We start from the raw sequence: 101,777 nt of genomic DNA on the forward strand, positions 1-101,777 counted from the left end.
AATAAAAATCTTAATTAAATATTTGTTTTAGCAATTTGTGCAATATTTAATATTTCGTGTTCAACTCATTCAAAAGCTTTTCTTTATTCGATTTTTATTTTTTTATCTACTATTAATAATTCTGTTTAGGGTATAAGTAAAACCAAGGGTTTTAATTAGTTAAATACTTGTTCTATTACTTATTACGTATTGACAATCTTATAGCGGTTAGGTGACATTGGTGACAATTTTAATATATTTAGAACATAGACACTGTCAATAAACATTAAACGATTACAAATCGAACTTAGCTGACGGATCATATCTTCGTACATCATTGACATATGTTAATACGCTAAGGTTAAGATGTTTGCCTCACTTTTTAGAAAAAACGCTCACAATTACTCCACATAAATTATATATTATTTTATAGATAATTGCTTGCTCTACCGACAAACACAACTAAAAAATTTATTATTGGTTTCGTTTTTGTAAATTGATTATTTATTAAAGTTATATATATGACGGCTTTAATTTTGAAACAACGTCAACATGATTGACAGTTGGTAATTTTTTTATTTAGTAAGTGTGAATTATTCGCACAGGAATTGCTTGTATTCATTTATTCCAACATTATTGTATTACTTAATTAATTATATGAACTCGCATCATTACAGTTAATTCTGAGGGAATTCGATTTTAAATAATTAAAATGACAATTTGACTAATTTAAAATGAGTAGTTATTTTTTTTTTCTTTATCATAGTTATTTATTTATTTCATAAAATAATCTTGGAATTTTTATTTCATCTTTATTAAATAAAATTGCAAGCATGGTTTTGTAACAAAATCCATTAAAATATGTATATAAATGTTATAAAAAAATTGAAAGAATAAATAAATTATGTATTTTATATAAATATATAGTAAGTAGGAGAGACTAGATGAAGCCTTCATCGGAGAATATATCCCTATTAAAGGGAAAAATTCCACATTTTGCGAAAGCTGCCGATATGTTTAGTGGTGTCATAGATCTGGGATAAGCATGACCAATGAATCTTGCTATCTCGTAGATTGTAACTGGTTTCCCTGGGTTCTGTGGCATCCATGACTCAAGTTCAGAATAATAATAGGTCTTTAATGGGCCCATCAAACCCACATCTAAGGGTTGCAGTTTGTGAGTAGTGTAAGGATGAAACGTAAGAACCACAACACCAGATTGCTTTGCCAAATCTAAAGCCTCAATGGACAAATGTGACTCATGATTATCCATTATTAAAAGACATGGATTTTCTGGTGTCGTGCTTGAACACCTTATGAAATGTTTCATCACCTCCACGAATAAGTCACTAGTCATCCAACCTGATGGATTCGCGAGCCCTAAACTACCTGGAGGTGCACCGTGCACCATCAAGTTTTTAAAGTTTCTCCGAGGAAATATTATAGCCGGGGGCAAGGCGTGGCCTGTAGCACTAACCATACAGCATGTAGTGACAAGAGTGCCCTTTTTCTCCACTTGTGACTTTACCTACTTTAGCTCCTGCTGGAGCCACAACTTTCTGAGGTTTCTGGACGGTGGTTGTGCCGGTTTCGTTAAGATTAACTATATACGAGTTCCATCTGCGAATCTAGGCTCTCGTTTCAGTAACTCTTCCAAATTATTAAAAAATATTGCCACAGTTTGACGGTTAAATGAGGCAGCTCGTGCGAGACTTACAGCTTCTGGTTTCTTCACTGAAATATCAGGATGTCGTTTTTAAAGCTACGAAACCATTCCAAACCTGCCAATTGATCTCGTTTCCACGAGCTTGGCATTTTAATGCCATTACGCACTGCCATTTCATAAGACACCTTCCTACATTCTTTAACGGTTAAACCGTAGAACATTAGAGCACAATCATTGTAGTACTTTATAATATTTGTTCATGTTCTTCAGTGAACACTTTATTAATATCGTACCTAGGTATAAGTGATATATTAGCACCATGTTCACTTTTGTTTTTCACGTAACGGCGCAATATCGGGTACGGAATTTTACAAGTTTTTGCCGCCATTCTAATGGAGTTACCATTTTGTACCATTTGTAAAGCTGACATCATGTCCTCTTTTGTGTGCTTTCCTATTTTCTGTTCCTTATTTTTTGGTCTTGGCATCCTAGAATAAACAAATATATGATTGATTTTCAACATGGCACTATTAAGGAACCGTGAAACAGGCTCGTAAGGTACACAGTGAACCGGTTCACTGAGAACCATGCAGATGTGGTTCACTGTTCAATACACACACTATTCAACAGCTTACAGCGCTATATGCTCATCAAACGACTAAAACTACAACCATTTCGACACTTTACAGCTTTTGTTCTTATCATTAATAACAAAATATACTAAAATCAAGATACTTACGTAAAAATACTACGTTTTTTTGGCGAGAAATAAACAAGTCGCTGTTACACGTCACGCTCAATCCGCGGTCGTTGGCTAACTACGGGAGAGTGAAAGGGCGCTCACGAGGCATGTATTAACAAGCTCGGTCACAGTGGCAACGTCGCAGTTTTGCCAATATGGCTGTGGTTCAGTGTATCTGGTTGGTTCACTGTTCAACAACGCACCCTACACATAATAGAGACATTTACTTTATTCAATGTAATTTTAAGTACCCTAAAAATAAAGTGAACTGCAAAAGTATAGATAAAAAAACTTCTTATGTCTTATAAAAAGAGAACTACGGGGCTATAGCTCCGGGGCCATTCCAAAGGAGGGGCTGACGTAACAGAGATTTGAATAAGAATCCAACATTTATTCGTTTTAATTTTCTATACATTTTTTTAATTTTTTTTTATTTTATGCCAAAAAATACATATGTATACTCCTTAGGCAGTTTTTACGTTGCCTCAGCGTTAACTGACTCTTTGGCTTTAAATTCGTTTGCAAAAGATCACAATCGCTCGTGATCTTTTTTCAAATTTTCGGCACTTATAGTCATTTTAATATTGTTGTGATTATTTTATAGTTATTATAATTATATAAACGAAATAAAAATAATTCAGTTAATATCATAATTAAATTAATACTTAGACTATGTAGTATAAATATAAAAAAATATTGTTGCATATAAGGATATTAGTAAGTATAATATATGAAACAATTTATTTAATTTATCTGTTAATTTTATAAGTATTTATGATTTATGACGGGAAATGATATATAATTTAATGAATACTATTTTTGATTTGTCCTAGGGTCAAAAGGGGCCATGGGCCAGGGCGGCATTATGGGAGGGGTAGCATAAGCCGAGCATACTTACTAGGGATGTAATAAATTATGAAGATGAATTTATGGAATGGATGGCCTAAAAAAGGTTAAGTGAAATATAATGGCTGTTGTTAGTTTAATCGAGTATTATATAAAAATAATACAGAATAAGCGGCCTAATAAGGTACGCCGAAAAATTTGGGTGGGTAAACCTTATTGTCCCGGGGCGCTGAATTTAAAAATACACTACAACTAGCTAGGGGCTAGGGCTTTGTATTATTTCTTATAATTATTGTATTACATACGCACAAAAAATTATAAGTTAGGAATGGAACAGCCTGGAACAGCTGCGCTAGAACAGGTGACAGACGCAATTGCTAAATTTCATGATGTAATTTTCAAACGAGTCGAGTCCATTTTCCCACAACTCCATCTACTCCGATCCATCTCTCCGAATACATTTGAAGGTAAACTCAATTAGCTCAGGTCAAACTTAAAATTATATTTAAGGAATCAACATTATTTCCAGTGGAAGCGTCTGGGAAATTTTGTTGAAAACATTTTGGAGATGACCTGCACATTTGAAAATTACCTATTGAAATCATGTGACAATTTTAATTAAACGTTTTAAATATATTTTGTTATGTTTTAAGAATACAAATCTACTTGCGTTTTCAATTTTATTTTGTTTTATTAATTATTTGTATATTTTGTAAATAAATTTTAAATAAAGATTCTAAAGAAAAAAAAAGTTTTTTAATGCCACTGGTGCTACCGTTCTTTTATTCAAACAAGAAAGTAAAGAGAATAGGAGTATTTCACTTCAGCCTAATACAGTCCACTGCTGGACATAGGCCTCGACAAGTTCGCGCCAAAAATGGAGTGAACTCATGTGTGTTACCCGTAATCACCACGCTGGGTAGGCGACTTGGTGACCTTATCGCCCGAAGACGCTGCTGCCCGTCTTCGGCCTGTGTATTTCAAAGCCAGCAGTTGGATGGTTATCCCGCCATCGGTCGGCTTTATAAGTTCCTAGGTGCTAGTGGAACTGTGTTATCCCTTAGTCGCCTCTTACGACACCCACGGAAAGAGAGGCCGTGGCTTTATTATTACTGCCGTAACCACACAGCTAGGAATATTTCAATCATTACAGCCTATACAGTCCACTGCTGGACATAGGTTTCCACAAGTTGCCGCCAAAAATAACGTGAACTCATGTGTTTTGCCCATAGTCACCACGCTGGGCAGGCGGGTTGATGACCGCAGTACTTACTGGCTTTGTCGCACCGAAGACGCTGCTGCCCGTTTTCGGCCTGTGTATTTCAAAGCCAGCAGTTGGATGGTTATCCCGCCATCGCATCGGTCGGCTTCTTAAGTTCCAAGGTGGTTGTGGAACCTTGTTATCCCTTAGTCGCCTCTTACGACACCCACGGGAAGAGAGGGGGTGGCTAAATTCTTTAGTGCCGTAGCCACACAGCCGTACACAATATTTACCTAATATTATATTTTGTAAGTAAACAATTTGCGGCTATTACCCGTGAGACCGATTTTTTTTTTTAAAGAAAGTACTTTTTTCGTACAAAAGTAACAAATAGGCTTCCATATGATCTCTTCATGTATTTTTCTTTTTTAATTTATAACATATTTTGATTGTCTGTATTAGACAAGAGTTTTCTGAAGTAATAAAAAAAAATACTGTTATCCTACATAAAATTTCGAGACCATGGCATCATTGACGACTACTAGAATTTACTACAGTAAGGTAACAACCGCCCTGGTGTAGTGTGTAGTGGTGCGTGTAGGCGCCTAAAACACCGGCCGTTTGCGGGTACGATTTTATTTATTTATTTAATCACGTACAGAACAGGTTACAGCCATTAAAGATACAGAAAGACTTCATACATAACATAATGTTTACGTTGAAACCCTTATTGTGCATGACAAACAGTAAAATAATACACTAAGCAGAACAGAAGTGGATGGAATGGAATATACATATATAAATTGAAACGTAAAAACTAAAATTGCTTAACTAGTTACATACGAGGGTCATTTGAAAAGTTCTTAGTCTAACATACTTAATGAAACCACACGATTTTGAGTTTATTTTTATTTTTCAACATACTCTCCTCCGAGGTCAAAACACTTTTTCCATCGACCCGGTAAGGCTTCGATACTCGTTTTAAAAAAATCTTCGGCTTAGATCTAGATTAGGTAAAACCGAATTAGAAAAACCGAATTATGGGGTTTTTGGGTGTGGAGGGTGGAGGGTGTAGGGGAATCTATACAAGGTAACACTGTCACACCTCAAAACCCCATGGTTATGGAGATATCCATGGTTAAAGTTTTGAGGTTAGAAGAAGAATTTAAAGCTATTATAATACCGTTGAGCTCGTACTGTTTGCATTGTGTGACAAATCGACACTTTTAAACAAAATAACGCGTCAGACATAATATTTTAATAAAATTAGTAACATTGCGTGCTAGAATATAGGTTTAGAAATTCGAAAAATACCCAAAACCGAATCGGAGCACCCCACTGTCCACGTGGTCTTGGTCTGTCCTACCCCTAGAGTGTTTTTTTTATGCCGCGGAGGCGCGGAGGGAGGGCAGCCTCCGCTGCGGAACGGAGCATGAGTGAGCGTGCTTTTGCACGCAAGGGCGGAAGGGCTGCACTTCCCGCAGCGCCGGAGCCAAGCGTTCCTCTAACTTTCGAAATTCTTCTTCTAACCTCAAAACTTTAACCATGGATATCTCCATAACCATGGGGTTCCGAGGTGTGACAGTGGTACCAGGGGTAGCGTTCCCCACCCTCTCCCCCCCATCCCCCCACGGTCCCGAAATTCGGTTCTACCTAATCTAAAGCTTTACCAAATCTTCGTCTAATTCCTTAAAATAAGCGTCCACGGTGGCTATGACCTCTTCATTTGTAAAAAAATGTTTACCACCTAAAAATTTTTTCAGCTTTGGGAACAGACAAAAGTCGGACGGTACTAAGTCCGGTGAATATGGGGGATGAGGTAACAATTCGAAGCCACATTGATGGATTTCTGGCATGGATTGCACAGAGGTGTGAACGCGCGCATTGTCCTGCTGAAACAAGAGTTTTAAATAAACCTGGACGTTTTTCTTTGATTTCTTCTCTCAAACGGCGCAACAGGTTGCAATAGTAATCGAAGTTTATTCCCTTTTTTAAATAATCCACGTGAATTATACCGTTTGCATCCCAAAAAAAACGGATGCCCGCCGATAAAACCACCTTTGCCTTCTTCGGGGTGGGCGATCCTGCTCTTTTCCATTATTTCGACGGTTCTTCTCGTCTCGGGTGTATTGTGGTGAACCCAAGTTTCATTCATGGTTACAAATCTTTCAACAAATCAGGTATTTTATCACTGCATGATGTTCAGTTTTATCCATTTCAAAAATAGCTCTGACATGACTTACGGTATCACGTGTAAACGAACAATGAGTTGCTATGAATAAACTAAACTGTGCATACTTGTTGCTAAATAATGTAACTACAAAATGTGGGTAGTTATAAAAAAAACCAATAACTTTAACCATGTTAGGCTAAGAACTTTTCAAATGACCCTCGTATTTTTAAAGTGTTGTTTTAAAAGAAGCGAGAGAACAGTGATAGATGTCTATATCGATACACATACTGACAAGCTGTTTGAACTAGCGACACATACGTGATATATTATGAGGTGTTATTACGATAAACGTTAAGAGAGAACACCTTAGGCCTTCTAATACGGTAGTTTAAGTTACAGTTAAGTTGAGACAGCAAGTATAGTGAGTCAATGAACTAATTAATTATTTTGTAAAGTGTCATAAGATTCCCGCTCAAGGTGGATATTTTTTATTTGTACAAATATTGCCTTCCGGTTAGGATGTCTGTCCGTGTGGGTCTCCTCGTCGTACCTCGGAGAGTACGTCAAGCTATCTGTCCCGGTTGTTATCATATATACCTGATAGCGATCGTTATTCATAGTAATGAATATATACGCCAACCCACAGTGGAACAGCGTGGTGGATTTTAAGCTCCAATTCTCTTACTAGAGAAAGGGCCCAAGCCCAGCTGTGGGATGATACAGGCTAAATCGTAAGCTTACTTTAGCAGTGAAATTACAAACAATTATCACACAAACACTAAGGAAAATAATTATTTTGCTGTCATCATTGTGGTAAAGTAAAATTCTTCCTGAAACGGAATAGCATTTTACACAACATTGACAAGTGTTAATCACGACATGTCAAACTTTTCAAAACATGAAAGTTACTTTTGTACACCTACTCTGAATTCTAATTCAAATTTTACAAATTTAAACTCAAACCTTTTGGTAGTTTTTGTTGTAAATGGATTACAATCTGTTGTCGATAATTAAGAAGGAAAAAGAAGATCATATAGAAGACAAAAATGATAACTATTTACGTTTATCATGCGATGTGCATGTTAAAGTTGAACATGGCTTCGACGACTTATTACAAAATAGTGTTATTTCAAATAATCAGCAAGAAACTTTTATTTATGATAACATTAAAGTGGAAAAACATTCTTGTTCTATCTGTAGTGAAAACTTTATTAATAGGTTTGTGTTTGAAAATTATTGTAATAAAATTACCTACAATTATTACTATTTTCAAAAGTGCTAACTGAATACTTGGTAAATTTGAAAATTTATTTTGGTTATTAACTTAAAAAGCCTCTTAAATAATAATATTATAACTGCGAAAACTTGTGAGGGAGGATGTGTATTTGGTATTCTTTTGTGCAAAAACTTCTGAATTGATTGTAATAAAACTTGGTGTGTTAGCTGGAGTCCATCTACATTTGAAATGGTTGATAACTTTACTTGTAACTATAATTAAATATTTCGAATTTACTTTTGAAGTCTACGAGAATAAAGTTATTTTTGATTTTAACCTAATTTTAAATATTATTGTTCTAGCTATTCTTTATATAAACATAATCTAATACACATAAAAGTGCCTTTAGTACGACGGAAACTCTTTATATGTGACGTCTGTTCTAATTTTTATAAAACAAAGAAAGAACTCCAAAATCATATAAGAACAGCACATGAAGATAGAATATTATATAACAGAACAAACTCATCAAAGTCGCTATATAAATGTGAAGTGTGCAAAAAGGAACTTAAATACAATACCTGGTACGACCACAAAAAAAATGTTCACAAACAGACAAAAGTACAATGCGATAAGTGTAATAAATTATTTAAATGTACACGTTATTTGAAAAGACACATGTTACACGTCCACGAAGGCGTCAAACCTCCTTGGAGGACAAGAGTTTATCAGGAAGGTATGGCTATTCAATGTCCAAAATGCCCGAAATTATTAAACTGTAAAAGTTCCTTGACGACACATTTAAAGAACTGTCACAGTGAAGGAATGTTTCAGTGTAAAATTTGCAAGTCATTGTTGAAGAGTAAGCCGTACTTACTGACTCATATGCAGAGGGTGCATTATGACGATGGAATGTTGCATCTTTGTGATATATGCGGAAGGAGTTTTAAGTCTCCGAGATATGTGAAAATACATAAAAAAAACTCTCATACTTATTTAAAATGATCGAAATCAGCCTGTAAATATTCCTCCACTATTCTATCTGTGTACAACTAGGTAGGTAAAGAAGCGTACGGCTCACTTGATGGTAAGCGATTACCGTGGCCTATATATGCCTGCAACACCAGAAGCATCGCAAGCGAGTTGACAACCCTTGTCCCCAATACACCTCAGGAGCTCTGGTTACCTTACTCACCACAGGAACAACACTGCTTGAAAGCAGTATTATTTAGCTGTGATCTTCAGTAAGGTCAAGGTACTTTCCCAGTCGGGCTGCTCCAACTTTTGAGCAGGATATCTCCTGCTAAGTCTTATCTCAGTTGACAGTTACAGTGCTGGCCACAACTTCCCCTATTTAAAGAAGGGTTTATTGCTTAATCGACTACACTGGTCCTCTGTGGGTTGGTAGAGTTCCTTACCATGAATAGTTAATGCAATTTGATATCCATGATAACAACCAGGACCGACTGCTTTACATGTTCTACCAGGCATGGTGAGGACACCCCACAAGAACTTACCAGAAAAATTTTCGTAAAAATATAAACATTTATGCCTAGTTTGAATTGAATTCATGTCATACACTAGAATTATTTTACCTTAAAAACAGGGCATGTGTCACAGATTTCCATTAAATATCTGACATAATGCAGTATCCAGTTTCTGATGTACTTTTCTTCACAATAGAATACAAATTTATCTTTAGATCTATATTATAAATCAAACAACTTCCCTACCTATTTTATTATTGTTATAACATTTTAAATGAAATATATATTTTTATAAATGACTTGTTATTAGTGCTAGTGTTATCTTTACTAATATAGGAAAGAAAAAGGAAAAAGGATTAAATTTTGTTGTTAAGAAATATTTGCGATTTTTGAATTGTTAAGATTATAATTGTGTTTGCTCGCAAACGAAAAAAAAAACCGACTTCAATTACATAGACAAGTAATATAACGTAGGTAGACGAAAATATAGTGAAGTAAATACGCATTATCAAAGATCACTCAAAAAGTTGTAATTAGATCTCGATGAAATTTAAATGTGGCAACATGATAAACATCAGCTTTCACCAGCTACACTCAGTAAAAAGTTATGTGGATTTTCGAGAGTTCCCCTCGATTTCTCTGGGATCCCATCATCAGATCCTGGTTTCCTTATCATGGTACCACACCAGAAATATCCCTTTTCCAACAAATAAAGAATTATCAAAATCCGTTCATAAACGACGAAGTTATCCCCGAACATACATGAAAAAAAACATATATATGCGGTCGAATTGAGTAACCTCCTTTTTTAAGTTTGTTAATTATGAATGCAAGAATTTTTATTAGTTTGTAATTGTATGGTCTGTGGAGCATATCTTATTTAGACTGATGCTTACTCTATACTGAAACAGTTTTTTTGTTTCGATTTGTTAACAATTGTTCTGACATTCAATGACCTTTCAAGATCTTAGTTTTAGACTTGACTAACTGTTGCTGTGGATTCGAAATGTTGTACAAGGCATGAACTGTTGAACTGATGATGTTATAATTGCCTATTTTCCTTAATTTTTGTAATAATTAAGAGATATTGTTACTATTTACAAAAGTTAAAAAATTAAATTATAATAAAAATCAATTTATTTATTTTTATTTACAACTAGCTGTGCCCGCGACTTCGTCCGTGTGGAATTTAACAAAATAGTTATTGTTTAGTTCGCAGTTATAAAAAAAAAAAAAAAAATTAAAATAAAAGTAGCCTAGGTTACTCCTTATTATATCAGCTATCTGCCTGCCATTGAAAGTCCTGTCAAAATCGGTCTAAAAGTTTCAGAGATTAGCCGGAATAAACAGACAGACAGACAAACAAAAATTATAAAAAATGTTATTTTGGTATATCTACCGCGTATATGCTGTGTGGTTACGGCAATAAGAATATAGCCATCCCCCCCACTTCCCGTGGGTGTTGTAAGAGGCGTCTAAGGGATTTCCATCACAGTTCCACTACCACCTTGGAACTTAAAAAGCCGACCAATGGCGGGATAACCATCCAACTGCTGGCTTTGAAATACACAGGCCGAAGACGGGCAGCAGCGTCTTCGGTGCGACAAAGCCAGTCCTGCGGTTACCAACCCGCCTGCCCAGCGTGGTGACTATGGGCAAAACACATGAGTTCACGCCGTTTTTGGCGCGAACTTGTGGAGGCCTATGTCCAGCAGCAGGACTGTATTAGGGTGAAGTGATAATTTTTCCCTTACGCGCCAAAAGAATTTCATTTCATTAATGCCTTTTTTAAATCAATGAACACATCAAGAAAAGTTTTTTTTTAATCATATTTCAAAATAAACATTTTTTGGGATTTTTATGTAAAACGGAATATTTACGAAGTTTGCCGTTAGTTCATTTAAGTTCCAGATATTTCGGAACTTTAGGTGTCATCGTCACAGAACAAAAAAAAAGTCATTGTTAACTTATTTCTTTGTTGTTTCCTTAACAATAAAAGTTCTTTAAACATTTTATAAATGAAACAAATAAGATTTATTCAATATTTTTATTATAATCTAACATAACATTAATATTACAAAGCTAACACAACAAACTACTACTATTTACAGTGTGCCAGAACTGACATCAACAGATTTCATTACAATGTTTGAATTTCATTATTAATATAAGCTTGTTTAGGCTTGTATGAACAAATGATAGAAGCCTATTTGATTGTTACAATATAATAACTAGCTTATTCCCCCGTATGCACGTCTTTGTCGCTAATTCTCTGCTTCTCAAACATAATTCTTAATTTTTCTGTTGCCGTCACTGACAATCTGTTATTAGCACCAAATTTGGGGTCTGGTAGTGTAGCTACATTTAACTCCGGATCTTTGAAAGTGAACGGGGTCCAGGGACCCTGGACAGAGGGGTAATCTGTGTACTGGTATTTCCTGAGACGAGCCCCGGCAATGTCTCCCTGTTGGGTGCGTAGTACTTCCATCCACTTTGTTATTTCTGAGTGCGTTTTGTTGTGTACGCTCATCCATACTCTGTCACCATTTACTGTAAAATAAAAAGGGTACAAATAAGAACGATAAATTAAATGTGTTGTTTACAGCTTAAATAATACAAAATGTCCTGTTCAATTTTGCCAAATTTCTTTATTTTTCTAATACTTTATGGATAGGTTCTTACGAAATAAATAAATAATTATAAAAATTGTACATAAATTGTGAAATTTTAGATAACAACAATATAAACTTCACGCCTGCGACAATTTGCAAGATAAACTTTGTCGGACAGAGGACTTATGTACAAAAGGTGGCCTTATTAAAAAGGACCAGTTTATTCTTAATTTATTGTTGAAACATAATATATAAAACGAGTGTGCTTTAGACCACACGACTGAAGTAACACTTCTTTCGCCTCGCTCGACCACACTTTTCGTAACGCTCTCGTCACGCATTCACCAGCTTACTCCCCAAGTCAAGAATTTTTTTTAAATCAATATTCTCTTTTTTTACATCGATATTCTTTTTTTTTTGCATAAGCAAAGAACTAGTTTATAATAATAATAATAAAAACTTTATTGGACACCAAGAATAAGCAAAATTACAAAAATATGAAAAGGTGATAAGTACAAAAGGCGGTCTTATCGCTATTGAGCGATCTCTTCCAGGCAACCTTTGGGCAGAGGAAATGATATATATATACATACAATATATTTAGAAAAATAAACAATGCAAATAAAAAGGATTTTAGTTTGGAATGAAAATAATAAAGCTTAATAAAAATTAAAGTAGTGATCAAAACGAAAATTTCAAAGTATGTATTAGTATTTTAATAAATTATATTCAAAGTAGAGTTATCATCAGTTTGGAAAATAAATTCTACAGAGAACCGGCAAGAAACTCAACAATTACTCTTAAAAAACCGTCAATGCATTACTCCATCATTATAAATAGAACAATCACACACGGTCATCTGTTCCTAAGGTAAGTAACTTAATGTTCATGTTAGAGGTAACAGCTGTGCTATAGCTAAATATATATTTTTTGATAAATATAATAATAATAATAATAATAATAATAATGTTTATTTCAGAATAAGTCTTACGAGTTGCTTTTATACAATACTTCTGCCAAACTGTAAAACAGTTTGTTGGCAAATGTAGCTCCTAATACATCGACATAATATATAAACTAGCTGACCCCGCATGTGCCATATATGTTATTAACCCCTTAATCCCCTTATAAGTTAAGAGTATGAAAAATAGACGTTAGCCAATTCTCAGACAGAGGAGGTCAGAGATCAGAGGAGTATGTTAACTAACATTGTGACACAAGAATTTTATATAAGAATAAAAATCTTACAAATAAACTAAGGCAGAAACTGAACCCACAACCCGAATAGCAGAAAGTGGGGCCACTATAAACTGCGCTAACGGGCTAGTCTCTATTATAAACTCAAATATATGTCTATGTGTAAGACAGGGTCTTAAATCCTTGTCACTTTTTAAGCTTGTAGTGAATGATATGCCTAAGATATTACTCTTGAGAATATAATATTTCAAATTCATTAATTACAATAACTTAGTGTACTTACAGTATTCAGCAACTAGAACCGGACTTCTGTGCCTGCGAGGTTTAAGGTACACCACCGTACCGGGATTTTGTCTCGAAAAGTCCACTAAATCTTGTTCTATGAAATCTCTGGAAAAGGTTATTGAAAAATAAAATGATAATGTTATTGAAGTTTTTAAAATGACTATTATTAATATACTATTATCATTAAGCTGTGTGGCAACGGCAGTAAAGAATATAGCCTCCCCCTCTCTTCCCATGGCTGTCATAAGAGGCGAGTAAGGGATAACACAGTTCCACTAGCACCTTGGAACTTAAAAAGCCGACCCATGGCGAAATAACCACCCAACTGCTGGCTTTGAAACAGGTCGAAGACGGGCAGCAGCGTCTTTGCTGCGACAAAGCCAGCCCTGCGTACACCAACCCGCCTGTCCAGCGTGGTGAGCAACACATGAGTTCACGCCATTTATGGCGCGAACTTGTGGAGGCCTATGTCCAGCAGTGGACTGCGATAGGCTGAAATGAAGTAATATGTATGTAACAAAAATTCTCAATACATATTTTTACTTGAAAAATAATACTATTTGTCTGCTATCTTCTGTAATGTTTAGACACTTCTCTATTCAGACTGCTTTAAAATTTCTAGCACAGTATTCTGCCGTGCCTATGCCTATCTCAATAAAATCTATAAACTAATACCTAATACCGCGGCTGCCACCATGGGTTTTGCAGAATTTGAGCACAATCCGTTGTAATTGACAGACGTAGCGACCGACACCATTCTGTAGAGGCGCACGTACAAACGCAGATTTCATGAAAAGGTTTTTATTAGACATTTTTTTTTTTTCAAAAATACGTATTTAATAGAAAATATAATTTTTTAGGTTAAAAAGGTTGAAGTAAGTCAAGCTGTCAAAGTCACATAATTGTAGTGACAACTGACAATTATTTGTCAAGCATGAAACTTGACAAAATGACAAATATAAATAGTGTAATAAATTAATAATGTAAGATTTTCTTTGGTCTAAGATCCGAACCTAAATCAATCTTCACCGAAATGATAATAGAATGATACATACTTTATAATAAATTTACGTCCGGTTTCCGAAAGGCTGGTCAACGCAAAAATTAACAAAACATCTTTCAAATCTTTTGTTATGCTAAAAATTGCTAAAAGCATGCTGCATAGTTAAATTATTTGCATGGAATTATTATGTACTTACGTAGTACATAGTAATTACATTTGACATCATGTCAATTAATCTGGCTGTCAATTTTGACTCTGAAATATGGAATCGTATGTTAACTGCCATAGAAGCATCTAAAACGCGAGTTAAGCTATAATCATTGACCATCGTCTGTCAAATACTCAGTCAACTAATCAGTGTTTATCGGCGAATTAACTTAAGGAAAACTGTTATTGTAGGGGACGGCTCAAGTCGATGCATGTCTGGATGAGTCGAGACATCTAAGGAAATTGATTAGCCGCTTTCATAAGTTTCTCTCTTTCATTTGCAAACGAGTGAGAGAGACAAAAAATTGTAAGAAATGAGGATTGAGGGATGAGGAGTATTTTTTTAAACTGATTATACAGTCTTGTTCTTAATGATAAATCATACAATTTCATCACTTCAAAAAACGCGATATTCTCCAAGTAAAGTAACTTCAATAATGAGTTTTTGTTTTAGGGAATTTAAAGAAAAGGTCATAAAAAATAATTTGTTTAATTTTCAATCATAATGATTAGATATACTCTGTACATTTATAGGAACTCTATATAAAAAAATACTCATAATTACTTACTAACTATAATTTAAAACAAACTAAGATAATTATAATTAATTTATCATATTTTCATACTCCTTCTGTTTAATTTTTATTTCTAGATCTAATAACTTATGTTTTTTTAAAATCAGTCTATATTCTGATAATTTAATTTTTTCTTCTAAAGATGCAGTCTTCATCTTTTTTTCATAATATTGTTTTTTTAATATATTGTTTTTAGGAACTATTTTCTTTTTTTGTATCTTCCCTAGATGTTTATATGATGCTTTATTGGATGTATCATTAGTGTCAGATGTATTAGTAGCATCAGAGCTAACGGTTTCTGTAGGTTTCGATGCATCACAAAAAATTACATCTTCAACTAAAAAATAAAATAATATTTAATTATAATGTTAACTACATGGTAAACAAAAGGAATTAAAATTTAATGTAAAACTTATATACACAGAAAAGAAAACATACCATTTTTATAATAATTAGATGCACTATCACAGCTATTTGAAAGTGGTTTCACCTGATCGCCCATTATTGACAATATTTGAGCATCGACAGTGCTATGTACTGGTTTATATGTTCCACCATCAGTTGTCATGATATCCTTCTGAAAATATTAATAACCATCAAATGCTTATGCAATTTAACATTTACTTATAATATTATATATTATTAATTATTATTATTTGTTACCAACCTTGTCAGCAATTTCATCTCTTTTTAATTGCTTTAAAACAGAATCTAACTCATTCATTTCGCTATGAGTACTTGACTGAAACAAAATAAAATAATAATTAAAATTACAATTCATTTACTACAACTAATGATAAGTTATATGTATTAAATAGTATAATGAAACTAACTTCCTCAGTTGAAATGTTCACCTGAGATGGTCCTGCATCGCTGTCACGTGCATAATTTTTCTTTTGTTCTAAATATAATTTTTCCTGGAAAATACTATTATGTTATATCTATTGAGAATTAAGCTAAATTTATGTGAATTGCCTTAAGTAAATAAGTACCTTTAAGTATCCAGCTAGAATTAGAATTAGACACTTCACGTTTCTCATGGGTATGATAAAAGGTGACTATAGATTTTTTAAGTCACTAGTACTTGTTACTTGCTTAGGATTGATATTATTTTATCCTTATCTAGTCAGAACAAGCAGGAATTATTGCTATAATTGTTATAATTTTTATCTACAATTCTCTATTAACCTAGTGTGGGGCAAAAATATAAAACTAATACAAGGTGATAGGTGAAGGTATAATCACACAAAATCTAGCCAGTCATTACCTACCCTTGGCAGGATTCAAACTTGTGACTGCTGTGTGCAAGGTAAGCATCTCACTAATGCACCAGCTGGCCACCAAAAAAGAACAAATACTCACATTCCTTTTTGCTATATTTTGCCTTCGTTTTAAATTAAAATATGCTGTGTTTAATTGTTTTTGATTCCTTGGTGTTTCTGCATTTCTGTTAAACTCTTTTGTGATACTTTCCCAAGCTTTATTTTTCTTTATTGTTGTTATAGCATTGGTACATTTATTTTCGATAATATCTTTGTATCTGTAATAAAACAAAGGATGTACTTAAGCATTAATATTCAACGCAGAGTGTGTAATATAAAGAATGGTTTAATTTTGTAAACAATAAAGGGCTTAAAGAACACTAGCGTATGACTTATTTTGTACTTACTTTTGAATTAATTTTAAAAGCATGTACTTCTCCCTTTCAGTGAAATTCTTCCCTCGTGAGGCCATTTTACACATAGATTTGAGTAATCACTTGGTTAAGTTTTAAACGTGAGGATTAAAATTCGCGGTTATTTTTATTCAGTCATCAGTTTGTCATTTTTGACAGTTAAGAATGAACTATTCTACTACAGTGTGGCGGCTATAATTGGAAATAAAACGAAAGTCAAATCAAACTAATCGTAGATTAGTTGATTTTGCTGTGAATGACGTTTCAGCATCTCAAATTGACAGCCGTATTAGATTGACAGCCGCTTAGTAGACATATACTTTGAAAAACGTTTCGGAAACTGGGCGGTAGTATATTAGATAATATATTAAAAACGGCTAAAAAGTGTTTTTGGTAAATATAAAATTTTTGCAATTATCCAATCAAGTGAAAGTAACTGGCACCGACATACCTGTTTATACCTGGCAATCCAGTAGTTTCAGTAGTCCAGGTAAATAATAAGCAACATAACGGCTGCACATTCTATATGCGTTTCATGCTATCAAGTCAGATTCAAATTTTCATATTATCCTGATGTTGTAATTTTCAATCAAAATGTTTTTTAAAAAATATTAATAATTGCCAGTCCAGGATTTTTTTAGGCAACCCATTTTTAATATATTATCTAATATACTAAATTTATAATAAGCATGTTTCATTATATTAAATAAAAATTTACATTTTAACATTAGGTACGTTACAAACTTAGGTAATGTACATATTTAGTTACAATATTTAATTACCTTTAAATCCTATCACGGCCGCAGCTAGAGGAGGTATTGAGGGCCATGCCCTACCTTGACATCACAATGAAAAACCTTTGAATCACACTTAAAAATACCATAAACTAAGATAGATTATTACAATTAAATTGTTTGTTCATAATTTGAGATAAAACAATGTAGCGATGGGATCTAAACTTTTCCGAATATACAACATTTTGTGACATTCTTTTCATCTAAAATTTCATATAAAAGCGAAAGGTCACTCATCACGATATCTCCAAAACTATAACACCTACAAACTTAAAATTGGCAGGTAGGCTCCTTATAGGACGTAGACATCCGCTAAGAATGGATTTTACGAAACTCGACCCCTAAGGGGGTGAAACGGGGGTTGGAAGTTTGTATGAAAATTCTATGTTTTTGAAGTAAGAGACTTGAAATTTAAAATGTATGCTCTATAGATGGTGAGAAGGTGTCTAAATAATGTATCTTTAGAAACCAACTCCCTTTTAGGGTTAAAACGGGGGATGGTAGGTTGACTCACTCATCACGAAATCTCCGAAAATATAACAATTATAAACTTGAAATTTGGCAGGTAGGTTCCTTATAGGGCGTAAACATCCGCTGCGAACGGATTTTACGAAACTCGACTCCTAAAGGGATAAAACAGGGGTTGGAAGTTTGTATGAAAGTCCTATGTTTTTGAAGTAAGATCATCATTACAGCCTATACAGTCCACTGCTGGACATAGGCCTCCACAAGTTTACGCCAAAAATAGCGTGAACTCATGTGCTTTGCCCATAGTCACCACGCTGGGCAGGCGGGTTGGTGACCGCAGGGCTGGCTTTGTCGCACCGAAGACGCTGCTGCCCGTCTTCAGCCTGTGTATTTCAAATCCAGCAGTTGGATGGTTATCCCGCCACCGGTCGGCTTTTTAAGTTCCAAGGTGGTAGTTGGACTATGTTATCTCTTAGTCGCCTCTTACGAAACCCACAGGAAGATAGGGGGCGGCTATATATTTTATTGCCATAACAACACAGATATTTTGTCCAAATGAAAGTCCAGTAATAAAATAAAAAATAAATAAAACAACTACCGCAGGTTAGCTGGAAGAGACTTTTTCTAGAGTTATCTCTACCGGCTATCTACATATAAATTATATAATGTGTATACCGCTCGACTGAGCGCAGTAGTCAGTGGTCGTCGTCCGGGCTACATCTGACGCCCGTTAGCAATAGTTTTCATTCATTAGTTTTGTACTAAAATCGGAAACATCGACATTTTTTTTATTATCCGCTTAACTTAAACACGCCAATACGCCAACACGCCAACACGCCAACAGTCCATCACGCCAATACGCCAACACGCCAACACGCCAACATGCCAATACGCCAACACGCCAACACGCCAACACGCCAATGCGCCAATACGCCAACACGCCAACACGCCAATACGCCAACACGCCAATACGCCAACACGCCAACACGCCAACATGCCAATACGCCAACACGCCAACACGCCAACACGCCAACACGCCAACACGCCAACACGCCAACACGCCAATGCGCCAATACGCCAACACGCCAATGTGCCAATACGCCAACACGCCAATACGCCAACAGTCCAACACGCCAACACGCCAACACGCCAATACGCCAACACGCCAATACGCCAACACGCCAATGCACCAATACGCCAACACGCCAATGTGCCAATACGCCAACACGCCAACACACCAACAGTCCAACACGCCAACACGCCAATACGCCAACACGCCAACACGGCAACACGCCAACACGCCAATACGCCAATGCGCCAACACGCCAACACGCCAATACGCCAACACGCCAATACGCCAATGCGCCAATACGCCAACACGCCAATGTGCCAATACGCCAACACGCCAATACGCCAACAGTCCAACACGCCAACACGCCAACACGCCAACACGCCAATACGCCAACACGCCAATACGCCAACACGCCAATGCGCCAATACGCCAACACGCCAATGTGCCAATACGCCAACACGCCAACACGCCAACAATCCAACACGCCAACAATCCAACACGCCAACACGCCAACACGCCAATACGCCAACACGCCAACAGTCCAACACGCCAACACGCCAACACGCCAACACGCCAACACGCCAATACGCCAACACGCCAACACGCCAACGGTCCAACACGCCAACACGCCAAAACGCCAATGCGCCAACGTGCCAACGCGCCAATGCGCCAACACGACAGGACGCCAACAAAAATAACAAACCTGTTTAATAACGAACCGTTATTTATGATAATATATCTGTCCAGATCCGGAAGAAGCCACTTCGCATCTAAGGACATCGTGGCAAGTTTGCCGGGAAAACTTTGTGTTAAACGCGGGCGAAGCCGCGGGCACAGCTAGTATATATATAAATCTATAATATAAAAATGAGTCGCTGAATGTGTTGCTAAGCGCAAAACTCGAGAACGGTTGGACCGATTTCGCTAATTTTTTTTTTTAAATATTCCTTGAAGTACGAGGATAGTTCTTACGGAGAGAAAAAAAAAAATTAAATTTCCTGAAAAAGTCTAAAAACAACACTTTTCTATACTCCCATACAAAAGATTTGTGATAATACTTAAAAGTCAATTTGAACTTTAATACCATACGATAAAGTTTGTGTTAGGGGCGATACGAATTTCGCCGGGTCAGCTAGTATAAAAGCGAAAGGTCACTCACTCATCACGAAATCTCCGAAACTTTAACACCTACAAACTTGAAATTCGGCAGGTAGGCTCCTTATAGGACGTAGACATCCGCTAAGAACGGATTTTACGAAGCTCGACCCCTAACGTGGGTTGAAAGTTTGTTGGAAAGTCCTATGTTTTTGAAGTAAGAGACTTGAAATTCAAAATGTATGCTCTATAGATAGTGAGGAGGTGTCCAAATAATGTATCTTTAGAAATCAACTCCCTTTTTGGGGTTAAAACGGGGGATGGTAAGTTGACTCACTCATCAAGAAATCTTCGAAACTATAACACCTAGAAGCTTGAAATTTGGCAGGTAGGCTCTTTATATGGCGTAAACATCATTCATCAACACATTGTATGAAAGTCCTATGTTTTTGAAGTAAGATAATTGAAATTTAAAATGTATGGTCAATAGATGGTGAGAAGATGTCCAAATAATGTATCTTTAGAAACCAACTCCCTTTTGGGGTTAAAACGGGGGATGGTAGGTTGACTCACTCATCACGAAATCTCCGAAACTATAACACCTACATACTTGAAATTTGGCAAGTAGGTTTTGTATAGGACGTAAAAGATAAAACGGGGGTCGGAAGTTTGTATGAAAGGCCTATGTTTTTAAAGTAAAAGATGAAATTTAAAATGTACCTATGCTCTATAGATGGTGAAAAGGAGTCCAAATAATGCATCGTAATCGATATATATAACGGTCATTCTCCAATACGGCGTTCTTTGCCTAATTACCGTGACGTTTTTTATTTTTCACTGATTTGACTTAAACACATTAAAATATGAAACAAATCAAAAATACGAATTCAATAATTAATTTGGCATGTAACAGTTAATTGTGGTTTTCTAGATAATGAGACTTAAAAAATTTATGAGTACGGTAATTAGAAAATTTTTATATTTAATGTAACGGTAATTAGAAAATATGCTGTGTGGTTACGGCAGTAAGAATATAGCCACTCCCTCTCTTCCCGTGAGTGTCGTAAGAGGCGACTAAGAGATTACACAGTTCCACTACCACCCTGGAACTTGAAAGTGCCGACCGATGGTGGGATAATCATCCAACTACTGGTTTTGAAATACACAAGCCGAAGACGGGCAGCAGCGTCTTAGGTGCAACAAAGCCAGCCCTGCGGTCTCCAACCCGCCTGCCCAGCGTGGTGACTATGGGCAACACAAGACAAGACAAGACACATGAGTTCACGCCACGTTTTTCTTGAAATATATTCTCTCTTGCCAGGACAAATGCGACTGATCTCATCTTGCTCTACAAAAATTTGGACGTCTTGTTTGGTTTTATCTACAGTAGTCCCTATATTATTATTATGTAAATACTTTGGTTCTATTTCTTTATCATGACTTTGTTTTGGTTTTGGATGTAGCGTGTTTTATATTTCAGTCTTAATGCTTGCTTCCTGTACTTTTCTTTTGCTCTTCTTAGCTCTATTGTTTTGTCTCAAATATGACATTTCTTTATTTGTTTTCTATACATGCCTTCTAAATAACAATAAGAGTGAGATTTTTTTACGTATCGGTTTCTCGACAGTTATCTTTGAAGATGGTGAAGTTGGTGTTGAACACAAGGAAGACGCTCGTTCCGTAATATTCACACTTGTATCTTTATTTTCGGTCAAATGCTCATTATTGATTAATAATAAAATAACATACTTTCAGTAGAAGATGATGACAGAGCACTAGATGGACGCGGCGTTGATGTGGTTAAAGAAGGTTTAAAATTTGGTGTCTTTTTCAAGGGAACTAATTCTTTTTCAAAAGAAGTCGACTGCAGAAAAATTTCGTCTTGCTGATTATCTTATTTTTTTGATTTGGGATTTTCGGGACAATTTTGTACTCTTTTAGTGTACTTTTTAGCGCAGCGAATATGATAAATCATTGAGATGTGGTGTGCAGAGTCCCTTCTTCCTCGATTGTTTTCAATTTTCCCTTTTCCTTTTGTCTTTTACAGTAAGTTCTGAAATTTTCTCTACTTCTTTTTTAAGTTTTCTTCCGGCTTTTGGTGACATTTTGCAGATAGGCAGTATTTTTTTATTTTTTTTTATTGTACCCTTCTTTCTCCTTTTTTTTTTTTTTGATTGCTAATACAAAAAGGGGCATTTTTAATTCGTTCTCGGCGTTGTCGCGCGGCTAGCCTTCTATTTTCTTTAACTTCCTCTTTGGTCTTTTTGGGTTTTCCTATCCTATAAATTAAATAATTTGATGAATGGTCAGCATATAATATAGACATATTTACGGACAATGATAATAATAATCTACGAAAATCGCGGTAAACAAGTATTACTTTTTCATACAACGGTAATTATAAACATATGGTAATTGGTATACGGTAATTAGAAAACGATAAATTTTCACAAAAATGTTTAAAACCTACGCAGTATACAAATTCTAGCTTATTACAACGTACGGAGGCCAAAGTACTGTCTCTATTTACATGATCAACTTGGGTCTATCTTAAAAATCTAGTATTAAAATAAGAACAACGGTAATTAGAAAAGTTTTTAACCAAGGCTACGGTAATTATATACTCACGTGCTTCATTGGTGGTACACTAACATGAGAGTCATACAACTGCTGATGGACCTCGGCACACACTGAGGAGACGCGATGCGTACGGTAGTGATGTGCCAAATACTTTTATTTAGGGATGTGCACTCGAGAACAGCAGATGTTACGGTAATTAGAAGTTTCCATTGGACATACGATTACTTCATAATAATTATTTGTAGACTGGTTCTATTGAGTTGATATTTTGTTATGCGATACACGCTACTTAATATCGTTTAAAACGTTGAATGGATCAAAGTAAATCTATACGCTATAAAAATTACAAGCAAGTTTTAAGATTAAGTTGGTGTGCGGACACGTCACGGTAATTAGAGAACAGAGGTTTTTTGAACATAAGTTAAATTAATTTAGTCTTAATTACTTAAAACAGAAGCCAATATTTTTTTTACAGCTAGGTACGGATGCTATCTAAAATATATAAAAAGTGCATGATTGAATATGATGATATTACGGCTTAAACAAGCCCGGACACGAAAAATTTGCTAATCGGAGAATGGCCGATAAAAGAGAAAGGTCACTGATTCACTCATCACGAGAACTCAAAAACCGCTGGAAGGTCCATCCATCCAGGATGGATAAGATGAAATTTGGCAGAAAGGTAAATTATAGTTCGTTGACATCCGCTAAGAACGGATTTTGCGATATTCCACTGCTAAGGGGGTTTAATTGGGGTTGATAGTTTGTATGAAACATACAGCAGGGTCGGTTTAAATGAAAATAACCGCGTTTGCAACCCTATGTGTACAAGAAAAATTATATTCCTCACTTATAAGTAGTACAAAAATATACCTCGAAGTGCGTACTTATTACGTCTGGAAAAGTTATAAATTTCAAAGGCAACCAGTGTCTGATTTTACGGACGTAAAAAAGGACAAAGTATTAGGTCGGGTCTATATTCTTCATCCTGTTAGTAACCCTGAGTGCTATTGCTTGCGGCTTCTTTTACATGAGGTTCGTGGCCCTAATCATCCTCTCATTAATATTGAAGGTATTGTTATGTCTATGTCGGGAAAAGCTCTCTTTCATTTTGGAATGCGCTCTCCTTCGCGAGAACAAGTCTCAATGATGTGTAACCGGCAGCTCATGGAAATGTCATATAAAATCAAGGCACTTAATGAGTCAGTTCCTACTAATGTGTTGAAGGGCATCGCTGCTACTCTGATTGATGGAAGTAAAACAGCACACTCTAAACCTTAGTTACTCTAAGATTACTATGTACAACATACCAAAACAAAGTGACTTGGCACAAGTACTTCTAAAAGCAAAATTAATAGTTTGGGATGAGTCTACTATTGTTCATAAAAAAGGTGTAGAGACCCTAGATAGAACTCTTTAGGATATAAGGAATTGCAATAGGCTTATGGGTGGAATTAAAGTTTTATTAGCCGGTGACTTCAGACAAACATTGCCTATCATACCACGCGGGACACGTGCAGATGAAGTCCAAGCGTGCTTGAAATCTTCATTGTTATGACCTAAAGTCAAAACAATTACCTTAAGCATTATTATGCGTGTACATTTACGACCAAATTCCAAAGCAGAAGAATTTTCAAAATTATTACTTAACATTGAAGATAGAAAAGATTTCGGAAGTGGAAGGTAAAATTAATATCCCTAAAAATCTTGGTACCGTTGTAAAAGATTTAAATATTTTAACTAATAAAATGTACCCTGACATTTATCAAAATGCAAATAACAGTGATAGCGCATGGTTAAGGGAAAGAGCAATTCTAACCCCCCAAGAATGATACAGCCAATAGCATTAACTCATATTTACTAGCGAAATTGCCTGCTGCTGAAGTAAAATATGATGAAGTCGGTGGACTCTGTATTAGAAGTCGGTGATGGTATACATTATCCTGTAGAGTTCCTCCATTCTGTGGAACCACTTGGAATTCTCCCTCATGCTTTGTACCTGAAAGTAGGTGCGCCGATAATTTTGCTACGGAATCTTAATCCACCTAATTTATTTATTTATTTGGTGGGTATCAAGGAGAAATTGTGTTCATACGGCGGATTTCTCTAATACCATCAGAATACCAAATTCAACTTAAGTGCCTCCAATTTCCAGTTAAATTATGTTATGCCATGAATAATTATAAGGTGCAGTGCCAAACATTAGAAGTAGGTGGCGTAGATCTAAGAAACGATTGTTTCTCTAACGTAAGTTCACTTGATAGGTTATTTATACTGCAGCCTGAAAATTAAAATGAAAATGTGGTGTATAGAGAGGTTTTATAAAAATAACTATTAAATCATACTAAATTGTGCCTTTTAAAAAGTTGCTTCATAAGCATTTCAAGTGACTGAAATAAAAACATAATTTGCGTTAAACATCTTAATAGTAATGCATATCTTCATAACCGCGCGGACGTAGTCGAGGGCAACAGTTAGTGTATTATAAAACAAAGTCCCCAAAAGTGTATGTGATCGATTCCCTCAAAATCTACTAAACAGATTTTCATGCGGTTTCACCAATGGAGAGAGGGCTTCAAGAGGAACGTTTACGGAACGGCTAAGCCGATTTTGATGAGAGTTTCACTGGAAGTTTTCCGGGAAAACTTTGTGACATACTGATTTCAATGCGGGCGAAGCCGCAGGCACAGCTAGTATTATAATAATTCTTTGTTCTGTGTATTTATTTTACTTTTATTTTACTTTATTTCGGAAACAAACGGTATTACATAAATATACAGGAATACACAGCACAATAGTATCACTTAATCAAAAATAGTTTCCGATATTAAAAAAGAACATATTATGACAAAGTTCAGAAGAGATGCTTCACATTAATAGTTCAATATCAAAAACTTAATAATAATACTAAAAACATTACTATAAATTGATTAACAATCATTGAGAGAAAAAAAAAGTAATCAATAAAGAAATTCAAAAATCATTACGGGCATTATGAAACAAATAAATTAAAAAAAAAAACAGTTTAAAAAATCACAAATCAAATAATTAAGAATCAAAGCTACAATTAAAATCATAATTAAATTAAAATCAAAAAATAAAATCAAATTAAGAAGAACATCACGAATATCATCCATCAAAGATACATTAAATCAACGCATTCATCACATGCAATTTAAATTGATTGAGAGAGAGATGAAAAATGTCAATATTTATAAACAAATTATTGTACTGGGCACAACTTCTGTTAATAAACGCGTATAGATGGCATTTACAGCGCCATCACATGAAGTGATTTTCAACTTTAAGTACTTAAAAAAAAGAACATAATTAGTTGATCTGAACGAAGTTCTTCGCATTTTTAATAACACATCGAATTGTATTTTGGTCGTATCTATTTACTCGTATTACTCCACCCATCAATTATTTATTACCTCACTCACTATTTAATTATTAATCTACATCCAAATCTGGAAGTTCAACCATCTTGTTTGCTTATTATTCATCGTTAAGGATTTCATAGTTCTTAGATCCATACTCATAATCTGTCACAGAAATTATTTATCTACGAATAGCTATTGAATGTACATCATTGACCCAGAGGTAATCTATAATCTATAATAATAATAATCTATATAAAAGCGAAAGGTCACTCATTCATCACGAAATCTCCGAAACTATAACACCTACAAACTTGAAATTTGGCAGGTAGGCTCCTTATAAGACGTAGGCATCCGCTAAGAACGGATTTTACGAAACTCGACACCTAAGGGGGTGAAACGGGGGTTGGAAGTTTGTATGAAAGTCCTATGTTTTTGAAGTAAGAGACTTAAAATTTAAAATGTAAGCTCTATAGATGATAAAAAGGTGACCAAATAATGAATATTTAGAAATCAACCCCTTTTTGGGGTTAAAACGGGGGATCGTAGGTTGACTCACTGATCACGAAATCTCCGAAACTATAACACCTACAAACTTGAAATTTGGCAGGGAGGTTCCTTATACAGCGTAAACTACCGCTAAGAATGAATTTTACGAAACTCGATCCCTCAGGGGGTAAAACGGGGGTTGGAAGTTTGTATGAAAGTCCTATGTTTTAGAAGTAAGAGACTTGAAATTTAAAATGTATGCTCTATAGATGATAAAAAGGTGTCCAAATAATGTATCTTTAGAAACCAACTCCCTTTTGGGGTTAAAACGGGGGATGGTAGGTTGACTCACTCATCACGAAATCTCAGAAACTATAACACCTAAAAACTTGAAATTTGCCAAGTAGGCTCCTTATAGGTCGTAGACATTTGCTAAGAACGGTTTTTACGAAACTTGACCCCTAAGGGGGGTGAAACGGGGGTTGGGAGTTTGTATAAAAGTGCTACGTTTTTGAAGTAAGAGACTTGAAATTTAAAATGTATGCTCTATAGATAGTGAAAAGGTGTCCAAATAATGTATCTTAAGAAATCAACACCCTTTTGGGGTTAAAATGGAGGATGGTAGGTTGACTCACTCATTACGAAATCTCCGAAACTATAACAGATACAAACTTGGAATTTGACAGGTAGGTTTCAGGACGTAGACATTTGCTAAGAACCGATTTTACGAAACTCGACCCCTAAGGGGGTGAAACGGGGGTTGGTAGTTTGAATAAAAGTCCTATGTTTTTGAAGTAAGAGAGTTGAAATTTAAAATGTAAACTCTATAGATGGTGAAAAGGTGTCCAAATAATGTATTTTTAGAGATCAACTCTTTTTTGGGTTAAACCGGGGGTTGGTAGGTTGGCTCCCTCATAACGAAATCTCCGAAACTATAACAAATACAAACTTGAAATTAGGCAGGTAGTTTCCTTATGGGGTGTAAACATCTGTTAAGAACTGGTATTATGAAATTCAACCCCCAAAGGGGTAAAACGGGGGTTGGAAGTTTGTATGAAAGTTCTATATTTTTGAAGTAAGAGACTTGAAATGTAAAATGTGTGCTCTATAGATGATGAGATGGTGTCTAAATAATGCATCGTAATCTATGTATATAAAAGAGAAAGGTCACTGACTCACTCATCACGAGAACTCAAAAACCGCTGGAAGGTTCATCCATCCAGGATGGACAAAGATGAAATTTGGCGGGGAGGTAGATTATAGTTAGTAGACGTCCGCTAAGAACGGATTTTGCGATATTCCACCGTTAAGGGACTTAATTGGGGTTGATAGTTTGTATGAAACATATAAGTTCGCCTGATAGGTTATTTATACTGCTGCCTGAAAATAAAACTAAGAATGTGGTGTATAGAAAGGTTTTATAAAAACAACTATTAAATTATACTAAATTGTGCCTTTTAAAAAGTTACTCAGTGTGATAAGCATTTCAAGTAACTGAAATAAAACAATAATTTGCGTTAAACATCTTAATAGTAATGCATATCTTTATAACCACGCGGATGTAGTCGCGGGCAACAGTTAGTGTATTATAAAACGAAGTCTACAAAAGTGTATGTGATCGATTCCCTCAAAATCTACTGAACGGATTTTCATGCGGTTTAAGAGGAAGGTTTACATAACGGCTAAGCCGATTTTGATGAGAGTTTCACTGGAAGTTTGCCTGGAAAACTTTGTGACACACTGATTTCAACGCGGGCGAAGCCGCGGGCACGGCTAGTGTAATATAAGTACATGGCGATTGATTTAGGAACTCGTGATTCGGAGCTGATCAATTGTGATATATTTTTTACTTTCGCTATTTTTTACTTGTAATCAATGCTGCCCTAACTCAAATCGACACTAATTACAGCCCTGAATCCTAATGTCTCGGTAGACATCACCTTAATTTTATATCTTCGGCTTTATTGAATATAGAAATAAATAAAATTAAGTAATGTGTCATATATGTATTCTTATTTATTATAACCACGAAATTATCATGACAAACATAAGACGCAACAACTTCGAGAAGGAAGCCGATAGGTGAATTAGGTTGGACTGGGCGGCATTTAGCAGGCTTTGTCAAGTCTTCACTCCACCATCATATCCTAGCATCATAGCCTACTATATCATCATTACAGCCTACACAGTCCACTGCTGGACATAGGCCTCCACAAGTTTACGCCAAAAATAACGTAAACTCATGTGTTTTGCCCATAGTGACTACTCTGGGCAGGCGGGTAGCCTACTGTATACATTGTGAAAAATAGGGATATCTGGCGCAAACTTGGGGAGACCTATATTTAGCAGTGGACTGCAATAGGCTGAACAAACTGAGTAACTGACTGCCTGACTGAAATAAATTTCGCTTGATATTTTTTTTTTAACTTCAGTAAAGCCAAAGATTGAACCGCATAATAATAATCCTTCGAACTATTTAACCAATTTTGAATGTTGACGTCCAGTAAAATCCTTATGATACCTAACTAGCTTTGTTTTTTATTTTATTAAGTAGCTTTTTCTTTAATTTATTTTTAACTAGCTTTCCGGACAGACTTTGTTCTGTCAAAAGTTAATAGTAAAAATTATTTTTGTTTAAATTTGTTTAATTTGTCTTGTATAAAACCTTCCGTGGGCCTTAAGGAACATACAAAAAATAAATTAGCCGAAATTAGCCGAAATTGCTGCGTGGTTACGGCAGTAAGAATATAGCCACCCTTCACTTGCCGTGGGTGTCGTAAGAGACTAAGGGATAACACAGTTCCACTACAACCTTAAAACTTATATAGCCGACCGATGGAGGGATAACCATCCAACTGCTGGCTTTGAAATACACGGGCCGAAGACGGGCAGTAGCGTCTTCGGTGTGACAAAGCCAGCACTGCGGTCACCAACCCACCTGTCCAGCGTGGTGACTATGGAAGGAACACACGAGTTCACGCTATTTTTGGGGCGAACTTGTGGAGGCCTATGTCCAACAACAACAGTGGGCTGTATTAGGCTGAAGTGAAGCGCGAGCTGAAATTGGTCGAGCCATTCTCGAGTTATTAACGTTCATTTTTATTTTTATATAGATAACTGTTTTCCGATGATACATGTTTTATAAAAAAAAATGTGCATGTTGATATAATTTCTTTTTATTTTAATGAAAATTGCCTCCCAAGACTTCTAAGGTTAGGTTTTTACGGCAAAACTTTAGGACATTACATATCAATAATTTGTTTGTAGTGTAAAATAAAACAAGAAGCTTGTTACAAAAGTTTATTATGAAAAAAAAATTAATATTTACATCGAAATTACTTGTACTATTAACAACTTTGTATATTTTATTATAAAGCGCACATAATACAGTCACAGACGGTCAATATTACATATTGTATAAAAAGGTCTACTTGTAGAAATTAATATTAAAGGACATTTAAGCTGTTTAATTATTTTTATATATAAATTTTTCTAAATTAAAAAAAAAATATCGATCTACACATTTTTAATATAAAACTGGCAAAATATTTTGCAATTAGTGCCAATTAAAAAAAAAAAAATGCATCGCAGCTGCGCAGTATCGATCAAAAAGGTTGTTTCGGTCTTACTTTTCTCAATTAATAATTTTATTAATAGTCTAAATAAAATATATAAATAATTTATAATTGTTTTGCCTATAATAATATTGCTTCTACTGCAGTTGCCTTTGATACCCTTTTATCTTCGGTATAACACATCAAGTGAATAAATAAAGAGTATAAAGTAACAATTTTATTTAAAAAGTATACACGTATGAAAGTAAAAAGTTTATATAGCATTTTATTTATCTTGCTTTTTTAATTACAACTATTCGAAATCAAAATCGAGGGGGTTTTAATTTTTTTAATAATCTGTTTTAATCTTATTTTTCGTAATAAAATATAAGCCAGTTGACACAAATAAAACGTACTATTTTAAACGATAACATTAATTATGATTTTATTTTTATTATTTCAATCTTTAGTTTTCTCTTCGAGTTGTTTTATTCTGACGGGAACTTGAACCGCGGGAAGGTCGACGCTTTTGGCGCGTCGTCGGCCATTTTCCATATCCATGTTTGTACGGCGTGCTTCCGGTGGAAGCGGTTGTAGTTCTGGTAATGTTGGACGTTTCCTAGCTAGTTCCGGTGTACGAAGAGTTCCGCCTGAAAAATTATTCATAAATTTCTTCTACACACAATTTTTTTAACAGAAATTTAGTAATTACAAAACAATGCATGCAATTAATATTTCAATAATTCTTTTTATATGATTTTTACACTCAAAAATATTCAAAGCAAAGAAAAGCAAAAAAAATCCTAATTTCGAAACCGAACACTGTAAGAAAACAAAGCAACATTAAAAAAAATATCCAAAAATTTTCCGCTGTGTCAAATTCCAAACTCAAAAAACTTCAAACTTATAAAAAGCGTTGTCTTAATGGCTTTTTGTCTGAAATAAACGTTTTATTATAATTATTACTATATTTAAATACTTGAATGATTGAGACGTCGTCATCGTTCATTCTCCGCTCACACACCTTTCCGTCTCGGCGCGCTCGGCTGCGACTCAGACACTTGAGGCGCGCTCTTGGATAAAAAAGATTCATCCTTTATTGAGTTCTCGCACCCATCCGCCCGCGTCCTAGCTCCAAGTTTCGGTGAACTGTAAAAATTCAAAGCAAAACTTTATTTTATTCGCTACTTTTCTCTTTTCTGTAGTGAAACTTCGTAAAAACGTAACTCTCTTTCTTTTTCTATCTTCACTAATTTATATATATCTCTCAAATTCCGTTCAACTCGCCCGATCACACTTTTTTGGAACGCTCTCGTCACGCATTCACCAGCTTGCTCCAAGTCAAGCGTGCATAAAGAAGTTTTACTTCGGAAACAGACAAACATTTCAGCTTTATAATATTTTATTAGAGGTTAATCTAAAACCATTCATCAGTTCTCGATCAAATTTAAATGGTACCACATGACAAGCACTAACTTTCGATTAAAAAACGAATGATCGAAATTGGTACTCTCAGTAAAAAGTCATGTTAATAAAGTATAATTCTTTTTTTAAATAATAAAAAAAAATGGTTGGAAAGGAGATATCCCCAGTGTGGTAACATGATAAGGAAACCAGGATCTGATGATGGAATCCCAGAGAAATCGAGGGAAACCGTTGAAAATCGTAGTGACTAGTGCGTTTGTTAATTTTTTTCGTCAACTTACGTTGTATTACTTTGAAGTCGGTTTCTTTTTTCGTTTGCGAGCAAACACAATTATAAGTCGAGTAGAAAACAAATCGCTTAGCTGACGATTTTCTGATATATATTTCTTTTTTTAAGATTTTTGAGCGTGGAAGTTGACCTTCGGATAAAGTTAGGTTACTAAGTGAATGTAAATGAAATCGTGATTTCACAATGGGGCTGAGTTACCGATTTCAAACACTGGCAGTTCTGGACTCGATTCCCACCCGGGATGGATATTTGTATTTGTGGAAATATTTCTTTCCGGTCTAGGCGTCTGTCCTAGTGGGCCTTTTCACAAGGTCTCGGAGAGCACGTTAAGTTGTCATTCTCGGCTGTTACTATACACACCTGATAGCGATGATACCGATCGTTACACGTAATATATCCGCCAACAGCGGACAGCCTCAGCGTGGAGTATTAAGCTCCGTTACACAGGACCTCCGTCAAACACGGAGAAAGAGGTCTATGCCCAGTAGGACGTAGTAGGAACGTTAGAGGCTGAATTAATCATTATACTATGTGAGTATGTTTAAAAAGTTTATTAAATCTCTTCAAATAAATAATAATCCATCTGATATCGCGAACACCATCAAACAGTCCCACATGAATGAACTGAGGTAGGGCACAGCAGGAATTTCCTGCTCAAAATATGGAGCAGCCCGTCTGGGGTAGTACCTCGACCTTACAGACGACCACACCTAAATAATACTATTTTCAAGCAGTAGTGTGTTCCTGTTGGTGAGTAAGGTGACCAGAGCTCCTGGGGGGGATCGGGTCGGCAACGCGCTTGCGATGCTTCTGGTGTTGCAGGCGTCTATAAGCTACGGTAATCGCTTACCATCAGAGCCGTACGCTCGTTTGCCGACCTAGTGATATAAAACAAAACATTAATCAGCAGCCAGTAAACAACGCCAGCCTCACCTGTGCCCCAGCAGTAGCCCGGTGAGACGCGCCACCTCCGCCCGTAGCTGTTGGAGCTCCCGCTCGCGAGCGCGCGCCTCCTGCTCGGCCGCGCGCTCGCGAGCAGACAGGCGGGCGCGCATGTCGTCGAAACTGATGGGCGATCACCATTATATGACTGATGTCGGGCACAGCAGGAAATACCGTGCTCTAAATATGGTGCTCGACTGGGGTAGCACCTTGACCTTACTGAAGGTCAGAGCTAAATAATACTGCTCTCAAGCAGTTTATTGATATACCTGTGTGAGTAAGGTAGAGAGTTATTGGGGGGGGGGGGGGGAGTTCGGCAACGCGCTTGCGAAGCTTCTGGTGTTGCAGGCGTTTATAGGTTTCGGTATTCGCTTACTATCAGGTGGCGTAGTTGTATAGAAAAAAATATTATTAACTGTGCCTCGCGGTTCCAACCGCGTTAATTTCAATAAGCCTTGGGAAATGGACTATCTATCACAAAAAGATTTTTTCAATTCGAACCAATAGTTTATGAGATTAGCACTTATAAATAAATTACAACTTTTCAGCTTTATAATATTAGTATAAATAATCATATACATTTTTTTTTAACTCTCAGTGTCTATAAACACTTACTGCGATTATCATTTAGAAAATTCCAATAATTTAGCGTTGTCACAGACGCAATGACACACGGATGATAGTCATCGTTGAAATAATACGAGTTTAAAAGTAACAATCTTGATAAAAATATTTATTGTAATCACACTATACTTTCTTGTACATACCAAGGTTGGCTGGTAGAAAATGCATTAGCGTTAAGCCCGCCTTTTGTACACACTTGTACAATACAAATACAATTTGTACAATAAAAATTTAATTAAAAAAATAAATAATCTTATATGAAACGTTGTTTGTTATTTTGACTGTCATCCCATTCTCAATGATAAGGTGCTTGTTAAATAAGTTCCATACAAGTCTCATTAAAATCCGTTCTTTTTAAATGTCTCTTTGGCTTTTATGACACTGGACTTTTAACTCTTGTGAGTTCGCAGTAGATCTAGATTATGCAGTTATGTGCATAATAATATGGTCAATACCTCTCGAGCTTGACAAAATTTACTAACTAAACTAACAATACTAACAATTCATTCAACATTCATCAACATCGAAATAATTCATTAGATTTTAGGGACATTTAAGTTTTTATAAATATTTATTCAAATATTAGTGATATAGGTAAAAACGATAATGTTTCTTAAATACTAAGGCTTACAGTTTCCTCAGACACGCGCACTTTCTTGTCAAATGCTCGATCTGCTCCTGCGCAGCTTTTGACGCCTGCTTCGCTTTTGCCGCATCTTCTGTCCTTTTCTCGCGAAGATCTTTCTCTCGCTCTAGCGCTTCTCTATCGTGTTAATTAGGGGGAAAAACCGGGTAAGTTGGGAATGTAATTTAGTAATAGACTATTAATTTTGTTTTGTGTTTTTATCTGTTTGTATTTCTCGTAACGTTTCAAATTGTATCTTTGCAAAGAATCTGTTATTCATGTAATTATAAATACAATATTAGTTTTAGGGTTTGTTTCACCAGCTGTGGATAATGCTGTATGATGGAATAACGATACAAATAGACGGCGCCACGGTTCGTTTAAACCGAATATAAAAGTCATCATATCAAAAATTTCGATCTAGCGGGTACATCGTTCCATAGCTTAATTGGCTAGAGCGCCGACACGGTCAGTCGGAGACGCGGGTTCGATCCCCGCTGGAGCGATCAATTTTTGATATGATATTCAAAAATGGATACAAATAGACTTTGACAGCGGCAGGTAGAATAGGCCAGTAGGACCTGTTTCTCCTCAATTATTAAACTGCAACTTGAAGATTAATATATGCGAATAGAAATGTGTCATGAATGTAGTAGAATTCGATGGTAAAAAAGAATAGTGAATCAGAAACTTTTTAGTGTCGGATAATGTCATCTGTCAAATAGCGTGTCCACAACGAGTGAAACAGACCCTTAATCAAGATTTTTTTTCTTTTTTATCTGTATGATTAGTAAGCCTTCCTAGATTATAAGAAATATTTTGATGCCTCTGTTCAACGTTTTTTTTAAATAACTTCTACAACATAGCTATGTCATGTATAAAAAATTGTATTTATAAAGTGACAGTAATTTTCAAAATTGATCATCTCACTATTATTATTTTTTAACAAAATTTATCAGAGTACTGAGAACTAAAACCGTTATCGTTCCATTTAAAGTAATGTCAATTTCTAAAAAATAATTTTAAGGTTGTACTCATTTAAAAAACAATCTTTACAAACATTTTGACTAGCCCGATGGCGTAGTTTGTAGTAACCTTGCCTTTTGCTCCGGGAGATTGTGGGTTCGATTCCCACCCCGAGTCTGGGTGTAATATAAATATTTATTTATATATTCATATATGTATTATTTATAAGTAAGTTTATCGAAAAAAAAAATGTAGTTATACCAGTCGGCTGTTACCTATAACACAAGTATTATATTGCTTACTTTAGGAACAGACGACCGTGTATTGTGTAGATATTTATTTATTATTATATTATTTATTTAAAAAAAACGCGTTTACTTTCACTTTTGTCTTAGGTGAATTGGGAAAAGTAGACTTGATTGGTTTAAAAAATTACCTCCTGGGGATCTTAAATTGTGACGGTTGAACATTCAAATCGAGGGAGTGTATTATGTAGGTTTGTGTACTTCAATTTTGCACTACCAAGTATAGTAAATTACTTATACAAAAGGTTGTCTGCACACTCAACTTGTAAATGTTTTGTATGTGTGTGTGTGTGTGTGTGTGTGTGTGTGTGTGTGTGTCTGTGTGTGTGTGTGTCTGTGTGTGTGTTTTTTTTTTCATTATTTAATAATTGAAGTGACTGCAACAAAATTCCTATTTGTCTGTCTATCTACAGCCTAAAAACTTTTTTTTAATCTTCATAATTGGGTTTTTCCTAATATCTTTGTGTTCAATAAAATAAACTTTGATAGAAAAAAATATAAATTTTATTAAACAATAACATGAAGCGTTAATTGAGCAATTTTATGAAGTATTATACAATAATGAAAGCCGTATGTTTGATTGTATGATATGAAAGCTGAATCTGATTTTTTTGCGAAATTTTTATATGGCAACATTAAATGTCAGAGAGGTTATTGAACTATATATTAGGGCGTACATTTAAGTTTGATAGTTGGCAAATATTTCATATATATTACTTAGTTGAAGTAATTTGATTTCAAATTTTTTACAAGATTTACAATTTTCTTAAAAAGTAAATTAACAGTATTTTTACCAAACTTTTTTTCCGAGTTTCAAACTGAGTTATTGCAAACTATAGCATTGGTATCGAGATTTTTTTTTATTTACCACGCTTTTTCAGATTCAGCTGACATGAAACAGATTATAAAGTTATGCAACGAATAGGTTTTACATAAAAAGCATATTTTTTATACAAATACGCTTTAAATACTCTTTGTATATGTATAATAATGAAAATGATTCGAACAGAAAACACTAACCATCGATAGTTATAAAATATTTTAATTTTTTTTTATATACAAAGAACGTACTAGAAACATACCTAAAATGACAATTTATACATATATACCATTAAAAAGTTATCAGTCCGAAACGGCAGTTACATTTCAAATACAATTTCAACATATATATTACATACATATATATATTTTACATAAAAACATGGTTAATTAATCTGTTATTATTGGCGTTTTCTTCTATATCTCACAGTGAACATGATAGCTAGAGAGAGAAGAAGGATCGCTAGAGCGAGACGGAGAGATCCGATGATTGCGCATGCGCATGGCGCGATTAACGCGCTCACCCAACCGCAACTGTCAAAAAAACCGCCAAAAACACTCCTGTAGCCTTTTTTTTGCACAACTGACTCGATAAACAAGCGTACAGCCCACCTGATGGTAAGCGCTTACCATAGTCTATAGGCTATAGTAGTTACTTAATTCCCACTATTAGTTCACACCCTTCAATAATAAAATGCTTTTTGTTCATCTACTGAAGTTTTTTTTCATATTAGTTGACAAATTAAATTTAAAATTAATATTTTTTTGTTTGCTTACTTAAGTAGGAAATAATTTTTTAAATATTTATTTTTGTCTATATTTTGACTTATAACCGATTTCAAAAAATAGATTTCAATTTATAAGGTAAATTACAGTGGCTTCAACGATCGGTGGCAGCTTCAGAATAGCCTTAGTGACACAATTAGAACAACCCGCATTGAAGCAGCGTGGTGGATTAAGCTCTGACCCTTCTCCTACATGGGGAAAGAGACCTATGCCCAGCAGTGGGATAATACAGGCAGAAGTGAACACAATTAGAGAATATACCATATTATATTCCATATATAATATTATATGGAATGTGTACAAGCGGGCGACATTAAAGCACACACACTACATACCATTTATAAGTTATGTACACATCAGTCTAACAGAAGAAGTAATCTAAATTCAGTTGTAAACCTTTTTATTTATACAATTAGGTTGGCATACAAGCGTACGGCTCACCTGATGGTAAGCGATTACCGTAGCTCATAGACGGCTACAACACCAGAAGCATCGGAAGCGCATTGCCGACTTTATCCCCAATCCCCCCAGGAGCTCTGGTCACCTTACCCAAAAACAGGAACACAATACTACTTGAAAACAGTATTATTTAGCTGTGATCTTCTGTAAGGTCGAGGTACTTCCCCAGTTGGGCTGCTCCATATTTTGAGCAGGATATTTCCTGCTGCGTCTACTCAGTTAATCTCTCACTTATCTCTATGACTGACTGATGTACTGTACACATATCTTATAAATAGTATAAAGTGTGTGTGGTTTCATTTAATTTCCCTTGTATCCACCCATTTTTACCATCGATCCGTAGCTACGTCCCAAGTGATGTAATAATGTTTTAAAATTATTATGTAATAATGCAAGCCATCTTAAAATCGGTTATAATTTTTAAGCTGTGCTTATAATTAATGCTTATTTTATAACTAAGTGCACATTTCTATATAAATATTGCTGTGCCAGTGCAGCGGAAAGTATCGATAAATTTTTCGAACTATTTATAGTTTTTAAATTATAAAAAAAACTACTTTTACTACTAAATAACAAAAACTTATAAAAAACCGGTCATCATCATCATAACAGCCTTTACAGTCCACTGCTGGACATAGGCCTCCACAAGTTTACGTCAAAAATAACGTGAACTCATGTGTTTTGCCCATAGTCACCACGCTGGGCAGGCGGGTTGGTGACCGCAGGGCTAGGTTTGTCGCACCGAAGACGCTGCTGCCCGTCTTCGGCCTGTGTATTTCAAAGCCAGCAGTTGGATGGTTATCCCGCCATCGGTCGGCTTCTTAAGTTCCAAGATGGTTGTGGAACCTTGTTATCCCTTAGTCGCCTCTTACGACGCCCACAGGAAGAGAGGGGGTGGCTAAATTCTTTAGTGCCGTAGCCACACAGCACTACATAAAAAACCGGTAAAAAATATTAATTGTTAATTTATTTAGTGAAAAAAATTGTTTTTTTTTTAAATTCTAAATATTACTGTTTACATATTGAAATGTAAATACTGCCTTTTGGACTGTTTTTTTTTTTATTGAAAATAATTTTGATAAATCAAATGTGATTGAAATGTGTTTAGTGAATGTGAGAATGAAAGAGTGAATGAATGGATTGAATACTATCCCTTTTAAGAAAGATTTAATAATAATAATACATATAAACATATATAGTGTTGAAAAGAGACAGCACATCATCATAAAGAGATATAGAATATGCGGTATGAATGTTGCCAGTTTTAATTAAAATGGAAATGAGGAATTTTGACATGCAACATTGGTAGCCAAATATGTCCAAAAGACAATATGAATTGTATATTATAAATTAGTAAAATCACTCAGAATATTAATTACGATTTTAGAAAGAATAATAAAATTAAAATCTTTAGGACTTTTAGGCTACCAATTTTATTTGGAAATGTGTATAATTGAGCCATGAGAATTAGTTAAAAATAATCACAGATAAAAAATTGTTAGTTAAAAAAATACTTTTATAATGCCAAAAAAGATATTGACGGAACAGTTTATTAAAAAAAAAAAACAACTTTAATATACTTAAAAAATTCTCATAGCATTTGGTTTAAGGATGACATGCACACACATTATTGACACACATACATAGATATATACAGATTTATAATACATATTATAGCTATTTCATACCTTAGCTCCTGTTCAGTGACAGCTAATGTTCTTCCGCAGGCCGCGGCTTGTGTAGACAAGTCGTCATAGTCCGAGACTTTTGTATTAATTTGTGATTTCAAATCTGTAATTATTAGGTGATTGTTATAATTTACATCTAAATCCCTTGATTACATTCGTTTATAAATATACTAGCGACCTCTGTCCATCCATATTTATTTTACACGATAAGTAGTCACCAACCTATCATATACTAAAACCTTCTCCGAAACACGCTACATCTTATGGTATAAGTATTATTCCGGTCGTTTCAGCAGTTTTGAAACTATGTACAAATATTCTTGGAGGTATTAGAAGTAACATAGGATACTTTTATTAGAAAAAATGTAATGCCAGCGAAGCTAGCGGTAAAAGTTTGTTACTTCATCATTACAGCCTATACATTCCACTGCTGGGCATAGGCCTCCACAAGTTCACGCCAAAAATAACGTGAACTCATGTGTTTTGCCCATAGTCACCACGCTGGGCAGGCGGGTTGGTGACCGCAGGGCTGGCTTTGTCGCACCGAAGACGCTGCTGCCCGTCTTCGGCCTGTGTATTTCAAAGCCAGCAGTTGGATGGTTATCCCGCCATCGGTCGGCTTCTTAAGTTCCAAGGTGGTTGTGGAACCTTGTTGTTTGTTACTTATATGAATGTTATTTTTTATTGTATTTTGCATATAAATAAAATTTATGTAAATCAATATATTTCTTGATAATATATATAGAACATAATGTTTGTATTTATTTTTATATGTACTATTTCTATGTATATTTGTCAAAAAAAAAATAGCTATTACAGTCGACTGCTACCTGTAACACAAGCATCAAGTTGCTTACCGTAGCAACGACCGTGTGTGTATGTTATAAGATATTTATGTTATATATAAAATTCTCGTGTCGCAATGTTAGTTAACATACTCCTCCGAATAGATTGGACAGATTTCTATGAAATTTTGTGTGCATATCGGGTAGATCTGAGAATCGCCTAACATCTCTTTTTCATACCCCTAAGCAATAAGGGGGTTAATAGGAGGATTAAATTAAGGAGCGATTAGATTAAGGAGCGCCTACCACCAACCAACCGGCTGCACCTCAGGCTCATAACCTGAGTGTTGCGCCAACAATCGAACCGGCTGCACCTCAAGCTCACAACCTGAGTGCTGCGCCAACCCAGCTACTGGCTGCACCTCAGGTGCAGCACCTGAGTGAGGCAAGTACAAGCACTATTGACCTCACTTCTCTGAAGGCAGCAATGCCGACAGCCACCCAACCCTGGCAGGACGAGTCTTGCTGGAACCTGGTGACTGTTAAGAGAAGAGAGGTCAAAAAACGTGACCAGGTGTCGGCTCGCAAGGGGAAGCGGGCTGTAGTCCGTGCGGAGGCGCGGCGAACGCGACGCCCGACTGATGACGGGAGTAGGCCGCTTGAAGCTGCCGAAGGGAACGAAAGGACCCACGCTGCCCCTGTCAGTGTTGCGCAGGTCCCTGGCGAAGCCGGGCCAGCTGCACCTGTGGGGGCACCCTCGGAGGTTGTGGCAACTGCTGCTGCCTGCGCCTCCAGAACCAAACGAGCCAGACGCCGAAACAAGAACGCGACGAAGGTGAGCCACGGGGAGCATCCAAGTCGGTCGAAACCCGCGAAGCGGGACCGACCGGATGACTCCTTCACCCCCCAGGGTAGTGGCAAGCGTCGCAAACCTACCCATACCATCGGCTCCATCAAATACGCTGACGCGTTAAAGTCAAACGACTACTGCGTCGCGATTATGATGGAACCCTACCACGACCTCTCCAAAGAGCAGGCTGAGGCAATTGAGAGGCAGTTGCAGGGGGTGATGGACGAGGAAATATTCTCGCCCACCACTTCCGCAACACCCGTCGCTGCACCGCAGTTTAGGGGGAAAGCCTTCCATAGTGAGGGCACCCTTAAGATGTGGTGCAGGGACGATTTTGCCCTACAATGGCTTCGCCGCTCCATAGGGAGGATCTCGTCACCACGCGCGGGAACCAGACTGGTTGTAAGAAAGCAGTCTGAGATCCCGCGGCGCGTCAAAGTAGGGCTGTTGATCCCGCAGGTGGAACCGGAGGATACTCTGGATAAGATCCGCCTGCGGATCATGTGCCAGAACCCGCAGTTCCGCGTCTCCAACTGGGCGCTTTACAATGCGGTGCCAACGGAGGAGAAGGCGACGATGTATCTCCTCCTTGGCATCCCGGAGGATGACGCGGAAAAGCTGAGAGAAGGCGAGCGTAGAATTTACTACAAGTTTGGTAATATCTACGCTCGCTTCCACGATGACCGCACTACTGCACTGCCGAATCTCGGCGCGGACGAGAAGGTCCCTAGTGACCTAGGCAGTGCGAATAACAATATGGTGGAGGGACAGCCGGGCTCCAGTAAGGAGCCTGTCGTCGACACCGGCTCGTCTGAGGTGGGTCCCCAATTTGATCTGGGTGATCTCTCCAAGGATGAGCCAGGTGATCTTGACGACGCCATCCTATCCAGCGATGATGGCGCTGCCAGCTCCACCTAGAAACCAACTAAAAATCACCCAAATTAACCTCCAGCATAGCCAGACTGCGACGGCTAACCTACGCAGATTGCTGGAGGGAAAAACGAAGACCGTGGCCCTGATCCAGGAGCCGTGGATCAGGAACGGGAGAATCTGCGGTCTAAACAACATTGGAGGTAAGTTACTTCTAAATAACAACGTATACCACCCACGCACTTGTATCTATGCACACAGGGACGTGAACATCACCTTAATAACCGAGTTCTGCAGCAGAGATCTTACAACCGTTAGGCTCCAAAAGGAACCCTCTTCAAGCCTGCCTGATGTGGAGCTGGCCGCGCTTGCTGAGTACTGCGAGCGCCAGGGTCTGGAGCTCATCATATCCGCTGACTCCAATGCGCACCATGCGCTATGGGGCAGCAAGGACAACAACCAGCGAGGTGAGGATTTTGTTTCTTTTTTACTCGCAACTAAGCTTAATGTTATTAATAGAGGATCGGAACCAACTTTTGTAACTTCGAGATCCCAAACCATCATTGATCTAACTCTGGCGACAGAGCATGTGTCCGAATATATTTCAGATTGGCATGTGTCTGACGACGTGTCGTGCTCTGATCACCGGTGGATCAAATACAACCTAGAAGTCACGCTGACGTCACCTACACCCCGCCGTAACCCTCGGAAGATGGACCGCGGCAGGTATGAGCTTCTGACAGCGGAGAAACTCAAAGGTGTCGAACTACCCGATAACCATGAAGGCACGGAGGACATTGATAATCATATCAACCAGATAACTGACTGCCTAATCACCAGCTTCGAACAAACATGCCCACTTTCATCACCTAGAGCGCGGCAGTTTCGCAAAGGGCACTGGTGGGGACCGGAGCTCGAAAAGCTACGACGCAGGGTGAGGAAGTTGTTCAACAGAGCAAAGAATACTCGTCTAGAACACCACTGGGATGCCTACAAGCAGGCCCAATATCACTACAAAAGGCGCATCAGAATAAGGAAGAAGGAGTGCTGGAGGCGCTTTTGTACCAACATAGAAACGAACAATCAGGCGAACAGAGTTAAGAATATATTGTGCAGCGAACCGGTGCACAACCTGGGTAACCTGAAAAAACCGGATGGAACATACACCAAAACGGATCTGGAAACCTCAGAACTGTTAATAACTACACACTTCCCAGGATGCCAAATCGAAAGAATTGCGGCATGGGAGGAAGAACCAAAGAAGACACCTGTAATGGTGGACTGGATCACCGCCAAGAAAATTGTCACACATGACAAAGTAATATGGGCCATCAACAGTTTCTTACCATACAAGTCGGCAGGACTGGATAAGGTGTTTCCAGGTCTGCTAAGATGGAGTGATAGGAAACTTATCGACCACCTTGTCTCCATATATAGGAGTTGCTTAGCTTACTGCTACACTCCAAAGTTATGGAGGGAAGTTAAGGTAGTCTTCATACCAAAACCCGGCAAAGGAGACTACTCACAACCAAAATCATTCAGACCTATTAGCCTTACCTCCTTTCTATTGAAAGTTTTGGAAAGGCTAATAGATCGGGAGCTGAGGAGCACAACTCTGGTTGAGCAACCTCTAAATCCCAACCAACATGCCTACTCAATGGGCAAATCAACGGACTCTGCCCTACACAAGGTTATATCCTATATAGAGGGCAATCTCCATCACAAAATATCAACCTTAGGCGCCTTTATTGATATTGAAGGGGCCTTTGATAAAACTAAGTTCACCAGCATAAGCCGTGCCCTGACCAAGCATGGAGTCAATAACACGATTGCCGGGTGGATTGACAGCATGCTGAAGTACAGGGCCATCCAATTCACTGTGAATGAAATAACTAGAGGCGTTGTAGCGAGGGGGTGTCCGCAGGGGGGGGTCCTTTCCCCACTTCTGTGGAACATAGTGATCGACGAACTGATCACCTTGCTCAACGACCGCAGATTTCTCACAGTGGGCTATGCAGACGACTTAACTGTACTCATCAGTGGGCCATCTGAGAGGACAGTCTGCGACCAAATGAGGGCCGCATTAAAAGTCGTTGAACAGTGGTGTACGGACCACGAACTAACAGTGAACCCCGCAAAGACGGAACTTGTGATGTTCACAAATAAACGGAATTTAGGGAACCTTAAACTCCCTAAATTATTTGGCACCAGTCTTGCCCTAACCAAGGAGGTCAAATATCTTGGAGTAATCCTAGATAGTAAGCTTCTTTGGAACAGGCATTTAGACTTAATAATCAACAAAGCCAGCATAATCCTCTGCCAATGCAAAAGGCTCCTCGGCAAAAGCTGGGGCATATCACCTAAAATTACTCTATGGCTTTACAAAACTATTGTCAGGCCTATAATCACCTACGGTGCGGTAATCTGGTGGCAGAGAACAGAACTTACAACCGTTAAAAACAAACTCCAGCGGTTTCAGAGAATAGCATGCTCTGCAATCACTGGCTGTATGCGTACCGCCCCCACAGCAGCTCTTGAGGTTATGCTTGACCTGGCACCGCTTGACTTGTTCATACAACAGGAGGCGGCTATGTCAGCTATCAGGCTGAAACACTTGGGCTTGTGGTGCAACCAGGAGGGTCCACACAATAGACTTTGGAGCAACCTTGTGAGCTATGAGCCACTACTTGCTGCTCCTTGTGATAGGATTCCCAAACAATATATTTTCGAAAGAAAGTACCATATACAACCGTTTGAGGCTGAAAGAGACCAATCCGGCATACGCGAGGTCCGCATCTACACGGATGGCTCCAAAATGGGGTCTGGCACCGGTGCCGGAGTGTACTCACAAGACCTCAATATCAACTTATCACTAACGCTGGGCCAACACAGCTCCATCTTTCAATGTGAGTGTGTTGCGATAACCCATGCAGCCACCGCCGTCCTGTCAAAAGGCATTAGGGATTGCAATATCCGTATTCTGTCGGACAGCATGGCCGTACTTAAAGTACTAGAGAGCAATTCGACTAACTCTAGTCTTATATACGAATGTCATCAAACCCTGGAAGTATTAGCCTCACATAATGAGGTAATCCTCCAGTGGATAAAAGGACATAGTGGATCGCGCGGAAACGATGCTGCCGACGAGCTTGCAAGACAGGGGTCCAATACAAAGGTTGCCGGCCCAACCATCTTATTGCCGCTACCATTTGGACAACTGCGCTCGTGGGTAAGGCAACGTACACGTGCAAATCACAATGCCCTTTGGGCAAACCAAACCGGCTGTAGACAGTCCAAATTGGTACTCACGGAAGTATCACCGCACCTAGCGTGCCGACTGCTCAGTCTCAACCGCCTGGACATCAGAATAGTTGTTGGCACGATTACCGGCCACATGGCACTCAATCACCAACTATTCATCATGAATGCAACAGACAGCCCTCTTTGCAGGGGCTGTCTGGCTGCTGAAGAAACAGCCGCCCACGTAATCCTGGAATGCGAGGGAGTGGCCGCACACCGGGCTACCATCCTTAAGGAAATAAGGACGCTCCGAGAAGCCTGTGAACGCCCCAGGAGGCTTCTGAGCTTCTGGAAGGAGCTGGGCTGGCTGAACTAGTCGGCCCACTTTTCACGCATAATGGACCACTTTTGCGTCTAAATGCGGAAAACCGAGCCCACTACAATACAATACAATACAAGGGGGTTAATAACATACATATATGGCAAAACAACGTTTGCCGAATCAGCTAGTATTTATAAGCTAGTAAAACATATTGATCGATTCTTATGAATTTTTTCGTAAGTGAACAGGATAATATTATAGAAGTTACGTCCTGTTAGGATGGCTCTCCGTTAGTCCTTTTTAAAAAAACACTTTAATTACTGCTGCTAATTAATTTAATTATTGACAACAACTGTTCTTAAGCAAAGTCGGACTCGAACTGTCCTAATACAATGGTCTTTTAAGTATATAATAATAAAAGTGGAAGCGACGGGGTTTATCGCTGACTAAACAGTTTTGTGTAAAATTTCCAGGCTTAACATATTGCATATATTGCATTTTAATTATATGATATTTGTTTATAACAGTCCTCACCCGCAATCTCCTCCAAGAGGTCCCTCTCCCTCTTCTCCCTCTCCTCCTCTCCCTCCTGCCGGCACTCTAGCTTCATTCGCTGGAGACAGCTCTCCTTGTCCGACATGAACCGTTCCCACTGGTCATCTGTTACGTTTATTATTTTAATACAAATATTCTAGTCTATAATATATATGAAGCTATTTATTTATTCAATACTTTATTGCATATTTAAAATTACATTAAAGGTAATAAGATTTAAAAAAGTGCAAAAGCGGTCACCAATTAGCTGTGTCTTGCGGTTGTACACGCCTTATTTATTTTTATTTATTTATTTAACGCTTTATTGTACACCAAACAAATAAAATAAGCAAGCAACATTAGCAATAATTTGTAGAAAAAAAAAGTACAAAAGGCGGCCTTATTGCCTAAGAGCAATCTCTTCCAGGCAACCTTAGGGCAAAGGAGATGGTATATTGACGGTGTAGGTATAGAGTATAATTTTATAAAAAATAATAGGAAGCAACTCAATAAATAGACTTAATACTATATAATACTTAATGTAAGGAATTAAATTACCCGTTGCAAAAGTGCAAAACCCGAAGACGACTGTACCAGTTCTAATCGATTTTTTTCTTCTAAATTTCTTATACTTTGTAAAAGGTCTTTATGGAATGAAAACTTAGAAAATTGTGCAAAAAACTGGAATATATTAGAATTTGACGATCAATTAAAATCACACGAGTTTGACAGGTTTCAAGACGGGATAAAATTTGTCGACTTAGCCGGTTTTATAACATTTTCTATGCTACGGTACTTCACATAATGTTTAATATGTACGATTTTATTTTTCTGTTACCCACACATTAGGAATTCTAAACATTTTTGAATATCATATCAAAAATTCAACTCACAATAGACGGCGCCACGGTTCGCTTAAACCGAAAATAAAATCATCATATCAAAAATTTCGATCTAACGGGTACATCGTTCCATAGCTTAATTAGCTAGAGCGCCGATACGGTCAGTCGGAGACGCGGGTTCGATCCCCGCTGGAGCGGTCAATTTTTGATATGATATTCAAAAACACGTAATTTTTATTTTGAAATCCAGAATAGTTATTATTATCATGGTCTTACAATAAAAGTTAATTACCCATCTCCTGTCGATGCTTCTCCTTCAGCTTGTTGATCTGGTCGTTCTTCTCCGCGATGAGCGTCATTCTGGTCGTTTCTAGAAGTTTCCGCGCCTCCTCCGCGTCGGTGGTCGCCTTCTGTTCCACTTCTTGGAGTTTTTCTGACCATTCCATTATTATTTGCTCTGTCGGTATTTCAGAAAAAAAAATACTCTTATAATACTTTAATACTTTCGTGTTTTTTTGTCTTGCCCTGAGAGTTACTTTAAGTTTTTTAGACAATTTCTAGCTAGCTCATAAGTATTCCTGATTGACGGATACTAAAAATGATATCATAGAAAGCCATGAACATAATATAAAATTATCTTGATATGTAGTATTTATGGTGTAATATAAATTATTGAAAGACCCGCACTTTTAGAAAAACATATTGCTCGTTAATTTAAAATTTTTAAGGTTGTGTGTGTTGTATCATGTTCTTTTCTGACCATTTGGAAAATGTATTGGTCTTCAAATTTCTTTTAAATATATATTTAGTTCCATCGTATTTTTCTCACTGCTCAGCACGTAACTTTTGACACGAAAGAAGGTTGGAAATCGAAAAAAAAACTTTGTTTTTCTGATTTGGAATTCGAGACCAATCCTCCTTTTTAGTAGGAGGTTATGGCTAACGGTACATTTCTAAACATTGGTATTTATTGAATTTTTTAAAAACTGTTTGATTCGAATTAAGTTTTTCGACCAATGTTTTTGGTTATCTAAATTTGAAGTTGTGGGTTTCTCGACCGTGTCTCGAAAAGTATTTTTTTTTACACAACACCCGGCCCTCAGTAGGATTTTCTCCTGTGTCGAGGGTCCGGAAACACATACAATACACCATCACGACAAACATCTCTATGACCAATAAAAACATCTGTCGTGAGCGGGGATCGAATTCGCGACAATTTAAAGGAATCTTTAGGAATATATCTCCAAATCTGCAGTGGAGCAGTGTGGTGGATTAAGTTCTAACTCTTCTCCTACATGGAGAAAAAGGCCCAGCTGTCGGATGTAAAATGGTGCATCAATCTTGAAGTAAAGAGTCGTATATGTCGTCGGCAGCGCCTAAACACCGACGATCGTGGATTCGATTCCCGCTCGGAGTGGATATTTGTGTTTTTGTATATTTATTTCCGGTATGGTTGTTAGTCTTTGTGGGTCTCTCCACCGTGCCTCGGAGAGCACGTTAAGCCGTCGGTCCCGGTTGTTATCATGTACACCTGATAGCGATCGTTACTCATAGTAGGGAATATATCAACCAACCCGCATTGGAGCAGCGTGGGGCTCTGATCTTTCTCTTATGGGGAAAGGGGCCTATGCCCAGCAGTGGGATGTTACAGGCTCGATTGAAGTTTACCTTTCTCCTTCTCGAATCTCGCATTCATGGCTTCGATGTTGTTCGCATAGTTGATGTCAGCCTTGTCTAGTAAATGTCTCAGTTGCAAGATGTCCCAGTCAGCCTTACTGTGGGCTTCGGCGATAGCACTTTCGAATTGAGATTCCTTTGTTGCCAGCACTTCCTTTAGATTTTCGAACTGTGAAAAAGTATTACAACTTATAAATTTTACTGTTCTCTGATGACAGTTCTAAAGTGTGTGATTACAAGTTTTATCAGGTAACATTCAAAATATATGTTTGAATAACATAAATATATGAGTCGAGTTAGTATAAACATGTGCGCATATTTTGTCGATGCCATAACGCTATCACATGCCGATGAAGCAGACATCACACCTCCGAGCATACCAAGCTTTCCTCATTTGTTCTTCTTGACATCGATGAAGTCTAAATACTTAGTCTTTACACACGAAAACCACACACACAAACACAAACACACACACACACACACACACACACACACAAGCGCGTTGTTACCATAGTTGTATCATATTTTTATTCTTTATTTAATATTTTTGTAAAGCATAGCTTTTTACGTCTTATAACTTTGTATATATTTTAGTACAAATGTGTTAAGGAAGAGTGACTCCTTCTGGCATAGTATTCCTATGCGACCTAGTATCTATCTATCTATTATAAATTATTTTTCGGTCAAACTAGCCTACGAAAACAGTACTCTTTTTCTTCTTCTCTTTTAATTCGGCAGTTCTCCTACTCATTCTACATTACTACTCCCGCACTACTCACCCTGGCTGTGATTTTCCTCCGTGTGTCTGCACATACACTGCCTTTAGCGTCACTATCCTGTCGCAGTGCTAACAAGATCGCTCCAGAAGTGGTTCTCGAAATTCTCAATCTAGAGTGGGTCAACGGCGGTGTACAGTAACCACCCTGGTGCTGAGTGCCTACATCTTCCGATTCCAGTTACTCAAATCTCTCCGCCTCCACCCGCAGCTGTGCTCGCTCCAGGTCCTCCCCGAATGAAAATCTAATGTCGTTCACTCAGACAGTGTACAGTACTCTCCCTGGCCGTAAGGTTGCTCTACTACACCTTCAGCATCACCATCTTGTCGTGATGTTGTCTCTCCAGACCATCACTCTCTCCGAGTGGGGATTGACAGGATTCCAAACGGCGTGTAGTGTTCACCCTGGCTCTCCAAATCCTCCCTCTCCCGAGCGAGGCTCTAAGAGGCGCCGCAGCTGCGCGCTACTCACCCTGGCGGCCAGCTCCCTCACCTTGCGCCCCGCGCTCCTGGCGCCCCGCTCGGCCTCCGCCCGCTACTCACCCTGGCGGCCAGCTCCCTCACCTTGCGCCCCGCGCTCCTGGCGCCCCGCTCGGCCCCCGCCCGCTACTCACCCTGGCGGCCAGCTCCCTCACCTTGCGCCCCGCTCGGCCGCCGCCCGCTACTCACCCTGGCGGCCAGCTCCCTCACCTTGCGCCCCGCGCTCCTGGCGCCCCGCTCGGCCTCCGCCCGCTACTCACCCTGGCGGCCAGCTCCCTCACCTTGCGCCCCGCTCGGCCTCCGCCCGCTACTCACCCTGGCGGCCAGCTCCCTCACCTTGCGCCCCGCTCGGCCTCCGCCCGCTACTCACCCTGGCGGCCAGCTCCCTCACCTTGCGCCCCGCGCTCCTGGCGCCCCGCTCGGCCTCCGCCCGCTACTCACCCTGGCGGCCAGCTCCCTCACCTTGCGCCCCGCGCTCCTGGCGCCCCGCTCGGCCTCCGCCCGCTACTCACCCTGGCGGCCAGCTCCCTCACCTTGCGCCCCGCTCGGCCTCCGCCCGCTACTCACCCTGGCGGCCAGCTCCCTCACCTTGCGCCCCGCTCGGCCTCCGCCCGCTACTCACCCTGGCGGCCAGCTCCCTCACCTTGCGCCCCCCGCTCCTGGCGCCCCGCTCGGCCTCCGCCCGCTACTCACCCTGGCGGCCAGCTCCCTCACCTTGCGCCCCGCGCTCCTGGCGCCCCGCTCGGCCTCCGCCCGCTACTCACCCTGGCGGCCAGCTCCCTCACCTTGCGCCCCGCTCGGCCTCCGCCCGCTACTCACCCTGGCGGCCAGCTCCCTCACCTTGCGCCCCGCTCGGCCTCCGCCCGCTACTCACCCTGGCGGCCAGCTCCCTCACCTTGCGCCCCGCGCTCCTGGCGCCCCGCTCGGCCTCCGCCCGCTACTCACCCTGGCGGCCAGCTCCCTCACCTTGCGCCCCGCTCGGCCTCCGCCCGCTACTCACCCTGGCGGCCAGCTCCCTCACCTTGCGCCCCGCGCTCCTGGCGCCCCGCTCGGCCTCCGCCCGCTACTCACCCTGGCGGCCAGCTCCCTCACCTTGCGCCCCGCGCTCCTGGCGCCCCGCTCGGCCTCCGCCCGCTACTCACCCTGGCGGCCAGCTCCCTCACCTTGCGCCCCGCGCTCCTGGCGCCCCGCTCGGCCTCCGCCCTGTTATACGGCTTTCTATTTGAGCCTTTTTAAAAAAAGAATAAAAGGAAATATGAACTTGATTTAGAAAAAGGGTCACTTTATTATTTTGAAACAGTGGAAATAGAAAAGGCAAGTGGTCTGACCCGATGTTGACTGGAGACTGAGCCCTGAAGACTCGAGATTAATAAGCTTCAATTCAAAGTGCTTACGAGGCACCAGTGTAAGGGTTATTACATACATAACACGTATATAACAGCCCCCCGGTTAAGAGGGAAACTTACGGAAAATGTAAGTTTCCGGTAGTAATTATTCAGTGCGTAAACGCGGAATAGTTGAAACTGGTCTAAGTTCAATATCAGGATTATCGTTATCTGTAATATTTTCTGTTATAGGATTAACCACGAGCTTTTTAGAACACTTGCCTCTTTTACAAAAATAGCTTAAAACTAAGGAGATACATACAATTAAAGATAATATACTAATAATAGGAAAACTTACATGATTATTAAAGTTGCTAGGTTTTTCAACAACTTTCAAGTTATCAATTATTTCATCGGATACAATTTTAAAAGTTTTTAAATTATCTAGACTAACACTTTTAATTTTAGGAGTTGGTATATCAATATTTATTTTCTTAAGCCGATTAAAACTACAACAACTATCATTAATTATATTAAAGTCTGAGGATATAGAGGGAACATTAATTTTTGGATATGTTTTTGCAACTAATTTTAGATTCTTAAAGAAGGCTGTACATTGAGAAGGAATATTAAGGATACCTGTACCGGATATTATAAATTCAAATATATTGTGATCACATTCTATAGATAGTTTTGAGGGTTTTGTTTGGACAAATACCCATTTATTATTGTTTAATCTGTGCCAAATATCTACATCTCCAAAGATAAAATTATAAGGGCAATTTTCAGGAATTGATGACAAGGCTTGGGTGATAATTTCTACTTCACAGGAGGGATTATTAAGTACAGCGTAGACATCTGTGATTTCACAAAGGTAAGTTTCGGTAAGTATCTTTTTACAAGTATGTAGATTACTAAGGTAAGTATATGATAATCTATCTATACTAAGAGCCAGGAACTGTTCTGAAGGAAGAATCATAGCAAACGAGTTCAACTTGTCGCTGTCGTGTGGGGTTGGTAAAGGTATGTTTTTATATACATTAAATTGCTGTAGGTCTACTAAAGGAAGCTTAACTATAAACATTATTCTATTATTTAGGTAATAACATGTTAAATCGGCTATATTAATAAAAGTATGTATATTGCTTATATCTAAACTTACAGGAAAATCTCTATACTTAGGAATTAACTTAAGATTATTAACAATATCATTATACAATTGATTCGGTGTCAGAATTGATGGGTGTAGAATATTGCTTTTTACAAATAAAATGGAATTTAGTAAATCTTCGACTCTAAAGGACAACGTAAATAAACTTGATTGTAATGCATTTAGAATACCATTAAACATATTTTCTACAGTAACAGTATTAAATTTATGGGTTACATTAATGATTGACATTTTTAATTGGTCAACGACGTCATTTAACTTTGCTTGGTTCAGGTTAATTTCATGCAAAGAGTTATTAACATTACTGATCGCGGATTGAGAAACTGTAATTATCTTTGTTAATGAATCAGTAATCTTTTTGTCATTGCTATACAGAGCTTGAATAGCTTTATCGTAATTTTCAGCATCATCTTCATTTAATGTGCCAAATATGTGTTTAAAGACTACTCCTATACCGGAAAACCATGCGGATCTTTTTGTTATACTATTAGAAATTATATGAGAAATTGACATAAAATCGCGTTGAATGTCGTTGTAAAGAGCTTCTAAAGGTTGTAACATATTATGACATCGTGGTATACTTATTTCGTCATTTTCCCTGCAGTAAAATCTAATTGTGTTAAACACTTCATGAATATTGTCAAGATGGTGTTGAATTGGGATTATTTCTGAAGGAATAACAATGTGGAATTGGTCATTAATGATTCTTAATGTGCCCACAGGATCAAATAAAATACCTGGGCTTCTGTCGATGTTTGTTATATACTTATTTTGAGCTTCTGCAAAGGCGATATTGTTACAAGTTGTAGAGATTCTGAAAAATAGTGAAACAGAAAATGATATTGTATGTTTTGTAAACTTATGACTAATAAGGATAAAAGAGAAAATATAAACTAATTACAATTTAACTACTAATTTTAATTTAATTAACTACTAATTTTAATTTAATCTACGTCATGTGCAGGTTTTATTTCATCATAATGATGTTTGACATGACGTCGGTTAATTAGGAGGGAAAGAGTGTTGTTGCCGTGGATTTTGACAATTTTGTAAGGACCTTTCCAAAGTGGTGAAAGGGCTTTACGTAGTCTCACGTGGTTTTTTAAATAAACGTAATCGCCTACTTTGTATTGGATTGGGCGAGAGTGTTTATCATAATAAGTTTTTGATCTTTCTTTGGAAGCGTTAATGTTCTGAAGCGCCTTTTCACGAGATACTTTTAAACGATGGTGTAGCATTTTTGTATATTCGGGGTATGTAACGTCGGGACGAGAATCGAATATTGAATCTGGAATAAATGGTTTATGACCGAAGAGAAGTTCGTAAGGAGTGAATTTAGTAGTTGTGTGGACACTGCTGTTATATGTCAACATTGCGGTATATACATATTTATGCCAATTAGTTTGGTTTTCATTTACGTAAGATTTAAGATATTCTTTTAGGGTCGAGTGACTCCTTTCTAGAGCACCTTGGGTCTGCGGGTGATAAGGTGAGGACCATATTTGCTTAATTTTTAAGAATTCGCAAGTGCGCTTAAACAGTTCGGCGGTGAAATTAGTTCCTTGATCGGTCAGAATAGTTTTTGGAATTCCAAATAGGGAAATGAAGTGAACTAAACATTCGCAGGTCTCTTCAGCAGTGGCGTTAGTGATAGGGTATGCTGTAGAAAATTTTGTCAAATCGTCCTGGAGGGTTAGTATAAATTTAAGTTTTGTTAGCCCAGCCTCAGGTAAAGGACCAACTAAGTCAAGGCTTATTCTTTCAAAAGGACGTGTAGAGGTTGTTGTTATCTGCATTGGAGCTTGATTTATCTTCCGCAAGGCTTTATTTGATTGACATAGCTTACAACTTTTCACATAATTCTCAATGTCTGCACGCATATTTTTCCAATAGTAACGTTCTTTAATTCTGTTGTACATTCTGTTGGAGCCTAAATGCCCAGCGATTGGGATATCGTGATTTTCTTTCAGGATTTTTGCGATCTCGGTTGGAACTGGATATATAATGGTATTGTGATGTATATTTACTGTAATATTCGTATGATTGAATAGGTACATTAACATACCGTATATTTTTACAAAAGAATGTTGCTCAAATGAGTTTTTAAAATCAGATATAGCTATTTCATTAATATCACCGGTCAAAACAATATCATCTCTAGTGGACTTAAGTGCTTTAAATATGTCTGGATACGTGCAGTCATCGAAATAGTAGACTTTAGTAAAAAGAAGATAAAATATTTTTCCTTTAATTTCTATTTTCTTAAACGAATGAAGTTCTCTTTCGGAGTTAAGTATGTCAGAGGAGTCTTCCACTGTAGAAAGGATATCTTGTAGATAAGGGTTTGAGTCGTCAAAGTCTATTGATGTTGGGACTAGGATAACCTTGGAATTGCTTTTGAGAAGGCTTTCGTTATGTTCATTTATTATCGTGTTAAATATTTCGTCTTTATTCGAAAATGCTTTTAGGAATGCGTTATAGTCATCGTTGAGAATAAGTGGGGATTTGGGATTCGCTTTGTCTGTAGATTGTGATTGATCAGGTGACTTTTCTTGGATTGCTGGTTTAGAAGAAGGAGGCATAGGATGTTGTAAATTTAATGAGGGTAAGTTATTTTCGTTTTCTAAGTCGTGAATATTAGAAAATAGATCGTCATCGTCAAGGAGGTCTATGGGAGGTAAGTTGCTGTTCTCTCCATCAGAGTTAGTAGGGAGTTCAATATTTAAGTCTTCTAAAGTGAGGGGACTGAACGGGAGAGAGGGGTTAACATCCATTGAGGATCTTGGATCAGCATCGTTAGGAGTTGGAATTTCGTTTTGGCCTGATTTATTTTCGGGATTAGACTTTTCAATGAGAGGATGGACTGGGAATCGGGATAAAGCGTCGGCGTTGCTGTTAATTTTACCTTTTTTATATTCGATGTTGTAGTCAAATTCCTCCAGTTTTAACCGCCATCTGACTAATTTAGAGCTGGGGTCTTTGCAATTAAATAGCCACTTTAAGGGCCTGTGGTCGATTAAGATGTTAAATTTATTGCCGTACAAATATGGCCTAAACGTTTTAGTGCCCCAGATGATTGCTAAGCACTCTTTCTCAGTGACACTATAATTGCATTCGGCTTTGTTGAGTGTTCTCGATGCATAAGCAATGGGACGGTCTTTTCCTATTGGGCCCTGTGATAAAATAGCTGAAATAGCGTGATTTGAGGCATCGCATGTAAGGTTGAATGGTTGAGTGAAGTCTGGATAAGCTAAAATGGGAGCGGTGGTAAGACAATTTTTTAATTTTTCAAAAGCTAATTGTTGTTCATTTTGCCAGATAAATTCGATGTCTTTTCGTAGTAAATTTGTAAGCGGTTTAGCAATTTTTGATAGGTTTGGGATGAAACGGCGATAATACGAAACTAATCCCATAAAAGATCGAATATCATTTCGGCATTTGGGTCTGGGAAAATTTTGGACTGCTTTGGTCTTTTCGGGATTTGGTTTTACACCCTCGTCAGTAATGATATGGCCTAGATAAGATACTTCCTTCCGGAAAAATTCCCATTTTTCCGGCTGGAGTTTTAGGTTAAAGTGACGGAGTCTATCGAAAACGTTAGTGAGGGCTTTAGTGTGAGTTTCAAGATCAAAAGAATAGATGACTATGTCGTCTAGATACACAAAGCATTGAATACCCGACAGTCCGGATAAAGCGGTGTTCATTAATCTTTGAAAAGTAGAGGGGGCGTTTTTAAGCCCGAACGGCATTCGAGTAAATTCGAAGTGTCCTTGAGGAACGGTGAAGGCAGTTTTTGGAGCGTCGGCTTCAGCTAGTTTTATTTGATGAAAGCCGGATGATAGATCTAAGGTACTAAAATATTTGCACTTACCCAACTGGTCTAGAATTTCGGAAATATTGGGAATCGGGTAAGAGTCACCAATTGTAATATCATTTAAACGACGGTAGTCGATAACTACACGCCATTTACGTTGACCAGAGGCATCCATTTTTTTTGGAACTATCCAAATTGGAGACGACCATGGTGATGTTGATGGTTTGATGATTCCGTCATTAAGCATTTTATTAATCTGGGATTCGACTTCTGGTTTGTGTACAGCAGGAAATCGGTATGATTTTGTGTTGATGGGTATCGAGGAAGTGGTAGGAATTTCGTGTGTTATAGCGTTAGTACATGTTAGTTTATCATCAGGAAGGTGAAAAATGTCAGAGAAATTGGCACAGAGATCGAACAGACAATCTCGTTCTTCATTATTAAGGTGTGATATTCTTAGGAGATCTAGTACTTTGTCAGTTCGATTAGTTGCGTTGATTTCGGTGTTATCCGAATGGGACGTGTGAAATATTTGGTGAGTGTTTTGTGTTTCCATAGGTGTGAGTTTTAATTTTAAATCTGAGTTAAGAGTAATGGGGGATTCAGAGATATTTACAACAGAAATATTGATTCTTGAATTAGGTTTAACTTTCACAATGGAATTAGCGATAAGGATAGATTCAACAGGGTTTTGGTCTAGTACAAGTCCTTCTTTTATTTCTGGATTGGACACAGAACATTCTATGATGGTTTCAGTACGGGGTAGAACTACATAAATCGGTTCGGTAAATTTTAGATTAATCTCAACTGTTCCTATTGTAAGTATTTCGTTTTTGTAATCGATTTTGGATTTATTTTTAGATAAAAGGTCATTTCCCACGATACCATCGTAAGGAAAATCTATATCGGGAATAATATGGAAATCGTGACTCAGTGAGTTAAATTGTATTGGTATACGACCTAATGATTTCATAGGATTGTTTATCGAATTTATTCCAGTGAAAGTGACAATGTCCTTCTCTACTACAGGTGAATTTTCTACCGACGATTTTTTTATAAGGCTTATAGATGCGCCACTGTCGACGAGTAGCATTAATGGTTTAGTGGATATGGATGTTTGGACTTCGATATAAGGTAAAGATTTTCTTAGTACATTTGATGAAATATTATGAATTTTTATATCATTATTTGTCTTACAATTAGATTTTATAGAATTTCTAGGCTGGGTAGACGCAGAAGACGTATTAAGAGTTTTGAGAGAAGTATGATCTTTGGATATGGTAGATGCAAGTGATTTAGTATTTATAGGATTTCTTACAGGATTTGGTTTGGAATGGTGTATAGATACAGAGGATACAGTGGGACACAATCTGTCGGTTCGGGGCTGGTTACCCTGTCGGTTAGATTGGTTGGATACAGTGGAACACAATCTGTCAGTTTGGGGCTGGTTACCCTGTCGGTTAGATTGGTTGGATACAGTGGAACACAATCTGTCAGTTTGGGGCTGGTTACCCTGTCGGTTAGATTGGTCGGATACAGTGGATACAGTGGATACAGTGGATACAGTAGATACAGTGGATGCAGTGGATACAGCGGATACAGCGGATGCAGTGGTGTCGTTTGGATTTAGAAGCAATGGTCGGAACTTCGGGCTCGGGAGACACCGTCGAGAGCCCTTCATTCGTTTAAAGATGCGTCCCGTTCATCAACGCCATAGTCTTCGGGTGAGGAGATCGCGTGAATCGGTTGGTTTCGAAAAGGAGCCGAAGGAACCGATGGTAAGTTGGGTTGATGATTATTGTTTTTGAATCTGGAATTATTATATTCACGTTTTCGGCACGATTCAATTGAGTGGCCCGGAGATTTGCAATATCGACATACTATTGGATTAACAGCCCTAGGTGGAAATGTTGTCATATTGTTATTATTATACGACCTACTTTGTGTAACATGCGTTTTAAATTGAGGTTGACGGAAACGATGATGATTAGAGTTACTGCTGGGAAAATTCGTGTTCTTCCCTAAAGAAGCTAGATATATTTTCTCTTCGGATACCGCAAAGTTAATTGCGTCGTTTAGTGTATCGGGATCGCGACACCTGACCACCGTAGACAGTCGCGGATTAAGGCCAATGACAAAAGTATGTAAAGCTAGGTCCTGCATTGCAGCGACGCGGCCAGCCAGTTCGCCTTTTCTTCGTGTTGGTATTGATATGTTTATTTCGGTTAGTAATTTAGATAGACAGGTTTCAACTTTAAGAGCAAACTGGTTGACTGTTTCGCCATTTAGCTGACGACATCCTTGAAGATCGGAGAGCAGTGCAGCATAGTGCTTTTTATTGCCGAATTGCGCCTTTAAGAAGTCCTCTAACTGTTGCCAACTATCGAACTCTTTAATAGAGCATGCTATTTCCGCACGCCCTTCTAATTGACTTATAATGTATTTTAATAAAATGTCCTGCTGGTTCGGTGATGACAATTTAATTGCATTGCTGCAGTTATTTAAAAATGAGTTTAGTTTTTCGCGGTCACCATCAAATCTATTTATAAACTTAATTAAAATATTTATGTCGACTTCTTGCATTAAACTTTGTTCGTCTTTAGGCATTATGACTTATGAAATCGGATACGTGTTAGTCAAAACAAAGAGATAAGAATGTCTCGACGTTAATACGGAGATAGCAAGCTTGCACTGGTCTCTGATTACAATGTGGGAGTTAATTATAATATTATTAAAATTATTTATTTTAGCACGTCACTTTTAATATATTTTATATATTGTTCACTTTATGCACTGAAGTAAATTGTTCAAAGACTTACAGGATCACGGCGAATATGTTGTAGACCATCTTCAGATGTGGTATGTATGATAGTCTCGATCGGAAGTAGCAGGTAGTGATGTAGCAGGAACCAGGAGGTATATTTTCTTCTAGCAGGATACAGAGTTCTTATGGTGAGCTTACACAAAAGTTGGTTTTGTTATATAGAGCTCACGTAACAAGGTTGATTTGCGATATAGAATTCACGACACAGGGTTCTTTATGACTTTAAGTTCACGACACAGGGTTTAGTTCTTGATATACAGAGAGAAAGTTCACAATATTCACTTCACTATATAGATACTTTGAGACGTACCGGGGATCCTATATTTTCTGATCCCTTTACGCTGCCACCAATGTTATACGGCTTTCTATTTGAGCCTTTTTAAAAAAAGAATAAAAGGAAATATGAACTTGATTTAGAAAAAGGGTCACTTTATTATTTTGAAACAGTGGAAATAGAAAAGGCAAGTGGTCTGACCCGATGTTGACTGGAGACTAAGCCCTGAAGACTCGAGATTAATAAGCTTCAATTCAAAGTGCTTACGAGGCACCAGTGTAAGGGTTATTACATACATAACACGTATATAACAGCCCGCTACTCACCCTGGCGGCCAGCTCCCTCACCTTGCGCCCCGCTCGGCCTCCGCCCGCTACTCACCCTGGCGGCCAGCTCCCTCACCTTGCGCCCCGCGCTCCTGGCGCCCCGCTCGGCCTCCGCCCGCTACTCACCCTGGCGGCCAGCTCCCTCACCTTGCGCCCCGCTCGGCCTCCGCCCGCTACTCACCCTGGCGGCCAGCTCCCTCATCTTGCGGTCCGCGCTCCTGGCGCCCCGCTCGGCCTCCGCCCGCTACTCACCCTGGCGGCCAGCTCCCTCACCTTGCGCCCCGCGCTCCTGGCGCCCCGCTCGGCCTCCGCCCGCTACTCACCCTGGCGGCCAGCTCCCTCACCTTGCGCCCCGCTCGGCCTCCGCCCGCTACTCACCCTGGCGGCCAGCTCCCTCACCTTGCGCCCCGCGCTCCTGGCGCCCCGCTCGGCCTCCGCCCGCTACTCACCCTGGCGGCCAGCTCCCTCACCTTGCGCCCCGCTCGGCCTCCGCCCGCTACTCACCCTGGCGGCCAGCTCCCTCACCTTGCGCCCCGCGCTCCTGGCGCCCCGCTCGGCCTCCGCCCGCTACTCACCCTGGCGGCCAGCTCCCTCACCTTGCGCCCCGCGCTCCTGGCGCCCCGCTCGGCCTCCGCCCGCTACTCACCCTGGCGGCCAGCTCCCTCACCTTGCGCCCCGCTCGGCCTCCGCCCGCTACTCACCCTGGCGGCCAGCTCCCTCACCTTGCGCCCCGCGCTCCTGGCGCCCCGCTCGGCCTCCGCCCGCTACTCACCCTGGCGGCCAGCTCCCTCACCTTGCGCCCCGCGCTCCTGGCGCCCCGCTCGGCCTCCGCCCGCTACTCACCCTGGCGGCCAGCTCCCTCACCTTGCGCCCCGCGCTCCTGGCGCCCCGCTCGGCCTCCGCCCGCTACTCACCCTGGCGGCCAGCTCCCTCACCTTGCGCCCCGCTCGGCCTCCGCCCGCTACTCACCCTGGCGGCCAGCTCCCTCACCTTGCGCCCCGCGCTCCTGGCGCCCCGCTCGGCCTCCGCCCGCTACTCACCCTGGCGGCCAGCTCCCTCACCTTGCGCCCCGCTCGGCCTCCGCCCGCTACTCACCCTGGCGGCCAGCTCCCTCACCTTGCGCCCCGCGCTCCTGGCGCCCCGCTCGGCCTCCGCCCGCTACTCACCCTGGCGGCCAGCTCCCTCACCTTGCGCCCCGCGCTCCTGGCGCCCCGCTCGGCCTCCGCCCGCTACTCACCCTGGCGGCCAGCTCCCTCACCTTGCGCCCCGCTCGGCCTCCGCCCGCTACTCACCCTGGCGGCCAGCTCCCTCACCTTGCGCCCCGCGCTCCTGGCGCCCCGCTCGGCCTCCGCCCGCTACTCACCCTGGCGGCCAGCTCCCTCACCTTGCGCCCCGCGCTCCTGGCGCCCCGCTCGGCCTCCGCCCGCTACTCACCCTGGCGGCCAGCTCCCTCACCTTGCGCCCCGCGCTCCTGGCGCCCCGCTCGGCCTCCGCCCGCTACTCACCCTGGCGGCCAGCTCCCTCACCTTGCGCCCCGCTCGGCCTCCGCCCGCTACTCACCCTGGCGGCCAGCTCCCTCACCTTGCGCCCCGCGCTCCAGGCGCCCCGCTCGGCCTCCGCCCGCTCCTCACCCTGGCGGCCAGCTCCCTCACCTTGCGCCCCGCGCTCCTGGCGCCCCGCTCGGCCTCCGCCCGCTACTCACCCTGGCGGCCAGCTCCCTCACCTTGCGCCCCGCGCTCCGGGCGCCCCGCTCGGCCTCCGCCCGCTACTCACCCTGGCGGCCAGCTCCCTCACCTTGCGCCCCGCGCTCCTGGCGCCCCGCTCGGCCTCCGCCCGCTACTCACCCTGGCGGCCAGCTCCCTCACCTTGCGCCCCGCGCTCCTGGCGCCCCGCTCGGCCTCCGCCCGCTACTCACCCTGGCGGCCAGCTCCCTCACCTTGCGCCCCGCGCTCCTGGCGCCCCGCTCGGCCTCCGCCCGCTACTCACCCTGGCGGCCAGCTCCCTCACCTTGCGCCCCGCTCGGCCTCCGCCCGCTACTCACCCTGGCGGCCAGCTCCCTCATCTTGCGGTCCGCGCTCCTGGCGCCCCGCTCGGCCTCCGCCCGCAGCTGCGCCAGCGCGGCGCGCGTCCGCTCGGCGTGCGCCCGCTCGAGCGCCGCCCGCGCCGCCGCAGCGCTCTGCAGCGCCTCCGCGTGCTCCGCCTTCAGCGCCGATATCTTCTCGGAGTGCTGACGCTCCAGATGTTCTATGTTCTGGAAGGAGTCATTGATTTTAGAAAAGCTTCTTAAATATATTATACTGATATTATTCAGCCTATAACATCCTACTCCTGAACATACGTTTCTTTCTCCATATGGGATAAATATATATGCAGCAGTGAGGCAGTGAGATATTACAGGCTGGATAATATGGTAAAGCTGATGGGCTAGAAACACTTTTTTCAGAACTCGAAGAATTCTTAATGTGAATCTGTTTATGAAACATCAAACTGTAACTTATAGCAAAAGCGTAGAGCACAAATGTAATCAAAAAGCCTATTAAAATGGATAATAATAAACGTCTCCTTTCACAACATAGCCAAAAATATACTGCTCTAGGTTTTCGAAAACGTCTTTGGATAATGTTGGACAAAGCGAAACATTATTATATTTATATGTAACCTAAGAAGAATAAAACAACGAAAAGACATTTCAATATGACAAGGAACCTACCAACAAACAACCAAAATGAAACGATTTCTATTTTATACCAAACAATTATAAATACAACAAAAATACTACCCATTACAAGTTCTACACCTAACACTTCTCGGTGTACCTAAGAAAACATATCTTCTAAAAAGTGAGATGTCGGTGGAGACTGGATGAGGATTGTGGAGAACCGAGACGTTTGACACGAATGTAGAGAGGCCTATGTCCAGCAGTAGACTGCGATATGCTAAACGTACTAAAAAGTAAGTGGACGAAAATTAAAATGTACCTGCAAGTGCTGTTCCTCTCTCTCCCTCCTGACTCCCGCTTCTTTCTCCAACAAGTCCTTCAGCCTGTGAACTTCCAACTTAAGAGCCTCTTCCCTCGTCTCTATCTTCTGCAGCTGCAGCGTCAGAGATTGCACCGACCTCTGCTGTTCGGATACCAGGCCTCGTAGCTGTTGGAGTTCTGCCACATGGGACGGTGTGGGCGGTGATGCCTTCAACTGTTCTAGGGATTCTGATAGCTGTGAATTAAAAATAAAGTTTGTTACAATAATCAACTTGGTTCACACTTCTTTAAATTACAAATTCGTCAAAAATTATTTATTTTGTGTATTCTATATTGTTATTAGTGAGTAAATAGTTGGAGCTTAGACCTGTGCTTTTAGCCTTTGAAAATGGTAAAAAGTGAAAAAAAATTATAGTAGGATGAAACCCATTGGAAAAGGAAGAGAATACAACAAAAATGAAAGGAAAAATAAATTATGGGCGATCATAGGTCGGGAAGTGGTAGGGAGGAGGGAGTTTGAGGGTAAAAAACGGTTTATCTCGATTTACGGCTAAACTACAAGTCTTATGGAAAAAAGTTTGATGGCAAAGTTGTAGGTAGTAAAAAGTTCTACAACTTTTGTATTTACACTTCTTTCACATAACCTCAAAATTCACGTGAAAAATTCAAAAAAACCAAGTTTTTGGTTTTTTATTTTAATCTTTTAAATTATTTTTTACGAAATTCGGTTGATAATTAGGTAGGTTAGCAAAGAACTAATTCAGACACCTTTTAACTTCCCTAGTAAACCTGACACACGACATTGCAAAATAAAATTAAGGTACAAGAGTAATAGAATTATGAAATGGAAACCTAATCCATACCTCTTTCTTCTCCTTGTCAGCGTCTCTCGCTCTCTTCTCCAACTCCCTCATCTTCCACTCGCAGTCCGCCAGTATCCTCTCTGCTCTTGCGGCGGCCTGTGATCTTGCTGACTCGTGCGCCGCGCGCCATTTCGCTGTGTTTTCTTCGGCTGCTTCTAACGCCTAATAGGCAAATTTTAATTATTATTTTTTTATTGGTAGTAATGAATTGAAGTTGGAATGGTTTTATTTACTATAAAGGTGGTAACCAAGCGTACGGTTTGTCTGATTATGAACAGATACCGCGACCTTTGGTACTGAGGTAACTGAGGTAGGGCACAGCAGGAATTTCTTGCTCAAAATATGGAGCAGCCCGACTGGGGTAGTACCTCGACCTTACAGAAGATCAAATCTAAATAATACTGCTTTCAAGCAGTGTTGTGTTCCCGTTGGTGAGTAAGATGACCAGGAGCTCCTGGGTGAATTGGAGTTAAGGTCGGCAACGCGCTTGCGATGCTTCTGGTGTCGCACGCATCTATGAGCTACGGTAATCGCTTACCGTACGCTTGTTTCCGACAAGTTTAATATAAAGAAAAAAAAAATTGGACGTCAGCAATAACAGGGGTAAGTGCGTTGCCGACCATATCCTCGATCCTTTCCCACAGCTCTGGCTACCTTACTCATTTGTAATACTTGTCATCTTCGAGGTTAGTTAAGATTGATATTAGCCAATGTAAATAATAAAAAAGATCTGTAAAATAGTTTTTGAGTTTTATTGAGTGTGATGGGGGGTGATTCGGTTTTAATTAATACAATAATTACAGATATTACGTTTGTTACCGTGTCTTAACATGGGCGTAGCAAAGATGTTCTACCACGGTCAAGCTAAACCAAGACTATACACGCAAAAAACGCGTAACCTATCAAATCAAAATAAAAAACAGCTTTATTCAAATAGGCTCCAAGAGCACTTTCGAATCGTCATTTTACAAATTAAAACTTTAAAAATAAATTATTATATTTGTAGAAGTAAAGCTACCACCGATTCGGAATGTAGATTCTGCAGGGAAGAATCGGCATGAAATTCCGCAGTTGCTCTTTTGAAAAATAATAAATCAACTGTGTTTTAGTACCAAATTAGTAACATCTTGAATTCGCGACAAAGAAGTGTTCACGACATCATAATTTAATTTTTTTCCTATTAACTTTAAATATAAACCTAGAAACCTAATATATAGACTAGCATAATTTTGGTCAGTGGACTCACGTCTGCATTAGGGATACTAAGATAGAATAATTAGTTTTCTTAATGTAAGCTGCAGTAGTGTAACAAGTAAACGATCAGCAATAAAACTAAAAATCGGAATAACAAAACCACGGGCACTTTAAGTCTGTGGACATAACTTTATAGATAAAAATATATATATATATATATATATATAGCGAGTAAAATGCAAAGCAACTTAGCTTTTTTCATATTACTGTTATGTGTATCAGTTTGTACACCTTGGTATCAAAAAGGGAGACTGCAATCCATTTCGATACATTTACTAAGAACCACTATTGCCTTTCAGGTGCCTTTTTTTATATAAGTTTGAACATCCATGGACTCTTAAGTGCCCATGTCTTTTTTATTTACATTTTAATTCTCAAAGCGTTGAGGCGTATTATTTCAACAGTGTTTGCTTCAAAAAAATGCCTTTCAGGTGTCGTTATAAAGGCGAGCCTTGCTTTAAAATCATTCTCGTTCTTTTCCGTAGCTTGCTACTCTTAAATCGTTGTTAGTAATATAGATTTAGTCAAGTAAATTGATTTTATTAACGGAAGCTCGATAAAATTAACATGTTGCAAATTTCATATTAAAGAATGACGCATTTCTGTTACCCGTCAAACAGCATTCCTACCACGCAGTCTCAAAATACATCCAATAAACCATGTTTATTTTTTGTAATTAGGATGCATCTTTTGATACCAAATTATGACTAACTGATATATATATTTTATACATATAGATCGGCAAATAAGTGTACGGCTCACCTGGTGGTTAGTGATTAGAACCCTGCAAAACCAGAAGAATCGCAAGCGCGTTACCGACCCTACCCCCAATCGCGTTTCACTAACAATCCCGTAAATAATTCGTAACTGGAAGCTGTAGTCTGTATCTTCTGCTATTTATAATTTTTTTTGCGAAGTCTACTAATATAATAACTGTTATACATGCCATAAAATGTTTCAAGTATTGTAGTTTATTTTTTCTAAATAAATTTTTAGATTTATTGTCTCTTTCTTCTCAATAGAAACGTTATTCCGAATTACAGGATTACTTAAATTTAAAAACAAATTTTAAATGACCGTTTTGTCTGAAATAATGCATATTTTGTATTTGAACTGGTATTTTTTTCAAGATTAATTGTAAAATGCTCAAAAATTTCAGTTAATAGATTAACAATATTATCATTGATAATATTTATACGAATCCTACCTCTTTCGCCTTCTTCTCCTGCTGGAGCTTTTCCTCTTCCAGCCTCTCCTTGTCTTTCTGCAGCTCTTGGGCCTTGGCCTCCAGCTGAGCGCGGTGTCGGAGAGCATCTTCTAATTCTGATCGTAACTGCCTTATTGCTTCCTCTGAAAATTCACATAATGAATGTGTCATAAATGTATCAATTCTAGTTAAATGTTTGTTATTATTCTTATAATTTCAATATTGGATTCAGAGAAAGAAACTTTTCAGCCAATATAAGCAAAGCCATAAACTTCTATTCACACCTTTATTTGTCAAAATATCAATTCCATAGCGAATTGTCCAGAAATTTCAACGTTGAAGAAATTAATATCAATCTGAATGCAAAAGTCAGAACAGTAATAGTTGATTTTCTGCATGACTCTTTTTTAGTAGAATAGGCAATTCAAACTGGCTTTATCGGCGTGAAACTTGACTTACTCGAAAGACTTTTAAATTGATGATTGAAAAGTACCTATGGCCTTCCTTCTGAGAATTTGCGTTTTGATAATACGAAAAATTTCTTTTATATAAGCTTAAATTGATTTCACCTATACGTCTCTGTAGTTGATCTGCCAAGTCTGCGGAGCACCGTCTCGCTGCTGACAGTTCTTCCTCCAGCGATCGACTCCTCTGTCTGACCAGCTCGGATTCCTTGTAAGCAGCTGCCAAGTCGCATTTTAACTCTGAAAAATATGTTAAAATCAGAAAAGGTTAAATGTAATTATCATCATTACAGCCTACACGCAGCCTGCCGCAGTCCACTGCTGGACATAGGCCTCCACAAGTTTACGCCAAAAATAACGTGAACTCATGGTTCCTACCACATTATTGATTATAGGTTTTATGAGTCACAGAGATATTTTTATTAGCCTATTTTACTTGCATGGTGTGAATATCTAATGGTAAAATAATCGTTGAAGTTAATACGTACGTTAAAACATTTATCGATTATAATAAAATTAAAAAACTAAACCAATGAGATAAAATTTATAGTCAAACAGTAACAAATGTTGAATGTAAAGATTTTTCTGTTTTTTTTTTTCATTTACATGAAAATGTCTCGTGAACAAGACATTCGTAGCTAATGTCGAAATATCGAAAACATTGTTAATATCCCATTTTTGAATTATTTTAGTAATAAAAAAAAATATGTGGTGTCATGGGACACCAGGAAGGAACGTAGATCCTTCGGATACTATAGAAGCAACACAATTTGAAAAAAATGTTGAATTTTATACATATTTTCTAGTTCTTGATTTTTTTTTTATTTGTTGATTGCATTTTATTAAGTACGTAAAAGTATTTAGGAAATTTAGTATTTTAGAAAATAACAAATACCGTAAAATAAAATAAATCAAACAAAATAATAATAATAATAATTCAAACTATTAAGTGAAATAAAAAAAAAACATGTCTGTTTATTTTTGTCGACGTATAAAATTACATAAATTATTTAAAAAATAGTTTACTACTAATATTTTAGTTTTACAAACGTCATATTATACAGTCGTGTGACTGATATTGCGTCACTTCCGTTATATATTTTTCATACGGTTTTAGTATCACATTTTTCTCAGTTCGGTCGCCCAGCCAAATGTCAAGCCTGCCGTAAGGAACTTCGTTCCAATAACCATGTTAATTTAAACTCTTATATTTACATGCTACCGTCAAAAGACAAGTCAGTCATCCAGTCAGGTTCAGCCTATTGTATTGTAATGTGTTGTTTGTTGTTATTTTTTTTAAATTATCGTTTATAAAATGAACAATACATGAAATAATAAAAAAACACCAACAAAAAACCACGAAGGTTTCAACCTGTGAGGTCTTAGTCTAATTATACACATTCAGTATTGATTAATGGTTACAGACAATGTTCAACTTTTTTTTCAATACTCAAAATATTAACAAAAATACGAAAACCATTTGTAATGTTACAAATAAACACAACAATACCATAAAATACAATTTAAGTAGAATTTTAGTTCAAAATATTTAAGTAATGTTGTTTTAATTTGTTTTTGATATTTCTAAGTTTAATTTTTAAGCTGTGTGGCTACGGCATTAAAGAATATAGTCACCTCCTCTTTTCCCGTGGGTGTCGTAAGAGGCGACTAAGGGATAACACAGTTCCGCTACCACCTTGGAAATTAAAAGCCGACTGATGGCGGGATAACCATCCAACTGCTGGCTTTGAAATACACGGGACGAAGACGGGCAGCAGCGTCTTCGGTGCGACAAAGCCAGCCCTTCGGTCACCAACCCGCCTGCCCAGCGTGGTGACTATGGACAACACACATGAGTTTACGCTATTTTTGGCGCGAACTTGTGGAAGCCTACGTCCAGTAGTGGGCTGTATTAGGCTGAAGTGATCATAGATTATTCAAAAAATAGTCATTTAGTAAAGTAGGATTTTATAGTCGATATTAATTCTGATTAATTAATTCTGATCTCGATCAGATTTAAATGGGACTACAAAACAAACTACAGCCTTCGATTAAAACAAGAATCATCAAAATCGGTATACCCAATTACGCGGTGAAAAGTTATGTGTTTTAATATTACAAACAGACACTCCAATTTTATTTATTTGTATAGATTGACAAGTATTTATCGATCTTTGTCTTCATACCGAGTGTCACTACACTCTGTATTCCAAGTTTCTGTTTTCCTTGCTCACTCTAAATATAGTCCCTTTGTTGAAAGCTACGTGTCGTTGATTAAGTGTTTTATTTTGAGGGATTACTCAAGGTTCGAGCGTACTGCATCTTTGTTTCAGAACGAAGTTGTAAGCACTTCGTTTTCCTTTGTTTCGATTAAGGGTTAGAGACACTTTATTTCATCATCGGTATAACAATTCAATTAGTAATTGTAGTTGACTTTTTGATAGCACTAGAAGACCAAACCTTGCAAACCTCTGAGATTTGTAAATCCACTGACTGATCTTTATGCAGTAGACCAGTGTGCTGGATTAAATTACAAACTGTCACTAGGTCGGCAAACAAACGTACGGCTCACCTGATGGTAAGCGATTACCGTAGCTTATAGACGCCTGCAACACCAGAAGCATCGCAAGCGCGTTGCCGACCCGATCCCCAACCCCCCCAGGAGCTCTGGTCACCTTACTCACCAACAAGAACACAATACTGCTTGAAAACAGGTAGGTCGAGGTACTACCCCAGTCGGGCTGCTCCATATTTTGAGCAGGAAATTCCTGCTGTGCCCTACCTCAGTTAATAAATAATGGAACTTTCGCAATACATCGCCATAAACCTCCTTATTAAGAAAAAAAAGTGTGTGTGTCAACTCCGACCCACGACTGGAGTTTACTCCCTCAGATCGACTGTCTAAACAGGCACAAAAAAGGCTTACTAGTCTAAGAAAAAGATTAATACCATATCAAATGGTGTGTGTGGCTCTTCCTGGCAGGCCTGAGGGTCTGTCTGGGTACGGGCCTCAAGGTTGCCCTTTTTACCCGGGCGTCAATGGTAAAAAACGAACTAAATAACCCTACTGGGTTCCGATAGATGGCGTTACAAAAACGTAACGCGGTCATTCGTTCAGTAGATTTTACTAGTAATATTTTTTTTTATGCTACAAGCTTGAAATTTGGCAAAAAGATAACTGGCTATGGGAGAAAGGGTGCAACAAAATCTGTGCTTGCACTGTCTCTTACTCCATTCGCCTCGCTCGATCAGGTTTTTCGTAACGCTCTCGTCACGTATTCACCAGCTTACTCAAGTCAAACATGCGTAAAGAAGTATTAGTTCAAAAAATTACGTATATTAAAATTATAAACATTGCGTTCTTAGAAATCATCAGATACGTAACTCAATTTCGCTTAAATTTCAATTCAATTGATATCAAAGAAGCAATTGCTCAGCTGAGCTTATTGGCTCATTGCCAAGTAATGATCCAGTTCAGAAATTTCATCCGATCCACTTTAGAATTTCTCTCTGAGCCATATGGCCAATAACCTTTTATTATTTACATATTTACAACTGCCATATGAAAAAAGTAGCAAGGTTCTTGAATGGCGACTGCGTCTCGGCAAAAGAAGCATAGGTCGCCCTCCAATCAGATGGACTGACGACCTTAAGAAGACAGTGGGAAGCTGCCGGATTCAGAAGGTGCAAGACCGGACAGAGTGGCGAACATTAGAAGAGGCCATGTCCAGCAGTGTCCAGCTTAAAGATGATGGATGGATATAAAAATGTTATGTTTTTGTGTAAAACTGGACCTTGTTTAAAAAACTAGTTTCAGGATATTGATGTTTAATGATGAACAATGATAAAACTGAGTTGATTTATTATTATTATTACTTATTACTAGCCGACCCGTGCCCACTTCGTTGGGCGTTAATTATTATTTTTGTTATGCAAATATATAGTAAAGTTTTCATCTCGCTCGCATGTGTCCTACTTGATTTACATATATTATTAATTTACACTTTTTTTTTTTGTTCAATAACAATAAAACATCGCCTATATCACTCCTGAATAGTGTAGCTTTGTGTTAGTAAAATAATTTTCATGATCGGATCAGTATTTGCGATGATTACCCCTACAAACAAACAAAGTTAGAAACTGTACAACCACCTAACAAACGTAACATTACAATAAGCTATTCTGTATAAATTTAAGCTATACCGCATGCCAATTACAGGTATGTACATCATTCTTAATTAATTTATATTGATTTATATACAAATAAAAGGGTAATAATTGTTTGCAAACGAAAAAAACCGACTCCAATTACGTCGACCAGTAATACAGTACACTCAGTGAAAGGGTATTCGGTTTAATACAACATAGAGAGACGAAAAAAATAAGTCAAGTAAATGCGCATTAGACGTAACTCAAAAATTACTCATTAGATATTAATGAAATTTAAATAAAATAAACTAAATTTTTTTACGTTAAACGTTAAAATGATTTTGTTATGTTTTTTTTTTTTTTTTTTTTTTTTTTTTTTTTTTTTTTTTTTTTTTTTTTTTTTTTTATTTAAATTTTAACATCCATAGGCTCTTGAGTGCCCATGCCTTTTTTTATTTAAATTTTAATTTTCAAGTATTGAGGCGTATTATTTTCAACATTGCAGTGTTCGTAGTGAGTCCAAAACCGACCGTGAGAGATATATATAATTATATAATAATAATAATAATTAGAATAATTATTAGAATTAAATTAAATAACAATAATTAGAATAATCACTTACGACTATTGTTTTTTTTTTTTTTTTTTCTTTTTTTTTTTTTTTTTTTTTCTACATGCTCCATTAATTTTATAATGCACTACATGCTTTATAATTTACATTGTGATTTTGTTATGTTATGTACTAAAAGCTAAAATAATCCTAATGTAAATAAATCGGTAAGTCTGGTATATTGATCAGATAAATATAAAATCGTTGGGCACGCGAAATTTCTATCATAATGTTTACTCTGGATACGATACGCCCGTAGTAGTATATAGCCGTCAACCCGCGTTGGAGGAACGTGGTGGAATAAGCTCTGATCCTTCTCCAACACGGGGAAAGATAGCCATACCATACGCTGCAGTGGCATGTTACAGTCTGAAGCGTAGCGTAAGCGTAATCGTAAATGCTATACACAAAGCTATGAAATAAGTGGTTTTAAAGCAAATTTGAAAAAAGAAAAATATTAAATATATTTTATTTGACTGATTAATATTGGAATGCTATGACAATGAATTTTAAATGTAATTGATCGATCGATTCAGCTTGTAACATCCCACTGCTGGGCATAGGTGTCTCTTTCTCCGTGTAGGAGAAGAATCGGAGCTTAACCCACCACCGTGGGTTGGCGGATTAAAAAGTAAAATATTCCAGAAATACACTTGCGTTTTATTTATTTTCAACTTTTAAATGTCGTCGACTTGAAGTCAACGGACGTTAAAAATTTGATAATATTTTTTGCTAGTTGAAATATCAAAGCGAGAAACGACAGAAAAACAAAAATAAATTCTCGTTTGTTTACGAACAATCTTTGCGTATTCATCTCATTATAGTAATGCGAGGTGATTTTTAATATTTATCAGTATATTTTTATCACAAATTATTCGCAGTAAGTTCGTTGATCTCTACGGTTATATGAATAAAAATATGAAAAAAGAACAAAGAACAGGAAAAACTTTTTGGTTTAATAATTACACTGATTATATTATTTTACCTACAGAATCATTTTTTGAAATATTATACATATTTACGATTAAAATAAAACTTTAACAGATTCAATGTACAACATATATATTTTTTAAATATATATATTAAGAGTTTTACGTCTGCAACACCAGAAGCATCGCAAGCGCGTCCTCAACCCTAACCCCAATTCTCCCCAGGAGCTCTGATCACCTTACTCACTAACAGGAACACAACACTGCTTGAAAACAGTATTATTTAGCTGTGATCTTCTGTAAGGTCGAGGTACCCCAGTCGGGCTGCTCCATGTTCTGAGCAGGAAATTTCCTGCTGTGCCCTACTCCAGTTACATGTGAACATAATTGAAAAAAAGGCTTTTAGGTTCTTTTGGGCTCTTTTTTGTCCGTATACCTTTTTGTCTTTATCTCATTAGTTCAGATGAAAGTCTTAAATGGACTAAATGAATTTGAACAAAAATTGGCACAATTTAAGTCCAGAACAGCTACTGGGTTCACATATTTATTTAGTTTGACAATAGAAAAGTGAGACAGTTAGAACTCCAAGCGAACTCAATACCTACCCTGTGAAACTTCGACATAAAACGTTAAGTCCCATTAGGGATCCTGATAGATCTATCTGGATCGAAAAATGTCCAGATAAAAATTGTATTTTAACGTATTAAATTTGAATAAAGTATTGGGAATCCCCGTTTCAAACACACAATAGTTTACAATAACTTGACATCAATCATCGTTTTTTATTCGGATCTATCTGGAACTTACAGCAGGGTACTGAGTTACTTTTCCAATCCTGCCGTTCAAGATTTTTAATCGACTTCTAAAAAGAAGAGGTCGACTTCCAAAGAGAAAGAGGTTTTCAATTCAACTGTATTTTTTATGTATATTACATCAGAAGTTTTTACTGAGTGAACCAATTTCGATGATTCTTTTTTTAAACGAAAGGTGGTGCGTGTCATGTGCTTCCTTTTAAATTTAATCGAAATCTGACAAGTGCCTTTTGAGTTATATCGTATTTACTTGACTATTATTTCGTCTACCTACGCTGTATTACTGGTCGATGTGATTGAAGTCGGCTTTTTTCGTTTGCGAATGAACACAACTATGAATAAGATATTTCTTCCTTATAGGGGTCGGCTAGGTCTACGACTACCCCTCCCCACTCCCAAAAATATATCTCTAAATATAGTTATAATCTGATTAGATTTTTGAAAATTCAGCATCGTGATACAAATCTATAGTCAGATATCAATGTTTCAGGGTGTTTGTTGGTTATGTTTTTTTTTTTAGGTTTAGAGATATCGCGTTAAACGAAAAATAATATCACGTGATATCTCACTACACTCCTCCCTGTTGTTTTCATTTCACCCCCACCTTTCGAGCCTGATTGCCTGATGAACAAATCCATATCCGTATTCTTGAATGCAAGTCTGTATTCTAAAACAGAACTATTAAAACTTTGGTCTATTGAATACTCACGTTCGATCTCCTGGTCCTTCGCTTCAATATCTTTTCTGTAAGAGACGATGAGTTCCCTGGCGCGTTCTGCCTCATCGCACCTGGTATCGGCCAGCTCCGTGAGCGCGGCCACTTGGGACTGGAACCGACTCTCCTGGTTCACGAGGTCTTTCCTGGAACAACATATGTTTGTAGTGAATTTGATGATACAATACAAAATATATTTTTATCGCGATTCAGCCCGTTACATCCCACTGCTGGGTATAGGCCTCTTTCTCGGTGTAGATCAAGAATTGGAGTTTAATAGACCACGCTATTTCACTGTGGATTGGCGGATATATTTCATAATGTGTGTGTATCTGAATGTATGTATATGTATGTAAATGTGTTTGGTGTACATGTATGTGAGTATAATATGTTATAATATGTTTAATTATGTTATGTTGTATATTACATAACATTTTTGCGCCCCATCCCATCATATTTAGTCCTCTGCCCAAAGGTTGCCTGGAAGAGATCGCTGTATTAGCGATAAGGCCGCCTGTTGCAACTGATGCAAATTCTATTTTTATATATCATTTGTTATGCTGTTAAAACCTTGTATTAGTGTGCGAAAGTGTAAATAAATAAATAAAATAAATGTGTGTAACGATCGCTATCAGGTGTACATGATAGCACAAGGACTACACAAATACCTAGACCATAGTAAACATCTGTATGGAAATAAAAATGTTTGTCATATGCAGGAATCGAACCCGCAACCGCCAGCGCAACAGCCACAAACCAGTGCAGTGACCGTTGCGTTTTATGTACAAGGAAGGTAATTTTATTTTATAAAACTAGCTTCTGCCCGCGACTTCGTCCGAGTGGAAAATTTTCTTGAGTTAACTGGGGAAGCTCTCAAAAGGAAAAAAAAACCCGATTTAGAAACAATCTTCATTGGTGCTCCGCTCTTATTGGTGTTAGCGTGATGATATATAGCCTATAGCCTTCCTCGCTAAATGGGCTATCTAGCACTGAAATAATTTTTCAAATCGGACCAGTAGTTCCTGAGATTAGCGCGTTCAAACAAACAAACAAACTCTTCAGCTCTATAATATTAGTATGGATTAATGTATTTCCATTTCTATTAAATGTTTTTAAGCAATTCGATATTTTACATTAAGACTTTTACATTTAAATCTACTTTTCAGTCTAGAAATAGACAAAATGAACACTTGAGAGAACAGACGCACACACCGATCGATGTGAAAATAAATATTATTGAGGTCGCTGTATTGAAGTTAATAAGAGTTTAACACACCAAGCTGCTTTACTGTGGTTTGGCGGATGTGCAAGTTCCAAACTTTCCAAAGAATTAGGGTTAATAATCGTATTTTAGTTTTATGGTTTTCGTGAATTTGAATCATAAAAACGAACTTTTTTTTTTAATATAAATAAAAAACATCCGCGGGCACTTAGTAAGTTGTCATTATATTTTGGCTTAATATGCTGCTTATTTTGCTATAATTTTAGACCAGCAGTTTTAAAGCTGTCTAGAATTGCTGATATGCTCCGAGACTGACAGCTTTATTTCAGCTTATTTTTCTGTGTTAATGTTAGTTATATATAAAAAATGCGACGTTTTGAAGATTTGCTAACATTATTGTACAATAACCTTTAAATGGGACTAATTGTAAAAATATGTATTACTATTCAATTCATTATCCGAGCGTCATTATTGTAAATGACGTGCCCATCTGTAATTGCGGGTACACGAACATTTTAACAGAACTAACTATAACTCCTCGCCTTATTGCCTCCACTGGTGACAAGAGGGCTGGTGCATTTTTTGCCTAGAGAATCGGCATAGCGATTCAATGGGAAAATGCAACATTCTTGGCACAATTCCACGCGGACATGATTTATACCAAAATTATCTGTAAATATTTAGTTCTTAAGTTGTGAATTGTAAATATGTATAATGTTTAATAAACTATTGTTCTTTTTTTAACAAAATGTACGTTCGTACGCTAAACAGTTTTCTGTGTACTTTGTATTGATGAGATTTGAATAAATAAATAAATAGTTTGTTAATCTCTTATGTATTAAGGTCTTACTAGCTGAGCCCTGCGGTTTACCTTTCCTTTATTACAACGTGCCAAACAAGCGTACGGCCAGCTCTCCTACACAGTTGTGTTTGTTTCTTTACCGTGACGCATTTTCGTTTCATCGAGATTCAAATCACAAATATTCTAAAGAAGTGTCACTTCAAAAGCCGTTTAATTTAATGTAATATCTTATCATCATTACAGCCTATACAGTCCACTGCTGGACATAGGCCTCCACAAGTTTACGCCAAAAATAACGTGAACTCATGTGTTTTGCCCATAGTCACCACGCTGGGCAGGCGGATTGGTGACCGCAGGGCTGGCTTTGTCGCACCGAAGACGCTGCTGCCCGTCTTCGGCCTGTGTATTTCAAAGCCAGCAGTTAGATGGTTATCCCGCCATCGGTCGGCTTTGTAAGTTCCGAGGTGGTAGTGGAACTGTGTTATCCCTTAGTCGCCTCTTACGACACCCATGGGAAGACAGGGGGTGGCTATATTCTTTAGTACCGTAGCCACACAGTACATGTCTATAGACAGTCTATAGACAATGATCACGGTTTCTTGAAATAGGTCGTAAACGATATGCCAAAACGCGTTTTGAACAGTAGGTAATGTATTCTCGCTCATTCTCTCCTATAAATTTGTGTGTTTCGCTCTTTATCCACTCCGACGACATTCTAAGCCGAGGTGCGATCTCGCTAGGAGACACCCTTAGGACGAACGTCACCCCCGTGCCCTCCAAGGCCTCCATCTTCCTTCGGGTCCGGTGTCTCTAGTACCCGGCCCCTCTCACCGGTGACGCTGTAGGCCAGTAGGGCCAACAGTAACAAACATTTCGAAAAAAAGAAAAAAACACCTCTATCGTGACGTATTTTCGTTTCATCGACATTCAAATCACAAATATTCTAAAGAAATTTCCCTTCGAAAATTCGATAAAATTCTCGAAAATTATATAGTACCGTATAAATTTCGTTAGGTCAGCTAGTTTTAGTACTTGATTATTATTATTTAGTAACAAGATATTCGAGTGTGAGAAATGGTCTAGATCAGACGAACTATTCAAGTGACCTGGATACACGCGCTAAATGCGTTAGGATACGTGTGTATTACTAGCAAAAGTTCAACTTTCAAAGCTCTTGTATATTTACGTGCTCCTGGCAGAATTATTTTTACTAGTGGTCACACAGAGGTCGAAATTCGACCATAATTAAAAATTAAAATTAAAGAAAAACGAAAAATTAAATAAAGAACCTTTTAAAAAAATATATATTTGACTACAAACTTTGACAATCAACAAAAGTATATAATATGCGTGTGTGTGTCAAATACATGGTAGTGTGTGTAATGTTTTTTTTTAATTAATTTAATGTATGTATATTTATTGTATAATTTTAAAAAAATAATAGCATTCTGCACTCCTTCTCTATATAAACTATAAGTGTGCGAAATTTCATACTCCTCCGTCCGCGCAATTTTCATAAAAAGGGGTACAAAGTTTTTGCTTTACGTATTAATATATAGATGTCCATATTGACCTTTAGTGTAATGGTAACGAAAGTTCTCGAAACACCGATGATACGTGGATTTGATTCTTGCTTGGAGTGGCTATGTAAAAGTATTTATTAAACTTTTAATTTTTAATTTTATTATTATTATGAAAGCGTTTGGACAAGTAAGTTGAATATTTAGGTTAAAATATCATTTCTGATATCGCAGTTGAACGAAAGGACGCCAGTTTAATAACTCGTTGTATATACCTACATAATACAAAACTGTGTCAATATTTAGACTCTGGGCAAGAAATCAATCTTATGATTCCGAAGCTGAAAACATAGCCAACTGTGCCAGCAGAACAGTACAAAGTTTTTGTGTTTATTACTAGCTGACCCAGCAAACGTTGTTTTGCCATTTATATTATTAACCCCTAAATCCCCCCCCCCTCCCTTTTAGCTTAGGGGTATGAAAAAAAAGTAGTTCGATTCTCAGATCTACCCAATATGCACACAAAATTTCACGAGAATCGGTCAAGCCGTTTCGGAGGAGTTTAACTACAAACACCGCGACACGAGAATTTTATATATTAGATATGTGGACAACATCGCTCAAATTGTTTTGTATCGCTTATGAATTGTGGTGATAAAAGTGAAAACAGAGCGCCATACTCGTTGGAGCGTAACATATTCTATTTTATTTACATGAATAATCGATTGAAAGAAAATTATAATATTTATAGAGATGAATAAAAGCGAAAGGCATTATTTTAAACCATATAGGTACTACATACCACTTATAAGATGTATCGCTTCAGTCTGTAATATCCCACCGCTGGGCATAGGCCTTTTACCCCATGTAGGAGAAAGATCAGAACTTAATCCGCGCTGATCCTATGCGTATTAGCGGATATATTCCCTACTATGAGTAACGATCGCTATCAGGTGGATCTGATAACAACCGGGACCGGCGGCTTAACGTGCTCTCCGAGGCACGGTGGGGAGACCCACAAGGACTGCACAAACACCCAGATCACGTCAAATATACTAGTCGCCCAGTGGTCGAAATTCGACCACAATAAAATAAAATAGAAAAAACCAAAAACTTATGAAAATAAAGAACCTTTTTAAAAAAAATTAAATTTGACTATAAACTTTGACAATCAACAAAATAGATAATATGCGCATGTGTGTCAAATACATGGTAGTGTGTGTAATGTTTATTTTATTGATAAATATATTTTTATGCATAATTAAAAAAAATATATTAGCATTCTGCACTCCTTCTCTATATAAACTATAAGTGTGCGAAATTTGATACTCCTCCGTCCGCGTAACTTTCGTAAAAAGGGGTACAAAGCTTTTGATTCACGTATTAATGTATAGAAGTAAATATTGTTCTATCAAAGAAATGAGTCACCAACAGATCTAAGTGCGTTCGTCTGGCGGTCTGCCACGTGAACATGTAAATATATTGTAAATATCATTTCGTTAAAACGCTATTTACAATAACATCTTCCGTTATTTACACAAGAATAGCACGTTTCAGGATACTCATTATGTATATTCGGTGTCGACTTCCGGATTTGTTAAATGATTTATAATATTAAAAATAGTAACTATCGAGTTTCTTGCTGGTTTTTGGCCGACTTCAAAAAAGGAGAAGGTTACTCAATTCGAACGTACATATATATATATATTAATATTTACTTTAGTATGTTAAAGATAAATCGCTAAAGGTTTGACTGGAAAATTCTTGACCAGGCTATATTATATCCGCTAACCATCATCAAACTAGATTTTTAGCAGTCAACCCTATGTTACCGTATTCGCATTGAAAAAGCACTCATTTTGATGTAAGATTTCTTTATTAAACACGTGAATGAAAGTAACTAGTATAAATATATATTAATACACCTGTTTATACATATCAAACCAGTAGCCATGCCAGGAAAATAATAGATATTTAGACAACCCATTTCCTAATGTTAAATTATTATTTAAGTTGCGGGCCGCACGAAAACAAACAGCGGGCCGCATTTGACGACCAAGGCCTTAGTTACTACTTTAAAAATTATTTATTAGTGTTTTACTCAACCATTATAAACTCATTCATAGATAATTTTACTAGCGACCTCTGTCCGTCAACATGTCATTAGAAACTTCTATTTCTTTTCCAGTCGGTTAAAAAGCCGTTGTTACTAAGACCTGAAAATTACTATGTCGGTTTAAAACTTAATAAGCAAATATTGACATTTATAATTATTTTTGTAATACCTGGTCACTATCGGTTAGAAATGCTATCTCTCGCAAATAACATTCACTTCTCTGCTAAGGATATTGCATAATTGTGTTTGCTCATCACTCATCATCAGTTCTGCCTATCGCAGTCCATTGCTGGATATAGGCCTCCACAAGATCGCGCCAAAGATGGCGTAAACTCATGTGTTTTGCCCATAATCACCACACTGGGCAGGCGGACTGGTGACCGCAGGACAGGCTTTGTTGCACCGAAGACACTGCTGCCCGTCTTCGGATAGTGTATTTGAAAGCCAGGAGTTGGATGGTTATCCCGCCATTGGTCGGCTTTTTAAGTTTGTTGGACACTTTGTAGGGGGAAATCTTATGGGTTCACATTACCGACATGCTCATGACACACGCACGGTGGCCGTGTGCTGTGCGCGTTAGACGCTTTTTGGATGGGTGAAATCTCGTGAGCTCACGTCACCAACATGCTTATAGATACTACGACATAATATATAGATAAAAAACGATAATTGATGGGAATTTATTGTAAACTATTGTGTGTTTGAAACGGGGATTCCCATTACTTTATTCAAATTTGATATGTTAAAATACAGTTTTTTTCTGAGCATTTTTCGATCAATATAGATCTATCAGGATCCCCAATGGAACTTAACATTTTATATCGGAGTTCTCCACAGGGATATCTGTAGCTAAACAGCTGAAGTATTGTGCAATATTATACACAGAATTTTAATTCTAATATTAGTCAGTTTTCACTTATATCTCTCTAAAGCTGCCAACTTTTTTTTAACAGAAAAATCCATTATTAATACCATAATTCCACAGATAAATTAGTCAAGTACAAAACGTCAATATGTATCACAAGATCAATTAAAAATAACACATGATTCAGGATGTACGTCAAACTCCAACCTTGGAGCCGGCTCGAGTGCTCTGCCTTGATAGATGTGTCGGGTTATGCACGTCATTTAAGATATTAGCGGTATCGACGAACTGCTTGGGTTGTGGAGCAGGGTGTATGTGAGATGTATGCTTTATAATTGACATAAAAAAGAAGATATGCTCAATTCGACTGAATTTTTTATGTGTAAAATATGAGAGCACATATTTCTTGTGTTTGTCTGGCTGCGTGATATCGCGCCTGAGATTTGTCATGAATGAAAACACATGAGTTCACGGCATTTTTGGTGCGAACTTGTGGAGTCCCATGTCCAGCAGTGGACTGCAATAGGCTGAACTAATACTGATAAATTATTCATTATAAAGTATATCAAACATATATACGTCTATTTTTGTGAGATTTTTTCATCCTTTGTCGTTCTTCCGTTTCTAAACAATGTAAAATCACACTAATCCCTTGCTTTGTTAAAATCATAAGCACACGGGGATTATATATTTTTCCGGGACAAAAAAGTGGCCTCGTGTTATTTTCGACTGTTGCCTATCGCTGTGCCAAGTTTTATCCAGACCCGTCCAGCCATTATTTCGTAATAGAGTAATAAGCATCGTAACTTTCGAAATTTGCAATAGAATGATGTATGGTTTAGTAAGATTATTAAATAAATCTGTCAGCTTCAACACGTATGGGGTCTAATACTTGAGATGTTGTGCGTTAAGTCATCACGTCCAGAGCAAGTCGCGTCACTGCTCAGCGTTACTGTTCAGCGTTGTTTCACATGTTTTTACCTCCCATTGTTGAAGCAAAACTTCTTTACGAACGCTTGACTTGGGGAGTAAGCTGGTGAATGCGTGACGAGGGCGTTATGAAAAGTGTGATCGAGCGATGCGAACGGAGCAAAAGAGAGAGGTGCGAGCACAGATTTTGTTTCTCTCTTTTTCTCAAAGCCAGTTACGTTTCGTATATCTAAGACACAGTGCTGGCCTATTGTGCAGGCCTACTTTATTCATGTAGGCTTTAATAGCATAGTTTAATCGTCATTGTGTCGTATTAAATTGAACGTACTAAAATATTATATAGTCTATAGCCTGTCTCGGTAAATAGACAATGGAACATAAAAATAATTTTTCAATTAAAACCAATACTTCCCCAGATAAGCATGATCAAACAAACAAACTCTTCAGCTATATTTACTAGCGACCTTTGTTCGTCCAAATTCTTTTTAAGAACTTAATTAATATCAACCTATCCATATTTCCGAAGAAGACGAAAGAAGTCTTTGTACGCGTATCACGCACAGATCATATATATATATATATATATATATATATATAATTTGAAGCTCGGAAACGGCTCCAACGATTTTCATAAAATTTAGTATACGGGGGATTTCGGGGGAGATAAATAAATGTAGCTAGGATTCATTTTAAGAAAATGTCGTTTTATCTCAGTTTTCAGACAATGAAAAAATATCGTCAGAATACGAAGGTAAATTTCGCAATTGTCACTAAAGTTGTAATAGCTTAGGTGGGAAATCGGCCGGTCGCAATCGTCCGAAAAGACCTCGGTTCAAATCCTCGATCGATTATTTTTTTTTTTTTTTTCTAATTGCACTCGTTATTTTTTATTTAATAATGTATGAAAAACCGAAAAATATTATTCATATTTTATCATTATAATTTTTTAATTATTTTTTTTAATTTTGTTTTTTTTTATTTGTTTATATTTTTTATCCTTGTCGGTAAAAAAAATAGTATAAATGTATCAAGTAATAGTATAAATATGTAATTCGTATTTAAATATGATTTCCAAAAAACACGATTTACTAAATATACCGAGTTAAGCTCGGTCACGCAAGTACTATCATTTAATTTACGTAAAAAAAAAACAAAAAGCATCTCTCCGGCGGGGAATCGAACCCCGGTCTCCCGCGTGACAGGCGGGGATACTGACCACTATACTACCGAAGACCGTGAGTGGAGACGCGAAATTGTGACTCGCATTCAGAATGTGTATTGATTATTTAATTATTTATATAACACTAGCGACCTCTGTCCGTCTATATTTTGTTACATGATAAGTAATCATCAACATATCATATACTTAAACCTTCTCTGAAACACGCTGCATCTTATGATATAAGTATTATTCCGATCGGTTCAGCAGTTTTCACAGTATCACCGAACAAAAAAACCAGCTCCATTTATTAGTATAGATTAACATAGATTTGAAGCTACCGGCGATTTGAAATATAGATTCTGTTGAGAAGAATAGGAAATAAACTCAACCGCAACTTTTTTTAAAACCGTCAATACATAACTCAATCATTATAAACTCAGCCAAATGTGCGTGAGAGACACAGCTTTGTCATTTATAAAATCAAATTATATATGTTAGTGCATTGTGTGTGTTTTCAGACCCCCGACACGGGAGGAAATCGTACGGGGGGCCATTGAGTCTGAATCGTTTATTAATTTATTTTTTACACAAGTTAACACAAGATATGAAACTATTCATGTGAAGAATCTCTTCTAAGCATTATTATATGTTCGTTTTTAATATCGGAAACTATTTTGGGTTAAGTGATACTATTGCGTTTTGTATTTCTGTATATTGATGTAATACCGTTTGTTTACAAAATAAAATAAAATAAAGTCTAAAGGTAGGGCAGGAAATATCCTGTTCAAAATCTGGAGTAATCCGACTGAGGAACTATACCTCGACCTTACAGACGATCAAATCTAAATGATACTGCTTTCAAGCAGTGTTGTGTTCTTGTTCGTGAGTAAGGTTATCAGAGCTCCTGGGGGGAATTGGGGGTAGGTTTGGCAATACGCTTGCGATGCTTCTGGTGTTGCAGGCGTCTATAAGCTGCGGTAATCGCTTACCATCAGGTGAGCCGTACGCTTGTTTGCCGACCTAGCTGTATAAAAAGAAATCGTTGAATTGATGTCATTCAAAGTTATTTTAGAAATATAGTAGTCTAGTACATAATGTCGTAAACATTTTAGTGTTATGTACGCTCGAGTGATAAAAGAGAAATTTTATAGTATCATAGTAAAAGCTTTTATTTAACTTGTAAATTATGTAAGTATGTTGTTTGTGTTGTTGACGCCGCGGTGGCGCAACGGTCACAGCCATAGATTGTACCTGTTGCGCTGGCGGTTGCGAGTTCGATCCCCGCACATGACAAACGTTTGTATTGGCCATACAGGGGTTTGCCGTGGCCTGGGTGTTTGTGCAGTCTTCGTGGGTCTCCCCACCGTGCCTCGGAGAGCACGTTAAGCCCTCGGTCCCGGTTGTTATCATATACACCTGATAGCGATCGTTACTCATAGTAGGGAATATATCCCCCGACCCACATTGGAGCAGCATGGTGGATTAAGCTCTGATCCTTCTACATGGGGAAAGAGGCCTATGCCCAGTAGTGGGATATTACAGGCTGAAGCGTATGTTTGTTAGGGTGGAATCTTGGAACTCAATTTTGAAGCATATATCTTTAACCGGTTGAGCTGAGATTCGGTATACACGTTTGATATGGATGATAATGCATGTTTAGCTTTGTGACGTCATTCTAAATCCAACATGGTATCCACGCCCAAGATGGTGGAGTAGTTATTTTTAATGCCCTCCTACAACATGTACGTATCAAATAAAATTACTTGCTGAGAATAACTTGAAACATGAAGTGGCGTTACTCTAAATCCAATATAGCGGACTTTTAAATATTGCGGAGAAGTTATTTTAAATGCATTCTTACCACATTTTAATTATTACAATTTTTCAAACTATGTAAATACGAGTACTTACTTGAATCACGCGACAAGCTTAATATAATGTAAATTGGGTAATGACGTTATATATGTTGATAGTAAAAGTGTAAAGGAAAAAATTATTTCTGCACAAGTGAAACTTCTGAAAAGTCGTAGGAAGGCAGGCCGCTGCGATTTGTTCTATTGACAATGATCACGGTCCTGTAAAAAAGGGCGTAAGAGACACGCTAAACGCGTCGCTTACGCGTTTTGAGTAGTATTGTATTCTTTCCCATTCTCTCCTATACATTTATGTATTTTTTTCTTTATCGTGACGAATTTTCGTTTCATCGAAGTTTTACTTCCAAAAGAATTATGCAATTCAGTTTGTATATACAACTAGGTCGGCAAACAAGCGTACGGCTCACCTGATGGTAAGCGATTACCGTAGCTTATAGGCGTCTGCAACACCACAAGAATTGCAAACGCGTTGCCGACCCTATCAGGAGCTTTGGTCACCTTACTTATCAACAGGAACACAATACCGCTTGGAAACAGTACTAGTTAGCTGTGGTCTGTGTAGACGTTTGGATGTTAGGCGCGTTAATACTTCGACGATTTATTTTTATTTATATATAAAGACACATAGACGTAGAGCAAGAAAAGATCGAATAAAAATCCAAAAAAAAATATAAAATAGTTTTCCTTAAATTCAAATAGCATGCAATAAACAAATCACGAGCTGTTACGCATTCCAATATAAATTGTCAGCTACGCAATTAGAAGTAACGCGTTTAGGTTGGCCGAAAATACTTGAACGTTTTTTGTACATTTATTTTATCGTATTTTGTAACTATTTTTAGGGTTTCGTACCCCAAAAGGATAAAACGGAACCCTTATAGGATTACTTTGTTGTCCGTCTGTCAAGACCCTTTTTCTCAGTAACACGGAAGTATCAAGCTGAAACTTATATCAAAGTCCGTCTGTCTGTCAAGAACCTTTTTCTCAGTAACACGGAAGTATCAAGCTGACACTTATATGAAATACTCAGGTCTATGGTCCCTTAGAGCTGTGAAAAAACCAAACTTCTGAGCCAACGCAATCAAAAGATACAGCCGTTTATGTTGCAAATTTTCGACACCCGCAAGGGAATTAAAACCTACAGGATACTTCCCGTGAACTCAGAATCTTGAAATTTGGTACGAAGTAACATCTTATAGCACATAAAAAGGAAAAAATTTACTTACATCATATAACACAAATATTTTTAATAATTTTGTTTGTACGGAACCATCAGTGCGCGAATCTGACTCGCACTTCGTCGGTTGTCATATTTAAAAAAGGAAAATTCGAGTAAAATTATACAAATAGCTTCCATTTTTCTTTATCTTTTTTAATAAAAATAGGACGGTATATAAACGAACGGTCCATCTAATGGTTAGAGATCACCGTAGCTTGTACACGCCGGCGACACCAGAAGCATTAATAATGCGTATTTAATTGACTGTTACTACCTTAATGATGTTTTCATTACATGTCGATCAAACATATTTTGTACGCTATTTATATTTCCGCGTTGGCGCAACGGTCACGGCCATAGATTGTACCTGTTGCGCTGGCGGTTGTGGGTTCGATCCCCGCACATGACAAACATTTGTATTGGCTATACAGGTATTTGTCGTGGTCTGGGTGTTTGTGCAGTCCTTGTGGGTCTCCCCACCGTGCCTCGGAGAGCACGTTAAGCCGTCGGTCCCGGTTGTTATCATGTACAGCTGATAGCGATCGGTACTCATAGTAGGGAATATATCCGCCAACCCGCATTGGAGCAACGTGGTGGATTAAGTTCTGATACTTCTCAGCAGCAGTAGAATATTAGAAGCTGAAGCATAGAGCATATAACTATATTTCTGATTATGATCTTCTTATTTATTATTTTTTCTGCACACAAAAGTAAAAATAATTATCTAATTTAGCGCAGTCCTTTGGAAGTTATGTGCTTAAATACGTTTCGGCCATTCATTTTTAATTATGCCGATACATAAAAGAGTAGATATCACATATTTATATAACGTTCAAATGTAAAATAGGGAAATTCTACTCACGATTCAACGTCCTGTTCCACAATCTCAGCCTCGCTTTCTTCTATCTCCTCCGTGATCTCCTCGATGATCTCCTCCTCACTCTCACTCTCGACGATACTCTTAACATCACTAGTTTCATCACCCGATTCGTTCTTATCACTCTCTATAAAACCACTATCACTATTATCATTTGTGATACGTCTCAAGTCATCAACGCACTCTACTTTTATTATTGGTTCGGTTACGTTTATAACTGTTTTATTATCATTATTAGTGACAATATAACCTCCTAAAAGTTCGTCGTTGTCGGGTAAGTCTTCTAGGTAATCTGCTTCTTCTGAAGTAAGGGATTCGAATGAGGAATCCACTTCTTCGTCAGTTTGCTGTTCGCCGTCGTCGAAAATTATGTGCTTTCTGAATGTGACTCGTTTTTTTCCGTTATCTGAACGGTCGTCATCTGAACAGCCTTCGTTGTCTGACCTCGGAGGTTTTAAATTTGATTTCCTAGTCGCCGGCGATTCTGAACTCTCCTTGACTGCTCTGTTCTCTTCCCTATCCTTTGTCAATTTATCCAGCTCGCCTTTAACCTCGTTTTTATACGAGTCAATCGTTTTATTATCAGCGCAAACGGTCGTATTTTTCAACGGCTGACTATCCGCAGTTCCCATTTGTCTCTCATTTAGTTTGTCGATAGTGCAGTCGATGCTCTTAGCGATCTCGCGGAGTAACGCCTCCGCCTGCCGCTTCTCTTCCAAATCGGGCTCATTTACGTACACAAGCGACACGTGTTGTTGTTTGGGCTCGGGTTTTGCGTATTTCTCGAGCACTAGAGCTCTCACAAACTCGGCCGGATCGTCTGACGGCGGAGGCGCGTTTCGATTATTTTCGGCCGGCGTAGGCGTCGCGCAGACATCGCTCTCGATTTTCGTATCAAGTTTTCTTTTGTTCCTTTTACGTTTACCCATTATATTTAATATCGCGCTGACACCACTTTTCTGGTCAGGTTTGTAGTCGGTTTCCGGTAACAGGAGATTGATAACATCCTTGCTTGTTTTTTCGTTGGTTACATCATTATCGTTTCGCGGCGTCCGAGGCTCGACTGAGGGCGGGCGGTCGGCGCTCGGGCGTCTCCGCGAGCTCTCGGGCGACGGTTCGGCTTTCACGCTTTTTCTTTTGAAGAAGTTGAACATGGCGCGCTGTCAAAGTTTCGATATAACAAACGTTCAGAAAACTACTAGCGGCGCGGAGTTTACAAATAATACTGAAAATCGATTTAACTTGATTTATTAACGTTACATTTTTAAGTTTGCGATGTTTTTTCACCGTTTATTGTATATCGTTTAGTGTGACTGATTCGATGATAATGTAGTTTGTTTTCTATTGCGCTTTGAACGTAACTAATGAGTGAGCGGAACGAATGATAAATCACGTGTTTATTTTAATATTATTGCGTATAAAACTGGGTTATCAGGAATAATCCTGCGACCTAGGAACCACTATTTTTTTCTTAAATACATTATTATTTTTATTTTCTTTCATACATATCTTGCCCCAATAATAACAAACACAAAAAATAAAGAATTATCCAATCTGGTGAAGCCGTTCGGATGTTATGCGCGTACATACATTTCGACGAGTTCATTTTATATTTATATAAGTTAGGTCTTGACACAGCTATGGCTTCTCTTAATGTTGCGGGTTCGATCTCATTCATGACATATGTTCATACACATATTTGTTACTGGGTTTTTACATACACAGATAGCGTTTTTAATTTGACATTAAAATTATTTTACAAAAAAAAAAAATACGTTTTAAACATATGTTAAAAGATATATATACTAATATTGTAAGATTTGATTGTTTGCTTGCATTGTATTCAAAGCCTATTCGCTCCGAAACTACTGAACCGATTTGAAAAATTCTTTTACTGTTGGGAAGCTACACTGCCCACGGGTGACATAGGCTATATTATATATATATTTGTTTTAATTAGGATATAATTGAATTTTTGTTAAATATCCGTGCGAAGCCGCGATGGGATGCTAGTACCTATAAAGACTGAGATATTAGACAGAATATAGTTCATAGTGAATTCATAGATTTTAAAGAATATACAATTGGATAATATTACCCGTCAAAAAAAAAAATTAAAGCCATAAAAGAGATGTAAAAATATTTATAGTTCCAACATATAATGTTTTATTACTAAGTGGTTTTGTATAATGACTATAGACGTGCATTCACCACAACATCAAAGAAGAGAAGATTTATGGAAACGCATAAAACTAGCCGCGTCTTGCCCCTTTTTACCCGCCTATAGTTATTGCCACGGATATTGAACGTTGACCTTCCACTTCAAAATTTTATGAATATAGATGGTTGAGAACTAAATTTTAGATTTTATTTTTATATTAAGCATAATAACTGAGGTAGGGCACAGCAGGAAATTTCCTGCTCAAAATATGGAGCAGCTCGACTGGGGTACCTCGACCTTACAGAAGATTACAGCTAAATAATACTGTTTTCAAGCAGTATTGTGTTCCTGTTGGTGAGTAAGGTGACCAGAGCTCCTGGGGGGATTGGGGATTGGTTCGGCAACGCGTTTGCGATGCTTCTGGTGTTGCAGGCGTCTATAAGCTACGGTAATCGCTTACCATCAGGTGAGCCGTACGCTTGTTTGCCGACCTAGTGACATAAAAAAAAAAAGATCACAGCTAAATAATACTGTTTTCAATCAGTATTGTGTTTTTGTTGATGAGTAAGATGCCTAGAGCTCTTGGGGAAATTGGGGATTAGGTCGGCAACGCGCTTGCGATGCTTCTGGTGTTCCAAGCGTCTATAAGCTACGGTAATCTCTTACTATCAGGTGAGCCGTACGCTTGTTTGCTGACCTAGCTATATAAAAAAAACCTCTCAACTTCCGTTGCACCAGCTTACTCCCCAAGTTAAGTGTAAAGAAGTTTTACTTGAAAAACTCATTTCAATAATTCCTAACAATAATAAAAGTCAGAACATTATATTGATACCATTTTATAAGTTATATTTTTTCGTGAAGAGAAGATGTACTACTTGTATCCAATGTCCGAAATAATAAATTATAAGTAAATACAGAAATTGCCAATGAAAAAGTAATTGATTTAACCACTAAGCATTTCAATTGTCAAATAAAATTAAAATATTTGGCCGCAACCGATGTCCGCCATTTTAAATGTGATGACGGATGACTTCGATGTTAATGCACTTTTGAAAATATAACGCCACGGAATATTTCTGTAATGATTAATGAGATTTTATTTTGAATATTGAACTGAGGTAAATTACAGTTTTAGCATAAGGCTTCCACACGAAAAATACAGAAATATGTTGATATACAAATCATTGCTTTAGACGCACGGGAAGTTCCCAAGACTTCCTTCCGTACTTCGAGTATTTCTCCGGGATTTGGAGCCTAGCCTTTGAAGGCACCTGCTATTTCAGATGGTAACATATCTAAGCATTTTTTTTTATACAACTAGGTCGACAAACAAGCGTACGGCTCACCTGATGGTAGGTGATTACTGCAGCTTATAGACGCTTGCAGCAGTGTTACTTAGCTGTAAGATCGAGGCTCCCAGTCGGGCTGCTCCAGACTATGAATAGAATATTGTACTGTCCCTCAATTAAAGGTAGTTTTAGACTATGTAATCAAAGTCTATTTAAACTTTTGATTGATTTCTTGGAAATGTAGTATAAAGTTGCCTATGTTGATCTCCATCTATGTACTTATCAAGTTACATTAATTAATAAATATCTTATAACATACACGCATGGTCGTCTCTTCCTACGGTAAGCAACTAAATGTAACAGCTAACTGATGTAGCTACATTTTTTCAATAAATACTTAAAATTAATACATATATAAATGCATAAATTAGCCTCCAGACTTGAGGTAATAATCAAACACTGCGCCAACATTCTAGTCAAAATCCAATTAATTCTTTAAAAAAGTCGCATTTATAAAAGTAGTATTATTATAAAACTCAGTAAATAAATACCTATTATTCATAATAACACATAGGGTATTTTTTATCCCAACATTCCCACGGGATCGGGAAATACGCGGGTGAAACCGCGGGTTGCATATTCCTATACCATCTGTTTTGTAAGCGAATAATCTCCTCTCGCACTTGACTTACTTTCAGTTAAAATTATCCCACCAAAAACATTTTCATGTAAAATGTTGCCAAGACGAGATCATATGGCTCGCACTGTCAAAAAGTTATCAGATCTCTTGTAGAGCCAAGCTTCTAACTCTACACGCCCTAACTCTACAAGCCCTAACTTCACAAACTCTACACCTTAGTCAAAATATGTGGCTTGGCCGTTTCGCTACCGTCACGTGGGTGTAAGGTGAAAAATTTTTTCACTGTTTTTTACTTTTCTGTCATACAATAGTTCTATTAAAGAAAAAATAAAAAGAAGAAGAATAATTGATATACATATAATACAAATAAAAATAAAAAGAGAAAATATATTTATATAAATGAGACAGGAAAGTCGTCATCTACAACATCGGCAGCCGGTAGTAACGAAACGGCCAAGCCACATATTTTGACTAAGGTGTAGAGTTTATGAAGTTAGGGCTTGTAGAGTTAGGGCGTGTAGAGTTAGAAGCTTGGCTCTACAAGAGATCTGATAACTTTTTGACAGTGCGAGCCATATGATCTCGTCTTGGCAACATTTTACATGAAAATGTTTTTGGTGGGATTTCACTTCTTTTTGTAAGTTGCTTATGACAATATTATAGTTGCAATTTACCTCCGACACATTTTATACCATAAATATCATCCAATCTTCACCATATTCGGTTTAAGCACGCTGTTTTTGATTTTATGTTGAACTGATATGCAAACGGTGATTTCCGCCAAAACTTAAATACCAAAATTACAAAATGTAAATTTTCGACATAAACTAATAACCGATTTTTATTTTTTTATGTATTTTATTATTATTATTAATAACAAGGAGTCCCTATATCAATTTTCAGACCTCTAGCATCAAAATTTGCGGAAGTCTCATACAAACTTCCATCTCCTAGTTTAAGGGGTTGGGGGGTAAAAGTTCCAAGTTTTAGAATTTTTTTGTTGTTTGTGTACTAATACTAGCTTACATACCAAGTTTCAGCTTTCTGGAACTTCAGGAAGTACTCTATGAATTTTGATGATCATCAGTGAGTGACGAAATCGGGGTTTTTTAGATATCAATAAAATCTAAAGTATAAGAGCTATGCAATTGAAACTTTATATGTTTAATAAGTTCACTATTGACATCATATCCCCAGAATTTTGTTTATCTAGTATAATCCAAACCCAAGTTATGAGGGTTCAAAAAAACGACGAAGCACTTCGAGAAAAGATAGGTAGTGCTTTTCTTTTTTTTTTTTTTTTTTTTTTTTTTTTTGTTTCGTCTTGGCGGGGGCACTACCGTGCCCCCAGATTAATAGTAATGGGAATGCGTCCGTTTCCAATGAACGGTTATTTCCAGCTAGTGATGTGTTTATTATCGATAAACTTATTTCACACATCCATTTCTATAGTTGATAAAAAGTATGCTAGCGGATGTGAAGATATAATAAAGTAAAATTAATAATAATCTCAATTAGATTACTATTAATAATATTTATTTATTTGTTTATTGCCGGAATACGTACCAATGTACGAGGCGAGGCGCGTATGCTTTCCTACAATATGGCTATCAGATTAGATTAGAGAAAGGACTTGCTGGAAGCAGCTCGAAAAACAAAGCGAAATTACACTAAATCCAATATGGTGGACTTCTAAAGACTTTTGCTACATCATACAAACGTTTTGGTATCAAATAAAAGAATTTGCTAAGAATACCAAAGTTATAGACCTGTGAAGCGATATATAAAAAGTAAATAGTTGTTTGCTGGCAAACGAAAAAAAAAAACGACTTCAATTACATCGAAAAGTAATAGAACGTAGGTAGACGAAAATATAGTGAAGTAAATACGCGTAATCAAAGATTACTCCAAAAGTTGTTATCAGATCTCGATGAAATTAAAAAATAAATGTGACCACATGATAAACATCAAAATCTGTACACCCAGTAAAAAGTTATGCGGATTTTTGAGGGTTTCTCTCGATTTCTCTGGGATCACATCATCAGACCCTAGTTTCCTTATCATGGTACCATACTTGAAATATCTCCTTTCTAACAAAAAAATAATTATCAAAATCGGTTTATAAACGACGAAGTTATCCCCGAACATACGTTAATATATATACGGGTATATTATATATACGGTACAATTGAATAACCTCCTCAATTTTGAAATCGGTTAAAAATAAATTACAATAAATTTTTCTATAAGAATATTGCGCAAAAAATAATAAAATAAACTTTTCCTTTAAAACCTTTAAACATATAACGTTATTTGCGTTTTAGTTTTAAGAAGGATTTAAAAGATTAATTTCCGACCTTCTCCTGGACATGGAGAAAGACGCCTGTGCCCAGCAGTGAGACGTTACAGGCTGATTAGATCGATCATACCATTTTCTTCTTTATATAGACAGGTATAAAGGGGTGTAAAGGGTTGAAAGGTGACCATTTTACGATGACTGAAAACTTTCTTACTGTTAAAACAATTTAAAATTAATTTAAATTTGCGTATTCTGGCATCTTAATATATATAAATCTCGTGTCACAATGTTTGTCCTCAATGGACTCCTAAACTACTTAACCGATTTTAGTCAAATTTGCACACCGTGTGCAGTTTGATCCAACTTAAAAGATAGGCTATATTTTATTTTGATATATTATGTTATTATTATATTTCAGAAAAAAATAAGGTGATACGAAGTTCGCCAGGTCAGCTAGTTGTGTTATATAATTGCTACGTATTTACGAATAATCGAAAAATCCACGTGTTGATAGATAAATGTAATGCGTGGATTAAAAAATAGATCACCGAGTTGGCGCGCGACGCGATGCGTAGTGAGTGTCAATAGATTTATTGATGTGAATATTATCTTGATCTATCATAGCGTAGAGGTGGATTAACGAACGCCATTTTAACTGCGACGAATTTCTTGCGTTGTTTGATTTATTAGAAACTAGCTTTTACCCACGGGTTCGCTCTAATACCTTCAGAATATGTGTACAAAGTTTCATGATGATTGGTCAAGTAGTTTTCACGTGAAAGCGTAATAAACAAACTTACATTTACATTAATAAGATTATAGGGATTAGTACATGGGTGTTAGTAGATATTTAGATGTAAATGTGATCTAAGGTCATTTGGATGTCAATGGTTTTTATAAAGAACTAACTATACCCTGCGCGCGTCGTTAACCTTTTTTTAATTTTGTTTGATCGTAACAACTCAGAAACCTTTGTGGGCTCATGTACAACACTTTGCTGAAGATTATGATATGATCAAATGCATAGTTTACGATTCTATAAAGGACATACAGACAAACATTCATATAAGTATAAATAGAATAGATGACTCCATGAACTTATATATATTTGTGGGACATATGTACAAAAGACATCAGTTGTTGTTTTTAATATATTCCGTTACCTATTATTTATGTTTCTCATCGTTTAAACCTTCCCTGAACTTCCACAAATATTTCAAGATCAAAGTTAGGCAAATCGGTTCAGCCATTCTCAAGTTAAAAATTGCGAGACAAACGCACCGCAATTGCCTTATATAAATGGACAATTTAAGCTATGCTGGTGAGGGCCTGAGTAAGTCCTAACATAAGACTCAAGCTAATTACTGTTTAAACTTTAGACCAAAGCATGCTTAGAGTACTGTTGCCTCTGAAATTATTCTGTTTAACACCTGTTCGATTCATTTGACCCAGTTGATATAGTTTGCAGGATTATTGCCAAGAAATCGAATACAAACGAATTGATCATTTGTGTTCTTTTTTTTTTTATAGAAGAGGGGGCAAACGGACAGTTAACTCACCTGATGGTAAGTGAAAACAACATCCACAGACACCCGCTACAACAGAGGATTAGCAGGCGCGTTGCTGGCCTTCCAAATAGGAATATGCTCTTTTTTTGAAAGTCCCTATGTCGTATCGGGTCGGAAATACTGGAGGTGACAGCTGGTTGCATAAATTGGTCGTGAGTGGCAGGAAATGGCGTAAAAATCGAACTGTCGTAGACCTTCGGACATCGAGGTGATGTGGGTAAAATTGTGTGTTGGATTTGATGTAACTTTTATTGTAATATTTTTAAGTTCCAGCATAAGAACTGTATAAATTTTTTTTTATATATAAATGATTTAATATTACATTAATTAACTTGACTTAATTCTGTATTATAATGATAGACAGTCCATTCCTGTTTTCTGTCAGATCTATCTTGGGTGTCTTCGCAAAAAAGTGATGATTTTAAATCAACTGTTTTTCCACCAGACACACAATTATGTTTTTATATTAAAAAAAATATTTCCTGCTACTTTTGTAGAATATATATTATTAAGTAATGAACATGTATTATATTCTTTGTAAATAAAGATTAAGTATAATTATATAATATAATTTCTTGTTTACTTTTTTTTTACTATTTATCGGATTTTGAATTTTTACGACTTTTGTTTTGTGTGTTTTAATGATATTGAGTTATATTTTATTATCTGTATTACTGTTTTTTGTTTTGACGTAACAAAGTGTAATAAACCGATTAACGCCGGCTGCATACACGAAAAAGGATGATTCATTGTAGCGCTAATAGTCCCGTTACGCTCATTGTACGCTTGCGCAGCATCTATCTTTCTTCGTAGTCTCTTTGAGATGTATTGTTATGACATTGTCACGTTAAACTATCGTCCGTAAACCAACTTTACAGACAAACATTTTTTACACATTTTTTTTTTGTTTAATTGTATTTATTTATTTTTTTGTATCAAAACTGCCTGCAATTTTTGTGATGTCCCAAATAAACGTGTTTCTTTCTTTCTTTTTTCAGTTCTGGTGAATAGAGGAAACATATAATATGTTCGAGTGAAACACATAAACGACGATATATATTTAGATTTTAAATCTTGATACCAAATTTTCCATTTATTTACATGTTTTAATATTTTATGATAGAACTTGTTATCACATACGCCTGATAGCAATCGTTACTCATAGTACGAAATTTTGATCTTAATATTAATTTCTTCTGTATAAACAACGTTTCTAGTTTAATGAAAAAAAAGTAGAGAAAATAATAGGAAATAAAAATTCATCGATATCGATAGAACGCATCACCGCACATCTCTAACTACTTTCTCTGCGCGCGCGTTTAATTTTAGTCAAGGCAAAGACCTTTGATAGGAATTATTTTTGTTTTTTCGCCGCATCTTCGTTGAAACGTGGCGAATTCAATACACACTTAATACAACGTCATCTGCTAGCCATTCTTCTTTATTTTACCCGTGTAGCCGGTACTACGACTCTTTTGAAGTTCCATCAGGCGTAGTAGACTTGATAATATTGCCTAGCGTTGATTGCATACAACAGCGTTATTGGTTGTAGAGGTTTGACGACGTATTAGTGCAGCTATCACAGCGCTGGCTTGTGGCTGTTGCGCTAGCGGTTACGGGTTCGATCCTCGCACATATACATTTTGTATTGACCATACATATATTTGATGTGGTTGGGCGTTTGTGCTAGTGTATTATGTGTGTTTCCAGACTCCCGACATAGGAGTCAATCCCAGTGGAAGCTGTTGAGCGTGAGACGTTATAAAGGTACTCGGGTCTTTTTTTTACGTGGGGAAAATCCGCCATGGATAGATACCCTTCGGCGCAGGGGCGCCAGAGGGTTATGTCAGACTCCTATTGACTAAAAAACCACCACGTATGAGCAGTCGTCCGCCTGAGTGGGGCGAGATAGCATTCGCCACCTCGCCAGGTACCCAGGTCTGCTCCAGCCTATTCCGGTACAAAATACATTATTTAAACTTTAATCAAGTAGCATTAAGTTGTTACATGGTTGGGTTTCTCGGGTCTGTTTTATCTGAAGATACCACAGACTCGAAATGTAAATACTAAAAATTGTTATTCTCTACTAGTAGTCTAGTCATTTTAGGTTTTATCTGCGGATTTTTTTTTGTGAGGGGATTAGGTAGGGTCGGCAACGCGTTTGCGATGCTTCGGGTATTGCAGGCGTTTATAGGCTACGGTAATCGTTTACCGTGAGCCATAAACTTGTTTGTCGACCTAGTTTTATTAAAAAAAAATATGTTGTGTCATGGGACACCAGGTAGGAACAAGTATAGAGCAACAATATTTGAAAAAAAAATTTGAATTTTATATATATTTTCTAGTTCTTGGTTTTTTTTTTTATTTTGTTGATTGGTTTTTAATTAAGTACATAAAAGTATTTAGGAAATTTAGTATTTTAGAAAATAACAAATACTGTAAAATAAAATAAATCAAACAAAATAATAATAATAATTCAAACTATTAAGTAAAATAAAAAAACATGTGTCTTGATTTATTTTGTCGACAGTATAAAATTATATAAATAATTTTAAAAAAAGTTTACTAGTAATATTTTAGTTTTGCAGACGTCATTATACAGTCGTGTGACTGATATTACGTCACTTTCGTTCTTTATTTTTCATACGGTTTTAGTATCACATTTTTTTCAGTTCGGTCGCCCACCCAAATGTCAAGCCGTAAGGAACTTCGTTCCATAAATAATAATTTTGATGACATAATATATTAAAAACCTTATTGGAGGTAGAAACGCTTGATAAATTTAGTATAAATACGATACTATTAAAACTACGACGCATGGATGATCACCGTACATGAATTAATCATCTATTAACGATTCAATTTCACTGTCGCACAACTTTCATTGATATTAGACTCGACACTTCATGCTGTTTCATTTGTTTTAACATTTTACAACAATATGAGAACATTATAATAATACGCAGTATCCTAATAATTTTATAAACGAAAAAGTTTGTATGTATGGATGTATGAATATATGGATGTTTGTTCCTCTTTAACGCAAAAATTACTGAATGGATTGTAATGAAATCTTACAATAATATAGCTTATACATTAGAATAACACATAGGCTATAATTTTTAAAGATAGCATGTGAATTGTCCAAAATATAACGATAATTGTCAAGTAAGTCGGAAAATAATGTGCCATCTGCGAGCTATTCTGGCATACGCTGCAAAAACTGTAGAGTTTACACGTATATAATGTATAAGAGAAATGTTTATCTTAATTGGTCCTAAAATAAAGTCCGCAACAGCATATAACTATCTTTTATCAATAAGCCATTATTGCAAAAACAGTGAACCATAAATACAATAAAAATTAATAATATATTTCTAATGCACATTTAGTGGTAACAAATTGATTTTTATATCGCAGAACCAATTTTGATGAATTTTCGTATAAAGATAGATTGAGGAGATAATAATCTACTCGAAGTATTTGCTAATCCTACGCAGATGAAGTCGCGGGTACCAGCTAGTTACAGATAACTCTAAAACTTTTCGTCAGAACTCGATCAAATTTAAATGGGACCATGTGATTTGCACCAGCGTTGGATAAAAAAAATGCTAAATCCGTACACACAATAAAGAGTTATAAGGTAACACGAATAAGAACTTCCTCCTTTTTTAAGTCGGTTAAAAATGGTTATATAATTATAACCATTATATATATATATTAATACGCTAAGGTTAAATTATATATCATTTTATAGATTTTTTACATAATGTTAGTTAAATGTCTAAGCAATAAAAACTACTCAATTGTAATTTAATACAGTATAGTGAACGTAAGTAAACGGGCACAGCTAGTTAGTAATCATTACATATAGTATAAAACAAAGTCGCTTCCCGCTGTCTGTATGCTTAGATCTTTAAAACTACGCAACGGATTTTGATGCGGTTTTCTTTAGTAAATAGAGTGATTCTGGAGGAAAGTTTATGTATGTAATACATGCATTATATAGTAGAGTAACCGGTCGGTAAACCGGGGGGGTCGCTAGTTCAATGTATGACAATATTATTAGATAAGGTCCATGTAACTGTCGGAATATTACTTAAATAACTTTATTAAAGTTAACTTATCCATTGATATTTCCGTGATACGTGTACAAAGACAAGTGTCTTTGTATCATTTTATTTACGTAAAAAAAAAATCTCTCCGGCGGGGAATCGAACCCCGGTCTCCCGCGTGACAGGCGGGGATACTGACCACTATACTACCGAAGACCGTGAGACAAGACGCGAAATTATAACTCACATTATGAATATTTTTTTAATAAATTATTTACATGTTTTTATATCTATACTAGATGACCCGATGAACTTCGTATCACAAAAATATGGACAAAACACTTTCTGAACGCACCTGCACCAATAAATATTTGACAGCCAAGTGACAATTTTTTTGACAAATGACAATCAGGTGTTTCACAGCTAGGAATAGGAATTTATTTGTTGATTAGTTACGATACTCCTCCGAAACGTCTGGACCGATTTTTATGAAATTTTGTGTGCATATCGGATAGGTCTGAGAATCGACCAACATCTATTTTTCATACCCCTAAGTTATAAGGGGGGGGGGGGGGGGATTAAGGGGTTTAATATATATGGCAAAACAACGTTTGTGGGGTCACCTAGTAATTTATAAATTGATTGTTGATTTTGACAATCGCTCGTGTGTACCGGCACACGCATCACTAGCCTGTGCCGTGTCAGGAACCTAGAAACCGGCGATTCTGATTCCCGCTTAGGATGGATACTTATATCTATATACAAATATTTCTTTCCAGTCCCACCGTGCCCCGGAGAGCATGTTTTGCCGTCAATCCCGATCACTGTCAAAGACACCCGATAGTGATCGTAATTAAAATGAAATTATTTGATCTATATATATATATATATATATATATATATATAAATGTTTGTCTGTATGTCGTTTATAGAATCGTAAACTATTCATTTGATCATATCATGATCTTCGGTAAAGTGTTTTGCATGAGCCCACAAAGGTTTCGAAGTTGGTCCGACCAAAATAAAAGCAACGCGGCTAGTTGGTACATAACTTTTTTTTATTTTCGTTAAGAGTGTGTTTCATTTCATACTATAATCATTTCGGATGATATGATTAATATGTTATCATCAATTTTTCTATAAATTAGGGCTTTTAATAGTGATTTATTTAATTATCATGCGTATCGGTTACAACAGAAAACTATTCCGAAAATATCAACGTCCGTAACAAATATCTCAGCGGCCATCTTAACGGACGTCACATCAAGAGGATGTCGTTATCCTTACCGTGGAAGTGGAGACTTTTATTTCATCCCGATTTATAGGAAATGGACAGGAAATTTTAAAAAGTATTTATTAGTTTTTTTTCTCTTTCGATTTTTTTTTAAATACATTTATTTTAAACGCAACTATAAATAAATTCGCTTCAGCCTATAACATCCCACTACTGGGCATAGGCCTCTTTCCCCATGTAGGAGAAGGATCAGAGCTTAATCCACCACGCTGCTCCAATGCGGGTTGGCGGATATATTCCCTACTATGAGTAACGATCGCTATCAGGTGTACATGACAATAACCGGGACCGACGGCTTAACGTGCTCTCCGAAGCACGGTGGGGAGACCCACAAGGACTGCACAAACACCCAGACCACGGCAAACACCTGTATGGCCAATAAAAATGTTTGTTATGTGCGGGGATCGAACCCGCAACCGCCAGCGCAACAGGTACAATCCATGGCTGTAACCGTTGCGCCAACGCAGCGTCTCAATAAATAGAAATATAAATATCTTATAACATTCACACATGGTCTTCTGTTCCTAAGGTAAGCAACTTAATGCTTGTGTTATAAGTAGCAGCCGACTCTTCTAGATAACTTTTGATAAATATACATGGAAATAATACATATATAAATACAAATATTACTTTCAGACTCAGGTAGGAATCAAACTCACAGACTTAGAAAAAGGAGGAGGTTTTTCAATTCGACCGTACATATATTTTTTATGTGTGTTCACGGATAACTTCGTCGTTTCTGAACTGATTTTGCTGATTCTTTTTTGTTCGAAAGGAGATATCCCATGCTTAGTACCATGATAAGGAAACCAGGATTTGATGATAGTATCCCAGAGAAATCGAGGGGAATCTTCGAAAATCTTAGTGTCGACTAGTGTGTTTGTCATTATTTTTCATCTACTTACGTTGTATTACTTGTCGATGTAATGATGAAGCCGGTTTTTCAAACACATTATTTATAGTCTGTAAAAGCTGAATATTATGGATGTTATGTACTACTATAGAAAAATTTTGCACCGACATTCTTTCAAATAAATATTATTGTTGAAAAAGAAACGCAAACAGTATAAACAGATAATGCATGTTCCACACGGGTGGAGACGCTGCAATTAAGAAATGGTCATATATCAATGATTTAAATGTAAATTTGTTTACTGAACGTGTTTTTTTATGTAGATAAAGAGAAATTCTTTACATTATCGTGTTGAGTAAAGGTAGGACTACATAATGGGTAATGTTATTTTAAGCCATGTTTACATTAAAATATTAAACGAGATTTTTTCTTATAATATATCATTATTATAAAATAAACATATCAGAAAAAAATTAAGTTTTTTTTGACAGAATATTAAAAAAACATGAAAAGTTTAAAAAACATTTCTCATATGCAAGCTCACAAATTTCAAGCCTTATTATAATACTAGCACAGATTTATAATTTGTTTATCAAACTCTGGCCTTATTGTAATATGATAACAATAATGCCGTATAGTAATAAAAATAATGAACCATAGAAAAATATAAATACATATTGAAAAATGGTTCTTATAATTAAAACAAAAAATTTATTTTTAATTTAAAAACCTACACACAACACGTATGCATTTTTTATTATAAATATTAAAAGGTAAATTGTATTTATATTTTTTACAATAATTTATAGTATTCTATTCCAAATAAACGTCAAAAAACATCGCAAACACATGTCGCACCTTTAATAAAACAAAGATGTAACTCAAAATTTGTGGATTTGGAGATTTTACAATAAAACCCGTCTTCGTCGCGTAAAGAATAGGTAGACTTCGACTCCGGCGTTTTAACTATAAGATACAGAGAGATACGCGACTGTTGCTCTCTTTTCTATCAACTGGAACTGACAAGTCAGTTCTTGTAAAGTGGCGTGATTCAGAGATGCACCGGCAGTGAGCGGAGATTGAAGTGCTGCCGTTTTGAGTAACATCAAATAATTCAATATTAGATTAAAAGGGATTTAAAATAAAAAGATGATTTTTGTTATACTTCATTATCTCTGAAAACGCATTTGATAATGATGTGTAACATTTGGATTTACTTCGGTTTTGTTTTAAAAATTGACAAATTTTACAAAGTTAACGCCTAACACTTCAGTTTTATATTGAAATATATGCCTTAGTTGTTGGAGTAATTGGTTAAGTATCACTTTATTGTAATAAATAAGGCTATTTATAAAAGTCACTTTTGTTTACTTCTTTTTATTATTTAGAATGACGAAAGATAAGTAAAAACTTTCAACATTAATTCCCTTTTCGTGTAAAAGTTAAGAATAACTTGTAACTGTTGTGCTTATTTGTATAGGTTTTGAAAATGGTGTCGTCTTAGAGCTCACATTTTTTTTTTAAGTTTAATACCAAATTCAGAAACTGAATACCACAATGAAGAGTTACAGCGTATCGAGCGTAAAAGTTATAACATAATAGTGTATCATTACAACCTATACAGTCCACTGCTGGATATAGGCCTCCACAAGCTTTCGCCAAAAATAGCGTGAACTTATGTGTTTTGCTCATAGTCACCACGCTGGGCAGGCGGG

At 37.6% G+C, this 101,777-nt stretch overlaps 3 protein-coding genes and 2 non-coding genes across 5 annotated transcripts; all 5 read right to left on the reverse strand.

Annotated features, from left to right (window-relative positions):
* Window positions 1-11,343: 11,343 nt before the first annotated feature.
* Window positions 11,344-14,310, reverse strand: LOC123667205 (39S ribosomal protein L43, mitochondrial). Its single transcript, XM_045601163.1, has 3 exons — window positions 14,080-14,310; window positions 13,403-13,509; window positions 11,344-11,860 (listed from the first exon to the last, which is right to left on the reverse strand). Exons 1-3 carry the CDS (start codon window positions 14,214-14,216, stop codon window positions 11,547-11,549), a joined length of 558 nt encoding a protein of 185 aa, XP_045457119.1. The 5' UTR covers window positions 14,217-14,310; the 3' UTR covers window positions 11,344-11,546.
* A 414-nt stretch (window positions 14,311-14,724) lies between these two features.
* Window positions 14,725-16,113, reverse strand: LOC123667262. The gene is made up of 5 exons (XM_045601220.1): window positions 16,023-16,113; window positions 15,857-15,931; window positions 15,628-15,766; window positions 15,336-15,526; window positions 14,725-14,757 (listed from the first exon to the last, which is right to left on the reverse strand). The coding sequence occupies exons 2-5, from the start codon at window positions 15,911-15,913 to the stop codon at window positions 14,725-14,727; spliced, it is 420 nt and encodes a 139-aa protein (XP_045457176.1). The 5' UTR covers window positions 15,914-15,931; window positions 16,023-16,113.
* A 14,406-nt stretch (window positions 16,114-30,519) lies between these two features.
* LOC123666761 (plectin) lies at window positions 30,520-87,792 on the reverse strand. The gene is made up of 15 exons (XM_045600815.1): window positions 85,889-87,792; window positions 73,311-73,462; window positions 66,207-66,341; window positions 65,638-65,780; window positions 63,177-63,338; window positions 62,312-62,548; window positions 61,375-61,584; window positions 48,336-48,513; window positions 46,960-47,124; window positions 45,826-45,951; window positions 39,225-39,327; window positions 34,208-34,339; window positions 32,944-33,075; window positions 31,321-31,445; window positions 30,520-30,946 (listed from the first exon to the last, which is right to left on the reverse strand). The coding sequence occupies exons 1-15, from the start codon at window positions 87,055-87,057 to the stop codon at window positions 30,756-30,758; spliced, it is 3,360 nt and encodes a 1,119-aa protein (XP_045456771.1). The 5' UTR covers window positions 87,058-87,792; the 3' UTR covers window positions 30,520-30,755.
* On the reverse strand, window positions 81,933-82,004 carry Trnad-guc. The gene has a single exon. It is a non-coding gene; the product is annotated as a tRNA-Asp (tRNA).
* A 10,267-nt stretch (window positions 87,793-98,059) lies between the features above and the next one.
* Window positions 98,060-98,131, reverse strand: Trnad-guc. Its single transcript has one exon. It is a non-coding gene; the product is annotated as a tRNA-Asp (tRNA).
* Between the last annotated feature and the right edge of the window lie 3,646 nt (window positions 98,132-101,777).

Source organism: Melitaea cinxia, chromosome 27 (genome assembly GCF_905220565.1).
Source record: "Melitaea cinxia chromosome 27, ilMelCinx1.1, whole genome shotgun sequence".
NCBI classification, from domain to species: Eukaryota; Metazoa; Arthropoda; class Insecta; order Lepidoptera; family Nymphalidae; genus Melitaea; species Melitaea cinxia.

Bases quoted from the DNA above. Each gene is read 5' to 3' on its own strand.
- LOC123667205 (XM_045601163.1), bottom strand. From the start codon at position 14,216: ATGTCTAATAAAAACCTTTTCATGAAATCTGCGTTTGTACGTGCGCCT. The intron at 13,510-14,079 runs GTATTAGTTTAT...AACCTTTTCCAG, and splicing joins GGTGGCAGCCGCGGTATTAG to AGATTTCATAGAACAAGATT. The intron at 11,861-13,402 runs GTAAGTACACTA...TTTATTTTACAG, and splicing joins GGTTCTAGTTGCTGAATACT to TAAATGGTGACAGAGTATGG.
- LOC123667262 (XM_045601220.1), bottom strand. From the start codon at position 15,913: ATGAATGAGTTAGATTCTGTTTTAAAGCAATTAAAAAGAGATGAAATT. The intron at 15,767-15,856 runs GTTGGTAACAAA...TAATATTTTCAG, and splicing joins GAGATGAAATTGCTGACAAG to AAGGATATCATGACAACTGA. The intron at 15,527-15,627 runs GTATGTTTTCTT...TTTATTTTTTAG, and splicing joins ATCTAATTATTATAAAAATG to TTGAAGATGTAATTTTTTGT.
- LOC123666761 (XM_045600815.1), bottom strand. From the start codon at position 87,057: ATGTTCAACTTCTTCAAAAGAAAAAGCGTGAAAGCCGAACCGTCGCCC. The intron at 33,076-34,207 runs GTAAGCCTTAGT...ATCGCCCATCAG, and splicing joins TGCGCGTGTCTGAGGAAACT to TTTCGACGACATGCGCGCCC. The intron at 30,947-31,320 runs GTGTGTGAGCGG...ATAATTTTTCAG, and splicing joins GAGCGCGCCGAGACGGAAAG to GCGGAACTCTTCGTACACCG.